The sequence below is a fragment of the Thermobia domestica genome, chromosome 11, assembly GCF_964235325.1.
Source record: "Thermobia domestica chromosome 11, izTheDome1.hap1.1, whole genome shotgun sequence".
NCBI lineage: Eukaryota > Metazoa > Arthropoda > Insecta > Zygentoma > Lepismatidae > Thermobia > Thermobia domestica.
The window spans coordinates 49,641,353-49,785,531 of record NC_137464.1 but is presented as its reverse complement, the minus strand read 5'-3'; positions in this window follow the sequence as shown (position 1 = coordinate 49,785,531).

Below are 144,179 nucleotides of genomic sequence, written 5' to 3'. Positions count from 1 at the left end.
AAAACTTGAAACGTTTACTTCAAGCCATTAAATATTACGATTTTCAGTGGCTCATTTGTGGTGACCTTAAAGTAATAGCACTGTTGCTAGGTATGCAGTTAGGGTATACAAAGTATTGTTGCTTTATATGGGAATGGGACAGTAGAGATCGTGGATCTCATTACCGCAAAAGTGATTGGAGTACCAGAGAAACTCTTCAGCCGGGAGTGAAAAATGTGCAGCATGAACCACTGGTAGATCGTAACCGAATTTTGTTTCCCCCTCTACATATTAAATTAGGTCTTATGAAAAGTTTTGTTAAGAGCATGAACCAAGAGGATGAGGCCTATAAGTACCTAAGAGGACAATTCCCTCGATTGATGATGCCAAAGTTAAAGAGGGTGTTTTCATAGGGCCACAGATTAGGCAACTATTCAAAGATTACAAATTCGACGAAATTCTTCAAGTTGAGGAGAAAGCTGCGTGGGAAAGCTTGAAGAGTGTTTGTTTACAGTTCTTGGGAAGACACCGAGCAACAAATTACAAACAACTGGTAGCAAAGTTGTTATTGTGCTACGAAAATCTTGGTTGCAATATGTCTCTGAAACTACACTTTCTTCATTCACATCTAGACTTCTTTCACGAAGATTGTGGAGCAGTAAGTGACGAACATGGTGAGCGTTTCCATCAAGATATTGCAGCCATGGAGAAGAGATATGAGGGAAAGTGGAGTTCTAACATATTGGCCGACTACTGTTGGACTATTGCAAGGGATGCTCCAGATGTAACCTTCAAAAGGCAAGCCAAGCGAAGACGCTCAAAATAAAATAAACATAATCCTGTACAAGGGATCACTTGAAACTTTTGTCTACTTTGCAGTGTAGTTCTTGCACAAAAAGGTATTTGTACATATTTTTCATGTTTTGATGTTAATACTGATTTTTATTACGAAATTGTTAATGTTTAACTTCACCACGGTTACTTTATTTTCTGTATCGCTGTGAAACTGGTATTTGCGCAATTTTGAAAAAGGAAGTACAAGGGTATAGAAAGCTATACGTTAGGGTACTTCTTAACTCAGCAGCTTATCACATCACAGTGAAATAGATAAAAAAAAAGTGAAATGTAGGTTTCTACAAGGATTTTGCTTAAATGTTCTATAAATATTAATACATTTGTATATATACACAGCTACTGTTGTACAAGGGCGTTTTTTTTCACAACCTGAGCTAAGAAAATTTTTCTATTATCATTTCCTTTCATATTATGCTTAAATGAATGTAAAAATCGCAATTTCGAAGAAAATTTACATACTTTCGATCAAAATTTGTTGAACAGTGTTATAAATACAAAAATAAGAATGATTAAAACAAAATGGTGCTAAATGGACAAGAAAGTTTTATTTTCGTTTTATTGTTCTTATTTACTGCTCTTTTGACACGAAATTTTCTACATCCATGTCTTTGCCGATTATACACATACTAACATTATAAGAAATACCGGGCGAATTCGTTATCAAATTATATTCCTATAACAACATAACACTGCAAAATTTAACAGTGTTTTACAATAATTCTAGAATGGATTGAAATATCAAATTGCTGTGAATGGGAGCAGGAAAATTCGTTGTAAGAAAACTTGTTGTACGGAAGGCTCGGTGTAAAGAAAGATTCGTTGTAGTAGACCGTAAAAATGAAATGAAATCTGTGAGTTTTACGTCCCACGGTTATGCCGGTTAGGCTAAAGGAGACGGTGATGATGAGTAATGAATGAAATGGTGGAATGAAGAAAGTGAGAGGAAACGGGAGAACTCCGAGCAAACCCACACACACGGTAATAGACCGTAGGATCCATTAAAAACTTAACTTTTAGGATAAAGGAACATATTAGTTTTAAGTTCAAACTTTGTACAGAATGTACACTGAGAAAAAAGGACTAGGATTTCCGTGTGGATACATCATATTTACGCGGGTGCGCTCCTTAAGTAATGTAATTTCATGTACAGCAGGTGAGAACACCATGCCAAGTTTGGAGTTCGGCGTCGAACTAGACTCGCTGTGATTGGATAATTTTATTCACATGATTGATTTCGTGTTAAAAACTATTACTCTCGTAAGGTAGGGAGTTACAGATTTAGAAAGAACCTAGAGGGGACACTCGTAGAAAGGTAGTAACAACATTATATACCTAAGTTACCACCATTGGAATGGGTGTGGCTTTAATTCTAGATTTGAAATGGTGGTCCCACAATACAAAATTTTCGCTGGACGGTGGTGTAGATCGTGCTACTTAATGCATTTTTCTCCGTGTATTTTTACTGTCTACTGTAAGGAATTTAAAAGGATTATGATCGTAAATTAATTTGAATTCCAGATTTCGAGGATATTAATATTTCATGACCCATATATGATGAGAAAATTTGTTTTTCGATGTCCATCTGTGTGGAACCATCGCTACCAATTATTGACATTTAATTTGAAACTTGGGCTCGTTTGTGGCTAAAAGTTTAGATTACGCGCCTTTGGCGTGGGAAATTCGGGTTCGATTCCCGGTGGGAGTTCATGTGGTTGGGATACCACGTTAATATGTAGGTCCCATCTTATATAATCTCGCTGCTGAAAGGGACGTTAAACTCAAAATCAACTCAATTAATTTGAAGCTCAAGTTTTTATGTTGTTTTGAAGGGTGTCTTTTAGAATTTTTTACTACGAAAAAAATAAATATTTAAATCTTTTTTTTTGTAAAAAGAGTTTTTTGTGGTAATGTGCAATATGTATTGCACCAAATCCACCTTACACCTAACTTTCCCCACACCGAGTATTCTGTTCACCGAATTTTCTACATACCGAATTTTCTTACACCGAGTTTTCTTGCACCGAATCTTCCAAGACCCGCTGTGAATGGCACTGTAATCTTAATATTTACTGAAAGTCATCTATGAACTTGGACGAAGTACTTCTGTAAGAAGTTTTCGAAATAGGCGCTTTTGAAAAAAAATCAAATATTCAATCCCTTGGAATTAAGTTCATGTTCATTCAAAATCTGTTATATCATGATCATAGTATTGGACTTTACAGTACTTTGGATGTACATTGCCCCGTTTGTATCATTTGCGTTATTACTGTTGTAGAGAGTATCAAACTTTGGATGTTTATGATATTATAGCGTCCTTAGTTTGCGACACTACATGACCAATATCATGTTGTATATTTCACTTTTACATGTACATTTCAAATATGCAATAACCTGACATAAAGCTTTTAAAAAAGTAACAACTTTACATCGAGTTGGCAACACTATTAATCCTGTGGTATCACGAAGTATTTCACATAATGTCTTCTTGCTAATATTTGCTTGGTACAAAATTTAAGCCTTTTGTTCGCTAGTTTAAAAAGTTACAAGCTTTTATGAAGATAAAAGGTCCATCCATATACATTGGGTTGGCAACTAAGTTCCCACCGTTCTTTTTTAATTGGAAATATCTGTATGACATTAAATACTTTTGGTACGAAGTTGTATATCATTTGAAAGAGAATATATTGTTCTGCCTAAATATATGTTTCGTTGTTACTAAGATACGTTTCCTTGTTATTTACAGATCATTAACATGGAATGTCAAGTTGAGAAGAATGAGCATTTTCGACACCTCCTTCTTTTTGCCTTTAATCAAGGTTCGAAGGCCGCAGAAGCTGCTCGCAACGTTTGTGCTATGTATGGAGTGAGTGCTATAGCTGAAAGAACCGTCCGTGATTGGTATGCAAAGTTCAGAAAATGACATTTTGACCTCAAAGACGCACTTCGTTCTCGCCGTCCAGTTGAGTTCGATGAAGAGCAACTGAACCACCTTTTGCATGAAAATCCGCGTCAAAGAACAAGGAAACTGGCAGAGACAATGGATTGCTCTCATACTACTGTAGAGAATCATCTTCACTCGGTGGGCAAAGTTCAGAAGTGTGGAGCATGGGTGCCTCACACTTTAAGTGTCACCAACAAAAATCAACGAGTCACAATCTCCGTTGGTTTGCTTGCTCGTCACCGTGCAACCCATGGACACTAGGAACGATTTCTTCACCGAATAGTTACTGGCGATGAAAAATAGTGCCTCTACATCAGTGCGAAGCAGCGTAAGGAATGGCTCAGCCCCGGTAAGCAAGTGACCCAACGTGCGAAACAGGACGTTCCTCTGCGTAAAACGATATTGTGCGTATGGTGGGTCTGGGAAGGGATTCTCCATTTCGAATTGCTTGAAAGGAACCAAACGATCAACGCGGCACTCTATGTGGAACAAATGGAACGACTCAACACGGCTATTCAAGAGAAAAGACCTAATCGGCAGCATGGTGTTATTTTGCTGCACAACAACGCCCGCCCTCATATCGCCAATATGACACACCCACCATACTCTCCCGAGTTGGCACTAACAAATTTTCATCTCTTTTGATCTCTTTCAAATACTATGCGGGGAGTTTCTTTCAATACTGATGCAGAAATGAGGGCTTGGTTAGATGACTTTTTCGAGTCTCAAACAGGCGATTTCTACCAACGAGATATTGAAAAACTTGTTGGACGTTGGGGAAACGTTGTAAACAACAAAGTATAATACATTCTTGATTAACTACTTGTATATGATTATTGAAAAATAACCTTTTAACAAACATTATTAAAAACGGAGGAAACTTAGTTGCCAACCCAATATATCAGGTGTTCTATAAATGATGTGCACATACAATGCTTCTCTTAAGGTCAAAATAAAACGAACATGTTATATAATGGTATGCTCTTCTGGACTTCCATTAGCGACCATCGAAGATCAAAATTTTCACTATGTAGCAATGTCGTAGATTGGAACCATTAGTATTGCTTTACAAATCCACCAAGCAGTTACACCGACTCTTACGCTAATAAGTGATAAATGTCATATGGGAAGAATCGATGTGACTATTTGGTGGATTAATAGATCTAGTCTATGATTCTTTATCTGCGACGTTGCCACATAATTCATTTCACCTCTCCAGACAAGGGCCCAAAACATATAAAATTATATATGTAACGTTATTTTGACTTGCAAAATAGTGCTCTAGTGCCAAATTTCACTACATCCAAAATTTTACTGCAAATATTGCATTTTGTGTAGTTTACTTACGCAAGTCACTCAGTTTGTGATCTGGATACGAGAAAAAGTGTCGGATTCTATGCTATGCATTATGTGTTCATTGCATTTCAACGAATGATATGATATTATCCATATGAGGTAAGAGTGATGCTAACTTTAGAACTGCGAATATTTATTCTTGAATACGTATTTCCAAACATAATGAGTACACTCAGTCAGTGAAAGACTAATTTTCCATTAGATTTCCAGTTGTATCTCTTTCTAAGCTCCAGGAACTTTTAATTGATGTTCTTGATTTTATCAGGAACGTTCCATATAAACCAAGTGTGAGAGTCTTCGAGAACGAGAAGAAACGCATACAGATGTGTCTGAATGTTCATGGGAACAGTGTCCAACAGCTACTATAAGAATAGCTCGATATTACCAATTTTACGGACGCTTCTTAATTTTTAAGCAAGTTTTTAAAATAAAAATACCGTAACATTTTCACCATTTTTATTATTAGATGGCGGCGCGGGAGGGAGACAGTGTTAACAAGCTTGTGAATTCCCAAAACTCATGTTGGTCGCATTGATCTACAGCTGCTGCCAGTTGAATCCAATGTTGCCAGATAGAGATATGTTCCCCGCCGCATCGAATATATGGCCATTTTTAAGACTGACAGGGATTTTAAATCAAACACTAGACATCTATATATATTAATTTCGAGTATAAGACACGCCTGAAAATTGGAGGGAACTTTTCAAATAAAAAGGTGCGTCTTATATGCCGTAAAATACGGTATGTAGGCCTACTGTTGTACTAGTTGAGTGTAATTACTTTTCGAGCACGCTGTACAGCAGACAAAATGCCTGGTTGCAATATGGAAACAACATTATTTCATGCTATTTAAATGTTCTAGGTCAGTGTTTCCCAACCTTTTTCAAGTTGCGACACACTACAGGTGTAACTTGAATTCTTGCGGCACACCCATATTTATTGAATGATATGTTAAAATTTCAAGTTACGAAATAGTCTGCAAGAATAAAGAAACAATAATGGTCATGTCAATGATAAATACGTTTTTCAACATTAAAAATGTAGAGAAAATTAACACAGTATGAAAGTTAAAATTGTAGATTTATAGTAGTGTAGAGGTTCATAGTAATGTGAAATACAAATATACATTTTCCCCTATGTCTTGCAATTTGGTTCCTATAGAATTAATAATTTGTTTCGATTTCCTCGCGGCACACCAGCGGCCCATTTGCGGCACACCAGTGTGCCGCGGCACACCGGTTGGGAAACGCTGTTCTAGGTATAAAACTGCGTCTTATTATATTTGCGCACATACCAAACAATTATGTACAAGCATACTGCATATTTTCAATTGCATTTTATTGAAGAAAACGGTTATTTTATACGCCACAAACGGGTACAAAATACAGTTGAATTTTTCACGAAAATTACGAAGAATTACTGACAGTAACACTATCATTTCAACGCTCGTAATTAACAAAGATGTGTACCATAAGAAATGTATTCGACAGAGAAAACAACTGCAATTTGTCGTCATTATTAAGTGAGTTATTTGAATACCATTGTTTTTCTTAGCACCAATTATATTCCAAGTGTTACTAAACTGTGTACTATAACAAGTACGTAATAACGGAGTCTTTGTCAGTTATTTGCTGTAATTTTACAGTAAAAGTTTAGCGAGTATTGAATAATCTGATAATAATTTTTAAGTACGAGGAGTTCTAAGTGCTGCAAGTCCTTCGTAGTTCGAGGAAACCATAAACTTGATAATATAAGAAAGAAAAAAAAGATTTGTGAGCATTTTCACTCAGTAGCTTTGTTAAATTGCATGTAACTTCATATCGACAGAGAGAGAGAGAGAGAGAGAGAAATGTCTGACCCCAACGTCCAACTGAAACACTATTATCAGTCATAGGCATCGCATATTACACTTGCAAGGAAATTGAACTTCGGTTGTTACGTTAAGTTGGCAGAACAGTGTAATATACTCTCTCCTCTCTCTCTTTCTTTCTTCCACACATTGGCTTTTAGAATCAGGATTTCTGCTTCACGAGGAACCAAATCGCCAATCTGTATGCGTAGCCAAGACCTCCTTTAGAAGTCTTACAACTGCAAAAGCGCGGACTATTGAACACGGCGGAAGGAAATGAGGTGTGGTGCTGCCCCCCAAAATACATTAAATTCGCAAACGCTGACACAGGAAGTGTTTCCAGGAAGTTGAGAGAAACCTGCTCTCAGGCCCATAACTTCAAGCATGGTTATGTATAGGCTTTCCAAGTCGACAGAAACCAGATCTTAATATTCCAAGAAATAATGTAGTTCGTGTTCGCATTTGTGCTGAAATATTTTTGTTTCTTTTTAAGTTCTTGTTTTAAGTAGGAAGTAAATGCAGATGGAGCTGCAAATTCTCAATGCTTGTTTCACATGCATCGATTTCCTGTTATATCTGTAGTATCTTTACATAGTAGAAAGATCTTAAATCTAAATACATGGATATAAAAAATATCTTACAACACATGAATCGATACAAATACCCTTTGTGCCACAATATCGCTGTACTTATATTTTTACTAGACTGCAGCTAGGTTCAAGAACAGGGAGTGTTCCGCACGTCTCCAGTGATGGAACGGCTCACAAACATGGAAGCAGTCAGTTCCATGAACCACAAGACCCGGTGATGTGAATAAAACCGTTCTTCGGAGTGACCCGGACTCACGTACGACCGCAAACTGATCAAGACACGCCAGTGACTTTATGTGACCCAGAAACAACGAAATACGGTCAAACACATCTGAAGCATGCGTGGGGTTGCTAATGTAATTCTAACAAATATGATTCTCCTCTCTCTCTCTGTTCTCACTGGGGTTTAGGGATTTAAGAATTAGATTACTAGTTTTTCGGCATCTATGACCATGTTAGCCCATCATGTATGAGGAATGACGACAATCACAAAGGGAAGGAAGGAAGCGACCTGGAACCTATATATTAGGCCATTCCGGCATTTGTCTTCGTGAATGAGGAAAACCTTACTCAGGATGACTAACCTGAAAAGCTTTTACACTTTTCGACCGAGCGTCCCCAAAGGGAATCGAACCCCGGACCGCTCGCAGCAAAGACGAGGGCTTTATAGCTGGTTTCTGAACGGGACGCTAAACTAACAATCAAAATCAAATTACAATTAAACCAGTTGGTAACCTCAAATACAAGCATTGTCGCTACAAAGAGATTGAATTGATTGGTTGGTTTTTAATGATAATAATTTATCGTGTGACAGTTATGTCATTTAGGTTTCAAGGTGGATGTGAGTTTAATGAAAGTAAGTCATTGTGAAATAATTGGTAGAATGCCAAAGTGAGAGGAAACGAGTGAACCCTGAAAAAACCTTCGAACACGATGTTCTCCACGTTAATATCACATAGCTTGGGATCAAATCAGGGACTTCTAACTCCAGAGTCGAGAACTCTGCCATTGAGTCAGTGTGTCCCGTATTTAGTTTATAGTTTAACATCCCTAAAACAACAAATCAACCCAGCTAATCGGAAAGATGTAAAGGAAATTGGAATATTTATATACTGTTAATATTTTAAAGAAAACTCAGAACGAAACATAGGCAAACGTGCAGTTAACGTAGGAAGTAGATAAGTTCGCCACGAAGGTGAGTGAAACTTATTTATTCAGTCGATAGAACTGATTTACTTGTATTACATAAGTAAAAGAACAACTCATCAAGATTTTTTTTTTTTTTTAGAAGATCATTCTCGAACATTTTCCAGAAGTCTTAAGAACTAGACTTTGTAGAGAAGTTGTAAACGTTGCATAATAAGGCACTTCAAGCTGCAGAAAACCACAACAAATTTCATTGCTATTTTTGAATGACAGGTACTGAAATAAATGAACTTAAAATTTATGGGGATAATTTTGGAACTGGGAGGGCCAAAATCAGGTAAAATCACCATGTTTACAGTAAAAATGAATTGATGTTACGTAAGTGTAGCTACTAAGTACTAACCTAACCAAACTTACCCTAATCTAACCTAACCTAGCCTAAACCATCAAAAACACAGAAAGTATAGGAAGAAAGTACGAATTTTAAGCGATGAATTCTGGTTCCCCAAATCCAAATATGCTCACCTAACCTAACCTATCTAAATCATCAAAAAATACAGAAAATATAGCAAGAAAGCACAAAATGTAAGCAAAATATTCTGGATTCCCAGTTCCAAAAATATGCCAATTTACTATGTAAACTATATTTGGAATCATTTTGTTTCTTTTTTTTAAGAAAATCAGATTCTCGAATTACCTTATTCAACATAATTTTCGTGGTAATGACACCCATGTTGCAATCTGGTTAAAAATCAAGAGAAACAAAATTTGGTTTAGCTCCAAGAATACATTGCAGTTCACACTATTTTCAGTCAAATTTGAATCCTAATTTAGCATGTGATTTGAATGGAATATGACCTGTAACCACTTTTACTGAATGTGTAATGATAGAGTTCAATATATCGTGGGGGGCAAAAATAGTTCAATGCAATCGACATCAGCTGCAGTTTGGCATTGCAGTGTCATCTAGGAGTCTTCGGTGCACATTACTCGAAATATGAGCCATTTGGTTGATATTTGAATATTTTCTCTGAAATACCAGATTTATTTACGTCCTTTACATCTTTTTAACCTTAACCCTTTCCGGTACCCGGCTTTTTGGGCTATTTTTTAGACTTTCAGTCAAGCAGCTACTGCATCGTCACTATTTATCCTAGGATAATGGTTCATACCTCATTCTCTTCAGAATGGAGCTGGCTTTCAAATGATACCACTTGCATGCTCATACCATATAACAGGAGCGGGAAAATGATGTCAAAGGGAACATTTCGGAGGGAATTTTTTTCTCGCACTTTGGGTCCCTCTGGAGCGGCCCTGTGTAAACGTAACCATCTAAAAAAATCTGATAAATAGTACTTGGTATACTGAATGTGTGTGCCAAATTTCAAGTTTCTATCTTGAATACCAAGGGGCGGGAGAAATTTTATCAGGAATTCCCACCATGCCCCAAATTACCATAAAACACCATGATCTAAGGTAAAAAATTTTCCTGAGACATCCCTAATTACCCTAGGGTCATGTTTCGCCCATCATTCTCTTCAGAATAGAACTTCCTTTCAGGCGGTATGACTCACGTGTCTCCATCATGTATCTAAGGCGGTAAAATGAGGAAAAACGGCATTTTTTGGGTCTAAATATCCTTTTTTCAACTTTTAGCCCCCTGGACCCCCCTGTTTTAACGCAGAGATCTGAAAAAAATCTGGTAAATACTACTCGGTGGGCTGAATGTTTATGCACAATTCCAATTTTCCAGGTGCAAAAGTAAGCCCGCCAAAAAAAAAAAAAAAATGCCAACAATGTCCCATATTCCCGTATACAAAGGGAAATTTTTAAACATTCCCTGAGACATCCCTAATTACTCTAAGGTCATGTTTCGCTCATCATTCTCTTCAGAATAGAACTGCCTCTCAGGCGGTACCATTCACTTGTCCCCATCATGTATCTAAGGCGGGAAAATCTCGTGAAAGGGATTTTTTGGTAAAAATTTCCCTTTTTAAACGTTTAGCCCCTCTGTACCCCCCTGTTTTAACACAGATCTGAAAATAATCTGGTAAATACTACTCGGTGGACTGAATGTTTGTGCACAATTCCCATCTTCTAGGTGCAAAAATAAGCCCGCAAAAATAATACCGAAAATGTCCAAAATTCCCCTATACAGAAGTATATTTTGATAAAAATTCCCTGACACTTCCCTAATTACCCTAGGGCCATGTGTTGCAATCATTTTCTTCAGAATAGAACTGCCTTTCAGGCGGAACCATTCACTTGTCTCCATCATGTATCTAAGGCGGGAAAATGAGGAAAAACGGGATTTTTGGGTAAAAATATCCCATTTTTCAACTTTTTGACCCTCTGGATCCCCTTCTGTTTTAACGCAGAAATCTGAAAAAAAAATTGGTAAAGACTACTCGGTGGACTGCATGTTTGTGCAAAATTTCAATCTTCTACGTGCAAAAATAAGCCCGCCAAAAATACTTTACATAAACACCTCCAAAAAGTATTACACGAAAATATAAATTTTAGACTTATGGCGCCACCTCCTATGTCTCGACGCAGGGAGGTGTGAAACCATACGTAATGTCTTCTACAATGCCTCTGGACTTAAAAAAAAAAAAAGGACGAAAAAGCTCAAATAGGAGAGTTATAACGCAATGTACCATGAAACACCCCGTATGGTACAAATTGTATCATGGGATCCCCAAAGGATATCATCAGATGATTCTGTTAATAATAAATCAACAATTTATTTCCAAACATAGTTGCTGTAAATCTTACAATCGCCGTCGGACTAAGAGACTCCAAGAAATATTTGAGGGGATACAGTGGCGTATTTACGATTTTGTTTCGGGGAGGCTTTGCTAACTTTATTCCTAGAAATGTGAAAATTCAGCAATATATTTTATTTACCTTAATATAGTAAATAAAATTTCAAGGACGGGTTAAGCCCAGAAGCCCCCCTTAAATACGCCACTGAAAAGAAAAGTGGTGATGCTATGGAACAAAATGAGGTTTCACGTTTGATCAGTCGATTGTAGCCTGATGCATTTTGCTGTCCTCTGTAGGAGATTGGGTTAACTAACATTCAGAGAAAACGTACCTGCTGTCTGAGCAAAAGTGGTGTAAGTTATGCAGAGATCATTGTGAAAGCTAGAGTATCGTAGTGATAGATGTAAGTCGAGTATTAAAAGAGAATGAAATTGAGGTAGCTTTAGAGCAGAGCCTGGAAGATACTGATAATAATCCAAAGAATGATCCTAATGCAGAAGGTGAGTGTCCACGAAAACAATTGTTTGACCAACCATTGGTATGTTGGGCAAGTATTCAATGAATGAGTTTGTTGACTTTCACACATCGTTAACTGGAAGCGGAACATTCGTGGATGGTCAGCAGATCCACCAAAGAAACTTATACAGCTTCGATACACCAGTGTTTCCATTAGTGCAAAAAAATTCCAAGATCTTATTTACGTCTCTAATGCCATATATTCCTTCAGCCTACCATGATTTTTACAGGCATTTGAAACACGATAACGTCGAAAACCCAGTGATATCAGCAAGTGAGACATCAGAAAATAAATCAAACCTTTAACCAGACAAATTCTTTCTTGCTTCGTATTTTTGCGGAACAAATTTTGTTTCTGATAAATTCTTGACAATTAGTCTCTTTCACCAAGTTTTGGTATCTCAACTGCAATGATAGTAAAACATTTATTATTGTACCATCTACGTTCAAGAAACAATCATGGAAACGTAAATAGTCGTGTTTATTGAACAATAATGAGCAGAAATCTTTGTGGAACAGTGAAGTGACACGGAAAACAATTTCATTGTATATATGTTTGAATACTACACAAGTAAACACACTTTGTTTTTAGAATATAATAGCAAACCACTCAAGCTATTCAATTGTATTTGTTCAAACAGAATACGTGATTCTTCTGAATTCTAAAGGGGTCTCAAAGTATACAACTGCTTATATCTCAAAAGTATAACAATGTCACTTACATCACTGTTCTTTTCAGCCCCTCAATTATCATTATCGTTCCTTTTTCATCAAACAGAGGCATCAGAAAACTTTCCAACAGAGGAAATTTTCCATTTTGTATCCAACTGTTCTACTACGTATTAGACACCTCCCAAAAATGAAGAAATTGATTACTACAGGAACTACTGTGAAATAAAATTGACTGTTAAATTTAATTTTTTAGTTTATTTTAGAAAAATCCAAGTGATTCACTATTGTAGAAGCCTTGCTCCATTCGCTGCTTTAATAGCTGACAAATGATGGAACGGAAAGATAAACCAAGAAAATATACGAACTTGTTCCTCTTATGAGTTCACTGCATTGCGCATTCTTAACATTTATTTATGTATGTAGGTAGAAATTTTAGAGTTATTTCCTTTCGCTGCACGTAGTCCAATGCAAAGTTATCACTACATTAGTTCACTCGACTAAACTTGGGTTCCCGTCACACTGTATTATTTTTACGAGCAAAATTACATCTAACTACTGACAAAGGAGTTACAATTCCATCATTGAAAATTACAACATCGCGAGGAACACAGTGATATTAAAATTGACAATGACTGTAGAGTAAGTATATATAAATGGAAGTGCAATAACTTCCTGCGGTTTCTCGTTTTGATCGCAGCTTCACTGGAATAGCAACTTAGTTGATGAATTTATCAGTGGGTTTGCTTAATGATCGATACATCACATAGAAGAAAAATTATTAAGTTCTATTCCCAATGTTTATATTCTTTAGGCTAAGAGGGGCGGACAATTTATAATTTATATATATGAATATATAGGAATCGGTAGAATAAGAACATGGGGGGATAAAAGAACCCCCTAAAATCCTGGGGCATGATGTTATACACAATAAAATGGCATGGCCTGGATCCCTCGCATCAGAGAAGATTGTGTTCCATCGGGGCCACTGTACCCTCATTCCCAACATGAGATTTAAAAAAAATTGTTTCCCAGAGAATGCACACGTTACATTTGTAACCCTGACAAATCAAAGTTGACTAATTCGTTAAGTTGATAACTTAATATTTTAGTGTTTTACTATTTATTGAATGGGAAATGAATTGAGAAATAGAGGAAGGTTACCAAAGAGCACGCACTTAATATTCATCTTGAAAAAGCTCCAAAAATAATGAAGTAAAAATTATATAAATTGAATATAATTTTAATTGTAGGTTAAGCTACATTGTAAGAAATGGAAAACTTTACTACTAAATGTAGATATGGAGATATATACGTTAAAAAGTGAAAAACCCCAAATGCGTACTCTTAAGGACCACTGTCTCAAAGAGTGCGTTTCGTGATCCCTAAGAGGGCGCACTCAACACCTATCATACTTGAAACCCAAATTCCCCTCATAAGACGAACACTGAACGCGTCACCATCGTTCACAGTTAATGCACTGAATCCAGTCCTCGTCAATTGGTTCTTCATACAATTCGTGACACATTGGGCTTGAAATTGGTTGATCTCAGCTGCAGTTTTCTCTGTTGAAGTGGATGGTTCATTGGGATGATGAAAAAGTTTTCTTTTTGACTTAACATTTCCTTTAATTCGTTTGCTCTGAAGGACCTTGTGAAATGGAGCACTAGTAAAAATTTCAGATCGAAGTTTGGTACGTGCAGTTTGTCGTATCTCTTTCATTTCGGAATTGGAATGATGTATCTCGGATGAACAGACGTGTTTGAAGTTACGGCTTCTGTAAGTGTATGACATTTATCTTTTTCTATGGTATTGCCATACCATGAAAGTCAATAGCAAACTACCATAGATTCACCATGCCTGGGGATCTTCGGGCAGAACAGAAGATCATCATCATTATCATTGTAATTTAAGAAATTCTGTAAATTGAAAATACTTCTTATAGAAGATTTACAGTTGGTGCTTGAATCGAAGACAAACAATTGCAAATAATTCTACAATCCATTCAAATATTCTGTTACACTCCGCTTTCTTAAACTAACTAACTACAGAGAATAACCATATAGTCTGTATGATGAATGCCATCACCTACACACACTCTTAATGAAATTATCTCAAGGAGTAGATACGCGCGCGCTCTTTGGTAAATCACTAACGCGCACTCTTTGGGAAACAGCAGTCAATTCGATTGAAATTCATCCAGGTGGCTGCACATGCAAGACCCCCGAAACTAAGCCATGGTAAACAATTCTATCTACATTCATGTTTTCTACCATGCAACAAAGGTACTGTAGTTAGTTATTATATCAGAAAAATTTCTTAACGAAGAATACTAAAATATTACACCAAGAATTCAAAAGTTATTTTTATCTGTATTTTATGTTTGGAGCTATACGTTAACCTCTGTTTTCTTCGTATCAACACTCACACAAAGACGCATCAAACAGCGTAGCAATAATAATTCTATGTGTTACCATTTCAGCGTAATTGGCTCTGCGCGCTCTTAGGGCGTGCGTACTCTTTGGTAACTCTCCTCTATTTGCTGTTCTGGTTATTCACAATTTCTCAGAGAGACATAACCTACTGATATTGTAGACTGAGATAAGCATCTGTCAGATTTTGAAGTAAATGCTTACCGTAAGATTTATCATATTCAAATTCAACTTGAGACTTTGGATGTCCACTTTTTCAAAACCCTGAGACCTTTTATTGCTAGAAGTTAGTTGACAAATGCAGTATAAAAAGAAGGAACTCATTACTCAGCCGACAGATTGAAATATCTTCAATCAAACAAACATCTAAGAAACAACAACAACAACAACAACAACAAAAAAAAAAAAAAAAAGATAATTCACTTATCACATTTTAAATGTCAGACTCCAGACGTAAAACTCAATAATACAAAATCAGCCAATAGCATCTTGCAACAAAGTATTTGATCAACGATTTTCTCTCACATGCACATAAAACGAGCAATCATAAGCAAATCGCGAAGAATGTGTAGAACCTGTAATTGTGGGAAATTAGCCTTGAGAAGGTTCTATGCGTGACTAATGGTGACAGAATAGATACTTGAGGTATACCACAACAAGGAAGCAAATTAATGAGCCAGAAAATAATTTATTTGAACGCAAGCAATCTGATTTGTGAAATTAGAAATTATGATATACTTTAAGAAAAGTTTGAAATTATGGAGTTCACTTTATATACACTTACTAGTACAACGATACTTGTATTTTAACATCTTTATTATATCTTTATTTGTGTTTGTAGGAAAATGTACTTTTAAATTATGCACAAGCTCTTCAAGAAAGGAAGAAGAAGAATATGAAAAGACAAATAGAAGTAATTTCCTTTCTGTTGTTATGTAATTATATTTTGTTATGCTAGTGATTCGACGATGTCAGTTAGTTGTCATAGCAATGAAAAAAATAAATAAAAAATGCATAACTGAAGATCCATCTCGTGAAATCTATATGTACAATTTTTAAAGAGTGTATTTGTTTAACTTGTTTGGTACTACCCTCGTAAAAGGTAATATCTTGATGCAATGTGTAAAATGGATATTGATATATCAGTAGCCTTATTTATATAAATATACAAACAGTGGTCGTTATACTAGGTCCATGAAAGTCTCTTTTGGCGTTTTCGATACCAAACGACGGCAAGTATGAAAGTTTGCTTTCATTAAAATAATGGGTAATAATCTTGACTATAGTCAGAATACTGTAGATTTTCAATAACATGAAAGCTGGGCGAAGACCTATCTAGTGGGTCATAATTAAAGCCCCGAATTAATAGCGTAATAAAAGCCCGAAAATGGCTAGCAAAATTGCAAAATAAACACCCAAAAATGGCAGGTAAAATGGCAAAATATAATAAACAAGCAATCACGAACTTTCGGGAAAAAATAGATACTAAAATATGTAAAAGCTATATTAGGCTATAATTCGTTTACTAATCGAACAAAATGTTTCATTTTGCACTTTGGACTTACAACTTAAAATTCTGAAAACTTGCCCAACCCGTGAAGGCACGACATCTAACAATTCATTCGCCATTCTTCAGTAGTAACAATGAAACAATAATTTAAAAACACTATCACATTATATTCACACGCGGTTACTTTAGCAGAAACATTCAAAGCACAAGAAATACTAAAGTGAAGTCATTTTACACTACACTAGGAGTTTATTTTCACTCACGAAAGATTTTTCATGTTTTTGTTCTCTGAAATTATTAACATCTTAAGATTTTCAAAGGAAAGACTTTGTCCCCTGTCAGAAATAATTCGCTTTAGACGTGAAAACGATCTTTTCTTATCTACAGTGTCACTGGAGCATACTTGAAACATGTAATTTGGGAAGGATCCATGTCACTCTCAACAGTTGAATCAGCATCACCTTCCACAATGATGTCCAAGCGAAGTCCTTTAATTTTCCCAAATCTGGATTACCACTCACAACACGATCACACGGCGAATGTACTCGCCCTTGTCACCAGGTAAAACACTCAAATTGTTGAGAGTATCATTGAAGATTTTCAGAGAACTAGTGAGTATCTCGTTTTTTTTTTTTTTTTTTTCTCAAGCTTGTTAACTTTGCAAAATGTGTTCCAATGAAGACTAAGTCCTTTTCAAGAAATTCTTCTTAAGCAAACTTTGAGAACCTTAATTGAAGACGCATCATCCTCACCAAAAGTATCAATGACTCTTCTGGTGGGTTCAAAGTTGTTAGCATAATAGAGAACATCTGTAATCCATGTAACCCATCTCGTTAAAACAGGCTGTGATGGAAGCAGAAGTTCAGAGGCTAATTCGCGAAACCGCACTTGTTCGAGAGAGAGCTTTCAGAAATACCTTTTTCACATTTGACACAAGAAGGTCAACGTCAGGAAAATGAGAACGAACTTCCTCTGTAACCCTATATGTAGCGCGTGGGAGAGACAGGTGACATGCAGCATACGTGGGAATAGAACCTTAAGGGCTTTTACTGCACTTTTCATGTATGCAGCTCCGTCTGTGATAAAAAAGAAGGACCCTATCGTATTTTACACATTCTGGAAACAGAATACTCAACAATTTTATAAAAACCTGTGCAATTGCCGTGCCATTTAGTTTTTCCAGAACTTCTGATGCAATCAAAAATGTTTGTGTGCCTTCTTTCCCTACCAAAGTTCCAATTACAACGTTAGCAATGGAACGTCCTAGAATATCGCAAGTTTCATCAATTAAAATCCATATATTTTTGTCAGCAATACTTTAACAGATATTGTCAATAGTTCTGCTGGACGCTTGATCAACGTAAGTCTTCTCACTTGAAACTTTTTGTTTTGTGTATTTCAACATCACTTTTATTAGCTCTGGTGCATCTCTCTTAACGTTTCGATGCATTTTCAAATATATTCATTCGCAACATAAACGAAAATCCACAAAATATCAGAGCACCAGCTTTCCCCTTCTCCACTCCCTCCCTATATCAAAGGAACGGTTGAGATCGAGAGTTTTTCACTCTAATGGGTTTAATTGTACACAAAAACACTTCGTTCGCGAGTAAGCTCGTCTACAATTTCCTTGTCAGATTTCCTTGTCGATTTCCGATTTCCTTGTCAGAAGCGGTAGCGTAGTTAGGGGCTATCGGGCTTAAGTACCTCGCCGAAATAAATTTGCTAGTTTTTCGCATTCCACGCATAGCAATAATCCTTCTTTTCATTTCTAAAAATTGCATTGACTTTCCATTTCCGTTATTATAGCAAAGGAATATTTACATATTTTAGTTATAAAGAAAGGTAAATGTTTAAATTGAACAAAATCAAAAGTGGGGAATAAGTAGTCATTAAATTAGATAGGCCAAGAGGATACCTCATTTTTCTTCTAAGAATAGAATAAAAGGTTAGATTCACTGCTAAAGTTTTGTGTGTATCATATCACTTAAGATTCACCAGTCTGCAATTCTTGCCATTAAAGCTGCAGTCAATATATTTCAGCTTCAACTTGTCTCAACATTTTCTTCCAGGTAAAAACGTACATAGACAAAATTGAATAATTCCATTTTGCTCTAAAATTAAATCAGTTAAGTTGAAATGGGATTACAAATATTCAACTCGTGTTTGCATGAGAATGATTTCAGGTAAGATCTTCCACCGACATATGAGTTTCACGTTTCTTTCCTAGTACATTAGTAGACAATCGATTAAAATATATATTTAATTTTCAAACTCAGTTGGGCGATTCCCCCCCTGCTTCCCCATGTTGTACATAGCCCCCCCCCCCCCGAAAGAAAATCCTAAATATGCCACTGTTCAGAAGTAACAAGTTAATATGATTTTATTGAATTAGTTTTAAAAGTTTATTTTGATCATAAACTTAATATTGTTCCGTCCATCCGTTTTCAAAAGTGAAAACAAGGAAAGGGTCCTCTTTTGCAGTTGCTTGTTACGCAATGCGCTACTTTTAACAATGACAGAGAATAATATCTTATTCTGTCTTTCTATGCAGCTCCCTCATACCCTCTAGAAAGAAGTTCTTTTCCATCATGGGCAAAAGAGAAAAGAAAGTTGGGTGTCACTGAGTGGAAGAAGAACAGCGAGGTGGACGCGCTACTATTTTCGCATTAAGGTGGAAATTGTGTGCAACGGACAGAATTTAATTTTGAACTGGGACAGAACAAGTTTCAATATTCTAGCAAGAAGACAAATGGAGCTTAGGCGGGACGAAGAACGAAAAGAAAGAAACGAAAAAGAAAAGGGAGAAAAAAAATTGGTCTTATGACTGTCACGAAACAAACAGCCAGCTGCTAGCAATTGGGAGCTTCCGGGGTGCAAAAGCTTCACTATCTCGTTACTAGATGGCAGGAGCTACATCAATGAGAAACCTGTGTTTATTTACTGCAGCGCCAACTGCGGACATTTGTAGATACTGCAAAAGCTATTCGTACTAAAGCAACCACAGTTAAAGAGTTTTATCGATTATTTTTAGAATATGTTTTCCCAAATATTAATTTGACTTCCTACCCTCTTCTTTAACTCCTGTCAAGGATCTGGCTTTCAGAAGTCAGAGTGTCTTAATGTCTTCGGAATAACTTACGTTACAAAATGAGTATCTGCATAATGAAGCCACCACACTTATTCAATTTTTGCCTTTGCAGAATTTTTGGGCCTTATTTTCAATATATAGGGTAGAGCGGGGTAATTCGAATAGGCGGGGAATTTGAATAATGTTAAGCATTTTGCTAGCTGGAGTGGAAACGCGGCTTGCCATGTTAGTGCACCTGTGGTGGATTTGTAGGGGGTGGTTTGCAGAAGTCGCTCTCAGAAATACAAACTATTCCTGTGGTTCTGAAGGCTTACACTATTTTTTGTGTGCTGCAAGGTAAGTACAAATATGTCTATTTTTAGGTCGTTATAATTTTCAACGATGTTTCCTTAAGCTTTCCTTATTACTAACTGGATAAAATGAAACCGGTCTGGATTATAATCCTATCAGTAGCCTGTGGGGCATTGATATACTGAACGCTGGCGTCAACTAATGAGCAGTTTTCATACCACGTTGTGAATGGCATATTCGTCGACTGTGGGGCAATTTGGATAATTCAAAGCGGGGCAATTTGAATACCAGTGGAATTAGAACTATAGGCGGGGAAAATGTAACGGTGATAGCATGTTGCAATGCCAAAGGGTCTTTTATACTTCCTCTAGTAATATTCAAAGGCGTACGCAAAAATCCGGACTTTAAAAACCAAAATCTCACTCACAACTTCTGTCCTTAGAATTCTGCCAAAGTCATGACATTGAAATGCTTTACCTACCTTCACACATAACGCAAGCATTACAACCACTCTATCGCTCTGATTTAAGGCCCTTAAAGCCAATTACCACCAAGAGGCAACTATCTGGATTCACCAAAACTCGAGTTCAGTGATTAGTAAATCTCAGTTCTGCATTTTGTTCATTGAAGCCTGGAAGCGGACAGCTTCTGTTGGATTGGCAGTTATGGGATTTCATGTACCGGTATATACTCCTTTAGTCCACAAGCTATTGAAGAATTTCGATTCGCCCCTTCGGAAACGTATTGCCTTGTTACACATTTTGAGGAGCAGTCTTCTCGGGAAGATCTTAACAACGTGCCTTCTTCTTCCGGTCATGGCTCTCAAAACTTTGTCCGAACGAAGCCTATAGATGAACCCATACAACAAGTGCTTCCCAGCCCAGAAAAAGTGTGTGTGCAGTAGAAACGTCGTGTTACAGGAAAATCATGCCACTCAATTTCTCAAAATATTCGGGTAATGAGAATAAAAGAACTCCGAGGAAAGACACAAGCATCGGGTGTAACAAAATCCAAGGACACTACAAAAAAGAAGAGTGCTAATACAGAACCTGCCAAGAAAAAAAACAAATGAAAGCTCGAAAGAAACTGATATCCTCTACCCCTTCCAGTGAAGACGTAGGCCTAAGTCTAAAGATAGCTGCAGGCAATGAAAGTCAAACAAGGAATTGCTGTTTTTGCCTTCTTAATTACTATTCAGAACGTTCTGCTAGAAAGGGAGACTGGATTCGTTGCCAGCGTTGTAAGACATGGTTCCACGAAGTCTGTGTCGGTGCAGAAGGTCGAAAACAGTTTATCTGTTGTCGTTGTCGTTAAATACGAACGATGAAAGATGAATTAACCTATTACGGATCTTTGCTTTAGACAGTGTTCCTAACAAATTTCTTTAGTGTAGGCCTACATTCAAGAAGATAGCTACAGGTGATGCATATTTACAATTTATGTACTTCTTTTCATTCAAAATCAGCATATTTCAAGTACCGTAGAATTTGCAATCTAACAATTAAGTAGTTTATACATTATTTCTATAAGACTTGCTTATTTTGTTGGTTATTCATATTACCCCACTCGTTATTCAAATTGCCCCTCGCATTTACGTTTTTCGAAATTTCGGCGGGGAAATTGAATACCCAAATTTCACAATGATGTATCTCAAATACTATCTTGAGAAAAATTGTTAAGTAATAGTAAGGTTCAAAGTTTTTGTTCACAATTTTGTATTTGAATACCAATTACAGTTTCTGAGGTATATGAGAAAATGTCTGAAATTATTCAAATTACCCCGCTGTACCCTATGTTTCTTTCCTCTCTAATCATAGAAGATTCATGGTGAACTAAAATAGGAAACTGTGAATATATATATATATATATATATATATATATATATATATATATATATATATATATATATATATATATATATATATATATATATATATATATATATATATTCACAGTTTCCTATTTTATACAGTGACGTATTTACGATTTTGTTTCGGGAGGGGCTTTGCTAACTTTCGGGGGGGCTTTGCCTGGAAATGTGAAAATTCAGCAAGATATTTCATTTACTTTACTATACTAAGTAAGATTTCGGGGGCTTGAGTGGCTTGAGCCTGCTCGGTTAGGATAAACCATCGACTCGAGCCGGTGAGGTTTGAGGTGAGGATTGAGCTACCGACTCGGTTCAACTCGACTCAACTGAAACGATGGCTCGAGCCTCTTTGATTGGGTGAAATTTTTGGCTAGGCTTACTTCTCGGTTCGGCTTGATAGTGAATGAGCCCTATGATCCTAAACCCGAGCCGAGCAGTTTTGAACATGTTTGGCCAACGCTTTATAACTTTTAACAATTTTTGGCTCGAGCTCAAATACCTGCTCCTCCGGAACTCAGGTCCAGGAGCACATGAACGATTTCCTTGCATCCTGAAGACATCTCGACTACCGAGGTCGGCAGTCAATAACTTTTTAGTATTCAAATAAAAACTGCCTATTTTTCATGTTTGTGTTGTTATAATAATAATAATAATAATAATAATAATAATAATAATAATATATTAAATTCTGGAAATTACAGACTAATCTGTCCAATTACAATTTCCATAAAATAGAAATAAAAGCATGCAAATGATGAAAATAAACATAATATAAAATTGAGTACAAGTAACACATGCACAAAAAATGAGATACAAAAATCATATACAAAACAAACATATTTTTATATAAAAGAAGGTAATATTCGCAACTGCTTATGAAATGATTATACAACTGCCTTTGAATAGTACTAAAATTATATTCCAAAATATCAATAATATTTTCAAAATCACTGGCCATTGACAAAGTTTTATATAAGAGTACATACTGAAGCAAGTGAATACGTTTAAGAATTTTAGGATTTCTTATATGATGGCTAGTTTCATACAAAGTTATCATTGACAATAAATTCAAATTGTCATGAAGAGTTGAATGCGACATTTTAAGATCCACAATAATTCTTCTTTCACATAACTTCAACATACCCAACTTCATCCAAAGACATATCTTTATAACATTTAAATTTCCAACGTAGCCAGGCAAGAAAAAGATTTTGAATCGTTTCCAAAGTATTTGATATACAACATGTACTTTCACTCCATACATTTGAACAATATTTCAGATGACTTCTGACATTGGAGTAATAGAGTATAAGGCAGATTTTGACAGAATTAAGATGTTTGGACATCCAGTTCAAAATGCCAAGATTCCTTATCGCTTTAGAAGTTGTATTCTCAACATGTTTGAAAAGTAATTTACTGTCAAGAATAATGCCTAGATATCTAATAGTATCTACAGTTCTGATTGGACTATCATTTATATTATAAATAAAGTAAATTGGATTTGTTTTATTCGTAAAACTCATTGAATAAGTTTTATTACAATTTAAAGGTAATAGTTGTTTTTTTTAGACCAATGTAGTATTTTAACATTGTTTTGGACCACCAAACAATCATCCAAATTTACAATAGTTTTGTAGATTTTGAGGTTATCTGCATACATTAAACATTTACAAACTAACTTTTCAGTTATATCATTAATAAACATAAGAAATAGAAGTGGTCCGAGATTTGATCCTTGCGGAACAGCGGAGTAAATGTTGTATACATCAGAAAGATTACCTTTATATTTTGGTCTAGGAATTAATTCGTGCGGGTGGACAAGAGATGGCGCAACGAACGGAGCATCCCACAGTTCCGTGTATCCACACATGTGTTGCAAACCCCTGTCATCGCGTATCGTTCGTAGTATAGGGCAGTGGATTAAAGCGTCAACAACACCAGTTTGTAGTTAAGTGAAAGTGGCGCAATTTGTGCCTGATAAAGTGTTTTTGCGGGGTGCCCTGCTGCATTACTTTAACATGCAGAAAAGTGCGACTGAAAGTCATCGTATTTTGGTGGAAGTGTATGGTGACCATGCTCTAGCTGAGCGAACGTGTCAGAAGTGGTTTGCACGGTTTAGAAGTGATGATTTCGGCTTGGCAGACCAAGAGCGAGCTGGACAGCCAAAAAAAAATTTAAGACGAAGAATTGACAGCATTGCTCGAGCAGGATTCGTGTCAAACGCAGGAACAACTTGCAGCAGCATTAGGCGTTGATCAAACAACAGTCTCCAAATGCTTGAAAGCCATGGGAATGATTCAAAAGATGTCACATTGGGTTCCACATGAATTGAAAGACAGAGACGTTGAAAGACGAAAAACCATTTGCGAATTGCTGCTTCAACGACAGTGCAGAAAGGGGTTTCTGCATCGAATTATTACGGCTGATGAGAAGTGGATCCATTACGAGAACCCTAAACGAAAAAAGGCCTGGGTGAAACCAGGTGAACCAGGTCCATCACAACCAAAACGAGATATTCACTGTGCAAAGGTTATGCTGTGCATATGGTGGGATATGAAAGGTGTGGTGTACTATGAGCTGCTGCAACCGGGTGAAACTATGAATGGAGAACGTTATCGACGACAATTAATGCGTTTGAAGCAAGCTCTGGCCAGAACACGACCAGAATGGGAGAACAGACATGATAAACTTATTGTTCAACATGATAACGCTCGCCCACATGTTGCAAAACCGGACAAAACCTATTTAGAAAATGTCGGATGGGAAGTTTCACCCCACCCGCCGTATTCACCAGACGTTGCTCCTTCGGACTACTACTTGTTCGATTTCATGAACAACGATTTGATTGGACAGCGGTTTACTTCTTCAGAAGATATCGAAACATGGGTTTCTGACTGGATCGCTTCCAAGGATGAGGACTTCTTTCGCCACGGAATCCGTACATTGCCTGACAGATGGGCGAAAGTGGTGGCTAGCGATGGACAATATTTTTCTTAAGGTATTTATGTATTTTGTGTTTGTACTACAGCTTCAATGTGTGCGTACCAACCGCACGAATTAATTCCTAGACCAAATACCTAACAACAAACTTTCTTTGAGACAAATATGAGACTAACCAGGCAATAAATAAAATAGAAAGAGCATAGGATTTTAATTTATAAATTAAAATGTCATGTGGTAGCTTATCAAAGGCTTTAAAGAAGTCGAAGTTAATTACATCAGTCTGCCCATTACTCTTAACAGTAAGAAGAACATAAGCCATAAAACATGTCAAGTTGGTTGTGGTTGACCTATTTTTCATAAAACCATGTTGATACATAGTACTATTAGGACATACATGATTGTACAAATAAATATATATCAATTTATCAAAAACCTTAGGTATAATACTCATCAGAGAAATTGGTCTATAGTCAGTTACATTTTTCGCATCAGTTTACGGATAGGAACAACAACAACCATTTTTCAATGATCAGGATAACCAGAAGTTAGCAACCTCCAATTAAACAAGGATGTTAAAACAGGCCAATGATAGTCACAATACCTTTCAGTATGAAAACAGGTATAGCATCTAAACCACATGAAGATTTGGTATTAAGACTGTTTATGGCCCTAATCATTTGCTCAGTTATGATAATAGGATAGGATAGACAGTCTAAATTTAATGTGTCAATATTATGAAGAGAAGAACACTTTTGATATATAGTCTCAAATAATTGAACCTATGAATTAGCCAACGTTTTTGGGTCAGATACATAAGCATAATCAACCATAAGTCCAAAGGCTTGGTTCATATTCCCTTTGTTTTTCTTGAAAAATTTCCAAAATTTCTGGGGCGAATGTTCTAAATCATTCTCCATATTATGTATGCACGAAAGCTTAACCAACCCTAGCCTATCTTTAAATTGTTTACGTATACGGGTAAATACATTATAATCTGCATTTAAATTAGTAGCTTAAATCTCTTATGACCATTTTCTTTAGCTTTGATTAATGAAATCAAATTCTTGGAATACCAAGAAGAATATTTCCTAGATTTAACTATTTAAACGCATATTCTCATCCATGCTAGATTTTATTAAATTTTCTACAGCAATGACAGCAGACTTGAGGTCTGAATTCAACAAAATATTAGTCCAGTCAGCTTCAAGAAGTTCTCGATATAGGGGTAAATAATCGCCCTTGTGAAAAGCATAATGAGAAGGATTAACAACAATTGGAGTATTGAAATAAAAAGGAAACGTAATTTCAATAGCGTATTGAAAACTATCAGGTACGACAATCGGTTTGACATTCTTAGAAGCACATAAATTAAAATTAGATATTACCAAATCTAAGTCAGATACATTATAGTCTACATTAAGGTTAGGATCGTCTATGAATGAAAATAAAATTTTAACTTTACATTTAGAATAATAATGAATACCTGTTAAGAAATGTTTCGTAGCCCAATCCACTATAGATACATTATAATTATCAGTCACTACAATGTATTAAAGTAAAATATATATTCCTTTAGAAAATACCTCAAAAAATTCAGTAAATACATTAAGGTGCAAGTTAGGATGAAAATATTAACAAAATAATAAAAGATTTTTTCCAACTTTTCTCGGAAATTCCAGACGAACACTTTCCCTTAAAAAAAATTAAAATCAGTTCGCCTCTCTACCTTAACGTTTTTCTTCACTACGCAGAGAACACCACTACCTCTCTCACATATATGAGGTTCATAATTTTTATCTGATCTAAAGCAGGAGTAGGTGTTAGGGAAATAATCATCATCATTATAAATGCCATTTAACCAAGTCTCATTGACTGCAACGACATCATATTTGCAGTTTGTCACAGTCTAAAACTATTGTAAAACTATTAATTTTTAGTTCGTAATTCACGTACATTTTCATACTATAACTCAATGTTCTTCTATAATAATAATATTATATATATATAATATTATATAATAATAATAATACGTAGTAGTATTATTAATAGTATCATTGATAATAATTATATTGTCTATGTAGGATACTTGAAGAGACTACTTTTAACTACACACACGATTTGGCTCGACTCCACTCGAAACTCGACCTATTATTTTGTACCAAAAAAGTTTTTTCGTTTTTGCCTATTCTTTTGCTTTTGTTGCTTGTGCCCTCTGGTAGGACGTACTAGCACGACGGATGGGTTCTCCCTGTAGATGGTCATAGTAGTACTGGAACGTCAGAGGGATTAAGTATAATGGTTGTGTTTCGCTACTTCTATCATAGTTTTTGATCGAGTTATTATATCGGAAAAAGTTAATCTATATACATAATCTACGAGTGATATTCAAAATACAATTCTGCTGAAGTTTAAAGTTTGAATATATTTACGAAGTATAAAGTGGAGTGCTGTAACCTCATATCAGCTACTTGTCCTATTTGACAGCACGAATTGGCTTAATATGGCAGTGAGGTACGTAAGTTACTTTGTTTTTTCCTTCCTTTATCAAACCATTTTTATATTTAAAGGTCCGTTGTCATTTTGTTGGTTTTGGGCACTTTGCCTATAGCTTTTCCACGTTATTTTTAATAGTATTAGATTCCTGCATTATTATCAATCTGCGTCACTAGTTGGAACAAGTTAGCTGTTACTGAGGCAGAATAGTTTACGATGTTAATTGGGTAATAGTTTAAGATTGAATTTGTTTAAATTCTTTTTCCGCTGTCATGAAGACGATAATGCAATACCGCTTGTTGAATTGATAAATATATATAATTTTAATTATTGGGTTTTTGAAAGTTTAAATATACTGTTTGAATTTCTAAAGGAGATCGGTTGCACGAGTATTATTTTAAGAATTTACATCCTACTACCACTATTCAGGTATATACTGTATATATTTATAGCATTGCTTGTTCGTAGCGATAATATATTACGTATCCTTTCTATATTTCAGTGTGGTATTACGAAACCACTAAAATTAATATCGGGGTAACCTATCGATGTGTTCTCCTCTCCCACCCATATGTATACGCTAGTTATCGCATTTGGGGTTTATATGATTAATTTGAAATTTAAAAGATACCGAGAGTAGCGTAATATAAGTAAGGTTACAACTCCCAATAAGAGATCATCTTATGAAGGTATTTATATAGGTGCATCTCAAATAAATAGGCCGATTGGTTACTGAAAAAAAAAAAGGAGAAACATTTTGTTGGTGACTTGATATAAGTAAGTAACTTGGCTATTTTTATATATAGTCACCATGAAACCCCAAGCATTTCTGGTTTAGTGGCACAAACTTCCGTAGACCTTTTGTATAGACATCTACCACCTGAGACTTCAGCCATTTGAGAACTGATGTCTTGAGAGCTTCATTGTGTATGAAAGTTGGGAAGTATTTTTTTTTTTTATGTGAAGGAACAAAACAAACAAAAGTCACTGGGATAAAGTCAGGATTGTATGAGGAGTAACTATAAATTCCCACCGGCAGTTTTGAATTGTTTGGATAACACTTGTGATCAGACATGTACTCAGGAACTTATTTCGAGAGGGGTCCAAAGCTTTCGGGAGTAAGTTTCAAGTTCACTATGAAGATAAATTATACTAAAATTTGTAAAATCACACTTAAAATTATATTAAATTTATAGAAAAGTCGAGATTTCAGTGGGGTTTAGACCCACCGAAGATCCACCCTTGCGTATATCCTTGTTTATCATGAATCATTTGATTTGATTTGATTTTCAATTTAGTGTCGCTTTCAGCAGCGAGGTTCTATCAGACCTCGCTTGACGTGGATCTGCAGCTTAAGGTGGTATCCGAACCACATGAGCTGCCGCCGGGAATAAAACCCGGGCCTCCTGCGCCAAAGGCGAGTATGATAACCACTTAGCCACAAGAGAGATTTGGTCTTAAATCAGAAGAATTACGAACCGTAACATTCTTTTTCGAAGGCTTTGGGTGGCACATTGCAGATGAGACAGTCTTTGTTAATACGTATCTGCTGTGATATCAGCTGGATCGTCCCCTTGCGTTGAGAAATCGAATCACGGATCTCACCTCTCACTTGGTGGGATTTTCTACTACTGCAGTCATTTCAACTTCTTGATTGATTTCTAGATGATGTCGGTGCGTTAAAAGCAAACAATGATATCTTAAAAATATAACATTTCCAGACAAACCAATATAAAACTACTTGTAATCGGGGGCTAAATTTATAAGTAGAAGCAAGATTTGACTTAAAAACCAAACTCGAGCAACCAAATATACATTGGCAATCCGCACACACGTTCTTCTAAAGAGAAACGTCGGAACTTCCTCTCGATAGCAGCAAGGTTATATGAGACCTCGCTTAAGGTGGACCTACATGAGCTGCCGCTGGGAATAAAACCCAAGGGACAATGCGACGCTAATGGTGTTCTATAATCTCAGAGTTAGATGTTCAAAATTCGATTCCTAAAATTTTGATAGAGGGAACAAATTGAAATGAGGACTCAGTTGGTGATGAGTGTGAGGCATAAAAACGTAAAAGCTTTTTATTTATTTATTTATTTATTTTTTAATTCATATTAAGGTAGGCAATACTTCTGGGTGTAAATGATCTAATGGCTTGGAAAATCATGAGTAGTTATATAGCATCAGTAACCAGAATGGTCGTCTGCAAAATCGCCTAACATAAAGGTAATATCATTGAGTTTAATGCCCGGAAAATGACAATGCAGTTGGTGTTAAAGAGGTAGCATTTATAGATTGAATAAGAACATCGAGAGGGGAAAATCTTGTCGCACTGATTATTGAATCGGAAATAATGACGTCCAGTAACCACTAATTAGTATCAGGGAATGTAAATTGGAATTTTTGGACTTGTTTGCTAGCCATTGAGTGCAAACCAATAGCGCGTGCTACTGGAAAAAGAAACGAGTGTTTCACCTGGTTGTTGGGTAAGTAGGAAAGGTTTTATAATTAATGTGCCTACCTTGTTGTTACTTAAAGGGTAATATGTGATGAAGTTTACAGTGATTAGTTACAAATCTGTATTATAAAGAGGTATGTAGTGTTATATACCAATATGTGTACAATTGAAGTAACAAATTAATTATAAGAAATGATATTCCATTGTGTATATTTGAAATTGCACAAAGTACAGGGTGAGCCATAATTTACGAAGAAGCAGCCACATGTAATATTTTCCATGAGAATAAGATTAATATTAATGTTTCTTAAGACCGCCGTAGTAGAAGTACTGGGAAAAGTGTTCTAACCACTATTTCTATCTTCGTTTGCAGATTGCATGAAGCACACGTCCTGGAGGTGCTAGATGGAAAAATTTACAGTTGAGCAGAGAACAAAAATTATTGAACTGTATTTTCAAATCCAGAGGTAAATTGTCTAAACACAAAGAACTTATCGTTCTGAGGTTCGTGTCACGAATGCACCTTCTGAATCAATGATTCTCTGTTTGGTTGGACGTTTCAGAGAACATGGTTCGGTAACTGATTTTCCAGAAACACATGCAGTAAGTAAACGAGTTCGGAGGAGTGTCGAAGTACCACCTGAGGTTTCGACAAGAAGACGGGTGGCCACGTGAGATTTAGTCAAATGACACTGACGCATTTTAAATCATGATTTGTCTCTCTATCTGTACAAAGTAGTACAATAAGTACAACACACTAATTATAGGCAACGTCTTAGATTTGGTACGCACATTTAAAAGTTGGTTCGTGAGAATGCATATTTTAGTCACAATTTGTTTGTGAGTGACGAAGTACACTTCTACCTCCACGCTTACATAAACAACAAACTTGAAGGTTTTGGAACTCAGATAATCCACAAATAATCTACCAATGTCCACTACACTTTGTGAAGTGTACGGTATGGTGTGGGGTTAAGTCCCAGAAAATGATCGGATCTTACTCCTTCAAAGGTGATAATAGCAATACAGTGATCGTCTCCGGTGCTCAATACCAGGTAATGATTCAAGAAGTTGTGTGCCCTGCAATGGATAACATGTCAGACGTTTGTTCCCTGGAAGATGGCGTTACAGTACACACATCTTGGGATACAATCACACTTCCGTGAAAAGTTTTTGGACATTGAAATATTTAACGAAATGTTGCCATTCCTTGGCCACGACGATCGCAAAACTTGTACGCAACAGACTTTTATCTTTGCGGCCACTTCAAAGAACGACGCCAATAGTTGACATTTACGTGAAATTATTTTCTACTGTAGATGACAGAAATCTCCCATATGTTAAGTATGTTGTACTAGCATTTCAATATATATTGCTAATATATGCGAGGAATTATGCTCATTTGAAACCTTTCCGTAACCTATGATCTACCCTGTAACTATTATTCTATATATAACAATTCATTGAGAGGGAATTATTATATTCAACTAACGTGTAAGAGAAATACCAAATAGTGGATATTTTTAATATTAAATATTATTTGGTATATTTGTGTTCATATTGAAGATTTAAGTAGCTCGGCTGTTGAACTCTTCATTTTGCATGTTTCTTTTATTTTAGACTTACGATAATTTCGTTCGTTACTACTCAGAAATGTTACAAGTTCCAGTATTTATCATGATATCTGAATTATCTACATTGAACATGCTTACATTTGCTTGAAGTCTCACAAGAGAAGAGAGAAAGATTTTATATCGAAGTGGATGATGCTGCATATACTAATCGAAAGCACTAATGACACCTATTACGGAATTGTAGTAAAAAATTTTCCGAATTCATATACTGTGCGAGTTATATGAATATACAGGGTGTCCAGAAAATCCGTTTCCACCCCTAGAAATCGCAAACGGTGAGACAGATGCCAAAACAAGGAACACGTGTTTGATTATTTTAAAAGTACAACGTATCAAAGCAAAAAATGTTCTGCCAGGGCCACCCACAGGGTCCCAGGCGAGGTCCAACTAAAAATTTACAAATGAAAAGAGAGTCAAGTAGCATATTGTTGGAAAGCTGTTGGGAAATGAAAGTAGATGGAACAAGTCTCGACTCTAAAATTACCCTGTGCAGAATGGCGGCCCGTCAAAATAACAAAAAAAAAAAAAAAAAAAACGTCATTGTAAAGTGTATGGCTATAAGACGTAATCCTGGAGCGGTGACGCCAATTTATAACTTAAGGTCCACAGTTCATATGTTTATATAAACAAGGTTGCTGATTTATCAAAATTCGCATGAATACAGTATCGTGATATCACCTTTTTATTATAGTACGTAACAAATTAAACTTTTACACTCCTTAAAAATTATACATATAGTTTTCACGAGATAGATCCTTTGTTATTATTATTTATTTTTCGTTGCTATGACAACTAAACTCACATCGTCAACTCACTATCATAACAAAATATCATCGCATAACAACAGAAAATAAATCACTTCTATTTCTCTTTTCACATTCTTCTTCCTCCTTTCTTGAACAGCTTGTGCATATTTTAAAGGTATATTTTGCCCATAAATACAAATAAAGATATAATAAAGATATTAAAATACAAAGTATCGTTGTTTCTACCTCCGAAAAATCTAAAACGGTGAGACAGATGTAAAAACAGGAAAACAAGTATGTCGTCATTTCAAAAGTACAATGAGTGAAAGTAAAAATATTTTCCCATAGGGTCCCAGACGGGGTCCTACTCAAAATTTTCAAATGGCAAGGAGGGTCAAGTAGCACATTGTTTAAAGCTGTTGTTAAATGAAAGCAGACGGAAAGCTTTACGATAGCACTATGCAAACATCATGCTTTAAGTTCTTCTTTCTGTTGCCGGGTTTTAGTTTATTTTCACTTTAACTCTTGTACTCAACGGAAAGAAAAGAAATGTCCCTACTGTGAGATTCTGCTCTTTGGGCTAAGTAATGTCTAAATAAATAAAAATATATATAATAAAATATAAACAAATTAAGAAATGAAGAAAAGAAATAATATTTGACATTGAGTATAGAACTGAATAGTTAACATATAATGTACAACCTCGAACATAAATAAGTAGAGGTTGGAGCCATAAGAAATAAAGACTCTTGCCTGTACTTATTTATATTTATGACTGTACAATAATGCTACTTATGCTAGTTGTCTGGATTGTCAATTATAAAATGATTTAAACAAAAACATTTCTTGCACCAGGAACAGCGAATATGTGCAAATATCTCAGAATCATAACAAGTGCCGATTGCAGAATGGAAAGTGAATGTGCTCGGAAAATGGAAATGAGGATGTACATTTTGACCGGCCGCCATTTTACACAGGATAAGTTTAGAGAGTCGAGACTTGTTCCGTCTTCTTTCATTAACCAACAACTTTCCGACTATATTCTACTTGACCTCCCTTGCCATTTGAGAATTTTGAGTAGGACCCTGTGGAGAACCATGAGACAAACATTTTTACTTCCAACCACTGTACTTTTGAAACGATGACACATGTTTTCCTGTTTTGACATCTGTCCCGCCGTTTCATTTTCCTTGGGGTGGTCATACACTTTACTATGACGTTATTGCTGACCGGCTGCCATTCTGCACAGAGTAATTTTAGAGAGCCGAGACTTGTTCCGTATTCTTTCATTTCAAAACTGCTTTCCAACGATATGATACTTGGTCCCCTTGCCTTTCTAAAATTTTTAGTTGGACCCCTTCTGGGACTCTGCGGGTGGCCCTGGGACAACACTTTTTGCTTTGTGTTGTACTTTTAAAAAAGAGCAAACACGTGTTTTGCTGTTTTGGCATCTGTCTCATCGTTTGCGATTTTTAGGGGTGGAAACGGATTTTCTGGACATCCTGTATATTCATATACCCTACAGTATATGCATTCGGAAAAATTTTATTACAGTTTCGTAATAGGCGTCATTAGTGTTTTTGATTGGTATATAAACCATCTTCCACTTCGATATATAATCTCCCTGTCTTCCCTTGTCAGGTCTTTATCATTCTTAGATCAAAATATATATGCAATCAAACTTTGAGTTGCGTAACTTTACGGACACACTGTATGCTAATAAAATTGTAATCTTGTTCACGACAGAATGGCTGAACCGACTGATATGAAGTATTGAACATAGGTTGAGACTGAACCTGAACATACACTGAAATTTTATTGTGTCACTTTCGTTAAAATGTATATCCTAAAGAGAGAGAGAGAGAGTTAAGCTTTCTTGAAAAAGAAAAGGTGCATTTCACGAGCTCCTCAAGTTAAAAAGACGAAGCTCAGTACCAAAATTTCTATTTAATTCTGCATCCGAAAGGGCAAAACTAGAAGAAACGAGTTGTTGCTGCGGAGGGATAATATGTGAGTAATCTGTGAAGTGAACGGATTAGAAATGCAATGTGTGTAATGTAGAAACACGAAATTTTGCCGGGAAAGGGTCGACACCAGGTAAAAAAAAAAAGAAAAAAAGAAAAGGAGCCATTGCCAATCTATACAAACTGTGAAAAACCTAACCCAATCTAGACTAAACTAATTCAACCTGACCTAACCAAAATCATGTTATATTTATCAAAGAAGCATTTTTTTTTTACAAAGAAAAGGATGTCCCCCCTTTCCCCAAGCAGAATTGATCCAAAACTTCTCATTAAAAATTAGCACAAACGTTTGTAATGTAACATACTTTATACGTTAACGTTTTCGAAAATTCCGGTTTCATGGAACCCAAAATACAACCTCTATAGTAAGACTATCCATGGCTTTGGATTGATTATTTAAAAAAAAAAGAAACACTGACCAAAGCTTAAAACACACTTTATTTTAAATTATAATAACGGTTTTGGATATCTAACATATCCTTCTTCAGACAATATCGAAAATAAATATAATTTTAAAAAGTGTGTTTTAAGCTTTGGTCAGTGTTTCTTTTGTTAAAATACAACACCTATGTATAATATTTTAATTTCCTGCGTTGTATTCGCGAAATTGCGAAACTGAAGAACGGTAGAGCCATAGAATGGTCGTTGAGCTAATATTTTATAATTACATTTTGATTGAAACGGTTATCCTAAACCGAAAAGGAGGTTCAAATATACCATTCATATATTTTACACAAACTTGTTCTTTCCGTTTGAAGAAGATCAATTTCAGATCATACAAAAAATTTCTTGAAAATCTACCACTTATTAATTTTGTTAGTTCTGCTAATTTACAAAATCTCTTTAAAAATATAACAATATGTTTCATTCGCTTACCTAACAAAGTATTGTTTAGTAAAAAATTTTGTTTGAGTTTAATAATAAAAAGAAAAGAAAGTAATGTGCAATTTTCAATTATCATCTCTTGAGTATATAATGTGCTATCCCTTTCATGTGGAACCCCCACGCACTTACACAGTACAAAAGCGGACGCAGCTGATTACCACGATGCGTTTAATTGTAGTGTTTTGAAGTGCTTCATCGAGTTCCAGTGGTGGTGAATTCGTGGTTTGACAAGTGCTATCAATGATCAAGAGTCTACATGATTGGATTTCCGGAAATGTTTAATGATCCAATAGATTTACGATATTACATTTGTCCTTTCGCAATGTACATAATATTACGCATCCGTGTAATTAGACATTATTACTGTTGTTTCTATGGTTTCTGAAATTAGAATATTCTATTACTACCGAAACTATTCTATGATAACTAGGATTAGAATTTATAGGTGTGCACTTTTTTCTTTTAAAGGAAAAGCGAGCTCTTGTCTCTAGTTTGGAATAGAGATAATTTTCCATACTTTTTAAAATCCTCTTTAGGGCCCTTTATCCTGTCATCCCCTTAATAAGCTTCCAGTTCTCTTATTTCCTCTTCTTTTATGCTAGCTTTTAAACTTGTGTTTAAAATTTCCTGGTCACCGTACCTTCATTGTGTTGTATGAAGAAATGAGCGAGAACTTTGACAAGATCAAACAGTTGGCGCTTCCTCTAGATTGCAGTTGAAATTTCCAAGGCGGATCAATATTTTTCAGATGGAAAAGATTAATGATTCGTAAACAAAATTATCGTTTTATATTTAGTTAGAAGTATGTGACAATTGCTATTAAAACTCTTGAACAACAAGGCTTTGGAGGAGAAAAGTAGATTATTTACTTCTGCGACGCAGCATTTAAATCATTTTGCCAAAGTAAAACTCAAAGTTTGTCTTCAGCAAAATCCAGCTGAAGGCAAATCGGCCACATCAAGATTTTCCATTCCGAGTGAACACAAATTTTGAGACACTGATTTGTGTGGCTGCGGAGGGAAGTTTTAGCATCTATCAGTAGCCAAGATAGTTCACGCAGTTTCTGTCACTCATTAAGTATGGCCCACAAAAATCTTTAACATCTATTTTAAGATAAATACCATTGGCTTCAATGACATGTTCCCAATGAGACACAATCCAGAGTTGGCGTGGGTCAATGAAAACCCACGACCCACTGACCCACTACCCACCACCCATCGTGACCCACTCTGACCCACCATCCACCGTGACCGACCACCCACTATGAACCACTCTCATCCACTGTGACCTACTCCGATCTCACCAAAATCCATCGTCATCAACTCTGAATACGATCCACGCCTCTTCTGTACTGACTAAAGAGTTTACACTTGTAATAAAACAAGACTGTGAAATTGTCACTAATCGGAGTTTGAATTTCTAGTCAATCGCTCAAGCACCACTCTGTTACAATAACGGTGGATCTGACCTTTACGATATAAAATGGTAAAGTGTTTGTCAGTGAGGAAATTGAAGCACTTCGAGGTGAGGGGAAATTAGCGTGTGTCTAAAATATACTTGTACTAAGAGAGTGTTCTTGCAAGTGTTAATTTCTCAACGCATTCCAAAAGAAACTTCTATTCGCAGGAAAATACCCCTGTACAATATGGAAAAGGTTATGGTTTCTCAGTTCACAGTATTTTTCTTACAAAAGACTTGAAAAATCAGTTTTTCATAGCGTGTAAAGTGCTCGGGTATCCTCTGTGAGAGCATCTACCTAAAGTATGCTCATAATTGTAATTTGTATAATTACTAAAACACCACGTTAAATTTAAGTTACAAATATGCATAATTGCAATAATTATGAATATTTATTCAAAGTAGTTAGATTATAAAAAACAAAGAAGAGACTTATTAAAAATTAGGTACAAAGTTAAATAACACAAATTAATAACACAATAACACAAGCCATTAGTAATACAAGTATAGCATTTTCCATAACTCGTAATTTGCCACCTTAAAACAAATCTGAAATCGGGTTTCTTTCCTGTTGGCCTCCATACCTTTTCGTGGTAAATCATCCGCAGCCGAATGATGTCCATCCTTCAGCCAAGAAATAAGTAGCTCGTCTACTTTGAGCTTGTCTAACGGTGGGCCATTAAAGCTGATGAACAACAAGTTAGACAATGTGTGAACACTTAGTCTATTTCTAATATCAGTAATACTTACGGAAATTGATAATACTTTTACCCGACATAGAAATTTCCGCAACTCCTCATCGACAATCTGCTTGTTAGACTTAAGTCTGATAACGATTTTTCTCGGTCAGTTTTGAAATACTCAGCAAGAAGTGTCACCTCTCTATCATCATACAACATCTTGTCCATATCGAACATGTCAGTTGGCAATGCCGACTCATGGAGAACAGAAACTTCATCTACCACACCTTCGATAGGGAATCGCGCATAAAATATCAATTAAAGCCTGAAAAAATGGTGATTTCTTATTGGTTTATAAATTTAATTTTTGTAATTACACATGAATGTTTGATGTCATTACCAAGTTCCCTCCCCTCCCCCTAGAAAGTAAAAGGGAACGAGGTTCCGGGGAAGTGTTCAGAGGTGAATGGAAATTTTCCTCCTTCTATCCTTCAATTACCACACGCTGTTTGTCATGGACCAAATTACGTTGAATTTCAATTAAATTATCATAGTATAAATTTCCTTGCTGAATTATCGATACTTTTCAGTGGAAAAAAGGATGAAATTTAAAAGTCCCAAATCAAGGTAAATAAACCAACGTAAAGGGAAAAAAGTATAAAATTTTAATATAATTATGCGTACAATCCAAACTTAAAATTTCCGTGTAATTAAGCTTACAGTACGAGAGAATAAGATACTAACCATATTTTCTTATGTACACGACGAGTATAAAGTTTTTCAAGAGCAGTTTCGTACCATGCAAAATCAGCGCCTTGAGTGAAAGTATACGACGGCGCGCCCCTACATATGAGTGAGGGCAACAGACCAGCCACGAAGCGATGGAAAATTTTTAAAAATAAACCCTGGTTTCTTTGATTTTGAGCACTTTTTTATTATTTTTTCTTTCCGTTTTATATATGTGCACATGCATTTTCCTCCGGAATTTTGAGCCCCCTTTACTTCGGCGCCCGGAGCCGTCGCCCTGCTCGCCCCTCAACGGCACGGCACTGTTCAAGAGCTAATGGATATAGGGTATTAAATTTTTACACATAAATATTGTACATACCGTGCTGAGAAAGCATCACAAAATTTCATATAAAAATTACAATACATATTGTATACTACATACACACTTAAATTCACATGCACTAGCACATGTAAGATATGAAAATTGATTAATTTTATTACCAATTGTTATTGTATGACGGAGTAGGTTTGAAAGAGGCTTCTACAAAAAATGTCGGTCGGCGAAGAAATCACTTAAGCATACGGACGTAAAACAGTAGAGAACTTTCGAAGAATTCGTACGAAACATGGAAACCACACTTTTCGGCATTGCAACTTGTAAGTTTAGAGGACTTGTAGACGAAAAAGGCTACCTTTCACACTGCCAAGTGTCATTACACGGCAATGGCCTTTTGCACCAGCCGTTCATGAAATCGTCTCAATAACAACGCACCAAACAAAATAATGACACTTTTTTTCGTTGAACAATAGACAAAAGCGCTCTATCAAAATAGAAAACGTTTTAACATCCATACTGTACAAATGTCGCACTCTACTTATGTACAGAAAAGTCACTTCGCTTGACAATTTTATCCAGAAACACCCGTCAACTTCATTTCATACTCTTCTCGATTTCCGAACTTGTACTGTAATCAAGGAGTACTGTACGACGCCAATCAAATTTAACCATGAAACCACAGAAGTAACAAATCAAAAGAAACAACTAATAGCAAGTAACATAAGCAGAAAAAAGAAACAAACCGATCGATCAATAGATCGAAACAAAATTTGCAACTTTCGCTTATTTAGGCCTATATGCGATGTGATAAAAAAAAAAAAAAAAAAAAAAAAAAAAAACCTCATGCAATTAAGAATGTATCTACAATGCATGACAACACTGTCATGCAAAGGGTGACGCAGGCTTTCCAACAGTCGCAGTATGAATCCTTACCTAAACCACTATATTCTCTGACATTTCTCTACGCTGATAACCGCTGCTTCCGGATCTAGATCATTTCACGGCTAGTAAGACTTTGCCTGATAATTTTGCTGTGTAATGTGCGGTCCTTTTGGCATCACAGACTTCTTCTTGTTTTTTGTTTAGTCACGAAATCCGATCATTGTTTGAGCCATTGAAAATGAGCCAGGGGCCGGGGACCTTAGCCCCCAATTTTTTAATAACGAAAACAATTTAAGCTATCATTTATATATTTTTCAAAGTTTATAGTAAACTCATGATGTACCTATCATTGTCTGGGTTCTTGCTGCCCCCGCCCAGTTTTTACCTTCTGGATACATCTCTGGAAAAGACAATTATTTTGTTTGATCAGATGATGTAATTTTAGTTTTTTTAAATTTACTGGCAGGCGCTTGAACTTACATTTCAAAGAATTAATTAATATAGTTTCGAAAAGAACAGATTCAAACAAGAGCGCCCATATTGTGGTTTCCAAGAGGGGGCAAACATAAGCGACATTTCAAATGTAGTCTCAAAATTTGCGGTAACTATTCTAAAAAATCTATTGGGTTTTCGATCTTCCGAAGCACAATTTCCTCTAAAGGGGGAGGGGCAAGCGCCCCCTTGCCCTCCCTGATGGGCGCCCTTTGATAAAAATTTGATATATTGTTTGTATGAGTCTCTCCAATGTCTCAAAAGGATAATAGATGACTCTCACTTTTGTAACTGATATTTACATCCAATAGAAAAGAAATAGTATTGAATTATTGTAATATAGGTGATTGTTTTAAACAAAAATAACGTGATCAAGATCGTGAAATAACTATGCCCGACTAAAGTGTGTTAAGCATTAGCAATTAATTCCTTTTCATAGTAGCCCCTCGAATACCTTCGAGAAGTTTACATTATTAGCGAACAGTATTAAAGAGTGTCAGTTGAATATTGTACACGCTTATCTTTTCTTATGGGACTTTTTTGCTGTGATTGTTAAAAACTATAGGCAGAGATAAGGCTTTAAGTGTAGACACATGCTTGAGTCACTGCACTTCATAATGTTGGTTTTTCGTCAAATAGCTTCCTGAAATCGGCTCCATCTACTGTTCGTGACTCTATCAAACGTTTTCAACAAGCAGGAAAGAACGTGGACAAAAATCGAACTGGAAGACACTTCCGGAAGATCATACTACCAAGAGCGGATTAAGGGCGGAGCCCAGGCTCAGGCCCCCCCCCCAAAAAAAATCCCTCTCTTTAATACTAAACTATAGCAATAAACTTACTATATTATAGGCTTCAGACCCATGATAATTTTTTTCCCGCCCCCTACGTTTGGGATATCGCTAGAGTTAAGTCTTTTTCCACCAGCGTCTTCACGATACTTATTTTGTTGTATGGACCATTTTGGATGTATTTGGCATTTATGTGTTACACTGCTGTATATGAGCATTTAACTGTTAATAATGAATGTAATTAAATTAATTATTGTAAACCTGGAGTACATTAAAATATTACAGCATAGTTCTCGGTGTTTCGATAAGTCTATGAGGCTGTATAGGGCAGTAAAGAAAATGTATGCGCTGGGGTTATTTGTAACATACGGCCCCCTTGAAATATCCGGCTCTAGGGCCCCGAAAGCTTTAATCCGCCCCTGCATACTACTGTAGTGTCTAGCAAAAGAAATACCTGTAGGAAGCTTACTGCACCGAAACTCCAATCAGAGTTTAATCGTAGTCAGAGTCGGATTTAGGTTTAGTGGTGTCCTAAGCTATTTAAGGTAATGCGGCCCTTTATGTGTCCAGATGAATGTAGATACCCTATATACGGAAATAAAGTTGAGTTGAGTTGATTTTGAGTTTTACGTTCCGTTCAGCAGCGAGGCTATATGAGACGTGGACCTACTGATTAACGTGGAATCCGAACCACATGAGCTCCCGCCGGGAAACGAACCCGGGTCTCCCACGCCAAAGGCGCGTACGCTAACCGCTTAGCCACGAAGGAGCTCTACGGAAATAAAGAAACTAATAATATTTTAGGAAGCAGGGTAGCAGAAGACGCCTCATTATTTGCATCATACCACCCTACACAATACGAAGCACTGTTCTATATGCAGAACGCACTCCTACTTCTGACTTCAATTCTGTTACCATAGAAGAAACGATCAGGGGCGGATCCAGGGGTGGGGGAGAACGCCCCCCAGAGGAGGAAACTTTCTTATTTTATAAGTAAATTATACCCATCCCAGAGTTTGGAGCTCTTAAAAGTAGCTCTAATTAGCAGTATTACAATAGGGTGCAGCATTTTACCACTTTTTCTTTTTTTTCTTTTTTTCTTTCTTTCTTTCTTTCTTTCTTTCTTTCTTTCTTTTTTTTTTTTTTTTTTGAACGAAATGTAATACGTAGCAAAAGTGGCCCGCCTACATGGACATTACAGGTATAGATTTTTTTTCAAATCGGATAATATCTTCTGTGAGAACTATTGCCTCAAAGTTTCAAAATATCACTGAAAATTAGAAAAAATACCGAAGTTCTTTATGAATTTTAGTTATGTTAAAGTAAACACTTTTTTGTTAAATGCGTGTCAGTTGCTTAGAAAACTGACATTCAAGTATAAAAATGCCAGTTATGTGCCCTTGGGGGGATAGAGATACCTCCTCTGGGGCCAGAAAAGGGGGCAAATTCAGTACATTTAAGTGGTTGTGCAGGTCCTCGCTCACCTGGTCATAAAGCCTGTCCAAGCGTCCCAGAGTCTACCACGTGGAGGTGGCTGCACCTAGGGCTCTTGCGGGAGCCCTACCCAACCAACCAACCATATATAGGGACCAATTAACTACTCCAATTCGTCACTGTCAGGAAAAATTGTCACAAATTGAGACTTTGATTGCAACTTAGGCACAGCTTGCCTAGAAAGTAAGGTTGACCTGATCATCCCGTCCCTAGCATCACTGCCACATACTCGAGAGGCTGTTTCAGTGACTATCCATTCTACTGCCATGGATAAACGGTGTGGATGTGGCATGGATAAACGGTGGAAGACTATTCTGGCACATGTTGGCAGAAAGTGAAAGTTTGTCCATGAGCTATTTGTTTGATACCGTCTTTAGAACTAGTGGTACAGTTATTGAAACATCAGTGCTTTCCCAAAAGATCATTTCAGTGTAATTTTTCGCCTCAAAATTCAGTCTGGGAATGATGTTATATCTAATAGTGTTATGAAGATTCTCTGCTTCGTGTTTTCGAGCACTAAGAATCTTATGTAATGCATCTTGTCGGACAGCAAGTAGACCATCAGTCATCATGGCAAAAAGACTTCTCTGGGAGTGTGAGAAATGCATTCGTCTGAATGGATGAACGGATTACAGCCTGGTATTTATTTGGTAAGTATCTAGACCTATGAATGGTCTCAAAGGCGTCACGAGGACCATTAGCAATGGAAGACTTGAGATAAGTATCTCAGGTCTTTACTGAGTTTTCTGAGTTCTTCTGACTATGATGAGGTAAGTCACATTTTATTGGTTTGAATGACACCACTGGAAGCTTTTCACACTCAGATAGTTTTGAACCTATGGGACTGTGTAAGAATAGGGGCTTGAATTATCGCCAATATGCGTGAAGAGAGCTCGGAAAGGCAGTTCATTAAAATGCAAGAGGCAAATAGCCTGTTAGTTCCTTTAATTTTCGACGAATACCTCCCTTCCAAACAGTGTTAGTGTTTGTTCCATCACACCCAAGAACCTCAACTTCATGAAAACCACCTTCGATTTGATTCATGATGTACTCGAAAATAGCCGTGGTCTCGTCATGGGCAGAGGATGGTGTCACGTCCCCAACGTATTGAGAGTTAGGTTCAGCCACAAGTGATAAGTGCTCTTCTCTAACGATGCCTGCGTGTGTTTTAGTGTCTTCCGTTTGACCATCAAAGTATAGGCTTTCAATGGGATCATCATTTCTAGAACTTTCTTTTAAATTCCGAGCAAGTTTTTCTCATGCCTTATTTTGCTCCTGTCCACAATTAAAGCAGAGTTATATTGCTAGATTGTTGAGAAGTTATAATTCCAGCCTTTAAAGCTGCCTGAAGCACAATTGATTTTATATGTGCCGCAACCCTTTCGCTTACATTGTATCTGTGAGCAATCATAGCAGTTTCAGTCAAATCTAGCTTCGGTTTAGATGTTCTGTCTCTGGGTTTGGTTTCTTCCTCAGAAGAGCTTTTCTCTGCTTTCTCGTCAAGGTCTGCTTCATTGTCACTGAAGTTATTTTTGTGATATAATTAATAATATTGACTTTTTAAAAAAGAAATACAGAATTTTCTGTGAAAAATAGTGTTTAGCAAACTATTATATGTAACGGCCAATTCATATAAGCTGAAGGCAACAATAACCAAATATAGCGCTTGAGAAATGGCGCCCAATTTGAATCGTATCCGGCTCGTTCCTGATAGTGACGCTGAGTTACGCAGATCGGGACAAGAGAAGAGCGTTGCAGTATTGTGAGGTGGAGGGGTGGAAGTGTCATGGTGAAAAATAACAATGCTCTGCTACCACTATGAACCACCAGTAGAAGGAAAAGACAGGGACGAAAATAGCTGTAGAAATTTTACTGAATTTTACTGAAATTTTACTGAGAATAGCTTAATTTTACTGAATTTGCCCCCTTTACCGGCCCCAGAGTAGGCACCCCTATCCCACCCTATCCCCCTATCCGCATATATCTGCCATTTTGAGACTTGAATGTCAGTTTTCATAGCATCTGACATGTATAAATCCAAAAATATGTTTACTTTAACATAACTAAAAATAATGAACAATTTTGGTATTATTATTATTTTTTTTTTTTAATTTTCAGTGAAATGTTGAAACTTTGAGGCAATAGTTCTCACAGAAGATATTATCTGATTTGAAAAAAAAAAATCTATACCTATAATGTCCATGTGCCAGGTATTACATTTCGTTCCGAAAAAAAAAGTGGCAAAACGACCCACCTAGTATTACAACCCACCGCTTCCCTCCAGAAGTCCGTCCTGGATCCGACCCTGGAAGCGATTATGTACTAGTTTCCTTTTAGGAAAATGCAGCACACTATCCATGTCTTGTCACAAATGTCATCAAAGACGGAACAGTAGTGAGTGTCATAAAGAGAAATAACATGTGGAAGAGAATGAGAGAATAAAGGACGATTTTTGAAGGATTTCATGAAATTCTGACAAAAAACCAGTCATGAAATCCAAAAGAGGTCTTATAGGTATGATATTCCTGAAATAAAAGAATTTTCTTCAGAGTAAAAGTGTATTGGTACCGCTTCCTTTTCCTTTGATATAATTTGCACTTGATATTTCAGATGTTTGTTTATTCTGTACTTTATATTTGTTTTAATCTGTATTGTAATATTATTGGTTCAAAACTGTAACAATTGTTCCCTTCTTTTGTTTATTATTTATGTTAAATAATACCGCACTCGTATTATAACCATTGTAGCAATAATAAATGTGAAAAGTTAAACTTTTGGAGGTATATTTTGCATATTTGCGCTAAGAAGGGCTTGTAACCATCTCCGAAAAACAACTGTGCAAAGTTAGACGGTTCGTGTGATAACTTTGCACCAGTTTTAAAAAGATATTTAGAAAATGTGTCATTAACTGTTCTTTTGTGCTGTAATCATTCGATTTAGCTGGCACTTAGCTACCAGTAATGTAGAACTTAAGCTTTTCAACTTTTTTGTACAAAATTTTCTCAATAATTAAAGAAAACTGCAAAATTCGGTGCAGTTTTACGGTAATTACACTTCGTCCATCACCACGCTCAGGTTTCGTCAGAAAAGAAAAGAGGCTAGTTGAACACTTGAGCCTCGTCTAAATGGAAACAGGACGCTAATAATAATAATAATAATAATAATAATAATAATAATAATAATAATAATAATAATAATAATAATAATAATAATAATAATAATAATAAGAAGAAGAAGAAGAAGAAGAAGAAGAAAGACAGAAAAACTGCTTCTACCAGAATGGAATCAGGTTCGTAGGAGGGTATGTAACAGCTTTACTAACCTCAACACTACAGCATTACGCTAAATTGTAATTTTCACTATAAATATAGTAGGGGAAAGTGGGGGAATACCACGCAACGAGGGAATACCGCGTACCCTATTTGATCAGTTATAATGCTTCGAAACTGATTCAGATTAGTGCTACTATCTAGTTTAGACTATGAAAGACATATTGCATGAGCGAGGCGCCATTTGCTGCTAGGTGTGGTTCATGGCATGGCGAAATGTTGTTTTGTTGTAATTTCTTCTAATTTACTTCGTTTGCAGATTTACAGGTATGTATTGAAATACTTAGTTGATTTTTATAATGTGTATACAATGTTTTAGCGTAGTGTGTTAGTAGTAAGTTCATGCTAAATCTGTTTATATGAAACTTCTGAAGGTTCAATTTTTCTTTCTCGGCTTGGAATGGGGTAACTGCACGCATGTCGTCCATTGTGCGTGGTATTGCCCCTTCACGAAGCAGTTATCAAAAAAGTTTATGCTGCGTTTCTTTTCCTTTTTTATGTATATTGCAGATGCCATGACACTATATTAGGTAAACAGAGAATTGCAAATGGACATTAGAACAACTACCAAACGCCATAGGAGCAATAAATGTCGGAAGAAAAATTAGAGAGGTAGCAAATGATTTTTGGATACATGAAGCTACATTAAGAACAAAAGTGAAAGCTGGGATTGTCTGTTCCAAGAAAATGGGAAGAAAAGCTGTATTGAGCTCTACACAAAAAGGGGAACTTGCTGGTCAAGCATTACATTTAGCCAAATTGTTTTACGGAATGTCTCCAATTGAACTACGCAGAATAGCTTATGAATACGCAGAAGCTAATAATATCAAACACAATTTGAATAAAGAAGGTCGACTTGCTGGGAATGATTGGTTGGAATTGCTTTTAAAGAAAAATTCCACGACAAGATTAAGGAAATCTGAAGCAATTAGTATTAACAGGGTCGACGAATTCAATGAAGAAAAGGTGAAAGGGTATTTTAAGAACCTGACAGAAGTTACCGAAAAATATCATTTCTGCGAAGATTAGTTCTTTAACGTTGACGAAACAGGTATATTCATAGTATAGACACCAGGGCGTATTTTGGATCCAAAGGGAGTGAAACAGCTCGGAGCACTAATATCATGGGAAAGGGGTAAAACCGTTACAAATCTGCCAGGTCTTACATACCCCTATGTTTATCTACCCAAGAAAACTCATGTCACCTCAGTTGCAGAAAGGAGAATCTACTGGATTTATATATTCTTGGGTGGAGCAATGAATCTAGTGGCTGCAACATTTTGCTCTTATTGCGAAATTGATAACAAATGATCTAGTCGTACCTATTTTGGATCACACGAGCCATATTTCATTAGAAATTTACAATTTTTGTAATGAAAGGAATTGTTACGGTTACAATACCACCGCATACGTCACATTAACTTCAGCCGCTAGACCTCACCTTTTTTGGTCCCCACAAAACATATTACAACCAAGAATACACACTGTTTGCGAAGCGCTACATATGATTTAGTCGATATCTTTAATAGAGCTTATCTGAAAGCAGCAAATATGGACAAAGCTGTTAATGGTTTTAAACGAGCGGGTATTTGTCCTTTAGAGCTGGACACTTTTAGAAAAGAAGATTTTGAAGCTGCTCAGCAATTCCAGGCCGTAGAACTTGAAGATGAAAGAGAGATTTCTGAAGAAATGAATTCCCAATTGCAAACTATTATAGGCCTACGCCAAAATGAATGACGAAAATAGGGCTAAATCGAGAAGAACATCAACTACCCGCAACATTATCACAACAGTTACCAATTGCTTGTCCAACCGTCTTCTTTACAAAATGAGGCTTGAAAGTCTCTCAGATTTCTCCTATCTCCAGGTCTGCCAAGTCAACTCCTCGAAATAACAAAAAGCGTTTAGAAATCTTAACTTCTACTCTAATCAAACGAATATTGGAAGATGCTGAATTCAAAAAGAGCACTAAGCGAAGAAAGCACCAAGAAAGCAAAGTTGAGACGAAAACTCGAAAATTCGATGTAGGTGAAAAACGCGAAGACAACCTGAGGAAACAAACTAGAAGTTGACCTAAACGTACAGCCAACAAACGACCTAAGTTTATGGAAAGAGATTCTGATGCTTCACGTTAAGGAATTAGTGCATGCCAATATCCGATGTAATGCGTTCGAATGCCCGATGTGGTGGGGAATATCACGCGTTTCTCGTTTTCCACAAACTTTATTTTTACAGAATCTATGAAAATCAAGGAGCACTGCCAACGACCTAATATGAAACTAGAATGATTAAGTTACAACATACATTTTCCTCATGTTAATTTGTTTGATTTGTAGCGAGATATTGGAAAATGTACCTTAAGTGCGTGGTGTTCCCCCACTTTCCCCTACATGCATAAGTTTCGAATTATTTCTGCATAAGATTCCATAATTCGCTATACATAATATACTATAATATATAGATCTTACTAGGTGCTTAGTTCATTAGCTAGTATATAATTCAGAATTGAGAATGAAGTAGATGTACTTTCTGGAAGTTTAAAACTAAACATGGCATGCAACAAACTTCAAGAATTTCTTCCTCTCCTTTATTTCTGTAATTCTGGACAAGTTTCTTTTAGCCATTTCTCATTTTATGTAAGTCGTTTGAACCTCGCATCCCAAAGGAAGGGTGGGCGAATTCCGAAGTTGGGTCTAAATTAGAATAATTAGTCACTTAACAGGAATAATTACAGCCTTCTTGTACTGCCTTAATTTCTTTTCTACCTCTTTGGTTTGAAAGAAGAAAAACTAGTCACAGGGGAAAATGAAACAGGGAGATATAGAAGTAGAAAAGTTTTGAAGAAAGAAAACGGGTATTTCTTTGAATTTCTCCTAAGACTGTGCGACGTGGAAGAATTTTCTATCTGTATGCAAGTCTATACAGATAGATAATTACTATTTCAGGCTTATATATATATATATATATATATATATATATATATATATATATATATATATATATATATATATATATATATATATATATATATATCGATAGATAAATAGACAGTTTTTTCTGGCGGTACGCAACGATATGGCATACCGGCACCTTTTTAATTTAAACAGAATATTTCTTCCTCAAAACTGAACTGAAATGAAATGAACTGAAAGCCAGTACAAAAGTTCTGTTGGGACTCCGCCTCTGCGGAAAAAAAAACTTAGTTTTCATTTTAATGTATCCAATTAATTGCTTTTGTTCATTATTTGGAAGAGGATTAAGTGAAAACATCTCCCAGAATTTTTTTGGAAAGTTTATCAATTAATTTAGTAGCAGTTTCTAGAACATTTGGTAGCATGACTAGTACTCTGAGGAAGATTATATAAATAATATACTCTATGTGTGTTTTTATTGAAATTCAGTAGTTGTGGATGCCTTTTGGAAACATATAGCGGCAGCTTACTTTTGCCCGTGTACAGAAAGAGAATAAAAAACAAGACATAAACCACTAAGAAATATAAATTATCATTACGTTTACTATATTAAAAATCAAGATGTAAGAACCAGACATTTTTAAAGCATTTTTATACATACGTGCGTAAGAGTTTTTAGTTACAAGACTGCAGTGATATGCTACTGGACATTATTATTACTAGTAATATAGTTAAAGGTATGTAACTTTTGATATATTATGAACTTGAACAGCGTACCGGCACCTTTATTTTTAGAATATATATATATGGGTCTCAAAAGTCCCTTGACAAAAGGTAAATCTGTTATTATCAGAGTTACAACAAAATGTAAGAGGAGATGCCGTCTACAAGTATGATGTTTTCAATCTAAACTGAAGATTTTTTTTTTAAATCGGACGAGGCGTTTGGGCTGTACACTTTTTATGTGCCCAATGTTAAATAAAAATGCAACGTTGCCATTTACCTGGATCTAGAACATAAGTGAATGAAGTTGTTGTTTGAAATGGGAGCTGGCCATAGATACGTTAGAGTAAAAGGCAGTAACTTCATTCACGGAGTGATGGCCTATAGCAGCTTAAAGTATGTCACACACACACAATTCAAAAGCGTATATTTCAGTGCTTAAGGGATTCCTTACAGTGATATAATTCCTTACAGTAATGCACGGAACATAATTCTCAGATATTCTTTGATTTTACGTGAGTTCTGTTGGGATTTTGTACGAATATGAACCTTAGCGGAAGGCCCTACGAGATTGAGCACATGCTACTCTTTAGTAGTTTCTATTCATATTGTCTGTGAATTCAAATCAACAAGAATGAGGTTTATATAGAATCTAAGGCATTTATTCCGAAGTTATTAGTCCGTTTGGTTTTCGACAAAAAACGTAATAACAGCCACGAAAGTGTAAAAACATACAGTAAATTTTTATAACCGGTTTAAGAGAACATAATAGAATAGGATAGGGTAGAGTAGAGTAAGACAGTGGTAAATAGAGTGGAGTAAGGTTGGGTTAGCTAAGGGTTAGGGAGGTTTGGAACAATTTTGTTAAAATTAATAAAATGTAATTTCTCTCATCTCTGCGTAAGGATACCAACTGAATCGTCTCTGTACAACCTACAACCATGTTCAGAACACAAATGTTCATTACTTTCCCACAATCCAACCATGGAGTAACCTTGCACGAAGTAGTTCCTTCCCCTTGCCAAATAGTTCTATGTTTATAAGCGCTTATATAAAAAAATAAACACAATTTTCGCTCTCTTTACATATTATCAAGCACACAAATGAACAAATTATTCATTTCATCCCGGCAAATTTTCAAAATTTTGCTGCAAATGGACGGCCAACTTTGGAACTTAACCCGAACCTAAAATATAGTAAAATATAGTGTTATCGGGGTTTATTTTAAAGAATAACGTTAAGTTAAATGGAAGATTGTTGGTAAATTAATACCAAATAATAGTGTAACAGACACTAAAACAAGATATTGAAATAAAGATTAAGAGTGTTGCAATATGTGTGTTGTGTACAGAGTAAACCATAAATCACAGTTAATCATTTAGTCTGTTAGATTTGAGAATCACGAAGTTAAATTAACAACAGCTCTGTTTACTTTGTCAAGTGCATTGTAAGTAATAGAGACGCAATGGGTTCAAAGTAGGCAAAAATAAGCGTAGACATGCAGTAAACACGGAATGTTTCGTCAGGAAGTAGGAAATGTTTAAGCCCATCAGTAGTCTACTGCGTACCCTCAAGTTCAGATACTGCTATGTTTCGTTTCATGCTAATACGTGAAAAGAAATATGTGAAATATTTCATGTCAAAATGACACCGCAGCACGCGTTATTCTGACTTCCGACTTCGCGCCAAAGCATTCCCTGCCCATTGTTGCCGAAGCTTACATTTTGCCTACTTGGAAACCATCTTAAAATTAGATCATATCTGAGAATTTACTTTTGTGCACCCTTAACTACTCATTGCATATGAAATATGCGTATTTGGATGGCGTATTTGTGACTTCTGTTACATTGGCTTGGACCGCCCTTCACAATTTCTCGTGTTTGAAATAACTCGTGTCGAAATCTAGTTTTTCCACTCTTTTGGATTGGACTAGCTTTGAAACTATGTATATTTAGCCACAGGTCCATATTATTATTTTTTTTTTCTTATTTTAATAGTAACGAATTTCATGAACTCCCTATGCATCCTAAATTTCCTTTCTGTTTGTTGCTCTTCTAAGACTTATTTGCTTACTCGTCTCATACGTCTTGGTACTAAAAAGAAACATTAAACTCCAGAAAACAAACTAATTGTTGAAAGTGCAAAAGTCACATTTTTCCCATGAAATTTAGTTTATGAACTTCTTCGATTCTCTAAGGGTATAAGCTACTTTGTAAATAGAAAGGGCAAGTGTTGTAAGGCTACAACGCCTTAAACGTGGCATTGAATGGGAACAGAATGATTTGGAAATTTATAATCAACATCGCATACACTTGGTAGGCAAGTCGTTCTCCTACTGAGCGGCGTAGACATTTCCCCGTGAACCGACATAGGACGTACAAACATGGCGATCATCGTTTTAAGCGCACGAGTAAAAGACCTAAGTTCAATCGCAAATTTTGACCACTTGCTCAAAGCATTAGCGAGACAAAATGCTTCCCGTAATCAGCTAGCTCTAAAGTATTTTATAGCGTAATAATAATAATAATAATAATAATAATAATAATAATAATAATAATAATAATAATAATAATAATAATAATAATAATAATAATAATAATAATATACTGTGGAAATGTCCATTGAGTAATAGTTTTCAGTTTTAGAATGAACAGTAACAGCAATAACAAGTTATAACTTTTATTAGTTCTTTCATTAGTATATACAATGGTAGTAGAAGCTAATATGCCGACTTACCATTAACGCAATCAATAGTAATACTAATAAAGTATTCTTAGTATTGGATGAGCAACAGAAAGTTAAATGGTAACTTCGGGTAGTGTAGAAAATGGCAATTCACTTTACGAATACTCGCTATTCTTTGTGGAAATATTATGCAGAAGTACATGGAATTATACAGGGATGTACTCACGCGGACAGGCGGTGGTATACTGACGCAAGGTGTCATCAAACTAATTTTTGCTAGGAGGTCTAGGAAAATGTAGTTAGTCTAGTTGGAAACTAGTTAGAAACTCTAGAGAAACACAAGTTTATGTACAAAAATGACTCATGTTTAATTACATTGTGCATAAGAAACTGAAATAATGATATCAGAAACATGAAGGAATTTTTAAAGACAGTCAGTCTGTACTTTAGAGTAAGACATAAGATTTTTGGAAGGGTGGTGGATCTTGCGGAGGACCGTGCAATATTACAACATTTTGGAAATTATAGATATATGTATAAGGAAAGCTATACAATTAAATTTCTCAAGTTTGATCTTGAGTGGTCCTTTCTAGCCCTAGTCCTTCACTTAATGTCAGAAAACCCGCAGCAAAAAAGCACTTTCTTTTTTTCTTTTTTATAATGAATCATAATAATGCTGGACGTATTCAAGATAAATAAAAAGGATATAAAAGAGCTACTATTTGGTTTCCCACCCCTTACATAGGAGAGGAAAGAATTAGAAAAGGGAAAAGTCCACAGCATAATGAGAATCTCTTCTGTATTTGACATCAACAAGAGGCCCTTTTCCGCTCTTTCAATGGTATAACAGTGGACATAAATTTGAAGAAAAAAAAGAAAAAGAGGAAGATGCTGTAAGAGGTGAAATTGCCTTTTGCTGTGACCGAGTGCCTGAACAGTTTGACCTCCTCCGTGTCGCTTTTCCCTTGGTTCCTGAACCTCTGCCAAGAAATCGAAGAAGGGTTAGAATTTCTACTGGAGAAAACAAGAACTAACCGGAGAAAGAATTTTGGCGAATGAGGGAGGGAGAGGGAAGATACTGGAATGTAGAGTGAATTCTCATGGCAAGTTGTATTATCTCTAAGTTGTGATGAGTTTGCCAAAATTGGAAATATCTTTCAATATCTGGCAATAAAAGTTACACAGAAGATTAGGATATTGAAGATAATTCCATTAATATTAGTTTGGATATTATTTTTACTATCTTGTAATGTCAAAATGTCGATGTAATCTTAATTTCTTACCAGATTTGCAGTTGTGGGAGGAACAGATGGGGGTCTAGCGGATATGGAAATATCAATCAGTTAAAAATATTCTGAAATTTTACAGGAATGCATAAATATATTTTGTGTTTGGAATATTAACTCTTGAAATTGAAATACTGATACTATTTCACATTAATGTGTTTTCTTCGCATATATAATAAATTAATGAATTATTGTCAAAGTAAACAACCTAAAACTCTTAAAACAATTTTATTTCGATATCAAAGTTTTGCTTTTAGAATATACTAGCATGTTTATATCTAGTTAACTACATTCTTTTCTATTTTCTTCAGAACGAAACTCAGAACGTAGCACTGATTATTCATATTTATAGCGATATGTTTTAGATTTCGCTACCTTCTACAATATTGTACTTCAAATCACCTAGCTTAACATTTTCTGGAATTTCAGTTCACAAATTAGTTCATAAAGTAAGAAAAGCAATACCTTTCTTCGAGCGTAGAGAATACGTTTCAATTTGGACATAAAGTGGTGAATTTTGATTTAAACGGCATCGGAAGTGTCACTCTTAGTCTCAGCCATTCCGAAATTACGAATCTGACACTTATGTCGGTCATTTTCGATGATTTCTAGGTCTACATATCTTCCCCTCTCCCTCCCCTAAGTTGCGGAGCTGAATTTAGATTTAAACGGTATTGGAAGTATTATTGTTCATCTCACCGATCCTGAAAACTACGGATTCGACATTAATATCGATCATTTTTGACTTTTAAAAAATATATTCTCCCCCCCCCTAAGTTGCACCGTCGAAATGAAATGATAAAAAATCAGACACAAGCCTCATCTATGTGCCAAGTTTGATTGAGATCGGTCTCGTGGTTCTAGAGTTACTGCTTTATTTATTTTTGTTTGTCTCACCCTCCACCCTTACATTGTGCCGTCAAAGTGAAATGAATATTCCCAGTCTCGAACTTCATGTTGTTGAAAATTTGATCGATATCGGTTGGATGATTCAAGCGTTAACTCACAAACTTTGTGATTCATTTTTTTAAATAGAGATTTTGTATTTACTAACAAAAATACAAGAAAAAAATATGTATATGCGTATACTCAAAATTCTTCATTGCACCCATTTCTGACTAGTTGTTCTGTGACGTAAGAGCAGGCGTTTATTATCGAAGGAAGAACATAGATAACGCATGAAACAAACGAGAGGAGGGGACAAGGTAGGGGGAATGCAATAAGTAAATGTTGTTATTTTCCACGTGGTCATCTCACAAGTTCTGTATCTGCAAAATTATTGATGATCTCGTTCGCGTGTCACTACTGTTGTTTCTCAACTCCAAATTTCCTGCCTACTCCTTTTTACGCTCCTGTGGTTTGTTGAAAAGAGGAGTATCAGAGTGTGACGTCACAGTCCATCCTATTAGAATGGCTGTTCTAACTTCATATGGAAGTCCGTAATCTGTCCTCATGTAATATTTCTTACACGCACTAATCTCTGACTAAACCTTAACTTACATACCAAGGAAGAGAGGTATAAATTTATTTCTAAATGCATAGTGTTAATAATAATAATAATAATAATAATTTATTATTATTATTATTATTATTATTATTATTATTATTATTATTATTATTATTATTATTGATAAAATTTGAGAACTACTAAATAATGTATTAGTTATTCCAGAAGCTGGGCTTTTCTTAAATTGGGTTTTGTTTAGTATAAAGACCTTTGAATAGTTATATTGAATCTATGAAAATTCGTAAGTTACTTTAACAAGCCAACGTTTCACTTTTCAGTGCGTAAGGTTTATAGTCGCTTAAACTGCGCTGGATTGCCTCAATAATGCACTCTTGAGTTGGAATTATTGATGAAATAGTGTATATTTATATTGTATTTCTTGATTTGCTTAATAACAGAGAAGTACGTAATATCGTGTTTATATCTAGTTAACAACGATCTTTTCTATTTTCTTCATAGTGAAACTCAAAATGTAGTACTGATTATTCATATTACCTGAAGAAGATTAAATATATATAGCGATATGTTTTAGGTTTCGCTACCTTCTAGAATATTTTACTTGAAATGATCTTAATATTTTTTTACATTACTTTCAGTTCTCAATATTTCAGTTCACTATTTACTCCATAAAGTAAGAAAAGTAATTACCACCGTAACCATCGTCTGTGTGAAAATTGTATTAATTGAATAATGAATTTTTCAAATGTGTTCTGTTCTGCTTGTGACGATGTTAGGGAGGCTACACAAAATTGCACGACGATACAAATTAATATTGAGAGTTTCTGTGGGAATATATTGTATAGAAAAGAAATTTGCCAATTAACGTATTAAATGAATCAAAGTCCCACAGACACTCTTGAGTTAGCTGTTGTTAACAGCTAAACGTTTGAAAATGAGAGAAATTGACGAGGTCAGATTACTGTAGAACTATTTTGCTCTAAGCTCTTAAGATATTAAATGAAAAAAGATACGCAAACGAGTTTAGTGTTAATCTAAATGCAATTATCCAGATTGACAGATAATTTCATACTTTTCCTTTGTATAGTTTGCCATTGACAACATGTACAAAGGACAACTAGTAAAGCTGTGCATGAATCAAGGAGAAACCAACAGTGTGGAGATTGGAAGAGAAGTCAGACTATTATGTAGCACGTCGCCCCAATCACTCAGCAGTTACAGTTAATGTTTAATGAAGGAAGCCATTAATGGGAATTGGAGATTTCAAGATTGGAGGGCAGATCATTAACAAGACCAGGTTCGCAGATTATATAGGTATTATAGGTATCACCGATAAAGGACTAGAGGAAATGATAGACAAAATACTGTAGTTGATACTGGAAAACAATATAGAATGGAAATCAATATCGATAAAACGAAAGTCATAAAAATTTCCCATGGAAATGCGTCGTTACGGGTCAGAGTAGAACAAAGAACTCTTGAAGAAGTTGATCATTTTAATATCTGGGAAGTATTTTATTCAGAGAAACTTACTGCAGCAAAGAAATCAAGTCAAGAATTGCCATAGTCAAAGAGGCATTCAAAAAGAGAAGATCATTTTTAACTAGCAGGCTTCATATGGGACTAAGAAAGAAGTTGGTCAAATCTATATATGGAATATTGGACTGTATGCTTCAGTAAAGTGGGACATTACAGAAATTAGAGAAGAAACATTGAGAGTTATGAAATGTAATGTTGAAGGAAGATGAAGAAGATAAAATGAACGGAGAGAAGATAATACGAACGAAAATCTTTTAAAACGGGTAGGAGAGAAGAGGGCGCCTTAAGTTAACAACATTATTAGGAAGGACAATTCAATTGGATAAATCTTGCGAAGAAAATGTCTTCTCCATACTGCCATGGAAGGAAAGCTGAAAGAAAAGCGAGGAGTAGGGGGAAAAGGAATACAACTAATTAATGATTTGAAAAATAAAAGAAAATATTGGGAGTTAAAAGACGAAGTTAAAGATCAACGTTAAAACCAAAAATGGTGTATTTCTACCACTTTCGGTGAACGGATCACCTCTATTAAGGAACTTGTTCCTAACCCTTAACCATCTACAACCTGAACAGAATTCATGGTGATTAACCAAGTAGTTCTTTAGATTTTTTAGCCTCCGAGACTGATGGACAATTTTGGCTCCGAGATGGATAGACACACGGACAGATACGGGTAAATATATAAAGGATTTTCGATTGGTAAGCCAACCTCCTTAATTAACTACAATTCGGTTATGCATTCAATCTTAATTGAACCAGATAAAACTTTGAAGCAAAACAGAACATTACATTTATCAGGACGGAAGATTCAGAATTCATTTTACTTCTTTCTTCTGCTGTAACTTCTAAAGTCTTCTCTCAAATAATTATACCTCCTGTAAAAACACTAAGTATCACTCTCTTTTATTATCCTTGCTCTTTATTTTCATACTGTACTAACATATATTATAATCCTCTGTGAACCGCAGCATATCTTCAGAATTGTTCATAGTAGTAAATTCGGTTTCAAGTTTACAACGTTTTCTAATTAGTTTTATATCCAATTTATAGCACCTTAATGTCTTCGAAATCTAAGAAGCCTATCAACGAATAAACAAAAACATTCATCTTCTTCAAAGAAATCAACTACATGAGGCTTAACATACAACATTATTCCTGAGCCTTAATTACAACATGCCCAACATCCACGATGCTGTGAAGACTGCAAAGACACTTCTACGTAATATCATTAAGGAAACAGATTTCAAATAAGATGACGTGTTCTGTGGGTTAACATACCTCTTTGAATTATAGAAAATGATAATAATGTCTGATGCAGTACTATCACCCTTATCCCTACCTATTCAACATCAGTAAAAAACATCTGTTAGAACCTACAGTAAAGAGTGTCATAGACATTGAGAACGGAGATGATATTGGGGAGGCTGACTTTTCTGACAATAACGCAATGTAACTCAAGTTTTGCAATTATTCTCTTTGTTACAAATAATGAAGCACACAAGTACTCTCGAGCTCCGATCTCATGAGTTCGAACATCTTTATCTACAAATACTGTCAAAAATGAGATTCTCAATTGAGTCACACGATTCGGTGTTCCTTTAGACGACATATGAGTACACTAAAGCCGCAGGAAAGTATCTAATCTTTAATTTCGTCAATAATTGTTTGAGTTTTTAACTAGGGTTTGTGCCGGTTATTCCTTCTCCAATGACAGTTAGTGATACACTTAAGGATTATAATTGTATTAGACAGCAATTAAAGCAACAAATCTTTTTTTTTTTTATTGGAGAGTTACCCAAGTCATTACATTTTTCACTAACAGAAAATGACTAGTTCTGTTGTTTTCTGAAACTATCTCGCAATGTTTCAATATATTTCGTTTTTATCATCTATAACTTCTTTGCTACATTGTTAAACATTTTCGTATTTTTTTTTAATATACAGTGGTTATTTGTGAACTCAATAATATTGATAAGTCTTCAGTAATTGGGAGTTTGTAAACACAAATTAATCGTCCTTCCAGATCGACAGCATTTAGTTATAACCATGATCAGGATATTTTCTTGAATCTATTGTTTCTCAATTTTATTTTACACTATTAATTTGTTTTTTTTCTTTTTAAGAAAGAATCATAGGGATATTATAGACTATGTATATTATACACGAATTGAAATGCATGCAATTGTGATTGAAATCGGCATAGTGGTAGAAATTAACGACCTTAGTAGGTATATGAAATATTGAATTATATACACTGTTTTCCTGAGTTACAGACCGTCAATGTAAGGGTTTGCATGTAGTCATTTTTTTTTTTCAAACTAAATTCTTGAACTGTCATTTACAGCAAATAAAATGGAATAAAATTACCAGTTACATTTCTTACAACTATGTCCATTAGGTTGAATCAAAAGAACGAATTAATGAGAATGAATGATTAAGGAATAGTTGACGGAAATAAAACGTGAAAGAAAACGGGAGAACATTGAGAAAACCCATGGGCAAGATATTATCCTGAACTCACGTGGCTATGGATCGAACCGACTGCCTCCAAAGGTGATCACTATACCACATTTAAAAAGAAAATAATTCTAACCGAAATACTTGTTTCATTGATGTTTAATTGATTTTTTCTCAATATTTCTATTTAACATATTAGAGATACAAACATTGACATGCTCTTCAGAGAGGCTAGAACCCACAATGGATTAGACCTCGTAATCGAAAGTTGAAAGCCCAACATAACTCGTCTATTGACAGCCGCACGACTAAGCCATCGTGTCTCATTTAAGAAACGTTATGTGGAACAAACCTGTGGTTAAACATTCATTTGACGCATTAAAAGAAAGTAAATAAGGAGAGGAATGATTAATTATGTTGTAAATGCAGTGTGCATTTTTCCGCAATTGGGAAGCTTGTTAAACTTATAAAAACCTTCAATGAGGAGTCTAATGAAATTAATTTCCATTGAAAATCATTATGCTTTCACTCCATTAATTACTTGTTCCTCTATAGTGGAAGTAGATATGTGTATGAAAATAACAGACTTTCATTCTTGTATAAGCTCTGATAGTGTGTGAACAGGAACAGAAGTGGAGAAAAAAAATAATGTATTCTTATGGGTTTCCTCTATCTTATTTTACGATATTTGTATGATATAGAAAAGTGCCCTTTTCTATGAGATTAGTAATGCAGCATTATCTTAACGCCTATTCTCTCTCTCTTTCTCTCTTTCTCTTCTCTTTCGCTAAAAGACATCCTGGTAAGCCTTATTGTTTCCGGTTCTCCGAGCAAGGACATTAAAAAGGGATAATTTCCCGCGGAAGGATCATCTCGTAGGCCTTAAGAAAACGGGGACCTCAAGGATTTGCCTTTTATGAGCGTAGCGACAGGTGGAATTACTCTTCGGGGCTTAGCGGTAATACGTCATTTTGTTTTCATCACTGTTGCTGCATAAGAAGGCAGAAACGGGATCATTTTTTCATTCTTTTTTTAAAACATTAGAGGAAATATGGGCAGAATGGGTGCTTTATGTCGCTTTTCTACAAAGTTCAAAGACATCTACAAGTCTTTTCTTAATGATAAATGCTTTTTAGTAATAACGTTGTCTTTGCTTTCGGGCTTAATTAATTATCTGTTTTACAAATTAATTTATCTTGCTAGCTATCTTGATCAATACGTTGGTGTCTTCCCAGTTGCGACAGTCCTATAAGCGACAGGAACTGTTAACTGTCCTATGATTCGATCTATTAACTGCCCTATGAGTCACCGATTCGTTCATACGAAGATAATGGAAGAAGATAAGGTTCTCTCTTCTTTAAGTTGTTTTATGCTAATGTGATTTAGAACCTAACAAAATATACTATGAAAAATTTCGCTTTACCTGAATGTAATACCTGAGAATGCTCTCATTATATTAACAATCTTTTATACGTTTTCCTAATATTATATTTTTGAATTAATTTCTATGAATACATTGAAATAACTCTATCAAGGGGAAAACTAACTAAATATTTAGAGTAGCTCCGCCTTTGTCTATGATTCTAATACAATGAAAAATTTCATGTTAAAAGGATACGGAGCATAAGTTTAGATTGAATATGTTTATGGCATAAGAAAGAAATCAGAAAGAGGTATGGGCGCCCGAAGAAAATTTTCTAGGAAGGGGCATCGCCATGGTTGCTGTATCACGTCTGGTATATCTGGTATTTAATATACGTGGTTTGGTATATTACGTATACCTTTTCGTGAGCCAGGGGGGCGACCCCTGCCTTCCCATCGGGTGCCCATGCAAAAAAGATGTTCACCATTTGAGGATATCAAAGAAATCTAAGAACAAGGTGTATTCGAAGAAATTATTACGCAAGTTACAAATCTCTCGCAGGACTTAACAATTCGTCTAGTTATAAGGGATTATTTCAGATTGCTTCACGACAAGCTTTTATGTATAAGTCAAAACAAGGGGGGAAGGCAAATTAAGCAATCAGTTTACGTTTTAGTAGCTTACAATAGGGGAGACGGTAGTTTAAGGAGTTTGTGTAACTTTTGGATTGTTTTACCTTTAGGAATATACTTTTCACGGAAATATCCCTGTTGTCTCGTTAAGTTATTTGATATGTTTTATGTCAAATCTAACTCAAAATTAAAATAAGTTTTATTTGCACTCACAGTAGAGGAAAAATATATTTGACGAACAGTATCACTGGCACGTACATATTTCATACCAAGGTTGTTCGGGCGCTAATAACGTCAGAAGCAAACATATTTTACGAGATGGAATCATATCATCTTCCATCATCTCAATGTAAATGAATCGGTAACTCATAGGACAGATAACAGTTCCTGTCGCTAATAGGACTGTCGCTTCTGGGACTAATTCAATACATTGAGACTATTTATCAAGAAAGCTTTGAATGACGTCATTATAACTATTGCTATTATTATTATCATCATAACTATTTTACTATTTCTGATAAATGATTTGCCACAAGCTAGAAGCTTTCAATCACTATAATTCTCCATTAAACTGTACTCTTAGTATTTCCCGCCTTTTTTTTTAACTCTCATACCTTCTATCATATTATATTCCTAATACGACAATTTTATCTCAAATAATACCTTAATCAATATGTTTTTATTGTTTTCTAACTATTTGTAATTTGTCTCTTGTTTCTGCAACTTTAAGCTTTTGAAATACTTTCTCATTGTTTCTTCAAATAATTTTCTTTCTCTTCCAGATGTGTATTTTGAATAACTGCAATCCATTTTCATCACTCTTTGCTAATATACCCGTTTTTTTTTCCATACAATGCAATCTTCTGCATCAAACATTTGATAAGTCTTTTATATAATTATCCCTATCTCCTGGCCTAGTAACTAGTGCATGTGCCTTTGGTGTATGGGGTTCTGGCTACGATCCCCGATGGGAGAACCAATCATTCACTTTTTAATCATCCATCTCGTTTAGATAAAGGGGTATATGTGTGATACGTTAAACAAAAATATAATGTGTAATGTTTGTTGGGATGGAAATCTTTATAAACAGTGTTAAAAGGGAATCTAGTTATCCCCCCCCTCTCTCTCTCTCCAAGTATTTTTCAATAACATCCGGTATTTATGCCAGCGTGTCTGTAGGTCAAAGGTAATCAACGGATAGCGGTAAGATGCAGAACTACTGTGCTGAGCTTGTACATCATATTCCAAAAAGATTGGCCACACCTATTAGGCTGTTGTCAACTGAAATTTTTCTAAACCTAGTTTCCGGTATCTTCTGAAACAGTAAACAGGTACGAATTCCAAGCCAACCTTTCCAATTGGGGAAAATTTGTGCCGATATGTTTTTCTTCTTTTAAGCGCAATAAAAAATGCTAAAATGATATTAAATGTAGAGAAAAATAACTTTATTGAAACACGTAATGATACAATATTTTGAAACTATGTATAAGTTGAGCACATGCTAGTTCTCACACCTACGTTTCCACACATAAAAGAACATTTTCAATGAAAGGAAAGACAGCGAACATAGTTCTTGCATGCATAGTAGAATGGAAAAGACATTAAATAAACATTTGCAACGGATATGGATGTTATTGTCTTGGAAATTCAGCTATATATATATATATATATATATATATATATATATATATATATATATATATATATATATTTCAGGAGCTCGGCAGGTGTTGTTCATGTTAACTCCGTGGTAGCAAGTGAGTGATACCGAGTGGTTTGAGGCGTTAGGCTGATGACTGTGAGATGAAACTCAAGTTTTAACGATTGAAAATCCCGCACTCTATTTTTTTTATTATTTGACCATTAGGATATGTGTTACATTTTCAGATTACACCTTATGTCATACATTATATTCATTAAATAAAATATCTTAAAAATTATCAAAATATTTCTTTTCTATGTTAACAGGAAAGCTGTGACAAGCATTCTTAAGCACTAGTACATAAGCATGGTTATTCTCATAGGGATAATTGTTCATGATATAAGCAAGTGTTTGACCAAATAACCATGTAACAGTAGTATGTTTTTTTTTTCTTTTTATGTGAAGGAAGCGATATTGCGGTAATAAAGCATAAGTTTGGTCAAACGTTTTTCATGCAAGTGACCAATCACACTTAAAATTCGTTGTAAATATTGCCAAATATTAGAAAATTGAATAAATAACATCAGTCTATGCTCAATCGTATCAGAATGATTACAGTGTTGACCAAATCAGTGGTCAGTTTTTTTGTGGGTAATTTCAATTAGATATGCGGAGCGATAGTGTTGCAAATAGAAACATACAAATAATTATACTTCATATGGTATATTGGAATAGGTTATAGGCGTGGCAAATAAGCACATATGACCACCCGCGTACGCAGTATTGAATATACACAGAGGCATGTTTTAGGTACTGCATATTAGGGAAGTAAAGCGCAAGGAAAGATGACATTCAATAGAAAAGCCAATGATAGGGATTGCTATCGGGTGGCTGAATGTGCTAAATTTATTTGATAAAAAGTGAGCAGTACATTTCGCTAGAAACCAGATGAGCTTTGATCCCCTACGTGTAGCTAGTAGGTAATGTAATAGTGTCGCGATTGTAACGAAAATAAAGTCCTGCCCAAAGAAACCTAACAATAATGAAATTGATTTTTCGAATATATAACTCTGTGATTGAGTATAAGCGAACATAGTACCATAATAAAATCAAAAGTAATTGTTAACTTACCAAATACGTTGAAGTTAAAATTAGCAGCCCTTGTATATGTGTAGAGGTTAATGATCTCAACTGTTGATTGAAGCATATCATAACGTTTCATATTACTGAATCCCAAATAAATTAATAATATCGACTATCACGATACGTAGCATTTCCACGTTGTCAATCATAGGATTGTCTAGAAGGGAGTGGTGCCATCTATTCTCCAATCACAGAACGGTAACATTAAGTTTTGTGGAAATTAAGAAGTTCACAAATCTCAGTAAATGGTTGTGCTTGGTCAATAATATAATTAAATTGTTAGATATTACTGCAGCTAACCGTAACATCATTAGCAATGGCAGTGACCAAGGGCGCCCATGTTGTGGTTTTCAAGGGGAGGCGAGTATAAGCGACATTGCAAATGTAGTCTCAAATTTTGCGGTAACTATTCTAAAATATCTATTGGGTTTTCGATCTTCCGAGGCACAATTTCCTCTAAAAGGGGGGCAAGCTCCCCACCTTGCCCCCCCTGATGGGCGCCCTTGGCAGTGACAGATATTTCTGATATTATTGAGCCGTGGTTTAATATAAGCTGCTTATTTATATAAGAAGGGTTCTAATGTAATGCCGAAAAGAAATATAGACAATGGGCTAGTCCGGGTGCACTCCTCTATAAAATGGAATAGGAAAAAGGTCCATTTATCTATAGCCGGGCATTGCCGTGCTATAGGTATGAGTAATAAAGTTCATAAAGACTTTCAGAAAATTATATGCTCGGAGAATGGAAAGAAAGAAATTCATGGGATAATCGATCAAATGTACTTCGAAAATCAAGCGAAATAGTGCAAACCAGTTGTTCAGCAAATAAAAAAAAATAATAAAGGATATTTTGATTCTTCGTAAGTGCATAATAAATAATCTTGTGCTTATTTATATTATATTTGATATGACACGGATTGATAGTAAATAACCCATTTCTTAGTCCACAAAGTCTCCAGATATACTGGTCTAAAAGTTTGTTTGCGGGATAGTTATTAAAATAAAAGTGTATGATGAAAAATATTTAAATGCACATGACATGAAAAAGGGTAAGTTGGTCACATTATTACAATGTTTAATTGTACTGTATATCTTATATGGCTCACTAGACTCACAAAATCTATACGCATATTACGCCAAAATAATAAACCAAAATCACTTGCATTGACAGCCCTTTGTGGGCCTGAGTCACTCCAACGTCGCTTCCAGCCGACTAAGAAACATGCTTCTAACAGGCGTATCAGGAATTTTCTAGACCTCATGTACCTTAAGAGGCCCTCTGACTGCGAAATTAAAATACCACTAATTTTACAGTAATTATGCGATATCTTCAAAGAGATAAAACATAATCGAAATGTGGAACAAGAGCGCCCTAGACAATATTATTTTGTATGAAATACCGTTATCACGAGTCACCTAGTAGCTTTCCATTTGCAGCCGCTTAGAAACACGAAAATAAATTCCGATCTTCAAATGGCTGTAAATTGAAAGCAGATAAATAAGTCGTGATAACGGTCGATATTATGTTGAATAATATTGTCTAGGGAGCTCTTGTTCCAGTTTTGAAGATAACACATAATTACTGTAAAATTAGCGATATTTTAATTTCGCCGTGATGAGGACTCTTAAGCAGTAGATTAAATGTCAGAGAACTTTAAAACATATGAATTTAAGAAGTTATGATAATTCACAAATAAAGGTTCTCTCCCAAGAATCGGGGATTCAGAAACTGCGCATATATTTAGATAGAGGAGGGCCACGAAGGAATACTAGTGAAATATGCCGGGCCGTCAGCAAAGTATAAATCCAATATGGCCAATCGACTTTTGCAAGCAACCCACTTCTCATCTACTTCCCATGGGCAGATTGACTTAATGTTTTGCAGATTGATCTATTGGTTTGAAATTTCGCGGAAGTTGACGTATTGAACCCACCTTGACCGATCAAAATGTCAATGTGTCAACGACTCGTGTCTGAAAAACGAATTGTACTATGGAAGTACAGAATCACTATACGTGTACGAAAGGTATTAAATAGTTCAAAATATCGCTATCTGAAAACCAATATGGTCGAACAAAATCCTAAACCAAACCGCTCCTATTACAAAAACGAGATTTGGTATAAAGGTCCATTACCACTGGTAGATGAGGAAAATAATACAAATGGATCACAATTTCGAACATAGGACCCTTGGATCGTAAACCACGACGTTACCTGTGCAGCCACGTTGCCAGTGTTGGCAAGGGCGATTTTTGTTATATTTATGATATCGTTTGCAAACTTTAAGACGCATGTCTAGGACGTTTGTGGCTAGTGCGTTCTAGACCTTCCCAAATGAACAGTATATGTTTGCTTGTAACAGTTCAAACAGATATCACAGTCACTGGCAACATTTTTAGCTTACTGGCATTTCACCTGCAAAATCTGTTCCAGTGAATTGTAGGTGATTTTCATGCGAAACCACCTGAACTGCTTACAGTGAACATTTTATATGTGTATTTCCCGGCTATATTAGATACACGATGTAGAAATTGTGATCCATTTGTATTATTTTCCTCACCTACTGGTGGTAATAGACCTTTACACCAAATCTCGTTTTTGTAGTACGAGCTGTTTGGTTCAGGATTTTGTTCAACCATATTGGTTTTCAAATGGCGATATTTTCTACCGTTTAATGCTTTTCGTACACGTCTAGTGATACTGTACTCCCATAGTACAATTCGTTTTCCAGACACGAGTCGTTGACACATTGACATTTTGATCGGCCATATTGGGTTCAATACGTCAACGTCCGCGAAATTTCAAACCAATATATGTGTAGTGTTCATATATATATTAATCTGCAAAACATTAAGTCAACCATGGAAAGTGGATGAGAGGTTGCTTGGAAAAGTCGATTGGCATGACCTTCGGGCGGGCATATTGGATTTATCTTTTGCTGTCGGCCCGGCATATTTCACCAGTATTCCTTCCTGGCCCTCGTCTATCTAAATATATGCGCAGTTTCCGGATCCCCGATTCTTGGGAGAGAACGTTTACTTGTCAGATCTCTACAGCAGTTACGTTATGAAGAATTTATATTTTTGTAGTAAATGTTAGGTTTTTCCTTATACAAATCTATTTTTAAATTATTACTTTATTCATTTTACAAATACTATTTGCTTGAATATTCAATGTGTTTCCTTTGTTTTATGTCAAAGAAAAATAAAAACATAAGTTACAGAAGGAACTAATTTTAATTAAAATTTAATAGCAACGAAAGCAACAAAAGTTCTATTGCCCTTAGTGTAGAAACTTCTGGTTGATATCCCTGTGAAAGTGTCAGTGTCTTCAGGCAAAATGTGACTGTCAGAAACCTTCATCAAAGTTCTGGTTCAGTACCTTTCGTTGGGCTTTGACTTCAACTAAAAGGGGGCAAAAGAAAGCAATTTTGTTCGTTAGTAGCGTAGGTGTGTTTTAACTAATACTAAGGATACTAATATATAAGAGAAAGTAGTTAAAATATTCAAAAAATGAAGAAAAATACAAACAACATACAATAGTAGCCATGTAACAAACATTTCCAACTGGCCAACGCAAAATGAGGAAGCGGCTTTTTCATCAGAAAAACAGAGAGAATGGGATGAACATAGCAGGAAAGGGGAAGATATAGCAAAGCAAGTGTTTTCTTAGTGTACAGTTAATCATGAACCGGCGATTAGTGGATTTGCAAAATCATTGTGTACGTTTTGTTTGTATGTCTCCACCGTTTTTGATCAATTTGAGTTTCTTGTATACAGTGGAGTCTCGATTATCCGAGATTACGTATTATCCGAGCTAAATCCAAACAAACAAGCAAAGGATTAAAAAAAAACTAATTTAGTAACAAGGATAACCAGTCTGCAAGCCTTTGTTTGAGCAACAAAGCAAGAAGAAGAAGAAGAATATGGCGTAAAGATAACGGTGTCTTCCCACTTGCGACAATCCTATTAGCGACAGGAACTGTTAACTGTCCTATGAGCGACCGATTCGATCTGTTAACTGCTCTATGAGTCACCGATTCGTTCATACCAAGGTAATAGAAGAAGATAAGGTTCTCTCTTCTTTAACTTGTTTCATGCTAATGTGATTTATAATCTAACAAAATGTACTATGAAAAGTTTCGCTCTACCTGAATTTAATACGTGAGAATGCTCTCATTACATTAAACAATCTTTTATACGTTTTTCCTAATGTTATATTTTTGAATTAATTTCTATGAACACATTGCCTCTATCAAGGGGAAAACTAACTAAATATTAAGAGTAGCTCCGCCCTTGTCTATGATTCTAATATAATTAAAAATGTCATGTTAAAATGGTATGGAGCATAAGTCTAGATTGAATATGTTTATGGCATAAGAAAGAAATCAGAAGGAGATAGGGGCGCCCGAAGAAAATACTCTGGGAAGGGGCATCTCCATGGTAGCTGTATCACGTCTGGTATATCTGGTAGTGATTTGCTATATTACGTATACATTTTTGTGAGCCAGGGGGGCGATCCCTGAATTTCCATCGGGCGCCCATGGAAAAAAAATCACCATTTGAGGATATCAAAGAAATCTAAAAACACGGTGTATTCGAAGAAATCGTTACACAAGTTACAAATCTCTCGCAGGACTTAACAGTTCGTCTAGTTATAAGGGATTATTTCAGATTGCTACACGACAAGCTTTTATGTATAAGTCAAAACAAGAGAGGAAGGCAAATTAAGCAATTAGTTTACGTTTTAGTAGCTTATAATAGGGGGGGAAGGTAGTTTAAAGAGTTTGTTTACCTTTTGTATTGTTTAGAGTGAAGTGCATTGTAATTGGTGGAATTGGTTGAGAATAGCCAATCAGATGTAAGGGATCTCAAAAGCTGACTTTTATCATTGACATTTTTTTTATTTTATTCATAGAGTCTTAGGAAATCCAAAAGGTAGATAGTTGGAGAAACTGTTACACGTTTAAGGTTCTCAAAATAAAATATATTACTGTGCTTAGTGAGTAATTAGATTTGAATCAAATTAAGAGCTTACAGAAAACAGAGCTTTTGAAGAAAGGGGAATTACAATTGGATTTTGAATAATTACATAGGAATATACCGGTACTTTTCATGCAAATATCCCTGTTGTTTCGTTAAGTTACTTGATATGTTTTATGTCAAATCTAACTCAAAATTAAAATAAGTTTTATTTGCACTCACAGTAGAGGAAAAATATATTTGACGAACAGTATCACTGGCACGTACATATTTCATACCAAGGTTGTTCGGGCGCTAATAACGCCAGAGGCAAACATATTTTACGAGATGGAATTATATCCTCTTCCATCATCTCAATGTAAATGAATCGGTCGCTCATAGGACATATAACAGTTCCTGTCGCTAATAGGACTGTCGCTTCTGGGACTAATTCAAGATAACGACCCCTCCGTCGTCTACGACACCACCTGACATGATGTTGCGAAGTCTGTGTAATACAGCGGAAAAAAACGAGGAAGCTTGTAATGAAACAGAAGATTATAAAAACTCTTTAACAGATGCACATGTGTAGGCTAAACTACACCTTTCTTCTATTGTGGTTTACTTATGTACATATCAATATCGAACCTGCATTTTCCTTACTGTATTATGGCTAATTCCTTTCGTACGTATGTATGTACTGTACTGTACGTCCAATGAAAATAATAGACAGTTATAATAAATAATCTAATAAAGAAAAGTAATCAATGAACAACAATAATAAATACTGTACAAAAATGTCTACGTATCCATCCGTATTAACCGAGTTAGGTTCGGTCCAAATTCGCTCGGATAATTGGTACTCTACTGTATTTCTTGTTTTGTGTAGAAGGTTTACTGAGAATGGGATCAACCAAGCTGTGGTGTCATAGAATATTCATATGACTATCATTAAGATTAGGATTAGGAATTAGTTTCTGTGCTTTCGGCATCTATGGCCATGTTTACCAGTCACGCCTGAGGGATGACGTCTGTCAGCGATCACATTATCTGCGAAAAGGGATGGAAGAAAGGATTGAGGGAAAAAATGGCCTGGGACCTATGTGGTAGGTACCATCGCATCATCTATCTGGTGTGAATGAGGAAAAATCCAGGCAAACCTCGCTCAGGATGGCTGTACTGAAGAAGCTTTTACACATTTTCGACCGAGTGTCGGGAATCGAAGCCCGGACCGCTCATGCTAATAATGATGTGACTGTCATATCAGAGAGAAGACAGAGGGAGTTTGAACATATGATGGCCATATATGTATAAGGTGCAAAAAGAGCGATATGTTTCAACAACCATTGGAGTAAAAAATGAAATCTTTGAGTTTTACGTCCCACGCTTATGCCGGTTAGGCTAAAGGAGACGGTGATGATGAGTAATGAATGAAATGGTGGAATGAAGAAAGTGGGAGGAAACGGGAGAATCCCGAGAAAACCCACGCACACGTTGTTTGTCCACCACAAAGTTCACTTGGTGGGGGCTGGGATCGAACCCAGGACCCCAAAACAAACCATTGGAGTGTTGAGTACCTTGTACTTTGCTATTATTATTATTATTATTATTATTATTATTATTATTATTATTATTATTATTATTATTATTATTATTATTATTATTATTATTATTATTATTATTATTGTTGTTGTAGGTTCAACTCCTAGTAGTATTATTCACATGTGATGAAACTCCGTAAGCCTATAGGAATAGGGATGTTACACGCCCTCATTTGTTTCCCGTCATATTTCACAAAGCACCGCAGTCTTGTAACGCAAATGTAAGTTCCTGTGGCAAATTAAACCACGAACAACATACAGGATCTTTTGAACTGTCATGATGATTCTAAAAGCAACTCATTTTTTCCTCTAGATATCACATCGAGTTCACACATTTTTTTTTAATTGCAACCCTACTTTTTTTTTCCTTTCTCTTGTTATCTGAGTCCCCCTCCTCATTTTTCTATGGCACTCGCAATCTGTGCTGCTTTTGTTTGCGTCTTTCACCTTTAGCACTTTTCATCAGCAAGTGACACCTGAACTCTCTCCCTTCCTTGTTCTTTAATATAGTTGTTTACATGTTAGAACATGAACTGTTCACTTCTTTAACACAGAGTAATCTAGTTGTTTACAAAACACTTTTCTTGTCCCAGTATGTTAAACATTGAACATTATCATGCTTAAAAAGAAATAAATCAAAACGAAACTAACTTATAACAATATATCTCTTTCTCTCTCATGCAGTGTTTCTTTCCAGGGGCACACCTTGTATTTAGAGGGGCACATCTCCCTCTGCCGGTGTTTATTATTACATTACAGACGTATTATTTTGGTCTTCTCTAGGAATATTCTGAGCTTCGGGAGGTAGTGGCCTCCAAAATAACATGTCTGGAAGAAGCACTGTTCTCATGCTAAAATGATACCAAAATATCCGGATTCATTGCTCTCTGTGTGTTATATAGGCCTACCATATAAGATTTGATAGTTAATATATAATCAATAAATTTCCTTTAAACTTATGGATAATCATAACTTTGACTCATCTGATGGAAAAATTACAAGATAATGGCATCAGTGAGTACTTGCTTATCTGAATTTTTAAAGTTTGCTTGAGAAGGATGCAAAATATGTTTGCTTTTAGGCTAGTAACTTTAAATACTACTAGGTACCAAAAAAATCGTATTTTCTTGTACTGATCGTTCATAAACTCTGATCAAGTCTATGTTGTTCGTGAATAGGACTACTTAAGCCCATTCTCTGTTCTCCTTCTGTTACTATCTTTTATTCTCGTGATTGCGTGCTGTAAAGAAAAAAACAAGTTATTACGTATGTACGGCAACCGAATTTACGTTTGATCTTAAGCGCTTACACGCTTACAACGACGTTGTCAACGCAATGACATGTTGTACTAGCATGTTCTAACTGAGATACGAAATTTGTCAACATGTAAAATTTAGCTCGCAAAAAGCAAAGTTCTTACCGGAACTTTGGCAATAGTGTATTGCAAGTTCATTAGTTCACTCCAAACATCAATTTGGCTGCCGCGTACAATGATGTCGTTTTTCTGCTTTAGATAATAATCACATTTAAAGAAAGTAAATAATTTGAAAAATAAATAAGGGACGACTGAAAGCAATAACAATATTTCTGTTTTTTAGCCATTCTATGAGAAAATGGAATGTAGAGAATTTCTTGTTTTCTTTTTTTAGTGATAAAGTGATATCATATATTTCTAATTCATTAAATCTCAATCAGTCATTTAATATATTTCTCAGATATATATCTATATTTTACTGATTTAAAAGTGGGCATAATAATTTTAAGAAATATTAAATTCTTTTTGAATGTTCCACCTTATTGAATCATTTTTGAGAAAGTGTTTTTAAGTTAACACTAATTATTAAAGAACAAATTCAGACAAGTTTTTCTGTATTCACCGTTAGAACTAAAATTAATTTTATATTATTCCATAGTTCCATCTTATTTCCAGTGGCGGATCCAGGGGGCGATCGCTCTCCCCAGAAGAGGAAACTTTCTTATTATATATATATAAATAAAACCCATCTCAGAGTATGGAGTTCTTAAAAGTAGCAGTATTACAACCCTCCCCAGAAGTCCGTCCTGGATCCGCCCCTGCTTGTTTCAGTAAATGTACTAACAGAAAACAAGAAAAACTTTGTTCTAAATATTAGTAATTTAGAATCATTTGCATACTTTCAAGAAAGTAAGGCATATTGTGTGTTCTAATAACTGTATAACATTTTTATTAACAAAACTATGAGGGTATCTTGTTATTTGCATACTAGCAGCGTTCACCCCGCTTCGCTGCGGTCACCCCGGAACGCAATAAACTTTGTTACTTAGATAATTTTTACTTTTTCGCTTTCAAGTGATATGATAAAAACCATAGAAGATTGCAGTAAATGTTAACATTATATCGCCTGTCATTTATGTTAACCCGCCCCGCTTCGCTGCGGTCACCCCCGAACGCAATAAACTTTGTTACTTAGATAATTTTTACTTTTTCGCTTTCAAGTGATATGATAAAAACCATTATAACGCCTGTCATTTATGTTAACCCGCCGAGTGACACGGTCATGCGGGTTGCATATACATACGTTTATTTTTATACCTATGATGAACTAACAAAGGATTTGTACGTAATGGACACCTGAATGGTCAATTATCTCAAGACACTGGTAATTGAAAATTAAAGTGATATGATAAAAACCATCTAGGGTCCAAATCCTAATAACCCCCCAAAAATAAAAGAAATTGGTTCAGCCGTATTAGCGTGATGAGCGGACAAAGGATTTGTACGTTCTCTTTTATATATATAGATAGAAGATGAAACTGAGTGAGAAAAAGCGTAATGTACGTAACATATGAAGTGAAAATCATGTTCGTATTGGTTGTTAATAGCAACTAACAAGCACTATCAATTAACGGTAACAGTCTTAATTGATAATTAGCTATAGTGATACTTAGCATTGTTGAAGCTAGTGATCTCCCCTCTCACCAATTTTAACAACAAATTATGAGAATGTGTCTCCAATCTCAGGCAAAACACACAGAATGTTCTATAAAGGCAACTAAGAAAGTCCTGTCGCTATTTTTACCCAATCACCTTCGAACATCGATATGTCACCTAAGACATACCTGGAAGATCAAAAATAGTCCCCATCAGCATCGACGACCTTTTGGTAAGCCAACGTTTTGGAAGGCCATGGATTCTATCACGGTAGAACTTGGTGGGCCGTGAAGCGAATAAGGTATTAAGTGCATTTTTCACTTCTACTAGGGATTTGAACTGGCGTCCTCTAAGGTGATTGTCCACGGAATGGAATAGGTGATACAATGTCTGGGGAGTATGGCGAATACAACAGTGTTTCCCATCCAACGCGTAGAATGGAGTCCCGGGTTATCCTAGCCACGTAGGGGTTAGCGTTCTCCTGTAACAGGAGAACTCCTTTGTGATTCAGAAGTTCTGGCTCCATAGTTGTTAGTTTTTCTCGAACACGGCTCAACTGTTGACAGTACACAGTTTCATTGTTGCTCTGATTAGCTGGTAGCAGTTCCCGATTCACGATGCAGCGAGCAGTCCACCACACACACAGGAGGAACTTCTTATGGTGTAGTGCTGGTTTTGGCTGTTTTGGAACCGGTTCATGAGATGATAACTAGTGATGACGGTGCCGTGGAGCTTCGTGGAGGACTCACTTCTCATCACATGTCAACATCCTGTCCACAAATGGCTTCTTCCTCAGACGAGACAGTAAAGAAACACATGTGTCTGCTCGCGTTGCCTCCTGGCCCGAAATCAAATCATTTGGGACTCATTGACCCAAATTGTAGTGCTACCGAACGGTTTCTTTACTCACACTGAGTTGTAGTCCCAGTTTCTCGCATGTCTGGCCACTGTTCGTCTCAATTGCTGCCTGAAGATCTTCATTTTGTACATGTGTTGATCTTCCGGCACGTAGTGCGTCTTCGAGTGTTTCATCACCGTCCTTAAACATTTTGAACCACATCTGCAATGTCCGTGAAGTCACGATATCCTCACGAAATGCCTGGCATATCTTTCGCCCTGCTGCAATGGCGTTTGACTACAGTTTGAGCTCCTATAGTATACAAGCCCTTATGACGCTCTGTGGAGGTTCCATGTTCACTCTATCCTTTCGCAAGTTCACGGTGTAGCTGAACTGTCACAACCAGATATTATGTTGGATATACTCACAACAACAATTAACCTTCGCCTTATCTCCATTCGGATTCAGCTCATGGTGTGAGGGCCAATTGAACACAGACTTCCACAGAAAGCGACAGAACTTTTGTGGTTTCCTGTATATAAAATCTGAGTGTGTTGGATAAATATTTAGGAAAATATAAAAGTAAAGAGAAACTGCTCTCTCATTATAGGCCAATTTCAGTCGAAAGCAAGTGAGACGATTTGAAATTCAGAGATGAAAATAAACCATATTTGGCAAAGTTTTATGTTTTCATGGAAGCTATCATAGATTTTGATTTAGAGCAGTGGTTAGGTGAGTCCTGAAATTTGATTGGCTTCAACTGCAAAAGCGGGGATTATTTGAAAACCTCAATAAACACATATATCATATATATTCTATTAAAATTGAAGAATATATATGAAATTGATTATCCTCTTTTAAACGTAGGGGAGGTCAAATTACAAACAAAGGGACAGTATTGATCACTGCAGAGAATTGAGTGCTACCGACAATAGGGACCCTAACTTTCTCCTGAATATCGTTACTGGGGATGAGACGGATATTTCAGTATGACCTGTCGACAAAACATCAGAAGAGAGACATCAGCATAATTCTCCACAAGCCAAAACTGCGCCAGTCAAATTCCAAATTCAGGTTTTTCTTTTGTTTTGTTTTGTTTTCTTTTTTGTTACGTAGTAAGATCATTGTGCATAAAGGATTTGTACCTAAAGGACAGACAGTTAATGCGTCATTTTACCTTAAGGTATTGAAGTGGTTATTGTAACGTATTACATGTGTGAAGCCCGAGTATGGGAGTGATATTCAGTGACGTCTGCTCCATGATGATACCCCAAGTAATAAGACAGTGATTATGTATTTTTTTTTTTTTTTTTTTTTTTTTTTTTGCTTCATGAGAGGATCTGTATGTTCTCCCACCTTCGCTATTCACCAAATCTCGCCCCATGCGATAATTTTCTATTTCCCAAGCTCAAGTCTCCTATCAAACGTCAAACGTCCCAAACTCAAGTCTCCATTAAGAGGGCTACGTCAAGGGTTCTCAACAGCATTCCATAAAAGGACTTCCAGCAATCCTTCTATGCACTGACGGCCAGGACGCAACGATGTATGAATGTACGAGGGTCGTACTTTGAATGTGATAAGGTAAGAAGAAGCTTGGCATGTTTACTTTCTTTTTTTCTAAAGCTCGAGTTTTGATTTCAAACTACCGCACTGTGTATATTCTGTTAGTACATCTTCAGTACTGTATTTTCCTATGCCCATAGGCCCATTTGCTCCAATAATTAAATAGTCAAGACATATATAAATATTTCCCGAATGTAATTCAGGTAGCTATGAAATTTTCCTTTTATGAATGCTATTTTTAGGTTATTTAATGAATATAGGAAGGAAAGAAACAAAATTTGGAACAGCTGATGCAGTTTGAAAGTAATGATTTTAAACTTAAAGTGTCGAATTAACAATACTATAGTGTTAATTTACAATGCACAGTTATTTTACACTGTCGAATTGCTTGAATTGATTTTTAGTTAACGTCCCTTTCAGCAGCGAGACTACATGGCACTTAGACCTACTATTTAACGTGGAGTCCGAACCACAAGAGCTCCCGGGAATCGAACCCGGGGCTTCCAATTGCGGAATTGGATAGTATCCCTAATTAAATGTGCAGTTATGTGTTATTCACCTTTCTTTCGCGTTTAATTGTGGATATCAGACACAGCAGACTTAGTGTCGGACGGTCAGCCAAGCAACAACCTTCTCTTTTCAACTCTTAAATAATATATAACTGTACTTCACTTAGTATTTTCGCTGGAATATAGTAAGATTTATTCAGGGCCGTAACTTGTGGGGGGCAGGGGGCAACTGCCCTCCCAGGAAAGCTCCCCACCATTGCCCAATTTTACGACAAAATTTTCTTACTCCATATATGATACGAACGTGAAATGAAGCATCGATCAGGTTCACTACATTACATAAACAAAACAGCACACAATAGGTAAATGAAACAAAAACGAGTCGTGGGCACATTTCAGTAAAAAATGTCTACTATTAGGGGCCGTAGAAATAATATTTGTTCGTATGACTTTGAGATTTCTCAATATTGTCCTCTTACTTAATTTGTCATGTATGGAACGGGCCCAGGTGCGTAACCTACGGCCGTGCAGGAGGGCCCACAGGCTTCGGGAACCCCATAAACAGTAAGAGAAAGATGGAAAGATGGGGACCAAGAATTAGAAAACATCTTTTCCTAGGGGGCCCAAATACGCGTATTAATGCTTGCCCTTCCCCCATAAATATCTAACAAGGAGAAGGCAGACTTTGGTAAATAAACTTCAGGGCCATTTTTTGCGAGGTGGTAGTGCCCATTTTAAGAATTAATATTACAAACTGGGAGAGCGCAATGGGCAAAAATGACGGAGTAAAACCGTCTTAAAGTTTTCTGCTCGACACATATATTGTACGACGCGCAAATTTATCAAGTGACAGCGTGGCAGAGTGAGAAGAATCAGCGACTCAAGTGCAAAGGGTCACGGGTTTGATTCCCGTTCGATTCAAGTCTTTTATTTCTTGTTTGTTTTGCTTCAACCAATAAAGTAGGCATTTGTAACTATAAGTAAAATATTAATTCACCATATGTTTATAATGAATAAAACAATAGAAATTTTCAATCATTTGTAAATTCTTTTGATGTTCCATGTTAACTAGAAACAAAATTTAATCTCTTCCGTAAATATTATTGTTACTGCAATGGACGTGTAAAAAATGTTCTTGAAGCTTCATGTCTACATCTCTTGAGGGGGAAATCTGCTTTGGTTATAGCAACATCCAGTATTAGCAAAGGGACTTTTCCTCTAAACTCCTTTGTAAATCGCACACTGTCAACAGATGTAGACACGAAGCGTGAAGAACATTTATTACACAACGACTGTCGTCAAGGGCGCCGATCATGGGGGCCCGTCCCCCCAAGCTCATGTGGGCCCCATGTATTTTTATGAATATGAATTTTCATACGTATTTTTATTGTTACATGTATTGTTGTATGTATTTTTTATGAATCCCTCCCCACAAATTCACAGAGAAATCGGCGCCGTTGACTGTCGTACCATAATACAACTCGTGATATCAGTATATTTACGGAATAGATTAAATTTTCTTGCTAGTTAATATGGAACATTGAAAGATTTTACAAGTGATTTTAAAATTTTACTGTTTTATTCATTATAAACACATGGTGAATTAATATTTTATTTATAGTTACAAATGGTTACTTTATTAGTTGAAGCAAGGAAAAACAAGAATTGATTCGAAAGGGAATCGAACCCGGAACCCTTTGCATATGATTTGCACAATTCACTCACTCTGTCACTTGATAAATTTGCGCGTTTAATAGTATATGTTGCGAGTAGAAAACTTTGTGAAGACGGTTTTTCTCCGTTATTTTTGTCCATTGCGCTCTCCCAGTTTGTAATATTAACTCTCTAAATGCACACTACCTCCTCGCAGAAAATGGCCCCGAAGTTCACTTACCAAAATCTGCCATCTCCTTGTAAGTTACGGCGCTGCATTTATTTATCCGCTTTTTAGCCTAAACTTTCTTTTAAACCTACAGGAATCTAAGTGTGTTGTTTAAGGCTTTATACAAGTAGGAAAAATGATATCCTCGAAATAAAGATGTAGAATGGAAGGAGAACGAGGAATATAAGAGAAGATCCATAAAGGAGAAACAAGAATAAAGAGATGATGTTGACTTCTTTCTGTCTACCCTTTTCTGCGCCTTCTCTCTTTTCAACTGCTTTTACTCTTCTGATTAGTTGTATCTTCAGAAAAGGATATTCCCTTTACGCTTGGTTGCAGAACATGATTAGCAATTCCGCTGTGTTAGAACTGTGTCACACAGGATTTTTTCTCATTTCTTTACTTTAAGCGTGCCTCATCTTTTTCGATCATTTCTCCTAAGTTCGCATTCCCTTTTCTTTCTATCTCTTTTTCATGTCTTTTCTTCCACGTTTCTTTCCGCTCTTTGAAGCTGCTTCTATGTTCTCCCCGATTTATACGTTTTATCCTCAACTTTCCCTGGCGTACTTAATCAGTAACGAGGAAGCGGATAAAGAGTTCTCATTAACTACACCCGAAGAACGCCTCGTACCAGAGGAAATGTGAATTAATACAAAAGGGACCCGTGACACCTATCGCCCCCATTTTACCCTATACAAGGAGAAAAAAGCTTACTTCATCTCTTGGGGCAAATCCTGGTACCTTTGCGAGTTTTCTTATGAGCGAGAAATATGAAAAATGTGTTGCTCCCTCTTTCTCTCTCTCTCTCTTGTTTTGTTTCTTTTTCTGCTTTTTTTATGGGAAGGGGGGAGAAGATGTTAATTGAAATTCCAAATAAACTTTTAGAGATATGTTCTCTAATTAAAGAACAAATTTAGTCAGACGTAATATTGTTCAAAAGATAACGTGTACTTACATTTTAAAAAAATATATCTCATTAATATGATTATTATGAAATCGCATCTTGTTTCTTCCGATTATGTTTTGTTTTCAAGTTTAACGAATTTTATAGATATTCCCTCTTTATTTAAAAGATAATTTATTTTATTAATTTTATTATTCTCTTTAATTCCATTAATTTCATAACAGTGAATGCCTCTGTGAGTATTGCAGTGTTAAGTAAACAACACAAACACATTTAAGCATTCCTCATTTACCACAATTCTACCCTTTAGGTTAAAGGAGATGATCATAAATACATGATTATTATTGAAACAAGTAACACGTTTATACCAAGTAAATGAGTTTGGTTTGTACGTCTTGATATTTTTCTCAATATTGAAATTTGAACTGGTGGAAGATGTCTATCACTTCCGGTCTTAGTGCAGAGATTAGAGCGAAGATGAAATATAATTTTGAAAATGAAATGAAATCTTTGAGTTTTACGTCCCACGTTATGCCGGTTAGGCTAAAGGAGACGATGATGATGAGTAATGAATGAAATGGTGGAATGAAGAAAGTGGGAGGAAACGGGAGAGCCCCGAGAAAACCCACGCACACGGTGTTTGTCCACCACAAAGTTCACTTGGCGGGAGCTGGGATCGAACCCGGGACCCCAAGCACCAGAGGTGAACGTTCTATCACTGAACCACCGCGGGCCCCCAAATATAATTTTGGGGAGCTTAGTTGATTGATTGCAGAAAAACGCTTCTCGGTATCTAATACTATTTTTTACTCTAAAGCGATGAGCGTTAAAACCAGAAGTGGTTGCTTTCCTCCACTTTCGGTTTGAATAGAGGGTGAAGTGAAAAAATCGCACCTATTCCTAAATCGCTGAATCAATTTCAAAATAACGCTTTGTCTCTCGTAAATGTCCATTGTCTTTAAAGGTAGACAGTCTACATCAGCCATTGTATCTGGTAATGTACGGTGTACCTCTACCGTAGTTAAGGGAAGTTCCGTATTGTTTGAACGACCCTACCGACAGATAGTGTGATGGTCCGTCTCAATGATGGCCTACACGTACTATTGGTTTGGGATGTGGCTTTGCTACGACGTGCGCTTGGTATCTAGACACGTAAAAGATAGGCAGCCCCATATTGCTTGGGCGGGCCTGCCAGAAGAGACACGGATCCCTAATGACAATATCTACCTTGAGCAGACGGTCTACATCATTCATTGCCTCTGGTAATGTACGGTGTACCTCTACCATAATTAGAGGAAGTTGCGTATTGTTTGAACGGCCCTACTGAGGAAGGGTGTGGGTGTCCCTTCTAGTGATGGTTTACACGTACCATTGAGTTTGGACAAGAAGCTTTGCTACAACGTGTACGTGGTACCTGAACACGTTAAAAATTGGTAGTTCCGTATTGTTTGGGCGGGCCTACCAAGGGAGACACGGCTCCCAAATGACAATGTCTGCCTTGAGCAGACGGTCTACATCAGTCATTAGGCCTTGTAATGTACGGTGTACCTCTACCGCAATTAGAAGAAGCCCTATGGGGCCAACCCTGCCAGGTGGACACGGCCCCCAAATGAACATGTCTGTTTGCAGACGGTCTATATCAGTCATTGGCTCTGATGATGTAAGGTGTACCTCTACCGTAATTAGAAGAAGTCTCGTGTTGTTTGGATGATCCTACCTCAAAGAGAATATCAGATTCCTCCTGCAAGAGGACCGAACGACGACTAGGGAAAAGTGCCAATCCCAGGTATCTGGGTAACGTTTTCTGATCCCAGTGAAAGGGAGGAAATTCTGTTGAATATGAGCTGGCACCAAACTCAAAAGATGACTTAACACGTACCATTGGATCCGGGATTAGATACGGATGTATCTCGATGTGTGTGTGTGTGTGTGTGTGCCTCTTCACACGAAGGCGCTTGCTGTGGAACGATAGAGATAGGCAGGACCGGAATTTAACAAGTCCCCTCGGGTATTGCTTTGGACCCCCGGATTGGGTTGGACTCTGCCGAGTTATGTTCAAACCATGGGATTCGGTAGCTCATGGGAACAATCCCAGAAATCTTGGTAACGCTGAGCATGATCTTAAGTTGAACTTACCTTGAAATGCTCGGGCACCATACCTGCAGAGTATGAGAGGGATGACTCGCTAGCAGTTCGTCTCCACCAGTAGGTAACTGGTAGGCAGGATTTCGGTCCTGCAGCTCAGTAGGTGTGCTCCTCTTCCTTAAATAATAGGGGTTACATCGCTAACGCGAGTCAAGGTCAAGGGACAGATCTTGACGGTGTATTACGTGCGCACGGACACAACGTCCAAGTTAGAGGAACCACGATACAGGTGATTAAGTTATCGGAACCGGTCCATTAAGTAGGTTGAACGGCTGCGGACACACCGTCAAATCGTGGTGAAGTAGACCACTAAATTCGAATGTCTTATCAATTTTTTCCCTACGTAGATCAAAGTTGTAAAACGCTTATCTCTGGTGTGTGAGATCCCACGTTCGAACCCTGGCCAAGTAATTTTGTAGTGGATTTTCTCGGAGTACTCTCGTTTCCTTCCACGGAGTATTCTCGTCTCGTTTCGGAGTATTCTTATTCTATCAATTCTTCCATCATTATTCACTTGCCTTAATCATCCGTCTTAGCCTAAGAAGCATAAACGCCCGACGTTAAACTGGAATACTACCTTTCATTACATTTTTATGTAGATCAATACTAAAGCAAGAAGTTGTAGTTGATTAATATACTTTGCTTTAATAGAAGGATAGAGATCAAATATATTCTTGTGACGTTTAATCGACTGCAGGAAACCGCTTCTCGCTGCCTATTACTAATTAGGCTCTATAGCAGTGATTGGCAAACCGTCGATCGCGAGTTACTAGTAGTTCGCGGAGACATTTTCGGTAGATCATGTTAACGCTCCAGTTGGCTAACCTTAATTTCCCCACTGAACTGACGCTAACAACAGGGGGTGCTAACAACAACTACTTGTTTCTCCCGAGCAACTGCCATTCTCAGAATCATCTCACAGTTTATTTAACAACAATCGTCAGATACAGCTCAGAGGCCATTTTACACTGGATATCCAACAACATCAATAACAATGGAAAGGATTTGGGAAGGTATCGGCCAGGGCCTGTTTAAGAGGTACCATCCCGGCATTTTCCTGGTAGGACTGAGGTAAACCCTGGAAAACCTCAGTCAGGATGGTCGGCAGCAGGAATCGAACCCACAACTTTCAGAAAGCGAAGTCTACCAGCTACTTTTTGTATATGTGTGGGGTTGTGCACGTTGTTTTTTCTGTGCACATTAGACATTTGCTAACTTGGATAGTTTGATTTTTGTGTGTATATTAGACATTTGCTAACTTGGATAGTTTGATTTTTGTGTGTATATTAGACATTTGCTAACTTGGATAGTTTGATTTTTTGTGTGTATATTAGACATTTGCTAACTTGGATAGTTTGATTTCATATTTACTAGAAATGTTAAATTTGTAAGCAATAAATAAATGTAAAGTTTTTTTTTTAAAGTTTGTAGTTCTTTCGGTTGGTAGCTCACGGTAAAATTTCAAAACGGTACAGTAGGTCAAAAGCTTCATAAGTTTGGCGACCACTGCTCGATAGTGATCAACATTAAACCCAGAAATTGTTGTTTTCTACTATTTCCGGTTTTCAAATGATCTCCAACAACGAACACTATTTCTATTTTTTTTTTAAGCCTTACATCCTTGCCAAATTTTCATGTTCATGCATCAAATAATTCTTTGGATTCTATTTGTCTCTCGGACGGAGATTAGATAGGCACATTGACAGACAGATACACCTGATATTGGAGTCTCTGCCAATGGTAGAGTATTTTAACCTAAAAGTAGTGCTTTACATCTTACTGGAAACAATAGTCAAACTTCCTTTCTAGTTGCTGTTTCCAAGGAATACAAGTGAAGTGCCAATTTACTGTATTTATTGGAAGTCTTTTGTTGTTGTTGTTGTTAAAATTAAACTATTTAATATCTCAAGAGAAGCGAGTTGACAGTGATGTGGACGTCTGTCAAGCATTAGTCTGATGTTATCCTGTACATTAAACACACAGCTTTCGACGAAAACAAATACATTTTTGAACTTTTAGAAACATATATATATATATATATATATATATAAACCTATATGATTCACCAAACACTCCCCTATTTAAAGTATACTATTTAAAATTTTCCAGGTATTTATAGAGTTTCGCCAAATTGGAATAGGATAGGGCAGTCCAGTGAACAAGCACCGTAAAGTGCCTCTGCTTTCCAGCCATTATGTTCGTATACCGGTTGTTGCTAGAACATCACGAAGAAGTATTGTTTTGAAATGAAATATTCTGATAACAATTACTATTTCATGCTTAAAGATAGGGATGGTCAGAACCGATTCCTGACGGAACCGGTTTTCGGCTCTGAACGGATCCGGCTTTAAAAGATCTAGGTCTGGAACCGGTTTTTCGGATCCAGGTCTGGAACCGGTTCTGGAATCGATTCTGAAAACTGTATCTCCAAGAACCAGTTTCTTGCGGAATCGGAACTTTGTGGCCATCCCTACGCTAAACTCAGCTACTAGGAGGTTGTGAACAGTGTGCTAGATGAAATGATGGAAGCGACAGGCAGTTGCTCAGGCGGCGGCTGCTTGTGTCATTTGGCTAAACAAACTCGGGAAATGGCAAACTTATTGGCTAAGCAGGCAAACTGGGAAACTCATTTGCCTAAACACCCACTGGGGGACCAAAAATATTTAATGGGGGGCACAAGCAGGTCTTGGCTGGGAGAGCACAAGCGCGTGGTCCTCTTTGCAGTGTTATGAAGGTGAACATTGTGCCTTCTTTACAAAGTTCAAAAGGAGGCTTCCTTTACGGGTTCTTGGGGACTTTCGGATCCAGGTCTGGAACCAGTTTCTAAGATCCGATTCTGGAACCGGGTTTCGGATCCAGGTCTGGAATCGGTTCGGAAATCGGTTCTGAAAACCGGACTTCCAAGAACCGGTTTCGCTGGAAATCGGAAATTTGTGGGCATCCCTACTCAAAGACCGATTCAAATTTTATATCATTTCCATGTTATAAACAAAGTTTTAGAGAATTTCTAAATTTATTTTATAGTGAACAATTATCAAATCAACAAAAAACATGCTTTTGGATATACATATAGAATGGCACCATTTCAACAGTAATTTGATGAAAGTAAGAAAGAACCTCACGGAAGATTAGAACCAATGACTTCCCGCTGAAGAGACTAAATCAATAATCATTCGCGTTTGTCGATTTTACTTTGTAAATATCTAGAACAAAATCTTAACTAGCTTACAATATGTAGAGTCTAGTTTAAAAATAACTGACCACCCAACTAACTTTAAAAACATTTATTTTCATTAACTTCTATAGATAAGTTTAATAGAACGACTTCAAATAAATCGCCCAGTTAAAACTCATATTTGTCTTATTTACTTCCGGTTATGGGTAAAAGAACAAGGCTTTTTAAGGAGAGTACTTTTAGAAGAAGAGTATAGTAGCCCTAAATAATACTACCATAGCAAAATGTTAATTTTAAAATAATAATAAAAAAAGTTTAAAATGCACAGATGAAAAACGAACTTATGAAAGTACAGAAAATGTACACTTATAAATGCTATAATGAGTGAGGAAATTACTACAATCTGAAATGCTTTGACTTTAATGGAATTAAGCAAAAGAAAACCAAATTTTCTTTCGGGAGGTAACTATGAAGGATAAGACGGATAGCTCACAATCCTGTGGCGCCTCCAAATGAGCAGAAAAGAAACTAACATGGCTTTTTTTATGGAAAAAAGTGAACGTTTGAATGCAAGTTAATTGGGGCTTGAAAGAGAACGAAAAGTGTAAGAGACAATATCTGTTTCATCCATGTAGAAAGCTAGAGTGTTGCTCCTTCCCCCTCCCCTTCCTCTTTGTCAGTCTCCCTTCCACTCTCTAATAAAATTGATAGGATTAGAACAGGATTTCGGGATAGATGTTCCAAAGTAGACAGTCTTTGTCAATTTTGTCTTCGAAAACAGCAGACATTTGTAAAGAATAAAAGACAGGCTTAGTCTACATAAACTTGTCAATTGACGTGGTCCTGTGAAATCCGGATCCAGTGTTCAAAGACGTCCTTCCTCGCTCTTCTTCCCTCCCCCCCTCTTTTACAACACCGCTTGGATAATTAGTAGAGAAACAAAAGAAAAGAACAAGAAAAGTAGTTAAAACTTTGATGTAAGAATCTTGTCTTAAATATAACACTTCACTCGTTAAGACAACTAAGAATTACCAAGACTACTTCTGTAACTGTTTAACCGTTTTAATAACTAGACATGGAGACGAGTAGTTAGTGAAATCGGAAGTAAAATAAAAATCATTGTTTGTCTTTTAACTTTGAGACTTATCATCTTTATAGCTCGAAGTACTTCCTCTTATTTGCCTGCTTAATGCATATTCTGAAAATAATTTTCAAACTTTGTCTTCAAGTGTTCTGACGTACAACACTTTGTCTTAATACAGGGCATTTGAAAGTGATTTGTACCAAAAACGTATATTTATCACGGATCAAATATGTCATGTAATTCATTTGAATATATATCCTCAAGTTTATTTGGAACATATTTAAATTATTTCGTAATGCTACCATTAAGAGGCAAACTGACTTGTTGCAACACGACTGCCAATGGTTTTTGTGTTTTACAATTTCACGTGAGGAGGTCGGTTTTGAGTGTTCAATGTGGTTTACATACGACTTTAAAAAAAAATCACTAGCTAAGAGCATTACCAACTTCATAGGCATGGGCGCCAGGAGGAGGGGCAAGGGGTTCTGGCACACGAAAATTTATACGTAATAGAGCAAACCATATTTATTAAATACCAGAAACACCAAATGTAATAAAGCAACCATGGAGAACCCCCCTAGAAAATTTTTCTTCGGGCGCCCCTGTCCATAGGTGTACTAAATTCCAGTAAACAGGTGTGTAAGTAAGGACAAATCATCTGGTAGGTCTTCGGCTTACGAGGCAAGTGTGAAAAGAACTAGAGAATGCTTTCAACATACAAGTACGGTGTATGTAGTTGGAAATGTAATTTATCGATGCCATATCCATTTCAACTAGTAAGCCTGGTAACCTAAGTCTTTGGTCAGTGTCGAGTTTGAACGAGTTGTGACATGTTAGTTGGCTTCCAGAGGCAGAAGAGTGAGGATATGTTGCGAGTGTTGTCTGTCGCGCGCCAACATTAAGTTTTGCTCTGAGCTGCAGCAAAGTGCCAAAGAAGCTTACGAAATGTCAAAATCAGTGTACGGCGATGGAGCAATGGTATTGGAAGTTGTTTACAAGTGGTACGAGCGACTCAAAAACGACAATAAGTCGGTTGAAAACGAGCAACGATCGAGACGTCCTTCGATGTCAAAAATAGATGAAAACGTACAAAAATTGGCGCAAATGATTTCTTCAAACAAGCGAATGACCAATCGAGAGCTTTCCAAAGAATTAAACATCTCGTATGGGTCCGTGAAAAGCGTTATAACCATCGATTTTAAATGGGCAAACGGCTTCCTTTTTTTTTTGTCACGAAAACGCGCAGTTCCACACCTTGCTTTTAGTCCGCGAGTTATTGGCAGAAAAAAAAATATTCTTATCTGTCCACATTCACCGTGCTCTCCAGATATTGCACCATACGACTTCCGACTCTTCCGAGAAATTAAAACCGTGTTTAAAGGAAAAGGCTTTGACACTATTACTGACATTGAGAGGGCAATGACAGAGCAGGTGAACGCCTTTCCAAAAGGAATCTTTCAAAAATGCATGCAGTCATGGATTCAAAGTTGGGATAAGTGCATTGCTAGCCAAAGACAGTAGCAACTTTGCAAGAGATTAAATCAATTTGATGTTAGGTTATTACTTTGTTTCTAATAAAATTATTCACCTGAAGGAGATTAAATCAAATTCTATGTAAGCTTATTACTTTGTTTCTAATAAAATTATTCACCTGAAGGAGATTAAATCAAATTCCATGTAAGCTTAGTACTTTGTTTTTAATAAAATAATTCACCTGAAGGAGATTAAATCAAATTCCATGTAAGCTTATTACTTTGTTTCTAATAAAATTATTCACCTGAAGGAGATTAAATCAAATTCCATGTTAGCTTATTACTTTGTTTCTAATAAAATTATTCACCTGAAGGAGATTAAATCAAATTCCATGTAAGCTTAGTACTTTGTTTTTAATAAAATAATTCACCTGAAGGAGATTAAATCAAATTCCATGTAAGCTTATTACTTTGTTTCTAATAAAATTATTCACCTGAAGGAGATTAAATCAAATTCCATGTTAGCTTATTACTTTGTTTCTAATAAAATTATTCACTTTATTTTTTGAACACATCTCGTAGTTTCCAGAAGTCTACAGAGAGAGCCGCGAATTAGGGATACATAAACGACAATGACAATAAATTACAACTTCCCTCAAGATGTGAGTGAATTGAAAGATCCCATTAGTGCATCCTTGCAAGCTGTTGATAGGGGCATGTTGACGCGCATCGAACAGGAGTTTGTTTATCGTATTGGTATTGACATATAACTCACATTGAGCATTTGCGAGATCATTTTGCAGTAACCAGGAATAAATAAACTTATATAGTTTTATTTCAAGTCAAATTGTGTTTCAATTTGACAACTTTTAAGTTAAGACATTTAAATCACTTGAACCATTATGAAATGTTCTGCATGTATATTTATTTTCCATCAATACAAATCGAGTGACAAAAATCAAATTTTTACTACCTAATAGATGTAGGATATGGTAATCTTACTGAAACTGATAAGTTTTGATATATCATGGCGCTTTCAAGGAAGAAAACATGAGTATAGAACCAAAACATCAAAAGTCAACGAACATAAAGATCTAGAAGTTAAGCTAAGCGATTCATGTTGTAGATTATTTATTTCCAAATCAGATTAATGTATGTTTTACGATTAATAAGCATGTTTAAATGATTAACGATCGAGCATTTGAAATATGAGTCGGAGCTTAATTCCAATCGGTAGCTCATGTGATTTATAACTACATTTAGTTGTAGTTAGAGTTATAGACAGTGACGTGTTTAGGGGACTATCAGGCTCAAACCGCTCCTCCAACCCCGAAATAAATTTGTTAATTTTTCACATTCCACGTACAACAATAATCCTTCTTACAATTTCTAAGAATTTCATTGACTTTCTACTTTCTTATGTTCTTTGTTCAGAAAAAATATTCTATTTGTCGATTTCTTTCCATGTAAGAACTGAGTTCTTTTTTCTTTCTTTCGTCCATTCTAATTTTCTGCTTTCTTTTTCTCACTTGTTACTTTCTTTTGTTTTTCCTATCATACTTTTGACCATTGTTAGTTATGATTCAAGTCGTCGGTCGTCAGTAACACCAAAACTAATACAAGCTGATAAGCGAAACTGGTATTCCACACCAACTTTCACAGATATCAACATAACGGGACTTAAGTTGTTATTGCAAAGGAATAAAAATCATTGTTTAGTTATGAAAAAGAGTAAATGTTTGAATTAAAGAAAATCAAGAGAGGGGAATAAGTAGCCCGAGAAATTAGGTAAGGCAAGCTGAATCTTCTTTTCGCTTCTATGAATAGAATAAAATGTTAGATTCGTTTCTAAAGTTTTGTGTGAATCGTAACACATATGATTTACCAGTTTGCAATTCTTGCCATTAAAACTGCAATCAGCATATTTCAGCTTCAACTTGTCTCAACATTTTCTTTCACGTAAAAGCGTACACAGATACAACTGAATTTTTTCATATTTTCTAAAATGAAATCAGTTAAGTTGAAACGAAATTACAAACATTCAACGTATGTGTTAGTAGTAGGAAATTAGTGTAGGAAGTTAGGTTAGAAATGTTTAAAAAATAACACTAGCCAGAAGAAAAAAAGGAGGACGAGAGTTTTTGATGTAGTTAGAAACAGTTGTTGATTTTGAGTTTAGACAGAATGAAGTTTAGTTAATTGATAAATAGTAAATGGAACTTGAAAGAAGTTAGATGTGGGAAGGAAATAGATAGAAGAGAATTAGCAGAAAAGAGAAATGATTGATAGAAGTGAAATAAGGAGTTTCTAAGAGTTGTAATTGTACTTGTATAAAAGTAACAATAAATAGCTGAAGGCAAGAAACATATGGAGGCATTGGGCGCTGGTATGTTATAAGAGATATGTTTGTAAACTATCTCAGGAGATAATAAATTAGCGGGAACCTAACCTAACAGTTGTTGTGTGAATTAGAGAACTTAACCTAAATACGGATTAAAGATTATATAAAAAATACTAACACCTTATCAGTATGTTTGCAGGAGCATCATTTCAGATTTGCCTGAAGGAGGTAAGATCCTTCACCGACATACAAGTTTCACGTTTTTTTCTAATATATTAGTAGACAATCGATTAAAACATACTTAATTCTCAAATTCAGGTGGGCAATTGTCCTCCCTGCTTCCCCAATGACGCCCTTGTGTGTTTGGGTTTTGAAGGATGAGAATGATAAGTGCTTATTCTCGTGTTATGAATAGCCCCTCCGAAACAAAATCCTAAATATGACACTGGTTACCGACAATGTGAAACAAGACAGATTTCTTCAATAGAAACAGTTACACTTCCCATAAGGAGACAGTTTCAACTCATCTATAAACAAGTATCGAAGCGTAATCCCAGAAGGAAGGTAGCCCCGATAAACAACTAACACAAATAACATATGTGTCATAATGTATCATATGTATCATCATATGATAAATAAATAAATAAATATGTGTATCATATGATCATATAATAAACATGTTAATGTATCATAAAATGTTTAAAATTACACTCAAAATTCTATTTTGCTAATTGCATTTAAAAAAAAAAAACCTATCAAATCTATTTATTTTAAAGAACTTTCTTAACTGTGTTTCTAACACTGTTTAGAGATAAATTTATGTGCATGTATACATAGTAGTTTTTTTCTTGTTTAATTTCAAAAGAAAGAATAAATGTTCATATAAGCAAAATCTTACCTTATTAGCTCACTGAGGCCATTTTCGACAGCGTAGTGTCATATGATGGTGAATTTATATCTTTCTATATATCAGCTCCGAACGTCTGTTCTTCTCAGCAATTTTTTCTTACCTTCTTATCTTCCACCACAATGTTTACTTTCAATGTTGGTCTACTCTCGTTAATAACACACTTATTTCCAAATGAACATTGAGAAAATTGATTTCGCAAAAGAAAATCTACTAAACCTACACTTTCTGAACACTCGTTCATTTTGATGACACTACACGCACGAATATTCCTAAATTATTTTCGAAAATATAAACATTCACAACACACGCACGTCTACTCCCCGCACATTCTTAAACTAGGCTTGCCAACTGGCCGGTTTTTCACCGACTGGCCGGATATATTACTGTTATTTTGATTAAAACCGGCGACCGGTCAAACTTCTTACAAACCTCTTTATGACCGGTTTTTCAAATACGTATCTACTTCGAAGTATAGATTTAAAAAGTAACTTTCATTCTGTAAATACAAAACTGTCACCTCTCACTATCTATCAAAGATTAATATATTTTGTTCATCTGTTTCGATGATTTTAAAAAAGTGGCAGTTATTGATAATACAATAAAATGATCAATGCCGATTTCAGTTTCTCCTTCATAGCACAATGTATCTATTAAGATTATTAGTGAATGTACAAACGATTATGCAGAATAAAGGTGCACTTTGTTCGAGATACATTTTCTTCCCATGAATGGATCCGATCTGCGGGCGTCATTTCAGACTTCGCTTGAAGGGGGACAAGTGCACCACCGACATAAGACTATCACGTTTTGTACGAGTATATTAGTAGACAATCGATTAAAGTATACTTATTCCTCAAACTCTTCGGAAGGGGAGCAATTGCCTCCTCTGGTCCGAACAGAGGTACTTCACACTTAGACACACACACAGACACACACACACACACACACACTATATATATATATATATATATATATATATATATATATATATATATATATATATATATATATATATATATATATACAGTGGCGGATCCAGGATATGATCAAGGGAGGGGCTAAACCATAATTTGCCGTTTTATCCAGTGTAAAGCAGAATTGAAGCCCATTTTATCCAGTGTAAACCTGAGCGTCAAGAAGGGGGGGCTATAGCCCCGTAGCCCCCCCTTAGATCCGCCCTTGTATATATATCATAGGGAATTTTCGGGGGTGCCGCTTTTTTATTTATCAGAGTTGGCAACCCTACCCCAGACTAGATAAACTAATGAATGTAGATTTATTTTATGTAACTATATCTAGTAAAATGTCTCTTTGTATGTTCAAAAATTTAATTGGGTTAATCTGGGAATTAGCAACATTGCGAAATTTCCATTAACAGGTTAGCAGCCAAGGCTAAATTTTGTTGTTCACATGGTACAGTGGCAAACGTGCTTGCTTACATTATTCTTATTTTGTTTATGTTTTTGTTAATAATGTTAATTTTAAACATGATCTAAGGCAGGGTATTGAATCGGCACGCATGAAAGTTGGGGACCCGATCGGACCTACGAGTTTATATATATATGGGCAAGGGGATAAATTACACTTAAACTGGCAATTCTGTTTGAAAATCATTTATTCATTATTACATGTGGATATATTCATGTTGCTTTTAGTGCTAGTATGTACTTTTTTGTGCAATGAAAAACGAAGAAATATTCGCAGAGCTTGACCTCATTAGTAACAACAGTATAGTGATCTAGATCTTTCTGAAAATTCAACTAATGACGGGAACACTAGCATATTGTCCTAGGGGGGTTAATCAGCAACATCTAACAACAAAACTTATAGTGTAAATCTCTCCTTTATTATGTGTATAGAAACACTATAGTTCATTAATATTAGAGGGAGTACTTTACAATACAAGAACTCTAACGACATATCGACGAATTAGAAATTGTAAGTCCGATCGGACCTACAAGGACATTTCGTAGACCACTGAAGTAGGCCAGAGCGGACCCACATGGCAGTGTTTTGGTTTGCTCACGTCTTCCCGATCATGATTTTGTAATTTCTAAACCAATTTTGTAGTTTGAATACAAAATACAGAATGTTTATTTCCAAGCAACATTCGTATAAAATGGCTATTCATGTGTTTCTAGCTAGCCATGGTGAATTATGGCTAGGAATATTCCTCACTAACAAGGATCAACTAGCAGCAGTTTCGTTGAAATATCTACCACTACCCACAGACCAAGATCCCAACAAATAAAACAAAGTTCTGCGGAACTCGGAAAATAAAGCATCTGCAATACTGACATTGACTATTCGTTGTTAACGAGTATTACAACTCTCTAAACAAGTAATCCGAAAATCACGTACATGAATATTGTATGATCACTGAAGTTATAATTCAAGTACATAACTAAATAGAAAACGATCTTGTTTGTAAGCAAAAGGACCAAATAGAGGGTTAAAAGAAAAAATAAAAACAAAAATTACTCTCCTATGAGATACGTATGTTTTGTCTTCATATTCTACCGTCGCTCCTTTCCATTTTCAACCTCTGCGTGTAGTGGAAAATTGTCTTCACGATGCGCATTGAAAATTGGCGGACATCTATTATGGACTTCACACGCGAGGATGGCGTTTCGTAAAAAGCTCTTTCACTACTTTTCTCAGGTACAACAAAGGCAAAACAAATTGCTTGCATTTACGTAATGAATCTTACACGAGGACAGAGATAGGATATAAAGGTGAAACGTCAGAGGAAGGGAGTTATAAGGAAAATTGCAGGTAACTAGGGGGCATCAAGTTCTACCCTAATGGATGTTTGGAAATGTTATGATCAAAGTAGTGATGAAGCCATATTACTATTATTTTAAGCAAACCTGCACACAATATAGTATCATAATTCAGTTGCTGTACCTTCCACTGAGAAGAAAGTTTGATTCTTTATTGTTTCTCTCCTTTCCACAACATACAAAAACCTGAAAGAATATATTTATATCTGCAATATTTTTGTATATGCTTTTCGTTTTTGTTTCCCTTACTTTGAGAATTATCCTTTGTATGGATCATTTCTTTAATCCTTTTTGTTCTTACAAGCAATATGTAGAATTTATGCCACTGTTAGAATGTATATGTCACAATTAGGAGTATGTCTGTCACTGTTAAGACTATGTGTCACTGTTAAGAGGAGGGTATTTGCCAAAAATTTTCTTCAGGGGGTGTAATGAAGTAGAGAGGAGGTGTAGATTGTAATGATGTTTTATGTAAAAAAAAAAAAGAAGAAGAAGTTCTTAAGTGTATCTTTGCTTAATACTACATACACATTACAAATTTAGCATAACCTCGGCAAAGGGTTGCATTATTTGCTTTTGTTATGAATAGAAGAAAAGAAAAATACTTTCCTTTTACTTTTATTTGCTATTGTATAAACACATTTTGTTATTCTCAGTCTCACGCACGCACAGACATATACTTGCCCTCAAACATATCTTTTCTACTACCAAAACCAAAGTTGTATTACGTTTCATTCATTCATTCTTTTTCATTCATTCTTCACGTATCTTTATGCATAGTAATTATCTACACATTTCTGTGAGATTGCTTTAACTAGATGTTGCAAACTTTATCTATCATTTCATTTAGCCTTTGTTCTTCTTCTTCAGAACCAGAGCGAATATAAGGTATATAGTGGCATTCTTTACATATTTTTATCAATCGTGTACATGTTCAAAACTAAGTCGACATCTTTCTGAACATAATAATCTGTTCATTGTAGAAAATGAGCGCTCTACTTCTGCTGTGCCCAAAGGAACTAATAGAACAACACTTGCTGCTTCGGACAGAGTTGGGAACATAATTCTGCACATGAAAGATCCAAGAGTTTTTGCTGGATGATGATGTTAGGATCTGCAGAAACTCTTTTGTAAATGTTATGCACTAGTTCGAGTTCAGGTTTATTATAATGCTGCCAAAATGTCTTCATCCGTGGCAAAAATGCGAACTAAATTCACACCCTCAACACATCCACGCATTGAGCCAATTAAGGTTCAGCTGTTGTTAAGCGATAGAGCATTGCAGCCGTGAGAGTGGAATTCCTTCAGCCGAAGGCAGCGCTGGAACGGAAGACTAGATATTTAGTCAATGTGGTATATCTATAACACTACAAATGCTGGCCACTTCAGTTAAGTCTACTGAGTCGGGAGTGTTTTTGAGCACATTATAGAAGAGAGACAGCTGTTTGAGAGGACCACCAAAATTTTCCTTCATGTTGCTGATATTTTTTGATTTGTGATTGGAGAAAAGAGCCTTGTGTTCTTGAGGTTTCAAATTTTCTTTCATTCTCACACCCTCAGATTTTGCCTTTCCACAGCGCGCTCTGATATCTCTTCAAAAATGATATCTTCCAAATGTACAATGACTCTTTCCAGCAACTTCAGCGCTGTTACCACATCTTTTCCACTTGACATTTGCAGACTTTTGCAAAAATGTATTTTAGAGTAGAGCTACTAGCGTGAAATTTGCCAACGTCTTTCTTAGTTACAGCAGTAGTCCACCAGCATTTGATGACATGTCTCCTGCATCAACATAGATATGCTTGAAAGCAATGCATATTGCAACATAATGTTTATCATAGAAACACTGCCCCCATATGAAAACCACCTAGTGGAAGCAGATTGCAGCAATTTGTAAGAAGTAGCCTCTATTGAAGATTTCACTTACTGCAGAACTTTCAGCCGCTTGTGACTCCCATGAAATGCTGTGTACAGTTCATTCACTATATTTACAACCCTTTTGATATCTTTTGAAGTTCCACACGCCCTTATCAAAGCCAGTTGCAAAAGATGGCTTCTGCAATGAACGAAGATCAATCTACGGGAATCCTCTTTGAGACGGGCCTAAACTCCGAATTTTTCACCGCTGAAATTTGAAGCACCATCAAAAGCCACAGCAGTAAGTTTTACAGTACTAAGCCCTATTTTATGTATTTCTTGAATAATTGTATCCTTGATGCATTTTGCCTTAGTAGACTCAACTGAAACAGCACAAACGGTAGTCTCCTTCATTTCGCAAGCATCTATGTAACGTATAGAAATACTCAGAATTTCTCTTCCATTTACATCTGTGCACTCACCTGCCATGAGAGAATTTACTAACTCTAGAGAACTTGGCTTTTGTAGATTCAGTGATGGCAACACCAAAAGATTCTAGAATAGAAGTAATAGAGTAATGCGACAAGACATTTGCATTCTCTGGTGTTTCTTATATGCTGCTTTATTGTTCCTAAATGGTCTTGCGATGCCACTGTACTTTGGATGTATGTAGTATTTCTTCGGAAAATAGGAAATATGCGATTTTGAACGAGTCGTTACCACCAATATACCTTCAAGAAGAATGTTAAACTGCTGATGAACTTTGAGTCGCAACATTGTCACTTTTTAATGAGGTTTGTACCGCACATATATGGTCTTTACTTTTGTCATGTATTCTTGACTTTTCTGAAGGTTACCTAAATGAATATAAAGACACGGGGACTAACAAAAGTGGTGTGCTTTTTACAAATTATTCCACCCATTCATCTGACAGATTAATGCTCTCATATCAATGTTTCTTGTTTTAGCTCTGTTATCGAGTTAATTAAACAAGAGTAGTTTACAATGCTGCTCTCGACGGGACAGCCTGCCTGCGCCACCACCACTAGGGTGCCAGCTTATCACGAATAGGTTTTCAGTTTAATACTGCTCTTTTGGAGTTACCTAATCACCTTTATTTAACTGATTATAGTGAGTCAGCTTCGACATTGTTCTGGTATCAGATTTCAATTCTAATATGGATTGTTTATGTGATTCTTAAGCAGTTCTTTGAGCGCAATACTTCACACAATACTTCTCGTGAGTACAAAAATGAAAATATAGAATCGAAGCTAATATTTAGAGTCATGGTATTGAAGCTAATATTTAGATTGTTGAGTTTCGTGCCAGCTACTAGAAAAGTATCACCAGGACATAATTTATTGTGCTGTTTTTTACACTTATGGTTCCGATGATAGTAATAACATAAAAAATTATACATCCCCTTTAGGTGGTATTGAACTGTTTCGCCAGGGGGATATCGTCTATCACAGGGAGGGTGTAAGGGGGTGCAAAAATTCACTGGTTAGGAGTATGCGTCACTTAGGAGTATGTGTCACTTTCAGGAGTATCTGTGTCACAGTTAAGAGTATGTGTCACTTTTAGGAGTATGTGTGTCACTGTTAGGAGTATCTGTGTTACTATTAGGAGTATGTGTCACTGTTAGGAGTATGCGTCATTCTTAAGAGTATGTGTCTCTGTTAGGCGTATGTGTCACTGTTAGGAGCATGTGTCACTGATAGTAGTATATGTCATTTTTAGGAATATTCTATCACTATTAGGAGGATTATGTCACTGTTAGGAGTATTCTATCACTGTTAGAAGTATGCGTCACTTAGGAGTATTTGTCACTGTTAGGAGTACCTGTGTCACTTCTAGGAGTATTCTATCACTTTTAGGAGGATTGCGTAACTGTTAGGAGTATTCTATTACGATGAGGAGTATTGTGTTACTGTTAGGAGTAACTGTTTCACAATTAGGAATATGTGTGTCACAATTAGAAGCATGTGCCACCGTTAAAAGTATCTACTGGTATGTCACTGTTAGGAGTATGCTTCACTTTAAAACTTTGTACTCTCCCACCGGGTATTGAAATTGGGACGCGTGAACTAAAAACACACTCTAGCCACTAGACCAGGAAGAAGAGCTTGTTCAAAATAGGATTTCCGAAGATTATAATGTTAACTTTAGAGCCTTCTAACTTCTATACTTAAAAAAAATGTATTCTTACTAATCAAGGTTAGTACTTCACACACATATATATATATATACCATGTCCAGATCTCAGATAGTTGTGTGAAAACGTTTACTTCTGAGATCTTACAAAACTTCAGATGCTTAAGTTTATCACCTAACATGCACTTTAAACATTTTACATACATATAAATGCTTGATTCCGTATTTATAATAAATAACCAATCCTAATAGAAGAAAAAGTATATTTAGAATTTGCATATCTAGTGTTGGCATTCTTGAGAGATTCAAGAAGAGCATGTTCGTCAAGTAACATTCTCTGTAGGTGAGTGGTTAACGTCCTGACTTAGTAGCCGAGATGTTCGAAACCTATCTCAGAAAACTGTATTTTTTTTTAATTCCTCATTATCCAAATGTTAAGATCTTTCTTCTCCCGCGAAAAAAATAATGCTTCCAAGAGAGTTCTCCAACTTAATTTGACAACTGCAGGTGTGATGCTTCCAGGTTCGACTGAGAAACTTGGATTCTTATGCTTCAAAGAATCACAATTTTCTTTAGATTGTGGATGCTCTCCGACCATTTCTTTCTCCAATTCTAAACTTACAAATGTAAATGTATCCCTCTCTGTCACTGTATTTAGTTCTCCCTGCTTCCTCTCTTTCAGTGTCGTCTGTCACAAACTCGCATGGGCTGGGATCAAACCTCCGTCTCTTGAAACCAGATATAAGCGTTCTAACAATGGATCATTGTAACTCCTTATAACTTCGCTGTTAGTAGGCTCCGAATATTCAGACACTTCAAACAGGAAACTTGGACACAATAAGAGTATATTTCCAATGTTCATTTCTCGAAATGTTCACATTCTCGAAATATACAAGAAAAAAATTGTTTACCAAGTAACCTTCTCCGCGGGTGAGTGGTTAATGTTCTGGTTAGTAATCAAAATTTCCTTGGTTCAAACTTTATCTCCGAAAGCTGTGAATCTTTTAAAACTTCGTTCTCCATATGTTAAAATCTTTCTCTCACTTCGCAATCAACTGTTGGTTTAAGAAAATATTTTCTACCATTCGATATCTGTAATACCCACAGGCTTTACGGATAATTTATTATTCTTTCTGTTTCAGAAAATCAAAAATTTCCTCAGAATTTGGATTCTGACCATTTGTTTCTCCTATCTTAAGCTTGCATGTTTAAATCTATCTATCTCTGTTCTCATATTTGAATCTCTCTTCCTGCTCTCTGTCTCTTTCGTTTCTCAATGTCGTCCATCACGACCTTATAATATGGCCTGGAATAAATGTAGCCGACTCTTGAAACCAGATGTAAACTTCTGCCATTGGCCACCGTGACTCCTCCGTTTGGTTTTAGTAGGCTGTGGACATTTAGACACTTCAAACAGGAAGCATGAAAACAAAAGTCAGTAAAACAGTCACTTTTCCTCTAGAAATTTTGATCTCCAAGATGCTTCTCCCAATGGGCGACCAACCACAGAAGAAGTGCATGGTTTTGTTGGAAAAGTTGAGCGAGACTGAGATGTAAACAGTCATGACATCGCCAATGACCTAAACATCTATCACCAGTGTTCAGTCATTCGGAGAAAGCTGACTGAAAAGTGTTCTTACCCCTTGATTGTATGCAACTCATCTTTATTGAATGTTTGGTTGCACTATATTTTAGGACGTTTTTTCTCATTAGGAGTTGCAGGAATTATTTGATTTCTAAAAAATTAACTAATTATTTATTGCTTTTTTCAGTTTTTATACTTATAAACCTTCCATGAGAGTGGCTGATTTGATTACTGAAACCTCGTCAAAATATGACCAACAATTCTCGAGATTATCGCGTACTACAATACATATATACAAACATACAATCATATTAACAGATAAACATAAACATACACACACAGAGAGAAAGAGAGGTCAAATTCATAACCTCCTTTTTAAGAAAGTTAAAAAGGTATAATGCATCTATTTCGGACAAATGTTTTAAGCATCTAACCTACTTATGATACACTCTTTAATCTAAGAAGAGAGGATACACAACAGTCCAAGGCCTATCGCGATTAAACTCGGTGGTTGGTAGATCTTGACCCAAACCCTATAATTCGTTGAAATTTTTTACATTTGCCTGGAACCGTAGTTATAGGACTTTTGGAATTTTTGATATTTTGGTTTTTGTTTCCTTATACGGAGATGTAAAGTCGTTTCTATTATGTCAATATGTATTATTTCAGCAAGTACTTTGACTTGATACCTTATATGACCTATAGCATATACGTTTTCAATATGACGAAAAGATATATTTAAAACGGCCCCTTGCCCTCTTTAAAATGAGAATTTTTAAAAGCACTGGGACACTTTTTCGTTTGGTTCTAACAAGGAGTTTATATACTGGGTTTAATCCTCCTAAGTTCTAATGGGTTCGTAAGATAGTATTTTTTTTTTCGTAAATTATGACCTCCCTTACGGTGTCTCCCTAAGATATAGACTTCAATGGAAGTAGCATTTATTAAAACTCAGTTCGAGGTAGTTCATAAGTATATTCAAAAATTTATTTCAACCGATTCAGTTATTTTTCCGTGATTCGATTACAAACAAGATCAGTATCATGTTTATATATGCATTAGGTCGTAACTGAAGAGTAAGAATATTGGAGAATTATAGTAATTATATGTTTTGTATTTAGAAATAAGGCAATAAGAGACACAATGTTACATTTAGGCTTTCAAAACGAGGACTGAAGCCGTCCACATATTACAAGAAGAAGACCAGCCGGTCCGAGGATAGAGGTCTGCACGGGCCGGAATTTTTAGCTCTGGCCCGGCCTGGAACGTGAATTTATAATGTGAAGCCCGACTGAGTCCGAAACATGTTTTAGCATTTAGGGCCAAGCCCGGCCCGAACTAGTGTGATAATCAAATAAGCTCGAAATAAGCCCAAATTACTGAAACTTAATAATTAACGCAATATTGTATTTTTGTTTATAGCAATTAGAGGTTTAATTTTGCAGTTTTGCTTTCAAAGTTCTTCTGAAAGAACGGTAAAATATATATATCATTGTATAGTATATTTACAAAGTAAGACCCGAAAAAGCCCGAGGAATATGGTTGTATATTTAAAAATTTAGTGTCCGAGCCCGTGCAGACCTCTATCCGAGGAGAGGATACGGATAGAGAATACTGAGTGCATCGATTTTCCGCTCCTTTCATAATGCTGGAGAGAATTTCATCTAGCATACGCTCGAGTGAATATAAGGTACGAGCCTTTGTTGTATTGTTCACAGTACTAAACCTCGTCTCGGTTACCCTATGCTCTTAGCTTCCGTGCTGTGGATAGTGTACGCACCTTTGGGAGGGAGACCTGAGTTTGATTCCTACCAGAAGCTCATGTAGTTCGGATCCCACATTAAGCTGTTAGTACACGTTTCATACAACCTCGATGCTGAATGGAATAATAAACTCAAATGTAATCCTATCAACACATTTTCGATTTTTTTGTCATCTTGTAGTTATTAGTGTGGAATGTATGTTGCAAGCGAAAACAATCCAAATATCTAACACATTAGGAACATATATACAAAACTACTGGCAAAAATTTATTGAGACTTCTCTTATAATTTCAGAAACATTATATAAAATATAAAAGGTAAGTTTTTTTTTTAAATTACTCAATACTAAGCTAAATGGATTTGGAAGATTTTGATACTAGGTGCCTCAATTATGCCTTTTAGCTTTTAGAGAATATACTGTACAGTTTAAATGTCATACCTATTCAATAAATTCTACGATATTTCCTTCACGCTATTTTCCAGTTTGAACAGCTATGAACCCTTGTTAAACGCGTGTCTGGATCTTGCAACATAAAGACTCTTGACAGTTTCTTCTTGAAGTAACCATTGAAGTGACCATATAGCTAACATGTGTATTTCCTTTGTGCATGGTCGCTGATTCGACCCCGTTGGATAGATACATCTGCTTCGGATAGAATCCGCGTAATGACCTGGATCATTCATTTAGCAATAATACTGTTTAAGAAATGATGCATTTTTCTGCTCTATCCACATATAAAATACTATCAGAATACCTGTTCTTCGCACGGAAAAAACACGTTTCATTTTGAAAATAAAGGATTGAAAATTAATTTAAACGTTATAAGAAGTGTCACTGTTCATCTCAGCGACCCGAAAGCAATGGATTCGACACTAATACTGGTCAATTTCGACCATTTTAAAATATTTCCCCCCTTCCCCTTCCATAAGTTGCACCGTCAAAGTAAAATGATAAGAACCACCACAGACCCGTACTTCATCTATGTTAAAAATTTCATCGAGATCGGTAGGGTGGTTCAAGAGTTGTTAAGTCACAAACGTAGTCACTATCCTTTTTATGTAGTTTTACATATCTACCATCTTCCCCACCCCTAAGTTGCATCGTCAAAGTGAAATGATAAAAAAAAAAAAAAAAAAATCAGGCCCGAACCTCATTTATGAGGCAAGTTTTATCGGGATCGGTCTCGTGGCTCAAGAGTTAAGTTTATTTTATTTGATTATAGATATCTTCTCCTCCCTCTTCCCAACGTTGCATCGTCAAAGTGAAATGATAAAAAAACATCCCAGGTCCAAACCTCTTCAAGAGGTATGAAATCATAAACATAGTCACTTTTATTTTTATATATTTTTGGTTTACATACTTACTTATTGGAGGATCACCCATTTCCATTTTGGTACTATATATACGTATGTATGCATTATCTCATTTTTCTGTAGGGCCTAATTTACTTCCAAGCTCTGAGTTTGAGAAAAAGGAGGGAAAAAGAAAACCCACAACGTTGATTACGTCAGAATGAATACACATTTCGTTTCCTACTTTCTTTTCCGTTTTTCGTCTTTTAAGACGGATAATTCTCTTCCTTCATTTTCTTTCTTTTCGTTTTCTTACTAGTTTCCCTTCTTCATTGTTCTCTCTTAGATTTCACTTTAATATTATTCTTTTTTCTCTCGTTACTACAGTTTTCTTATTTTTACTGCATGTATACTGAAACCTTTCCAGTTTTTTCCTTATCCTTACTTTCTTTCTTTCTTTTTCATAATGTAACAGTTTAAAATATTGCAGGGATTTTTCTGTAACATTTACCAGAATATGAAGGGGAAAAAACTTGGAGAAGAGAGAGACAGAATGAAAAAAAGTACTGGATGGGTTTTCTTCCGCTTAAATGAATTCCAAGTAAAGAGATTCCTTAATTGAGGAATTTCTTTGTCAGTTAAAATTAACAAAATGCCTCAGCGCTGATTTTCTTTTTTTCATCGTCTTTCTTCTACGTTTCCATCTTCATTTAACCAAAACCAAATCATCTTTCCGTATCTCTTCTTCATTCTCGTTCGTTTTCTTATAGTCGTTGGTTCTTCCTTTATATATATATTTATCCTAAAGGCACGTTTGAATGAAGCTTATCAAATGAGCGATTATCGTTTAATGAAGACACTTTTTGTAACAAGTTGTCTTCTATTGTTCTTTTTTTCGTCTACTTGTTTGTTGTTTTTGGCGATATTTTGTTTGTTACTGTGCCGTCATTTATGGAAATTTAAAAAAAGACAACAAAAGTGTCAAAAGAGAAAACGAACGAGAAAATAAACATGTATTTATTTTCTTTTTACCAGGATACAAAGAAAAAGGAAAACACTTTAAAAGAATCAAAGGGATATACTTATTATGGTTCGACAAGGTGATTTGACAATTACTTGTAATGATACTGTTGTTTCAAAAGTACTTTAAACAAGAATTTTAGGAATGATCTAAAAAACATATCAAATGATTGCAATCTCGACCAATAATGTTTTAAATCAGAGGCTACAACTTTTTTGAACGGACCCTAAATCTGGTTTAATATCTTTTACGAAATAAGTACATCATACTGAGTTAAGAGATAGTTTGAGTTTGGCTACACTATATGGAGTTCTCCAGATATAAGGCCTATAAAAAAAGTTTTGTTACCCAATAATTAGTTTTTAGATCAGGGGCCACAAAATTTTTGAATGGCCCCTAAATCTGGTTTATGTTTTTTTTTTTTTTTTTTTTTTTTTTAATGAAATAAGCACATCATACTGAGTTACGTGATAGTTTGGGTTTGACTACACTGCATATAGTTCACCAGATATAAATCCTACATGAAAATGTTTGGAATATATTGGATCTTTTGATCAAAATGTGGTCTAAAAGTAAAACTGTATTTCAAAGATCATCATTTCTTTTCACATTGTGAAACCATCATAGACTTCTAAATTAAAGTGATTCAAAATTAAAATCGGAAAGTTTCGGATCAATCTATTATTAGTTTTAGTAGAGAAATAAACTCAGAGATGGATTTTATTCCTAACACGCTGAACCTATTACCAAAAGTCCATTACTCTCTGTTGCTCACTGCTCTTGCTTTACGGTCATTAATATTAAAATGGGATAAGGTAGATTTATGTCACTTCTGATTTCAATACAGAAATTACAGCTTAGATCAGTGTTTCTCAATGTGTGGTCTAGGGACCCGTCACACAGTGAAAATGAACCGCGGCACATTTTATGTTCATTAAACCAGTAGTGCCCACCCCCTTATGTCCATGACGCACCCCCAATTGTCTACCCGTAGGTGTTATTCCATGAAAAAAAAATATTTTCGATTAATTTTTACATCCTCTCAAACATATTTATATAGATTTTTAACTCCCCCAAATATTTCAATGACGCAGTTTGCGTCATAGCCCTCTTTTGTGGGCACCCCTGCATTAAACTTTATCTGCTCACACTTTGGACAGTCATGTTGTTACACCTTGCATAGTTGTAATCTTCAATATCTAAGTTTCGATTAACTGAAGAAAACTGAATATTAAATCATAAATAGAAATAACAAAATTACCAATCTTAGCTCAAAGATGCCTCATTCATCACATTGGATGAATGTTGAATCGAAAATATTATATTTTGTAACTTGTGTAATCATATATATATATATATATATATATATATATATATATATATATATATATTGAATACTTACATTTATAACACTATTGCATTGTTATCAATAACACATTTAGTGTTGTAAAATTGTAATTTATCGTTTTATTATTATGATATGTAAATATATATATTTTAAAAATATTTTTCATTTCAGGCTGCGGAGAATTAACAGCAGTTGCAAAGGATCCACGAATCAGGAAGATTGGGAAGCGCTGGCTTAGGTAGAACCTATTCTTTTATAACTAAATCTGTACCGGAAACCCATTTCTCCGTAACTATTACCGATTGTCCTCTTTGGGTATCAATATTGAAACTAGAAATTCCAGTGTTCAGATTTCAGAAAAAGATTACATATATATATATATATATATATATATATATATATATATATATATATATATATATATATATACTGGAATTTTGGAATGGCGACTCCAAATAATAAGATATTTTAAAACGTTTTCATTTTCTTTTTAAAAAATTATAATTAACAATTAACAATAACACAGATTGTAGTAAACCAAAAAATATGTTTTCAAAAAAATACTTTAAAAATATATATTTATGTACAGTTAAAAGAACGCTCTCACCAAGCATTGGATACATTTTCAAATCAAGAGTGCTTTCCACTCCTCTCGCTTTAGTCATGCATAAGTATTTATGTATTAAAGTGCTTTATTTGTAGTCAAGGAAAGTTTATATGTTTGTGGTCAATCGTTTCGACAGTGAGTTCTCGGGAACCATAGGCACTAGAAAGTGCCGTTTTCACTGATTGATTGCAAATTTTGTGTAGATTGTTCAGTTCTAATTGAATATTAACAAAGACCGTTATTTCTTTGTTACATTTTTAGGGGTTCATTGAAAGTATTGATTTCTTAAAATAAAGCATCATATCCTACGAGCTATACATTTCAACACCACACATTTGCATACGGCTTAGTATATCTCTCCGGTGTTTGTTTCATGACCAAACGATAATAAAAAACGAAGGATAATAACCATTTCTCCAGTCTAAGTTGAATCTTTATTGTTTAGAGTGTTTTACTCACTGAGCACTACATATTACTGACATTATAACTAACCGTGTATGTAATGAATTTTCTTATTATATGCTGCATGCAAGAAGAAAGAAAACACTGATCATTCATGAGTTAGAAACTCCAACAGGAAGTGGGTTCAAATTTTTCAGGCGGTGCGAGATATTGGAAAAATAATTAGAAAAAATATCCTCGTTATAATACCCCTTGCCGTTTTTATCAAGACGTCCTTCACTTGTGCCTGTAAAGAGACATTTACAGAAGTGAGGAATGGCGAGATTCATGCTCATATGTGAACTGATATAAATTAAAGAGAAAGGTTACAAGTTTTGACTACATGGTTAAAGCATTGTAAATTAAAGCAAAAAGATGGAAGATTTCAGAACACAGTTGAAAAGTTGCAAATTAAAGCAAAAAGCTGCAAGATTTCAGAACACGGTTGAACCATTATAAATGAAAGCAAAACATTTCAAGATTTAAAAACACGGTTGATTCAAGGAAAACTAAAGCAAAAAATGTTTCAAGATTTTAGTACGCGGTTGAACTATTATAAATTAAAGTAAAAATGATTTAAGATTTGAGGGCAGGTTGAATCATTGTAAATTAAAGCAAAAAGGTTGCAAGATTTGAGAACATGGTTGAATCATTGTAAATTAAAGCAAAAAGCAAAACAACTCTCTATCCCAACCGTAACTTAAGACGAAAGAAACTCACTATAAATGTGATAAAATTCTCCAATATTCGTGTTTTCGTTCAGATTTTAAAATTGCTAATACAAATTGAGGTTGGAGTAAATAAGGATTATGGCAAAAGAAAAAAATCTTCATTTTTAAAAATTATCCGACTTTAATGAAATATATCTTATGTTTTAACTGAGTCTTCCCAGTGGAATGTATTGTTTGTTGATGAAATTGTCAGGGAGAATGGAATTCATTCCTACTTTAAACAAGTGACTTTCATTTCACAAACTATGCTTTCGTTTCATTCGTCTAGCATATGGAACTACACTAGATTTCTAAGCTATACAAAAACTCAATACCCAAACTTGAAGTAGTATATCTATAACTACCGGTTGCAACAGACAAATAAAATCAGAGGTGAAACATATTTTTGCGACATTGAATCTATATCAGTGTCGTAATCAGAAATCATACATTTCTACCACCTTGAACACATCAATATCCATTACTATTTTCGAGCTACGGAAATCAACATTGAAGCCGGAGCTACCAGTAAATTTCGACTACTTTCGGTTTTACAAGAGTATTATAGATGTTATAATATGTTGTCTTGATAGGCTGAAACGATTGCAAAATACATCTTATTGCCAACAATTAACATTTTTATTCTATGGATATCAACGCTGAAACCGTAAACGTTGATTTCTAGTGTTTCCTGTTCGAATATAGGGATACTTGAGATGAAATCTATTCCTGGTATGCTGAATCGATTGCAAAAACAGATACTGGAAGTGTATTACCGTTTTCTTGCTATAGAAGTTAGTATTGAAATAGGAAGTACTAGTAAATTTCAATCACTCTCGATTTTAGTAGGCTGTGGAGAGTGGTGATGATATATTCTCTTGAATGCTGATCGATTGCAAAAATTCGCTTGCCGCTGTTTGGTACCGTTTCTGTTTTATAATTATAAATATTGTAACCAGAAATAGTTGATTTCTACCACTTCCGGTTTGAATAGATGGTTAACAGAGGAGATGAAATCTATTCTTGGGACGTTGAAATGACTGCAGAAAACAGCTTCTCGATATCTCTTAGTGTTTTTGCTTTGATGCTTGTAGGCATACGGACGGATATAGCCGTCCTAAAACCGACAATCAATAGCCTACTTTGGAAATCTAGAAAAATGATTCAAGTTGACCTTCGTTGAAAAAATAAAAGCATTAAGAATTAAAGTATTGCTTGAAACTTAGCAGTTGTTGTAGGATTTATATTATTTGCTAGTAGAGCCTAGTACAATCTACCTATCAGTGCATATGAAGAAGTAATCTGGTGAAAATCCTATAGCGCAAATCGTGTCGATAATGCACTCGTTAAATCTCAAACTTTACACTATATGTGGATCCTTTCTCAATAGTTACTTCAATAGTAAAACATAGCACAGAGACTAATGAACCATCTATATACTGTATTATAATATTGGTCATATAACTGTAAACCCACATTTAACTAATTAACTAGTCCATGGTCTATGGAACCCGGAGGTTCAATGCCGTGTTCATAAAAGCTCTCCACTGACTTGTGTACTTAGCTATCTGGATCCAGTTCTATTTCTGCTATACTTTGTAATCCTATTTCTGCGAGATCCAACCTAATATTGTTCTCCATCTGCTCCTCGGTCTTCTTAATGCAGGTTTTCCGATTGGATTTCCAGTCAAAACTTCGAAAGCGTTTCTACTTTCTTTCATTCTGACCACATGACTTGCCTACCTGAGCCTCTTAGATTTAATGTTCCTAATAATGTATAGTAAACGGTATAAATTACGTAGTTCCTCGTTATGAAGTTTCCGCCTTTGCCCATACTGGTACCTCTTCGGTCCGAATATTCGTCTTAGGATTTTATTCTTAAATGCTTTCCGTCTGCGTTCTTCCCTCAGAGTAAGTAGCCATGTTTCCCAACCATACAGCATTTTTCTCTTCACTTCTGTAATAAGAATACCCGTAGTTTGGAGGGTAGAAGCTTTCGAGCATTTATTTATTTCTGTTATCATATTTATAGAACAAAGTAATCAAACTTTAAGATTCACTTTCTTATTGTAAATTTACTGCAATAAAAATGCTCCTCTTTATTATATCCTTGAAGTTATTACTACAGATATAAGGTGGCGGGCATGTTAAACTCTGCAGTAACAAGACGGGAATCTTAATTTCAGCGACAAGTTCTGCAGATTATATCTTCTGACACTTAAAACATGAAGCATCGTAATTACAATAATACTTGTATTCGTTAGATTATAGTTATGTGCAGTTCAATTTCTACACATAACACAAGAAAGATTTCGAATTCTAAATATTTGCCAGAAAGGAAAGTATAATGCAATATTGACCACGCGCCTCAGAAAAAAATATTTTTTTAGGCAACCTTTCTTCTTTTATTTTTCCAGTTAATAGGAAAAAATTCCAGAAAGTTAAAAATGGAAAAGAAAGAAAAAGTAGAGTTAGAAGAAGCGAAACAGGACCCTTGGGAATTATTTTAATTTTAGCTTTTCTACTGCTAGCACAGCTTCTCTATCTTGAGAAGATACTTTGTTTGTCGCTTCTCCCCGCTTCATTCCCTTCATCTTTACCAAAAAAAAAAGTATAAGAAGTCCTTTGCCTCTCTTCAGATCTCAAACCATCTTTTCTGCGTTCTCTTTAGTATTCTCTCCTTCATATAACGAACACAACCTGAAGTTAGGTTACTTTTCCGCGTGCGTGAGGCCTCATGTCTTTCTCTTTTACGAGGTTGAAGGCCAAGGAAGTAAACTCGATCGAAAGAAAAGTAAGAGACCTTCTGCATAGTTGCCAACCTTGTATCTCATTTTGCCAACCTTTTACTTTTCACCTGTGTATAATAGAAATCAACCTGATTATTAGTGTAAATTTTTACAATATAATTAGCGTGATACAAAATATTAAAAAATCCGTAGATGAGATATATGCCAATCGATAATACACCATGTTGAACTGAACAAATTTATATGGGAGACTATAAAATTGCATGCGTACTTTGCGAGAAAATTAAAAAAAAAAAATCTTACTACTTGAGTTGCAAGTAGAGTTATTTTAAAATTGATGGTGTACGATAAGCAAAACAGCATTAAAATGAAAATTATATTGAGGCATACTCTCATTAAATATTTCATTGAAACACAAGTAAGATAAGTGTAATTAGCATGGTTCATGAGGTGTGAGATGTTAGCCCGAACTTAAAGAAATAGAATGCGTCACTGAGTTGTGAATCAAGATTTTTGAGTAGGTCAGCGGGTCATTGGTGAACAGGACGTGACCTACTGCGACCTACCACCCACCGTGACTCACCATGACCTACTCTAATTCACCGACCGACTCTGCTCAGTGCATTTAGGCATTTAGGCAATATATTCTGAACATTGGTGAATTTGTCTATGTTTTACTATCAAGCTCTCCATTTTTTCCCTTTTTCATTTGTTTCTATTTACTTAGTTCAGATGAGTATATCTGAAGTAAAAGTATATAAATGAAAAAAAGAACTTCAGGCACTTTTCGATATTAATATTTGTAATTAATACTAGTAATAAGACTTACTACTTTCGAGAGACATTCGAATTTTACACTGTTTTTTTTTCTTTCTTTAAGGTCAGCCTACTACCTTCATTTGAGACTTTCATATTTCATCCTATTTTCCAATGGAAAGTAACTGTAACTCAATAAGGAAAAATTATCTATGATAATTAAATGGAAATTCATCGTAATATGGCCCATGACACTTTACCATTTTATTTTGTAGAGGTCAGATGTCGACTGAAAGCATTGAATTCGTGTTTTTGTTCAGTTCAAAATCTTTTGTCGTCATGAATTCTGCCGAGGAATTTGAAGCTTAAAATATATAAAACAATCATGCCTGTTATTCTGCATGATTGTGAAACATGGTTGCTTACTCTGAGGTAAGAACGTAGACTGAAAGTATTTGAGAATAAGAACCTAAGACGAATATTCGGACCCAAGAGGGACGGGAATGGTGAATGGCGGAAACTTCATAATGGGGAACTACATAATTTACATCGTTTACCAAACATTTTTAGGTTCATCAAATCTAGGAGGTTTATATAGTCATATAGCCAGAGTGGAAGAAATTAGGAACGTTTTCAAAGTTTTAACTGGAAATCGAATCGCAAAACGACAATTAGGAAGACCTAGGCGAAGATGAGAGGACAATATTAAAATGGATCTCATAGAAATAGGAATACAAAGTAGAAACTGGATCTAGTCAGCTAAGGATAGAAGTCAATGGAGAGCTTACGTGAACTCGGCATTGAACCTCTGGGTTCTATAGGTCATGGAGTTAGTTAGTAAGTTTTAAAATTGATGATGTAGAATAAGCAAAACACCGATTAAGATGAAACAAAGATTGAGGTGTATCCTCCTCAAATATTTCATAATGACACAAAAAAGAAATAATGTAATTTTTGATTAGGTGTGAGATATTAGCCCAAACTTATCATTAACTCTTATATTGTATATTTCGCTTAACCATAAAATTATGCTAATATTAGAAAGTATAAATAAATAGATAACATGGAGCTGACGGAAATGACTTTCTTAGTGACGAATTATCATGGGTAGTTTTTGAAAAATCGAGACATTGCCTTAAAAGCTGAGTCATTCACTGGAAATAATATATGATAGTTTCTATTCTGCAAGAATAGACCAATTATTTCTTTATGTGCTTTAAAATGCCTGATAAGTTAATCTCTATTTTAAAATCATTCTAGCGTCTTTAGTTTTGATAAGATTATTTTATAAAACTAACGAATTTACAAAGAACGAGATTAGAGGTTTTGTTTGATATCTTTTCTTTGCAGGTTGAGTTGAAATGTTGTCTGTCTTAAACGTGAAAGAATGAGCCAGAATAGCAATGCAATGAGATATCCAGGGATGTGTTGTTCGAGTGCAAAGATGGTGGAGGACCGAACGAAAAATCTATGCAATATTGAATGCAAAAACAATTAAATATTCCCATCAAAACTCAATAACAACAGGGAATATCGTTAATGCAAGAATGTCCGGAAGAGCATCCAGTCAAGAATATTATCAGAGTTAATGTAATTTTGTGAGGAGTCCAAAGAAATAATCTCAATAAGGAATAATCGTCTCTCATACGCTATATAGTTGACACCATTCTGAATATAGGTCTCTTTACAATTACATATAATTGATTTGATTATTGTGATGGACACATGGAGTTTGCAAACATTTCCATGGGTTGATATTGAGAAGAAGCAGTTATAGCGCGCCAATATATATATATATATATGTATATGTATGTGTGTGTATACCCCACAGGTAGATGCCAGAATTTAATGTGGGAGCCCTATAATTGAGCGTCAAAAAATCTTTGAAATTTCTCAGAAGATTGTATGTAAATTGCAGGATATGTAAGGAGAAAATTAGTTATGTTAATTAGCAAGAGATTTTGAAAGTAGTAATACTAAGATGCTAAAGGAATACAGGAGAAACAGTGAAACTTAAGGAATAACAAGATAAAGAAAAAATAATATAATCTGATGTGAAGTCTGGAGTAGTAGCTGAAACTTAGAAAGTATATATATTTTAACTGCAGACAGAGGCGGATCCAGGGGCAGGGTGATCGGGGCGATCCCTTCCCCCAGAAGAACAAAACTTTATTGTTTTTATATATAAATAAAATCCATCCCAGAGTTTGCAGCCCTTAAAAGTAGCATTATGACAACCTTCCGCTTCCCCAGAAGTCGGTCCTGGATACGCACCTGACTGCAGAATTAACTTCATTAGACCGAGACAGGAACAGTGCAACTCCAAAAGCTCCAGAATGTGACGTAACAACCATTTATTGGATTCTACAAAATGGAAGATTTTGGAAATAATATACATATATCTTCACAATTCTCACTAGTAATCTTACACTATACTCAGTAGGTGAGCTATGAACTAAGTTTCTCTAAAATATCATACTACCTCAATTACGCATATTACATTTAAATGTTTTGGATTGAAATTAATCTTAATCGAAGATTATATTTCGTCGCTGCGCCTCGAATAACCTCTATGTGATATTTTTGTCGTAAATTAGTTATGTCGTGCAAATAAACCTGAAAGCTGTCAGATAGCGTCCCTTGTATTGTAATAAGTTAATATTCAATTATTTCGCAACAACAATGAAAAAAATGTAGATCGAAATTAAGGGCTTCAGGTTCTCATGATGTACGTATTAATGAATGTATATAAATCCTCTATGTGCTTATAAAGGCGAAAAAGGTGCTACGTAAACACAAAAATAGTAATACAACGTGATTCAAAATTATGTGAACGGTAAGGAAACGTTCTATAAGTGATAATACTCTATCAACAGTGAAATCTCTATGGAAATACTTTCAATATTATCCTCAAGCTTTGTTTCGAACGAGCGTAGAAGTTTAAAATCTATCCGCTAGATGGCAGAGTGATTAGTTCCATGATGGCTGCCTGTGGTGCCGAGAGATCATTTTGCGTTTTACAGTTTCACGTTTGTCGGTTTGTTGTTAGTGTTCAAAATGAGTTCCGCATAAAATTTCATAAAGATCCACCATCAAAGAACTCCATACGTAAGTAGTATGACAAATTCAACAGAACGGGGTGTATTTGTAAAGAAAAATCGCCCGGTAGGCCGTCCACTTCTGAGGCAGATGTGGAAAGGGTTTGAACCAGTTTTCAACGCAGCCCACAAAAGTCAACAAGGACAGTTAGCAAAGAGCTTCAAATGCCTCATACAACTGTTTGGCGTGCAGTGCGTAAACATTTAAAGATGTATCCGTATCGAATGCAGTTGTTACAACACTTAACACCTAATGATCACACGTGTCACAAGACTTTTTGTGAGTCATTTCAAGAGTTGTGCAGTGTTGATGATGATTTTTTGGGCAAACTTTGTTTCAGTGATGAGGCTACGTTCCATGTGACAGGAAGAGTGAATAAACAAAATGTTCGCATTTAGGGAACTGAGAAGCCTCACCAAATCTGTGAAATTGTGCGTGATTCACCGAAGACGAATGTGTTTTGTGCAATTTCATCTTCAAAAGTTTATGGTCCATACTCCTTTGACGAAGGAACTGTGACTGGACACTCATTTCTACAAATGCGTACTACGTGGCTTATGCCACAGCTCGAACATGACAGTGCAAACTTCATCTATCAATTGGATGGAGCTCCATGTCACTTTCATCACAATGTCAGAAATTTCCTCAACAACAGACTGCCACACCGCTGGATTGGTCGGTCAGGTAAAAATGATCATCAGCTTCTACGTTGGCCACCAAGATCACCGTACTTAACCCCCTGCGATTTTTTTTTCTGTGGGGACATCTAAAAGACATTGTCTACAAATCCACTCTACCCTAAGATGTGAATAAACTGCTACAGTGCAAACAGTTGATGCAAACATGTTGAAACGGGTCTGGGCGGAATTGGAATACCGAATAGATGTATGCAGGGTAACAAAGGGGGCTCACATAGAACATTTGTGATGTACTATTTTCATTTTTTTTATCACAAAAACTTGGAAAGTTTTAGCATTTAATTGTAAGATTAGAAGCTATTTGGATGATTAATAAAAAATTTGTAAGGAGTTGTAATCGTTCACATCATTTTGAATCACACTGTATAATATTCTTGAGACAAGCTACAACAGTGTCCAGTGCATAATATACACAGAATCAATTTTATTATATTTTGCAAGTGTTTCATTGTATATTTGGAAATATTTTAAGAGTTCGGAATGTTTTTTAGTTCTCCTGGAAAGTTGTGGTTTTAACTTTGTGTTGTGGTGTTCTTGTGTTGTGTTGTGGTGTTGTGGTGTTCTTCGAGGCGTAGCGACAATTTGTTTCATTTATTTCGTGTTATGGATACTAGCACATGTTTCCCTAAAGGAAAATAACTAGGCAGAAAGGTTTGAACCAGATTGTACATAGCACTCTAAATTCAAAATTGTAGCGCAACCAACAGAAATATTGTAAATAAGTGCAAAAGATTTTATTTTCAAATTCATAGATAATGTTTTTATTTATTTTAAAATAGATATTCTTAGAAAGATTGCTCGTAACCATGATTATTTTATTATTATACGTGACCTTGGTGGGCGTGGTATAGGGATCTATTCCTGATGGAAACGCAAAATATTTGATGCTAATACAGCATCTTGAGGCAATCAAGGAGATATTGGAATTAATCAATAGCTTACTGTAGTATTTGAAAGCCATACCATAAATACCATACCATAAATAAATACCATAGATAATAACAATTCCAACTGATGTGCTGACCACATATCATCTTACTGATAACCTTATGAATGACAACATCCTGTATTAGGATGTAACATCACGAAGTTCAGTTTAATAAGCAAATAAAGTCACTTTCTGAACTATTGTCTGTGATTGTGTTAAAAGAAAAATAACCGAACAAAGTGGCTTTTGAATTCGTATTCTCCTGTCATGTTAGAAGTTAGGGAGAAATCGTGGAAAATCCCCATCGACTAGGCTTGCTGATGAAATCCTAAAGATTGTGCGCCTGCAGTCGAGTAAGAGGAAAAAGCGACCTGGGAAAAGTGTGGGAACTGGGAAAAGAACAAGGAAATTTCTCTCTCTCTGCTTCATATTCGAATATTAGGTTTACTGGATAATAATTGGTGAAGAGGGGAAAAGCACTACGTGTCGCTCGCGACAGTGTAGCAGCAGAAAAGCTAGAATTTTGACATCCTTGAAGGAAGAAGAAGAAAAAGTTTTGCTTTGTACTCAACAGAGAAACAAAGCAACAATGACTTTGTAGTGTACAATATGATACAACTTCCATCTGGAGCTGTGGTAAGATAAAAGACGGCTCCGTTAACAAAAGGCAGCAGAATATTTCTTTCTGGGTCCTCCCCCTCCTCCATTTTGCTACTGTGACACAAACATACACACATTCAACGAGGGGGTGGATGAAAGAGTGGAGGACAGAGAAAGAGAGAACCGAAGAGAAAGCATCATATAAACTTCTCTTTCTCGGTAGCGAGTTTCTAAACTTTCCACAAAGGCCTATAAAGGCTCATTCTCTTTTAACGTATTACCATTTTTCGCTTCTATAAAATAAGATTCTTGCCGTAAGGTAGAATGTGAAGCACAAAGTAATGTCTCGTGATGGGAAACTAATTTCATCTAGTACAAATGAAACACCAAAACTGAATTTCCATTTTCTACAAAAAAGATACGTTAAAATGATTGACAGTTATACAAATTCAACATGCTTTTAAAATACATTAGAGCAACGTGTTTATTTTTAAGTTTCAGAGAGTAACTAATAATACAATAAAGTACAGTTATTAAAATTACTTATTGAACGCAGAAAGCAAAGGTAACTTTCTATCAAAGCAAATATACCTCTGGGAGTTTATTTCAAATATGAATATTTTTCGTGAATCTCACTTATGTTCACTCTCAAATAAAATAACAATTGAAGCATTCCCCCATAATAATGCTGCATGGCACATTTCAGTGAAACCGAGGAAAATGACGAAAACTGAAGTAATAATGATTCTTTCACGATATGTGAGTGATGTTTTGTAGGGCATGATTCCATTGGTACCTCAGAAAAGTTCAAAATGTGAAATACAGCCTCAATCTGGAGGATGCCTCAATTATGTCCTCTGCATGACTTGCCCTTACTCTCAAATAATAGTGATGCTTTCGCCATCACTTACGTTCATCTTCAACAAATAATAATGCTCTGTCCTTACTCACACTCACTTTTAAACAATAACGATGTTCTTCCCTCACTCACACTTACCTTCAAACAATAATGCTGCCCTGCCCTCAATCATACTCATCTTGGAACAATAATAATGCTTTTGTCCTCAGTAATACTCACTTTCAAACAATAATGTTGTTCTGCCCTCGCTTACATTCACCTTGAAGTAATAATGCTGCTCTACTCTCATTCACACTCACTTTGAAACAATAATGGTGCTCTGCCTTCAATCATACTCATCTTCAAATAATAATGATGCTCTGTTCTCACTCACACTCACTTTCAAATAATATTGGTGCTCTGCTCTCACTCACATTCATCTTCAAATAATAATGGTGCTCTTCCCCCTCTCATACTCAATTTCAAACGATAATGCTGCTCTGCCCCCACTCACACTCACTTTGTAGCATGTAAGATTATTATAAGAGAAAAAAAGAGATCATTTTTAATACTAGCGCCACTTCTAATGGGTGGCTAAAATAGGAACTACTAATTCTGGAGGTAGTTAACTGACCACCTTGTGGTCATTGGAAATTGAATGCAACGACGAGAGCACATGCTCTGAATAGTAGTCGTAAATGGTGCAAATCACGGAAAGTTCCGAGACTTGTCGTATTACGTTTTGTAACTTAGTGAATTCTGATATTTCGATACAGCCTGGATAAGTATTTATTATATTTTATTGAAAGTGATTAACGTATTCAAATGGAGTTGAATAGGAGCCAAAAGTAGAGTACTTGTATGAGCTATTTTTGTGTTAAAATTGTCTACGAATGTAGTTTGCAATTAGTATGGCTATATTCGACGAACTAAGTTATTATATCAGTGAATGTGCTGCTTTATTTAATGATTCCATAAGTGTCATCAGGAATAACTTTTATTCTGTAGTAAAATATATCACTACGAGAGACTCAAAGGAACGTTTAACAGTAATTGTCGTAATTCATCGATGGATTATATAACGAGAATTTATTGTATGTGTTACTACATTTGTTTAATGGTCAAGTGTGGTTTTGAATATAACTATTCTACGTATTTATGTGCTTATGGATCTAGTGATATTTTGTGCAAAAAAACATTAAAAGTTTGAATTCACTATCTTCACCACGCTTTTTCTATTTCAAATGCACTCTCCCAAATTCCATTGTAATGAAAAGTTTTTATTAATAAATTGTGTGGGTTTCATACCCTGCACCAACGGCGTCTCAATTATTACCAGACGTCGGCACAAAAGTTCAATTTCCAATGTTCATTACAAAAATTCAATTTCCAATCTTCATTACAAAAGTTCAATTTCCAATGTTCATTACAACTTTCAAACAATAATGGTGTTCTGTTCTCACTCACACTCACTTTCAAATAATATTGGTGCTCTGCTCTCACTCACATTCATCTTCAAATAATAATGGTGCTCTCCCCTCTCTCATACTCAATTTCAAACAATAATGCTGCTCTGCCCTCACTCACACTCACTTTCAAACAATAATGGTACTCTGTTCTCACTCACACTCACTTTCAAATAATATTGGTGCTCTGCTCTCACTCACATTCATCTTCAAATAATAATGGTGCTCTCCCCTCTCTCATACTCAATTTCAAACGATAATGATGTTCTGCCCTCAATCACACTTACCTTCAAACAATAACAATGTTCTGCCCTCATTTACACTTACCTTCAAACAATAATGATGTTCTGCCGTCGCTCAGATTCACCTTCAAACAATAATGATGCTCTGCCCTCAATCATACTCATCTTCAAATAATAATGTTGCTCTTCCCTCAATCATACTTGTCTTCAACGAACAATGATGCTCTGTTCTCTCTCACACTCATCTTCAAATAATAATGGTGCTCTTCCCTCACTCACACTTATATTCAAATAATAATGGTGCTCTTCCCTCACTCACACTTATATTCAAATACTAATGGTGCTCTGCTCTCACTCATATTCACTTTCAAACAATAATGATGATCTGCCCTCACTCATACTCAACGTATCATCATAGTGTGGCAGAAATTATTATAGGGCTCTGCTGCAAAAGTTTGTGAAGCTCTGAAGGTAAAGTACCGTGGCATACTCGACAATAATCTCGCCCACGAAATACAGGAAATAATGGATTCTATGTAAAGCCTAGGTTATCAGATATTTTCCCATCCGCCATAGTGCCGAGATTATGCGCCGTCAGACTAAAAAGAAGGCGGTTGTTTTCGGATGATAAGATTATTTTCACTATCGAGCACTGGTTTGCTTTCTACAAGGAATGGCTGTGGGAATTCAAAGACCATTTGGAGAAGTGTATTACTTTGCAAGGTAACGGTGCTGGAAGAGACAAATAACATATGTCAGCTTCGAAAATTCAACTATCACTCTCTCTATGAGAGGGCCAGAACTTACCAGCCATCTCCTTTAGAATAAACAGCATGATATCAGGATAAGAAGTTCATTTCAATTCACAGTTGAATCGTTCTTTTGTAAAACGTCATATGTCAGGAAAACCAAGCTCTGAGAAAAATGAGAAAAACTATAGTACAGAGTATAGTTTCTCCAAAAACGTCTATTTATTGATAATATACCAAGTGTAGGTAACAGTTTGACAGGTGTAGATATCTCACAAAATGTGTATCTACGCGTAGCAAACACAATATTATAATTAATTTCGTGTCTGGCAAAGCTTGATATGTGACGTTTTACAAAAAAAAAAAAAAAAAAAAAAAAAAAAGGCGATTCAGTTGTCAAAGTAGTTTCCTGAAAATATATCAGATTGCGACAGTGTGGACAAAGTAACCTTATTAGAGATATTGGAATAATTTAAAAGAAATTTTAATACTGGCAAAATTAGTGAGCAGACTTCAGGAAGGTTACGCTTCAGAACGAGATTTGACGGTTCCATTAAATAGACAGGATGGATTTTACCGCTGTAGGTATATAAGAATTACCTTTTAAAAATCCTAAAATGTCTGTTTTAGACAGTGTAAATTTAATAATTTCTGAGGAGGTTTCTCACTACCATACTACTTTCGATACAGTTTGAGAGTAGATTCTAGTTTAGTATTGTCAAATTAACATGTATATGCACAAAGCATTCTCAGAACTGAAAAATCAAATGAAATGATATCTTTTAGGTTTAGTCCCACTCTTATACCGGTTAGGCTAAAGGAGGCGGTAATGATGAGAAATGAATGAAATGGTGGAATGAAGAAAGTGAGAGAAAACGGGAGAACTCCGAGAAAACTCACGAGCACGGTGGCTCAGAACTAAAGTCAAACCGTGAAATCATTTCGTGGAAGGTAGCTTTCAATAAATCATAAAGGAATGAGCAACAATTCGAGATATCTTTTCTATATAAGTTCCAAATTTTTATACTTTGCGTCCTTATACAACACCAAGGTTAATAAGGACTGGTCTTGCTATTGGCGCGGACTCCGATCCACGACAAGATTTGAATCTGTAGTAGTTTGCAGGTGCACAGATCATTATGCAAGATCAAGCTTCATTGTATACGCCATTGTTCACCACACTATTTTGCCTCCACGGGAGCTAGATTACAGGGCTACGCCACCGGTAATGGCTGAAATCATAAGCGTTCAAATATACTGAGCGTTCAAATACACACTAAATATGTGTAGTGTGTGCGTCATTGTTAGATACAAATCAAACAATAGGTCCAATGTACGATTTAATGGTGAATTGTTTTAAGACAAACAATACATGCAATCTGCTACCTAACGGTGAATTATTTTAAGTCAGACAGTAAATGTAATCAGTTACTACTTCACGTTGAATTTTTAACATAAACAATAGATGCAATCTGCTACTGCTTAACGGTGAATTCTTTTAAGATAAAGAATAAATACAATCTGTTACTTAACGGTGAATTGTTTCAATGCAAACAATATATGCAAATCTGCTACTTAACAGTGAATTGTTTAAAGAAAAACAATATTTGCTACCTGCTACTTAATGTTGAATTTATTTATAGATTAACAATAAATGAAATCTGCTATTTAATGGTGAATTGTTTGAAGACAAATATCTATGCAATATGCTACTTAAAGGTAAATTGTTCTAACATAAACAATATATGTAATCTGCTACTTAACGTTTATTTTTTAAAGATAAAAAAGTAAATACAATCTGTTACTTAATGCTGAATTGTTTTAAGGTAAACAAAATAGATGCAATCTGTTACTTAACGGTGAATTGTTTAAAGACAAAAAAAGGAGATGCAATCTGCTATTTAGTGGTAAATTGTTTTACATATACGACTTGCAGTATATAAACAAACAAACACTCTGTTACAGCAAAATAAAAAAAAAACTATAAATTATTTTACTTTCCATCTATGCTATAAATAAGTGTCGGGAGTCTTATAGAACGGCTGCATCTATTCATCAGCCTGTCCGTCTGTCTGTCGACAAGTATCAGATCAAAAGCGGTAAGAGATATCGGATGCAACTTTTTGCAATCACATGAGTTTCCTAAGAATAGGTTACATTTTCCCGTTAACCCTATACTTAAACGAGAAGTGGCTCAAATTAACCATTTCCGATTTCAACATTTATCGTCATAGAATAAAAACGGTAATAGATAGCGACAAACGGTTGTTTACAATCTATACAGCATCTCTAGAATATAGAATAGAGGTGATTCCTGACATCAAGATCATCCATGTTTCACAATCCTAAGGTACTCATGCAACAATTTTTATAGAGAGAGTTTGGCTACGGGCATATAATTTGAAGTACTCACCCACTATATATATAACACAACTGGGTTTCATAGAATAAAAATTGTAACCGATAACAAGAAGCGAATTTTTTGTAATTGATTCAGAATCCCAATATGTAATAGGTTCTTTCTCCTCCCTTAACCATCTATTCAAACCGCAAGTGATTGAAATTAACAATTTTTGGTTTCAACTTTTATTACCGTAGAATACATGAAAACAGTAAAGATAGGGGGTGATGGCTCTTTGTTATGGATTATGGAATATTTGTTATGGATTCAGTGTCCAAGAAACAGGTTTTATCTTTGATCTTATTACTGTATTCCAATCAGTAGTTATAAACGTACTACTTCAAGTTTAAGTATTGAACTCGCATAGTTTGGAAGACTACTGTAATTTCACACTATGAAACGAAACTCTCTTGTAATTTGCATCGAACAGACGTACTTTTTACTCATTACCAATTTTGCTCGAGAACTATGCCTCTGAATCTAAACTACGTCATCTCCGTTTGTTTAGCTGAACCTGTTCTGATGAGTTATGAAAATTATGTCATACCTTTGACCACTATTATAGTTAAAAAGAAACTAAAGTTAAAGAATTGATTATAATTTCGGTCTATATGTTAATAATCATATTGCTAGTGTGATAATAAGAAACGTGAAGAATGTATACTTCAATATCAGCCTCTTCCTCACAAGTTATCATAAAGCAGGCATATGCAAGATGGAATAGGGAGTGGGTCCACTACAAAGGACTTACTGGCGTCAATAACCGTGCGAGACAATGTACGAGACAAGTACAACATTTTCACAAGAAGTGAATAGTCATAAACTGTTCATCGTACACTAATATCGTATTAACATAAAATTTGTTATAACGGTAACCAAAATATTTATTTACTAAAGGAAAGCAGAAAAATATGTTAGCGAAACATTTGACCAGTCTGCCAATGTTTCGTTGTACATTGTACTGTAGATGTTCTAACGCGATGGATCCAAGAAAACTTTTCAGCCGAATTTATGAGATTACCTAAGAAATCCATTTTGAACAACGAGTCAGGTGGGCTGCACTAAAGGGTTCAGTGGGCCGGGAGTGGCCCGAGGACCGGATGTTGCACATACCTGTGGTAAAGTATCAATTTTTGGGTTCATAAAAAATCGATTTTCTCAGTTTTCTCTCAGAAACTACTCATAATAATTTACACTCATCTGTTGTTATTAAACTAGACTGTAGAGGAGGGTGGAGCGGGGAAAAAACACCCATGGTTTTAGAATAAGTTTCATGCTTTATCTTATTACTTGCAGGAACCTTAAAATTTTGGAATTTATACGGTAGATCTCAAAATTCATTGAAGACTCTGACAACTTCCAAGAACTATCAAATAACATCTTACTAGATGTACAGCCTTGTGCGGAATAGAATGATTTTAAAAAGTATTTTTCCTTCATCTTCGTTAATTCCAACAAATTTTAAAATGCAGTTTCACAGTATTATCTAAAACTACATTGAGCGTAATATTAAGATACATTATGTAAATATAACAATTTTGCATTGAAATTATTTTTGATTTGCAGCTCTTTGGTGGTTCCCAGAATTTATCACGAGGAGGTGGCTGCATGTAGAGTTCCGCCCATCCTCCCACCCCATCCACCCTACCTTTGGAAATTATCTCTTTAACTCGTTGGTTTGTATTAAGATTTTGTTTCGAATGTGAGAATAATTGATTCATCAAAATGTCTTGTTCTGATAAATCCATGTCGAGCTAAGACACCACACACTTCAGACGAAGCTTTTGTAACAGTTTTAACGCACCTCTCGGATGCTTCGGTATGACATGACAAGTGGAAAACAGATGGAAGGACAAATGAACCTTCTGTTATACATTTCTGTAGATCTTCCTCCGGCAAATGGTTCGACAATTGTGGATCGGTTACTTCAAGTTTCTGCCAGTTGGATAGGTTAATGTAATCCTGAGTACTAAAGCGTATTGCTGGAATACTGAACATGCGTACAGAAGGTGTTTGGTTTGAGCTTTTTGACCTTGCGTCAAGGATTCTACGCATAGCTAGTTCTCAAATATGCTTTCGATCATCAGCAAGTATTGACACCAGTAAATTGTTCGCTAGCTAGAACATAGCTAGAACAATTGCTAGCTTAGCAATTGTCTAAGCACCGTGAAAAGGCGATAGTATAAGTTTACAGGAGCATCATTGATAGTAGGGTTACATAACGACATCGGAGCATATACTTTCATGATGAATGTAACCAGTTCCTTCAAGTTCGAAGATGGGTCAGGTTCAGCAGTGGTTATGTACACTGAAAGGACTCTGTTAGCAGTAGTGATTCGTCTTGCATGGGATAATTTTCCAGGACTTCTTGATGCAAGATTCGGTGAACACTCACCAGCAGATATTACTATACAAATATTCCACATATATATCTTTGGTCTGTGCTACGGTTTCTGACGTCTTTTTCTTTCATGACCGGGAAACTTCCTTCACTCGCTTGAAAATTAACGATTGGTAAATGTTCACGTTCCCGAGAATTTTTGAAGACCACTGTTGCGCCATCTAGATGCTCTAGGATATGCATTAGAACATACATAAAAATTGCAAAATTTCAGGGGAATGAAGATGCAAATTAGTTTTAAAATCATGAATGGTGTACTCAATTTAGTCATTAAGGAATTTTCGTCACCTAGTTCAATTTTAGTGTTGCCACGAGACGAGACATTTCTCGTTTCTCGTCTCGTCTCGTCTCGTCTCGTACGAGACACGAGTCGGGACAGAACCCTCTTCGACGAGACACGAGACGAGACAGACTACTTGTCCCGTCTTGAAAACGAGACGAGACACGAGACGAGACGGGACGTCTCGTGAAATGTCTCGTCTCGTCTCGTGTCTCGAAAATGAAAACGCTGGCGGGAATGGCCAAGATTGAAATTGCCAGTTGTCATATAGATTGCAAAAGGAAAATCCCCTTTGTGAGAAAACATGTTGAAAAGCCTTCATAGAAAAGTGTCCTCTGTCGATTGAATGAAACAATCGTGATACATGAGCTTCCAGGAATATCATCCTTAATGTCTTGTCCCCAATTCCCCTTGCTGTAAACTGAGGAATTCTCATTTTTTTATTTCTGGCTGGAATGATGACAAACAAAATCAAAGACAGGGAAGATTTTTACAAGGTCAAGAAACCGAACTACCACCACCATCTATTTAATTTGAAAACTGGGTAAGGTCTACACTTGTCTTTATTCTCTGGTGGTGGTATTCTCAATCACACACACACACACACATACACACACACACACATACACACACACATAAAAACACACTTTTACCATTTTACGAATCGCTCGCTTATTATACAGCAGTCATGTAAAATTCACCTCTTCGTTTGGAAGGCGGGCGGATGACAAAAGAAGCAAAGATATTATCGACGAACACTTCAAATTGTTTGCTTTCAGCAAATTCATGATACTAATAATAACACTTTAGGTAAAGAAGTTTTACAGGGGGACCTTCGTTTTGTTACGCTGAAATGTTTGATCTGACCAGAGTGCGAAATTGCCCTCTGCTTCGAGAGGAGGGGAATACTTCCCTTTCCTAGTGAATAATATTCATTAGGACCTGAATTATCTTCAGAAATTGTTTCTTACAGGCGCACTAAACCTCTCGAACTTGATAAGTGTAAAGAACATTTGGTATAATATTCATGGAACTCCGTTGAAAGCAGAAAATATCATGAGAATGATCAAAATTCGAACATTGAAAAATATAATTAACAGAAAAGAAATAGGATACCCAAACCATATTTTTAAACCTGCTATAAAATGTATATCTTATATTTTTACTAATTCCTTACTCTCATGACAGTATCCTGGGGAGGATATTCTCTCCATTTTTTTCAGACTGAAATCCTTTTATCCCGTACGATTTCCCCTCCCCCCTGACACAGTACGAAAAAACTAATGTTGTTAAAATCCATACACATGACCCTTCCGGGACTCAACCCGGGGCCTTCAAGTCGATGGTCTATCGCCACAGACCGCTCGGCTTGGTATGAAGATGTACGTTGTATGACTGCGAATAGATCCCGACAATATAAGGAACTTTAATCCAAAATGGCCACCCAAAAATCAATTTTTTTTTAAGCCATTAGATAATCTGGGTTTACTGTCATGAGTTTGTAACACAAACGGGGCAAGTACCACATAGTAGCACACACCCCGCGGTTATGGGAACAGATTTGAACCATGGAGATGAAGACTGGCCCCAAGCATTCTTTCGTCCGATGTGTCGTTCAGCTCCCATTACTATGGCACTTTAAGTAGAGGTTAGTGTGCACTAACATATAAAATTGCAATCAAATACTTTCCATTACTCAATAAAATTATTTGGTTCCGAGCTTTTTTTTAAAAAAAAAATAATTGCAACAAATCTATATATGCTAAAATGGAAAGTAGTTTTTGGATTGTTATGGGTTAACACTGTGAAACCTAAAGGCTGGAATATATGAAATCAAAGTGTACACACATATCTATCTCTCTATTTATCTATATATCTTTCCATCTCTCTCTCTCTGTATATATATATATATATATATATATATATATATATATATATATATATATATATATACAGACACTATAAAGCAAGTGGGCTGATAGTATACGATAGTGTCGGGGATGATGACACCTTTACATCGAACTTTGCTTGTCGTGTATTAACATTATTTAACATTAGTTTCTTCATCTTCGACGTACCTATGAGCAATTTACTATATATTCGTGTATTGAAACTGGTGAAACAAATTTCAATGTTTTAGAATTTAAAAAAAAAAAAGCCAGGGTCGAGAAGTCTCAGACAACTAAGAGCAGAGGTATATTATCTTGTAAACTATTTGTCCTTGCCTTGTGAGCTTATTTGAATTTATTTTTAAGACCTTTAGGCAACTTTGGCCGAATGGATGATGATGGGAAAATTAGTGGAATGAGGAAAGTGGTAGGATACTAGACAACTTCGAGAAAACACACACATTCGAAAAATGAAATGAAATGAAATGAAATCTTTGAGTTTTACGTCCCACGGTTATGCCAGTTAGGCTAAAGGAGACAGTGATAATGAGTAATGAATGAAATGGTGGAATGAAGAAAGTGGGAGGAAACGGGAGAACCCACGCACACGGTGTTTGTCCACCACAAAGTTCACTTTGCGGGGCTGGGATCGAACCCGAGACCCCAAGCACCAGAGGTGAACGCTCTACCACTGAGCCACCGCGGTCCTTACACACACTCAATGTTTGTCCACCACAAAGCTCACATGGCACTAACCGAGATCGAACCGACTTCCACAAACACCAGAGGTGAAGGCTTCACAGTGTATCTACCGTGACATTTCTTGTCTTGTGTGTTCTGGGTAATACTTGTAACTTACAAGGGAAGAGAGGGAGATTATATATCGAAGTGGAAGATGGTTTATATACCAATCGAAAGCACTAATGAAGCCTATTACAAAACTGTAATAAAAATTTTCCGAATGCATATACTATGCGAGTTATATGGATATATAGAGTGTCCAGATAATCCGTTACCACCCCTTGAAATCACAAACGATAAGACAGATGCCAAAACTCGAAAACATGTGTTTGATCATTTTAAAAGTACAACGTATCAAAGCAAAAATTCTTGTCACAAGGCCACCCGCAGTGTACTGGGCGGGATCCAACTCAAAAATTACAAAAGGTAAGGGGGTCAAGTAGCATATCGTTCGAAACTTCTTGGGAAATGAAAGAAGACGGAACAAGTCTCAATACTCTAAATTACCTTGTGCAAAATGGTGGCCGATCAAACTGTCAGCAAAAACGTCATTGTAAAGTCGATGGCCACCCCCAAAAAAATCCTGAAACGGTGAGGCAGATGTCAAAACAGGAAAACATGTGTGTCATCATTTCAAAAGTACAATGATTGGAAGTAAAAATATTTGTCTCTGGGTCCTCCACAATGTCCCAGGCGGGGTCATGTTCAAATTGTTCAAATGGCAAGGGAGGTCAAGTAGCACATCGTTTAAAGCTGTTATTAAATGAAAGCAGAAAGAACAAGTATGGACGCTCTACGATAATACTGTGCAAACATCTTGCATTTTAGTTGTTCTTTCTGTAACCGGGTTTTAGTTTATTTTCACTTTAATTCTTGTACTCAACGGAAAGAAAGGAAATGCCCCTACTGTGAGATTCTGCTCTTTGAGCCCAATAATATATAAATAAAGAGAAGAAAATAATAAAATAAAAGCAAATTAAGACATAAAGAAAAGAAACGACAACATTTGACATCTTTGAGTATAGAACTGACTAGTTAACATATAATGTACTTCCACGAACATAAATAAGTAGAGGTTGGAGCCATCAGAAATAAAGACTCTTACCTCTACTTATTTATGTTTATGACTGCACAACAGTGGTACTTATGCTCGTTATCTGGTTTATCAATTATAAAATGATTCAAACGAAAGAATTCCTTGCACCAGGAAGAGTAAATACGTACAAATATCTCAGAATGAAAACAAGTGCCGATTGCAAAATGGAAAGTGAACGTGCTCAGAAAATCGAAATGAAGATGTACATTTTGACCGGCCGCCATTTTACACAGGGTAATTTTAGAGGATCGAGATTTGTTCCGTGTTCTTTTATTTCTCAACAGCTTTATTTGACCATATTTGCCGTTTGAAAATTTTGAGTAGGACCCCGTCTGGAACCTTGTGGAGGACCCTGGGACAAACATTTTTACTTTCAATCATTGTACTTTTGAAAAGATGACACACATCTTTTTCTTTTTTGACATCTGTCTTACCGTTTCAGTTTTTTTCTTTCTTTGGAGGGTGGCCATAGACTCTACAATGATGTTTTTGCTGACAGTTTGACCGGTCGCCATTTTGCACAGGGTAATTTTAGAGAGTTGGGACTTGTTCGTCTTCTTTCATTTCCTAAGAAGTTTCGAACGATATACTACTTGACCCCCTTACCTTTTGTAATTTTTGAGTTGGATCCCGCCTGGGACTCTGCGGTGGCGCTGGGACAACAATGTTTGCTTTGATACATTGTACTTTTATAATGATCAAAAACGTGTTTTCCAGTTTTAGCATCTGTCTCATCGTTTGCGATTTCAAGGGGTGGAAATGGATTTTCTGGACACCCTGTATATTCATATAACTCGCACAGTATATGCATTCGGAAAATTTTTATTACAGTTTTGTAATAGGCGTCATTAGTGCTTTCGATTGGTATATATCCCTTCGATATATAATCTCCCTCTCTTCCCTTGTTAGTTGTATCTTGATTAGCATGGTGCAGCCTGCTACATTTTACTTTCGTTCCCATGGTATGCTGCTATATTTTTACGAGACAAGACGAGACAAAACGAGACAAACGAGCCGAGACGAGACGGGACAGAACCTCTCGAGACGAGACACGAGACGGGACGAGCACATTTTTTCGAGACGAGACACGAGACGAGACATGCTTTGCACGAGACGAGACGAGAGAACCTGAAGTCTCGTCTCGTCTCGTCTCGTGGCAACACTATTCAATTTTATTGGCCAACTTGGAAAAAAAATCAATATTTTCAAACAATTCAGATTTTCATAAAAATTGGAAACATTTAAGGTTCTTGTGGGGAATGAAGTACAAATATGAAAAAAAGAAACATCAAGAATGTTACACTAGTCAATATACAACTTTTGACACCTAGTGCTATTTAATTGGACAACTTTGATTTTTTCTCCACCCTACTGTATAAAGTAGTCTTACTCTATACACCCTACTGTCTATCTCTTTAATATAATATCAATGAATTGATATAATTCAGCAAAACTTCAATCACCATCTAGAGCAGCGTTTCCCAAACTTTTCCAACTTGCGGCACACTACGGGTGTAACTTGAATTCTCGCGGCACACTCATAGTTATTATTATTATTTGCAAATATAAAATACCATGGTATTTTTTCTTCTGTGATTACTGATCTCCTTCTCACAGAGATTACTGGTTTTCCCCTATGCTAATTCATTATGCTTATTTTTATTCTAATTTTAAAATAGAAAACAATTGCAATGAAATATAGGACGGATTTTTAAAAATACGCTTTCTTTTTCAAAAACTGTATCCAACCTTTCACTGAGAACGAAGATCACTAAATAACGAACGAACAAACAAATGTCTTATACTTTTAACTTTTCTGTTTTAGCCAAACCTGGTGCATATTATTGCAATCACACAGCTTGCGATGCCTCGAAGTTAAAACATACCTGTCGAACAAAGTTTTGTTCTGTCATTCATGTACGAATGAGTGCTCTACGAATGTTCACTTGACGCGTACCGTACAAGTGCTTCCATTTCTCGGTGGTAGTATGACTCTCAATTGAAGTGTAACATAGCAGCTAACCGTGGAAATGTGTACGAGCCGAAATACTGTCTGCTACACAGTAATAGATATAGAATAATATATTACAATTACAGTAATTTTTTCCATGGTAGAAATTCATAGTAATGTGAAAAACAAAAATATACATTTTTCCTATGTCTTGCAATTTGGTTGCTGTAGAATTAATAATTTTGTTTCGATTTCCTCGCGGCACACCAGCGGTCCATTCGCGGTACCCCAGTGTGCCGCGGTACACCGGTTGGGAAACGCTGATCTAGAGACTCTTTTAATTTATTATCACATTACACAATTCACTTATTTCTAATTGTTTGTTTCTTTCTGAGCAATTTTTACTCAATTGTATAACCTTTCTAACCATTCATTAACATCACTCATATCATTCGATTCAATTCAGTGAAATATACTAATATAAGTACCAAAGATAATAAGATTGTAGAATTATGTGTACCAAACTGTGCAATATAGGCCTATTTTTAGTAAGATTGTCAAGCAATTGAAAATTTATGGGAATTGAAACTGTACGTTTTTCTCACAATTCTGCATTTATACTTAGTTAACTATATACTCCCCAGCTAGCCGGATTGCAGCACAAAAAAAATGTTGAATTAACGTAAAATATGGTAATGGCATAAGCCGTTATTTCACACGATTCCAACCCGTGACTTCCCTTACCCAATTTGAATGGAATTTCGATATTCTTCGTATGGAATATTTGTAGAAGGGAGTGTCAGGGGATGAAATGGATTGATCAGTCAATTTAAACGAAGAGATAAGGGGGTGAATAAATTGAATTGTTATGGAAATTAAGATCTTCTCTTATTCTAATTTAAATATTTAATGTTCTTTTCTTTTTTTGAATTTTACAAGAAATAAAGCTTCTACCTTTAAGAAACACGTATTTCTTTCGTACAAAATGTAAGATATAAGCTATAGAAAGCAATTTTATCTAGATGCAATGTCAATGCAATGTCAATGAACATAGTAAGTTACGTGTTGTAGAAAGAGAACACAGACACTCTGGTAATAAATAAGCTCTACTGAATCATTATGGAAGTTGCATATGACTAACGATATTGTAATTTGAAAATATAGCAATACCAACAAGATCTTACTAATTAATTCCCTAGAGTTGGTGTCTCCTTTTGCCCAAGGGGCTGATGCCTGTCCTCTCTGTGCTTGTAGTCTCAAGTTCTATTTCAGTTGGAAGCACATATCTCTGACACGAACTCGACTAATAGATTGGATCCCACTTTAAACGGTACTGTTTCATATAGCATTGGTGTTGGAAAATATACTAAACAAAATCAATTCAATCCAATTCCAATTAGTAAAGTACATTATTCAAACTTTTGCATGAAATGTACAACAGCTTGGCAACAAAATACCTTCAGCACAGTAACAAGCCACGTATGATTAACGATATCACAGTATGAAACTATAACAATAGCGAACAAGTGAAATATTAGTGTTAACTAAAAATTAGCTAAACACATAGGCAGTATCATAACCTCTATACCTTATAGGCCTCTTGAATGCCAATTAGCTAGGTACAAAATTGAAATTTTCCACGAGGGAAATTTCAACTTCAAAACCTCACAAAAAGGTCACATTTCTGTAATGTTGGCAACCAAAACAAAAACTTATGTAGAGTTTAATATCTAGTAATATACTCTTTACAATATTTTTCAAAATACGTACCCATGTACTGTTTGTAGAAGAGAATGAGAACATTAGTCCATTTTTTTTGACAGCTCATATGGCATGAATTGCGTATATGCATAACTAACTACAATACTGTTGAAATGATAACAAAAGTCAACATGTTACTCATATTGTATTCCAGGGTATGAGCCAAATGAAATACTCAACTTTCCCCTAAAAATATAAACAGCTGGGCAACTAAATACCTTAACTACTCTACGAAAATATTGCATACTTTCAATAAGCTATCACACACCAATCACCAAGGAAAGAACTTTTATAATTACAGAGCATACTATAGAAATCAAGCAGATAAGACAGATACACAGTCTACATGAGTTCATATTGTTGGCAGAGCTTCCTCGTTGCTATTTGGTTAATATACGCACCTGTGCCATGGAAGACCCGAGTTTAATTCCCGGTGGGAGCTCATATGCTTCGGATCCAACTTTAAACTATAGGTTCACGTCTTATATAGCCTCTCTGCTGAACAGGACGCTAAATTCCAATCCAATAAATATGTTTTGCACTTGTCGACAAGAACAAAATGCCATAAAATGTTTATGTGTTAATTTAGCTTTATGAGAAAGTATGATATCTACTGGAATTAAGATGTAAGGAACATCAGTGTAGGAAGCCGGAAATAACTTCAGTTTAAGCAGATGTGTTGACAACTAATATTCAAGAAAAATTATGTTTTAAGTCGGACTTGTATCTTGCGTAGAATGTAAATCTGGAAAATTTATTTCAACAAATGACTTTTATGATCTTCACATAATTGCAAACATAACTGGAAGAGAAAAGAGAGCAAATATGTATTATCTCAATACTAATTAGAGTTAATCCGCTTTGATTCTTAATTTCTCATTACATACAGTTTATATATAAATAGAGAAGTATTTGTCCATTTCTGCAATGGTATTAAAATAGGACATTAAAATTTGATGAATAGAGATTACATTGTTATACACTCCGCCATTTTGGTCTAAAACGTTAAGAATTGCTTTCCTGCAGGCACAGCAATATAGCTTCTGTTAGATATTACGTTAGTTAACAATTCAGTCCAGTGTTTCTTTTAGACCTGTTTTCAGACCTTTCAGACCAGACCTCTGAGAGTGACCCCTGGAGCAGACCAAAATAATACCTTTATAATATAATAATAAGTAGAATAGTAGCAGCAGTTACCCCCCGAATACTAAGTATGCCCTTCACGGAACATTGTTTCTGAAAGAAACACTGATTCCGTCATCTTGGTCTTTTGAAATTAATTAATTATATACATATATTAAAAAACTGAGGCAGCGACGCAACTAGGCCAGTTGTCTCTCGGGGTATCAACTCACTTTAGCACCACCTTCCTGACCAACCGAACCAAAACACTCTCCGACTACATCTGATATTGCCATCACACAGTAATTCTCCTATTCCATTCTTTTCTTCAAGTGGTAAAGACTGATTTAAAAATTGCAGAACATAATTCAGTTTTTAGCACAAGATAGATTGCCAAACAATCTCAGAGTAGCATGCTTGGCATATTCTTATAGTCTTATCGTAATGACTGCAAATCACAATATCAGGATGTGCATATGTGTAGAATGAATCAACAATCTGTTGCTTTAGAATAGGATATTTAATTATAACAAACAATCAAGCGTTGTCACTCTACATTCTGAAAATATCTTAAATCGACATAAGCTAAATTCAAACACAAAAAGATGGAACTTAAATTTAACTTTGCGGCCTCTTTCGGCTGCAAACGTTTTTATAATGTCCTCAAAACATAGCTTTGAAGCTAACTTATGCTCTATGGATATTATCCTAATGTAGATGAGCTGGGTCCTGTTAAGTTACTGAGGTAATTTTTTAAGATCTTAAGTTTGCTAAAACTTTTGTTCTTGCCTTGAGCTCCCAATCCGGTGCCCTTTGCACAAGCCCCGTGTAACACTGGGGTTCCGGTATTGGAAGCCAAGTTTTGTAATGATAATGCTATTGTCTCGGGCGCTAAGTTTTGCAACGATAGAAAATAACTAATTATTAAAGGAAAATTTCTGCTCGGACTGCCAAATAGAATTACTGCGTGATATTACGAATAAGCAGATCTTACGTATTCGGGCGACGAAGAATATGAAACGCATTGTTTTCGGAATTCGATTCCTTATCTCTAATTTGCACATTTGATCTGAACTAGAATGAATAATTAAGGCACTCACGAATGAGCCTAATATGCATCAGAAAAATGAATACCTGACCTTGTACTTGAAAAGTGAATGGTATTGATGAGCGACAACTCATCTGCCTATTACACAAATGAAATAAAAAAAAATGAATGAGAGTTTGGAGAATTGAAGTTGACTCCACGGGGCTCGAACTTCAGTTCTCCAAAATAAAAAATACAGTTTTGCTAAGATGGTTTGGAATAAAAAAATGATATTAAATATATACAACGAAAGATGACCTAATGTCTAATCGATCCTGTTTTCCCCATAACGGTGTCTCCAAGGCGCTAGGAAAACAGGTGCGTAGTTAATAGTTAAGTGATTTAAAACATGCGGAGCAAAAATCTCACAAGCTGCAAAGCTGAAAGAAAGATTTTTCGCTAATGGCTTGATCAATTGGCTACACTGACTATCACCTTGTCACCGAAGTGTGTGGAGATAGCAAAAATAGTTTAAAAGCAACAAATAAGGAAAGTTTAATTTAAAGTTAAAAAAATGAGTTAATTTAGATAAAAAATTTCTGATGGTCAATGTAACCGTGCTTCAACTTTTTCTGTTCAGGGTAATTTGAAATAACTTCTAGGTATGCTAATATCAGTTAAAGAAATAGGCATATCTTTGAAATGATAATCACATAACTGCTTTGGTTCTAACGTCAAATAGACTTTTAATAAGTTTAACGAGAAAGAAGGTTATATTTACAAAAATCAACAAGAAAGTTAATTTGGATTTACAAAAAAATGAATTAATTGACTTTACTAAAAGTGAATCAGACATTTAACTGTTTTTGACCAAACAAATATGATTTCTTTTAACACATTCTTCACTGTACAACGTAATATTCAAGTTATTCAATCTTGACTATGAAATTTAGCAACAATCTATTTCTACTCAACTAAACTGACAATATTCTAAACTTTATAATTACCATGACGTAGTTATACAAACAAAAATTTCTATTAAACTGAATATTAATTAGCAAAATGATTTATTGTTTTCCTCCTAGACATAACCGACTATTAAGTAATTCGCCCACAGTTATTACCTCTTTTTAGCAAGAAAAGAAATGGAAATAAGTTTAATAATCGGATTGCGGAATGAAAGAATTAATGGTTTAGGTTGCTTGCAAGACTTACTGGAGAAATGGTTTAGAAGCGATAGTATGCTTTTGAGAAAATTTAGTGCACTGTTTCTAATGAACTCTACTGAATTTTTAATATTAAAAGATTTGCATAAACAAAACATAGCTTTGTACACATACTATATCAGTTGGAAAATAATACAATTCACAATAAAAATCGTTACACAACACTAACTACACAAATATTTCATATTCAAATACACTACACAGAAATATATATATATAGTACTACCATTATTATAGTTTGGCCAATTGATCAAAATAATTATATTGTCGACACTTTTTGATTTTCTCACTGATTCCTTATTTTGCAAATACACGTTTCTCCATAGCTATGGACCCTATCTGCGTTCGTTGCTCAGATAGGTACCTCCGAAGGGATTTACTCGAGTATCTTAAGTTTGTTTACCTTATTTACGAGACTCTAACGATATTACGGGATAAGAATGTTTACATTTATTTGTCTGAAACTTACTCAACATAGTACGTCTTTGGAAGCTTTATATTGATTGTTTCTTTTAAGAATGAGTATAATAAAAATTGACAAGTTACAATAAAATGGTATTAAGCCTGTTTACCGTTCTGACACATATTTCTTTAACACAGCTTATACAAATGTTAAAATTTGAAAAACTAGACTTTGACGCTAAATCATGGTTTACTCAAAACAGAAATTACATTACATTCACACATCTTAAACGCGATTTATGTTTAAAAGAGAAATAATCATACTTGATATAAATAAATATTGGATTGCATATAAATGATTATAACGACGGCTTCGAGGATCTAAATATTGACACATGACTATTACAAATAAATGCATGATTGAAGATCAAATCAATGTATACAAATTTCACTAGTAAAATAATCAAAAAAAATTTATGGTACTTATTCAAGAATGAAATTAATAGTTCCTATGTCCGTGAATTAATTTTGGAAATGCAACCAAGGCATTAGGCTATTTGTTTACTTCTTTTAAAAAGAAAGAAAAAAAATGCTCTAAATGTTTACGGACAGTTCCGTATGAATAAACAATGTCCCGAAGTTTCTAGGAAAAGGTGAGTATGGAGATCACGAATCACGGAAATATTGGCCATAGTCCTTCTTCAATAAAGAAAATAACAGAATACTTTGTCCTACCTTAATAAGGCCTTCCGCTTATATTTTCACACTTCAGAAGAAAACTGCACTGTACTTAACTGACCGTCACAATGCTTCCTAATGTCCCTTCTCAGACCCCGCTGTCTTCTGGATTCAACTCCCGGAGAAGAGGTCCTCGTTTGTCTGAAGCGTCTGGGTCTTCCTGTGGCAAGGCATCTGTCTCGAGTATCGGGGCTCGAACTCGTGTCTCTGTCCCTTTCAATCTCCATGTTGGAATGCAACGATGCGTCACTTATCAAATCCATCTGCACTTAAATTTCACTCGCACAGTTTATATATCCGCCATCCATCGCACTACTTTTCCTCTCTTTCCACTTAATGCAGGAAGTCAACGTATATAGATCGATCACAGACTCACTTCAAAATCACAAATTACGCAGCGTCACCGTAAGATGATAAAAATAATATCTATATTTTAATGTTTTAAATATTTACATAAGTAATTTTGTAATGACCATGTTGCTGTGGATAACGCGTGGTTTGAGTAGCTGGCTGCTAAGGGGTCTTTAGCTAGCCATTCTTATTAAATTCATCACTTAAGTATATATATAAATGTGTGTGTGTATATATGAGTTGACGTATACTTATGAGTCGCGTGTTGGTGATGTTTTTACGCTGAAGAGTCGATTTAGAGTAACTTCTCTTCCGTGTAGGCGTTCTCCCAGCTTTCTTTCTTTTTTTTAAAAAAAATATAGACGCTTCATTCTTCTCTTTGTGAGTTTTGAATTTCGGATTCTGATTCGCCGCTTGAAGTTCGTGACACCATTTCCCAAAAATCGGTTGATAGCTTGGTTTTGGGTTCCTAGCGTCTGTTCTGGACTAGTACGTGATGTTAAAGAGTTTCATAAGCACTTGCGAAGATTGTAGATAAAAAAAATTGATTCCTGTGTGTCTGTGACGTGATATTTGCGATATCGAGGTACTTAGGTAGTGCGACAGTATGGCTGGAGTAACAATAGTAATTCCCTTACCTTTGACTGGCGAGGTAGAAAGGTGGGTGGTCTATTAGTGCGGTTGACGTTTTATGTTTTTTTCTGAAAAGCAGAGAAACTTCTTTACCTGGGACAAATGAAAGAGGTTCGCTTGGCTGCTAAATGAAACAAAATAAAATTTTCCGGGTGGGCGCACTTACTATTCCGGGAGGCACTGCTGGTACTATTCCATTTATTATGATATTAAAGACGTATTATTTTTGTCTCCATCGGGAGGGCCCTCTCTGAGCTCTCGGGGGGGGGGGAGGTCAGTGACCCCCCATAAACTTGTCTGGAAGAAACACTGTACATCACTGCACGGAGGCAGGCAATCAGCTTCTCATGAGCACCGAATGCATACCACTTTTATGACGTGATGTTCACCATTCGCTTTATTATTTTTGATTGTTTTATCCTCCGTGTTAAGATATAAACGACAATTATGATTTTAATCACATATTTGGTAAATTATTCTATGAAGTTACTTCATAATTAAATTATTTATGAAAAGAAAATATTAGCTCCTAAACAAAAAGATAAAGAAAAATGTCCTAGAATACCAACTGCAAGTATGACAGCGCATTTTTAATATCTTTTCTTCTACTTTGTGGGCTAAAATAAATGTTAAACTTTACTCCTCAGGGAAGCAAAAATAAGTCATCCTCGCCATTTTTCTTTCTCATCTTTGTCACTTTTACCACCCACATTGAATTAACCATAAAACATTCCATATTTCTTCCTTTTTTTATTCATTCTATTCACCCTTCCTAATTTTAGTTCAATTTTCTACCCACCTGATTTCCCTTCTTCCAACCATTAAGTAAGGGCCAACCATTAAAAGGGGAGAATACCGAAGGAGATAAAAAGAATCTAAAAGAAAAAAATAAAAATAAATTTCCTCTTTCTCTTCCCCTTCCTTTCTCCTATGAGGTATTTTTTTTTTAAAGATGTTTCCTTAACAACAGGTTCCTACATCATATTGATTTTATTGTCAATATTAAGGTAAATATTCTGAAGAGCGCCCTCTTAAAAGATACGTCAATGTTCAAAGTGTACTATGAAACATCTAAATAATTTTTCAAGTCTATTTTTCACGTTAACATGTAGGACGATGTAGCAAAACAAATATATATATATATATATATATATATATATATATATATATATATATATATATATATTAAAATACTTGGATATACACTGGAAGTGTTGAAATTTTAAAAAGTGAAGCATAAACTGAGTTATGCATACCACACCACATAATTGTATATAGGGGTTGCATATCTCCCAGGTGTTTGTTTCATGGCCAAATGGTAATATAAACGAAGGATAACCATGTCTCCAGTCTAAGATGAATCTTTATTGTTTAGAGTGTTTTGCCCAATTAACACCATATATCACTGACATTATAGCTAATTGTATGTGTAGGTATTTTGTTATTACATAACGAAAGAATACATAGAAGAGGAAAGAAAACACTGCTCATAAATGAATTAGAAACTCCAACCGGAATTAGGCTTAAATCTTGTAATCGGTGCGAAATATTGAAAATATTCTCCCCCTTTATGGTACCCCTTGCCGACTTTTATCCAGACGTCTTTCACTGGAGTCTGTAAAGGGACATGTACAGATGTTGTGAAGAATGACAAGGAGATTCATGCTCACACGTGAATGGTGCGCTGTATAGAGAGCGCAGGTTCAGCTAGTATTTTTACAGATATAAGAAAACTATTGGTTTTGGCAGTAATAGTATAACATTTTAGTAGTGCTCATTTTTTTCCTGATGTTTTAGGCGCAATACTGAATGCATCACAACTATGTTTAAACATGCACTCATCCTTCATTTAAACAGATTAAAGTAATATTTAAACAGTGGTTCAATGTTACTCATCATCCGTAATTTCCGACGCTAAGTCTGCAGTGATTAATATTCATAATTGAGAAATGTCCTATAAGGAACAAAACTTTTGAAATTCCTGCCATTTCTGTTCTAGTAAGTTGGCAGCACTGAACGTTACACGATTTTCATTTGTTGTCTTTTTTATTGGTAGTCACAGAATGTCGAATAGCGCATGGCCGTCATCTGTTTTGTGTATGGGTAGTAATGGGGGGTTTCGCGGTGAAACAGTGCGTTGTCATAGTGAAAACTTATTAGAAATGTGGTGAGTGTCGTGAAGTAATGGGATAGATACATAGTTTGGGTGAATTATTGAGCCGCATTAGAATGAGGGCAGATACATAGGTTGGATGAATCCCTGAGGTATATTTGAACGAGGGCAAATACAGAGACTGAGTAATGGGATAGATACAAAGATTGGATATATTCTTTAGTCACACTAGAACGAGAGCAGATACAAAGACAGACTGAGTCTCTGAGCCGCATTTGAACGAGGGCAAATACAGGGGCTGGAGGAGCCTCTGAGTTGCAATGGAACAAGAGTAGATGAATATACTGGGTGAATCCCTTAGCTGCATTTGAACGAGGGTAGATACATAAGCTGAGTGAACTTTTGAGCCGCATTTGAATGAGGGTACATACAGAGGCTGGGTAAGTTGCTGAACCGTATTGAAATGGGGTAGAAACATACATCATTATGCAGAGTCGTTTTGACACATGGTTAGCATCATACTAAAGGCCTAACTACTACAGGAAACATATGTTAATCGAACTCTTTAGTATGACACTAATCAAGCGTCAGAACGACTCTGCATAAGGCCCATAGTCTTTATGAACTCCTGAGTCGCATTACAACGAGGGTAGATACAGAAATTGGGTGATGTCCTGAGTCACATTGCAACGAGGGTAGGAACAGAGGCTGGGTGAATCACTGACCTGCATTGCAACAAGAGTAGAAAGGGAAAAATACTCGTCCCTCATCGGGAATGGAACTCAATTCCCCAGTTGATATGTAAACGTCTTGACGACTACTTTTGTTATAAATGGAAAGATAATTTAGTTATGTTTTAGGGTATCACTCCTTTTATCCTGCATTTATCTCCAATGTATGTGTGTGATTTGTAATTATTCTTTGTAAAAATTGAAGGAGTAGTACAATTCAGATATCGTCTATAATTACTCACAAAGTGTATTGAATATCCCTGACCCATCGATTATTCTATAACTTTTATACTGTATTTTAGTTCATTTTAAAACGAAATTTCCTTTATCATATTTTAATATACTACAGGCGCGAGATAAAACAATTTACATAAAAATCACGTACAAATTTTTATATATGCGTCTGATATTTTAAAGTTTTCTTATCCCCATCTCTTTACTAAGAGATGAGTCTGTTTTTTTTTCTGTATTTTTCAAAAATGAAAAAGAACGAAAAAATTCGTTCTAACAGAAGTCCCTCGTAAAAGATGTTTGGGCTATGTGAGTAGCGGAAGATGAAGTGCTAACATCATGCCGTATCTTTCTTGATACTAAGTGAGCATCAAGGAAAAGCGACCGAGAGAGAGATAGAATATAGTTTATGTATACCCTACTTTATGGATTTTGGTTTTCAGCTACCAACACTGGTCGATGGTGAAAGTATATATATATATATATATATATATATATATATATATATATATATATATATATATATATATATATATATATATATATGAATGTATGTATATTTATACGTTGCTGGAAATGTGAAGGCGGCATTTCGAAGTCATCTTCTAGAAGTTACAAGGTAGCACAGGCCATTTTCACTGACAGAGGAGAGGAGAGAAGTGTGAAGGAGGAAAATACACAAAAATTCTCCTGAAATATGTTGTCTTTAGAATCTAAAAAGTATACACATTACACTGTTTACGTAGGAGATCTTCTTCAATAAAAATATGTGTACTTGTTGCTACATATATAAGAGTGATAACTGTAGGCTTATAAAATTTTCTCATAAAAACACAAAAATGTTCCATGAAGAAGAAAGCTTTACATACTTTGCTATATTCATTATTAGCCCTGTCGATATTTTTCAGTTGAAGTGAGTTTTTACTGGAGCACGTGAAGATGAAACTTCCCAGTTTTCTTCTTCCTTTTTTCTAAAGATGAAAGCAAAGAACACAACCTTGGATAAAAACAACAGAAAGAAAGTTTGCTTATATTACAAATAAATAAATGTCAGCACAAATGACAAAACGAAACAAAATCGATATACTACCTGTGTTATGTTTATTATATAGTTATGTGTGGATAATTATGTATGAATAATTTATATTCATTTATTTTATTACCTCTTTTCTTATATTACTTGTGTGTGTATCCTATCAGTCATTTCATTTCACTTGGTGGTCTGTTTCATTGGCTTACTAAACACGAGAAATTTTCATGTAAGAATTACAGTTGTCAATAAAATACATACAATATTATCAGGTAGCAAAAGGTATATATAATATTGTACTTATGTATCTTCCTAAATACAAAATCATGGAAGAAGAGATATCAAGAATGTAAACATGATCACTTACATCGAAATTACGTAACCGTTTTTACCACACTTGGCATATACTCAGGAGTTAGTATCTGTTATCAGCTCTTCATTTAATGGGTCTTTTAAATATTCTTTAATAGTGTAATAGCATTTTACAGCAAGTAAGTTAAGTAACCTCTTACGGAAAAAACTAACATTAGTCATATTCTTTAAGTACATAGGAAATTTGTTATAGAACCTAGCAGAATTCATAAACACAGTTATACTCACACTAGCATATTTTTGGTACATCACAAATATGTCAATACCTTATCTTGTGTTATAGCTGTGAACATTTTCCCTAATCTAAATGCAGGTGATGAGTTCTGTGGAAATAGGTTTCTTATCTTTGTGTGTTTATCTGTATACTCACGACTGAATTAAGAAATTCACAATCCACTTTTTGCTTGCGCTTCTTACATGCCCAGCAATAGGATTGCTATTAAACACTTGTTATTGCTTGTTGATCTTCCATAAAGGTACTTTGATCTTGTATGCTGCGTGGAAGTCTCGAAATTCTTGTTATAAATTCAAAATAGAAAACGAAGAACTTCTGATAAAATAATAATAAATTTTGTCCTTTTCGTTTATCGTATTAATCGCGTAATCGAGGTCAGTATGTCTTCTAGGTATACCGGAATGTTTGATATGATAGGAAAAATACTTTCAACACAAGCATGACACCGAATTCCGTCCTGAGCCATATATCAACACAACCGAAACATGTACAATTCAAAGAAATTCTGAGACAGAAAAACAGAAAAAGAAGAAGAATTGCGTAGTTAGTAAGAAGTTTAAGGCCTGTGACAAAGCTCAAGAAGATAGTTCCTAGTAGCCAAGGCCGGATTTAAGCCGATTGGATCGAATACTCCAAATTGGGCTCCGGTCTTAAGGAGACCCGGAACTTGAGTGCAATATACTCTAGGCTTGTAAGGTATATAAAACTATACATACAATATAGATGTATATGCAATACGCATGTCACGCCATATTTCATGATTTACAGAGAACAGTAGGGATAATTGTAGTGTAATAACACTTTTCATGACTCTGAGCTCAACTAGTTTTAAAGTTAATTCTTTTTTTCTTAATAACATTAATATGACAGCAGTCAGAATGTAAAAGAAACCTAAAAGTTATTCTAGATAAGCTGATAGATTGCTAAAACCTTAAATAGGTTCGCAATCTACCTTAAACCTGACCGGGTTTGTGACGTAAAAGGCAGTTAGAAACTTCCGGAGGCATGTCAAACGGAGACCTCTTGTCTGGGTTGCGAACCCCAAACCATTCTCATACATGAAATTACTGAATGGCCTTGACATCCTCCCAGTTCCTCCGAGAAGTAATTTAAATTAATGCAAGTCTTGGGGGCATAGAAAAAGTAGCACAGAATTGATGAGAAACATGGGAATAGAAATTCAAAGATAAAATTCGATAACACAAAAATAATTTAGAACAAGAATTTAATGATTTGATGTTGAATAATTGAATAATCACAGAGCATGGTATGGACTGGTATGACTTAAAGACTAGAGAAGACAATGCATAATCACTTACTTTTGGTAACGGTGATAAGCAGAACCTCTGATGGACAGAATGACGGAGTAGAAAAACTAATGATGTATAATCTGACTCGCAGAGTTTCGACGTCAAAATAGAACTTCCCATACCCGGAAAGGAATCCGGTAGTATTTATATGATTTTTCCGCCATGTCAACATTCTTACACATTCTTTCTGCGTCTTCCTAGTTCTAGAAGTCATAGCCGGTCATTTGCATTGTAGAAGTCAAGGCACTCTAAATTTTTCATTGGATTATGAATCCTAAAGAATATTCAAATTGACTCCACTTCATACATTGCCTATTTTATACACATTTTAAAATTCAATTAAATATTTTGTTTGATTACACACTGTGGTACACAATAAGATAATGAAAACAAACTCCTTTTCTTTTCACCTCTTTACCATTGCAGAAGACGGAAACATGTCGCTAATCTTGACAGGGAGGGTAATTTTTTTGCATATACAGTATCGTGCAAACTCTAAATTTTCACTTCATTTCACTTGGACCTGGTACGGAGAATGCGTTTTAGTTCCTTTTACCCACTGTCAAACCCGCTACCAACAATTATCCCCTTTTTTGTCTTTTAAAGAATTACTGAATATCTTTTATATATTAAAGGTTTGACTTTAGTCGTAATTTTTTTAATTTCAATTTATAGAAAGAAAAGCTCATTTGTGATAAAGCAATTTTCATGATTCTCTCCTTTATGAATTGGAAGAGGTTGTAAATCAAACTAATCCTGTTGAAATTCTACCATTTTTCTTCTCTGTTTAACGTAGAAATATCTGTCTATAAGAGGGTCGGACGAGTTACTTCTTGTTTTTGTCATTTGAAGTTCTGTCGTCATCATGTTAGCGCTGTGATACTTTTCCCATACAAATTATATTTGCTTTCGATTGCATGTCAATATAAAATTGTTGTGTAATACAGTAAGTACCCATTTAATTCCCAACCCTGTAATCGCTTGCAACTCCAACATAATTTCACAACCCCCAATACCAAGAAAACGTTAAGTATACAATTTAATTTACAATTACACTAAAAGATGAGTTACCTGTCTCATTAATGCAAATGAATGCAACTAACAAACTGCTTTAAAATATGTAGAATTATTATGAAAGTTATACTTACACATATATACGAGGGTGATTCAGAAAGTAATGCCTCCAAGGTGATGCATTTATTTGTGTTTGACTGATAGCACCGATACAAGTATCAGTGGAAGGCCTCCAATGTCAGCTACAAATCGATTCATCATTTTTCAAGTTAGTCCCCATTACGGGCAACACACTTGCACAAACGCGAAACAAGGTTTATCATGCCGTCGTACGGCGAAGAATCGTAGTAACTGCTGGCGACCCATTGCCGAACTGCCGCTTCCACCACCACGTCACAACTGGGCGTTGGCCTTTGAGGTGATCCTTAAGAGGCCTTATCACTGCGAAATTAAAATACCGCTAATTTTACAGTAATTCTGTGATATCTTCAAATAGATAAAAGATAATCGAAATGTGGAACAAGAGCGCCCTAGACAATATTATTTTGCCTGAGGTACCGGTATCACGAGTCACCTAGTAGCTTTCCGTTTGCAGCCATTTAGAAACGCGAAAATAAATGCCGGGTTTCTAAATGGCTTGAAATAGAAAATAGATAAGTGAGTGGTGATAACGGTATCTCACGTAGAATAATATTGTCTAGGGAGGTCTTGTTCCACTTTTTGATTATCTTTTATCTATTTGAAGATATCATAGAATTACTGTAAAATTAACGGTATTTTAATTTCGCTGTGATGGGACCCCTTAAGCTTAGATCCTTAATCTGGTCCGCAGTAACTTTAGGATGTCAGGTTAGACATCTGAATGCCCGCAGTCAGAAATTCAGTGACAGCCCGCTATTTCAACCGAACGTCACTCGTAAATTATTCTATTACTCTCGAACGAGAAGAGATAGAAATATAAAATAAGTGGCATTCTATAGCCGAGGCATCATCGCATTGATGATAAACAGTTCAGAATGTTGGTAGTACTATTGGCTAAGTAGTGAGCTTGGAGACATTACGGTACTTTCTGAAACACCCTCGTATTTACACACATACCGTGCCTCTACATGTGGAAGTTGATGGCAGAAAGAGGGACAAAATTGTCATTTATCAGCCCAAATGTGTGTGTGGTTGGGAGGAAACTTCATTTGACTTTGTCCCAGTTTATCTCGAATGATCCAAGAGTCATGTTAGAAACAACTGAAGGAACTTTCTAGTCAAAAAAAAAGTTTACTACACTAACACACGATATTTCTTAACTTTTCTATAAAGAATTCATGGTGCAATTCTTTCATCATTGCATTTCAATATCAAAAAGTGTTACAAGTCACAGCAGAATTCCTGAATATCTTTCTTCCGGTAGGCCTAATTCTTTATCGTTGTTAACTACACCATATAACACACGTATAGCTTACTTTCATTCCCGTTTCTGCCTTAATATCACACGGCAATTTCTGTTCTCATAAAATTATTTTTATGTTCTCATAATTTGGAAATAAAAGTCAAACATAAATCATCTTATAGCGTACTTTTACAAAGAACTAATCGCACAAGAATGTTGAAATACAATATAAACTGCTTGCTAAATGCCACTTACGATGTTTTCTAGAAAACTCTTTGTATGATATAGGCCTATATCTATATAGAATTTGTATTCCTTGATGAAGTAGCACTCGATTTGATTTTCTCAAGTTCGTAATGTTTAGTTGGTGCTACTTCAGATCTTAAGAACTAAGTTATGTTCATGAAGTATCTGGATTTCCTCTAAAAGCTTAAAACGTTGTATTTCTAGTTTGATTTATACATATAGTACCAGGAGTAAGTTTAAAAGTACTCATATTTTTACATGTTAATAGTAATGTATATATTTCTATCTATATCTCTATACTTTTGTATATCAATGTATGTCTAAAAAATATAGATATTTATTTCTCTTGTTTTATATCGCTACAATAAGCACCATCAGAGACTATAATCACTTCTGGATATTTCTTGGATTTTTTTTAACTGTACAG